Genomic DNA, 134,928 nt, shown 5'->3' with positions numbered 1-134,928 from the left:
CTCTCGTTACAGTAGCGAGCACGTCAGCCAGTGCAACCATCTTCCCCAGCGACATGGGTGTTAACGGATCGGATAATATTCGATTCGAATCCGTTTAAATTGAGGATGTAGTAGGTGTTTACAACTATCCGACGGATATGGAGTCGGATTCGGATATTAAGTTGCGGATTTCGATACGGATGTGGTATCGTTAATATCCGGTGGATGTGGATTATATCTGATTTTTTACCGGATAATCCGATAGTCATTTTGACGGATAATCCAAGTTTTTAAGTTCATAAAGCACTCAACCAATAGCCCAAGTATTTTTTATCTAATATTGAATGACAATGTATTGATTGTATGTACATATTACATCTGGTCATAATAATCCGTTTCTGAGCCGACTCCACACTATTTCCGACATCCGCAACAATCCGTATCCGAAAAGATATGCATCCGCTCCATATCCGCTTAAAAATTATAGTTTAGCATATGGTTTAACCACTATCCGTCTGAATCCGCTCCATTAACACTCTTATCCAACGATGAGTAGGATTCTCTGGATCTCCATACCCGACATATGCACACTCCTACTTCCCTACTTTCTACTGACGAAAGCATAATACTTCTCGATATTTCTTTTGAGCCTAATTAGTGCATGGTTAGCCATAAGTGCTACAGTAACCCATATATGCTAATGATAGATTAATTAGGCTCAAAAGATTGTCTTGCGGTTTCCAAGCGAACCGTGAAATTCGTTTTTTCATTCGTGTCCGAAAACTCTTTCCGACATCCGGCCAAAGTGACTAAAAAATTTTTATTTTTGCAAACTAAACACACCCTAAATTTAGCGAAACCGGCTCACATTTACACACACTTAGCCGCACAGACGGACATGTATCTTTACCGGGCACGTACGGGTTGTAGTTCACAATAACGTGAAGCGGTCGGTGCAATCGGTGATCCGTGCTACTGTTACACTGATTAATTGCTCTGGTGATGGGTCATCGTCAGTGGCTTGTACCGGTAGGATCTTGGAATGCGAGGGCTTTGGATGGATTTCATGCAATCAGGGCTTCACAAATCGGAAACAAAACAACCCAACGAGCATAGCTTCTTTTCCAAAATCTTGGCCCGCTGGTTGCAGGCTCGCAGTCTACTCACTTTTGTCTTGTAATATAAGAATTTTTAAAGTTAAGCACAAGTATTAAGAATAACGGTGGCTTCACCCCTCGTAATGGATATTCACGTGTTGCTACGGGAGAACTGTGTGATAATATAGTAGATATGAGTTCTAAATTTTTTTATTTGCTATACGATTTTTTTCATGTGTTTATATATTTTGTGCCTTTATCAATTATCTATAAGTTATAAATGATTGGGTTTTATAGTTTGCTATTTGGGGGGAAGGGATGCAATTTAAACTCTTGATAAGTCATCTAAAGGCTAAAAATAATTGAGGTGATATGAAGTGAAGAGATGCAATTTACACTCTTGATGTATCATACTAAGGTTAAAAACAATTGAGGTGGTAGGGCTTCATGAGAGATGAGAGAATTAGCATTAACTACACTTAGTGGACATGAACTTTATAGAAAGAAAGGATATATCATCACCCCTCCCCGCTTTTCACTTTGTCGGTATCACTGGGACATGTTGGATTCACCCCTCCTTCCCTACTGCCTTCTTCTATTTAAGGCATCCTCAATTCAAGTAGTCTTAACTATTAGTCTCACTGGTAGATCACACTTTCTAATATAGTGTAGTCTCGGTTAATCCTAAGAAACAAGTTTACATGGTCACCATAGAAACTACAATCTCTCACCTGAGATATGCTTAAAACACTGGAGCTTCATGAAGCCTCGAGAGACCACTATGTCTCTACAACCATGTTAGCTCCGACAAGCTGTGGCCACTAGCTAGCCATGTCACTGTCTTGGGCACAGCCTTATAATTCATATGTCTTTAGCCTCCTTTATCGTATATGGCTTGAGTGTTCCAACGTTATCAACCTCCTACAATCTCGATGACCATTAGATCCACCACTATCTTCTAACTGCTTCTAATTAAGGACCTTTCCGACACAATCACTAGTCTACCACTCTCATTCTCTCTCGTGGAATCTCACAATTGTGTTGTTAGCTCTATCACTCTTCTAAGGAGGAACACATCTTCTTATTCTATCTTAATCTTAAAAGCTTAATCACTTACAAAATCACTAAAGTAAATCAGATTAGAAAAGAAGGTCGTATAACATAAATTCTGAAGCGAAACCATGGAAAAAAATATCACTGTGTACCAAATCATAAAACAATTGTGAAAATCAGAAATTGATTTATCTACTAACATAACACATGTGAAGTATAATAATCCCTTAAAGGGATGTTCCATCGTCTTTTGCTCACCGCTTTACAAATATAACTTCTATTAAGCTAAGACAAATTAAACTCTACCAAAGTATGCCCATTGTTTTACTTATACTTGATACATACAAAATAACTTATTAGTGATTAAAAGAATAAATCATGAATAAAATTCTTATAAACATGTTCCGAGCAATTTAAAAATAATTTTAGAAATAAACCTAAACTCACTTTTCAAAATTAAATTTTCGTTTAAGCTCCTAAGCAGAACGACAAGGGATGGCACGCAATAATCTCAGGAGGTCGGAATGCATTTTTTTCCCCCGGTTGCAAAGTATTGCACTAATCGTCGCCGAGAGCGAGCCCTAGTTCCTCATTGTCTCGTCCTCGTCCAGTCCAGTGTGCGCCTCGCGCTTGCGATCCCATTGCCAACCGAGCCCGCCGCTGCGGAGGGGGCTGGTCGTTGCGAGGAGGAAGGGGGCTTTATCCATGGCGCGTCGCCCCGCTGCGAAGCAGCGCAACGGATCCGGATGGCGCTCCTCGCTGCTAGAAAAAGGCCACGGATCCGCTCTCTGGTTGGTATCAGGGAGTATGTTTTTTAATAAAAAAAAATTATTTCAATCCTACAATTCCCCTTGACTACTATTACAAGTCTGTGTCCAGTTTATTTTTAGTATCAAACTATCAATTCCAAAGGGAAATTCAGGATTGGCATGCAGGGCCAATTAGACAGGTCATTAGGATCTAGGATTGACTGGGCCAATTAGATATTTGCTTAAGTGAAAAAAATTGAAAGGTTTACTCAGAAGAAGAAATCTGCTTGTTTTTAACACTACAGACCTTGTGCTTAACCTTTTTTTAAATACTGAATTGCAATTTATCATAAGTTTGTTGCGTACTATGTCCATTTGTTCTTGTAAAAATTGCGTATGAACTCAAAAGGAAAAGATAACCGATATGGTACTTGTGCTTCACATTTGGATTGTTGAAATTGACTGTAATCAGAAAATAATCTTGTTCAAGAAGCGGTTTCATTAAATTTCAGCTAGCCATTGTCAAACTAAATGCTGTGGTTAACTCTTCTTTCTATGTCTCTGTAGCCTATCCTACATCAAGTACCTGTGCAGGTGCTAGGTAATCAGATCAAGAATTTGCTGCAGTTTGCACTTTTACTACTAATGGCATCATCAGTCGAGCATCCCTTCCATGCCACAATAAGGAACCGAACACGTAATCCCGGTGAGGCACATCCACCCGGAAGTTAACCTTGAAAGTCTTCTTTGCACCATAGTTCTCGAAGACTAGAACTTTTGGGGTCACCGTGACATTGATGCCCCGTGGAGCAGACACTACAGCATGGTAAGTACTATCTCGACAGCCTACATTTGTCATAGTTCGAGTGACCGAATAGCTCTTCTTCAGGTTTGGTATGGTAATTGATGGGTAATTTAGAGTAGCAGCTGATGATGGGGCTCTGTCAGTGCAGGTGCTGTTATCTCTAGTTATTAGGCGTAAGGAGTGGTCATCATAGCCTATTGCACAGAGGAATGACTTATAATCTTCAGAATATGCGTCAAAGATTATCCCTGGGTTAAGAGCTTTGATGGGATCTGCAAAGCCCGAACCAAAATCGAAAGGGGTTGCTGTTCTTCCATTAGGATCGGTGGTTATGGCATTGCGTTTGTTGTCCAGTACAGTTGCTGCAAATAGGATTTGTCAGATTGGTAGCTAAATTGCTGTATTTGACGAATACGATATCAACTTGTACCTGTTGTCATGATTGCTGATTTGATTGCAGAAGGAGACCATGATGGATATGCACCTTTGACAAGAGCAGCTATTCCTGCAACATGGGGGCACGCCATGGAAGTTCCAGAAAGGATGTTGAAGTGCTTATCCTCCTTAGCAGGAGACCATGCTGCCAATATGTTCAGCCCAGGAGCACCAATATCTGGCTACAGAATGCCGAAGTTTCTAGTAAACACATCAGTAAATATATGACCAGTAGTATTGTTTTTTTCAAGTTTGGTTACCTTCAGAATCTCTGGTGTCAATGAATTTGGACCTCTTGAAGAGAAGGCTGCCACCCTAGGGGCATCTCTAGAACCTAAAATCGTCTTCGCTGGTAAGATCATTGTACTGGCATGCCTGTAGAATTTGCTTTAGAGAAAAGATTGACATGCTAACAAAATACCCTTTTCAACATTAACTGCAATATTTGGTAGACAACCTTGTACTATTGATATAGGAAAGAATTTTGTCACCCGGTGTTTTCCCGACAACAGTACCAGGAAGAGTAAAATGGTTAGCAACATGATCCTCCATCTCGTCAATGAGGATCATCCCAAGAGCGCCAGCTTCCTTCACTACCATACTCTTTGATACACGAGAGTCTGATGACCCTTTAGTATGGTGGCAAATGAGAATCTTTCCCCTAACTTTTGTCCTATTTAAAGAGCTGTCCAGACAGAAGCTAGCAACAACAGCCACAAGTAAACTCAGTTTATTGAATTTTTCAAAAAAAAAAATCAACTCAAGATATTCATTCTAGTTACATTATTATTAAAAGCTTTTTTCCCATCCTTGAGAAGGTACCATGACATAGAAAACAGTGATACCTCTTGGTACTTCCTCAAAGATGATAAAATTGCTCTATTATTAATAATGTACCTGGATTGGTAGGGAGTGAAATAGCCTGCGTTGGCTTCTGAAGCTGAAATAGTCTTAACTGAAGTGTGCATGTGGTATGTACTCAAGCTCTCACCCTTTGCATCAAGGAAAAGGCACAATGTTCAGAAATTAATCTTGTGCGTGCATTCGAATTAATGTTGGAACTATCATTTAAGAACTAAAGTTACCATTATGAAGGTACCATTTGCCAGCCTGATATAGGAGGCAAAAGATCTATCAGTTGTTCCTGCAGCAACTGTTAGCATCCATGGTGCAAGGTTAGTTGCTGAGCCCTGTCTCCCAGCATTCCCTGCAGATGAAATAACCAGTATTCCATTGCTTGTTGCATGGAATGAGCCGATGGATATGGCATCAGTGAAGTAGCCACCCTGAGGATAGTCTGGGCCTAGAGACACCGAGATAATGTCGACGCCATCGCTGATGGCATCGTCGAATGCAGCAAGAATGTCTGCATCATAGCAGCCTGAGTCCCAGCAGGTCTTGTAGGCTGCAATCCTTGCCATGGGGGCTCCTCCCCGGCCTCCTCCAGTTCCCAAACCTCTGTAGTTCATGTTTCTCACAAACCTTCCAGCCGCTATTGAGGCAGTGTGACTGCCATGCCCTGAGCTGTCTCTCGGAGATATGAACTTGATGGCACTTTTACTTGGGCTGTTTTCTTCTGTTTGATAACCTCTGAGGTAATACCTACCTCCTATTATCTTCCTATGATATTAGGGGAGATTCATTAATGTGTGAAATCTATGTTGGATTATGTGATTGAGTTTTGAACCATGTTGTTTACCTGTTACAGGTGAAATTTGATGGCGAGTTTGCCTCTCCACGCTGGCATTTCCCTCTCCATCTTGTAGGAACCGGAGACATTCCATGATCTCTGAAACTAGGGGATTCTGGCCATATTCCTGGGAGAAAGAGGCACAAGGCACACAGATTCTGTGAATTACTGGTCAATAAAAATCTCTCCAGTTTCTGTCAACCCAATTTTATTGCTTATGTAAGTACCATTCTTGCTGAGCATGATGAAACATGTCATTATTGAAAATTCCCAATCAAGGTCAGGATGGAAAGAAATAGTATCCAGACCATCTGTAGTATATGCATGTTCTACCCTAACAACAACCAAAAACCTATATCAATCTAATCTTTGCAACTTTGTCATCATTGGCAGTTTTTAGGGTGAACAGACAACCAATATAATTGATGGAAGGGACCCTATCATAATAGGATTCTGGTGTCACATGATGCTTGGAATGGACATAACACAGCTAAAACTTCACAGTCCACACTACCTGAAAGATGAATACTGAATAATACACTTATTGTAGTTTATCTCACCTGTGTCAATAAATCCAATAATGACATTCTCCTGGTTCTTGCTTGATAATTCAGGTACCTCAGCTGCTGTATCGACGGACAAGCCCATGAAATCCCATGAATGAGTGGTGTGGAGACTCCTCTTTGCGTTTGGGAACACTGAGATGACACCAGGCATATCTGCAGAAGTATGTACCAGAGTAAGTTTTCAGTCATCACCTCACCAGGCTCACGTGCCAGGATGCTAAAGCTATCAGAAGCCATGCTTGTATAAGGAAATCACCAGCTAATTTCAGGGCTTGCTGTTTATTCAGCTTTGCTGCAAATCCTTGGAAACCATTGCTGTAACTGTAGATATACGATGCCTCTGCTTTCTCCAGGCTGAAACCATGCATCCAATTAATCAAGCTGCACAACAAGTCCAGAAGATACGTTGATGAATATCGGCAGCTGGTGATGAACTCATCTCAAACCTTCCGTCGTGAACAGCTGTCAGCATCTGTTGATGAAGCCTCAGCATGTCATGCCGATCGTCACTGGTGCCCTGCAATCCTTTGCCCATGTAAACAACATAAACCTGAAACCAACATCCATCAAGAATGTGTTAAACCACTGGGAAGAGGTCAAGGAAGAAGATAAACGCCAAGACATAAGTGCAGGAGGTAGAGCACAGAGTGAATGCAAGAAAGTAGAGTTGTGCATGATAGGAGATGGACTACTGACACCAACCTGAGCACATGAACAAGAGGAAAAGAATTCTCCTAGTAACACCAGAGAGAGCACGAGGAAGAACATACTGTCTCTGTCTCTGCCCTGCCAACAAGCCATGTATCACAAACACCCACACATGCAGAGATAGACAGACAGAAGGGAATGAGGTTTTAGGTTTTTGAATTGTAAGCCTGCAACCATGCATATGGCCAGTTTCATATGGAAGAGTCTGCCTCGTGAAACTGCCAAGCTACACCACTACCATATTTCAGCTATCTGAATTGAGCAGCATGGCAAGTTTATGGGCATGTTGGGAGAGCTTCTGGCAGTCACAGCTTCTCTCAGAATCTCTAGCTCCCTAAACTATATAAATTTTCGAAAAAATATTTTTATAGAATCTAGAAAATGAACTAGGAGCCGAAATGCTATAAAACTCTTTTTTTCCATATTCTGACAAGCTCCCCAAATAGGGCATATACTATATAAAGTCATAAACCTTGGAGCTAGAGGGATGCAATGGCTGGCCTTTCAGAACACTTTTCCTGCTACTTCCCTCTTGTTAAACGAAACCGAGATGGCAACAAGCATAAAATGAAGGTAAGCATCATGATACCGTATGGAGACCAGGCAGCTAATCAGAGCAATGACATGCAGAACTCCTGCTTTTGGATCCGATAACAATAATATTGCTGATACAGATACAGTGCCGAGAAGATTGTTGTACCCAGAACGCAAGCCTCTGGGGAGAGTATCTTGTCGTCAGACACACTCTTTTTTACCTTTTTCCTTTTGTAAAAGGCTATACATCTTGAATACAGAATACTCCACTTTGCTTTCATGCCGTTGAGTTGCACAGTAGTATATATGCATCAGGGCAACATAGTTTGGATCTTGTCAGATCAGCAGCTGGTGTGCAAACTAACGCACCATATTGGCGCTTCTGTTTATGATTATAAGTTAAAATTTGAATTTTTAATTTGGAGTTGATTTTGGGTTTTTTTTCACTGAAGTTTATTTTTCAGCCTTAGTTTTTAAATCACTAAGAATACATATATATAAAAGTTTATTTATAAATTATTTTTCGTTTATAAATATATCATTTGGCTTTTTTTATTAAAAAAACGAACAATCACCTGGATTTGATTGCCCGAAACACTGAAAAAAGTTGCGAAAGATGAGGATTTGGGGGAGCATGTTTCTCAATATCCTCAACTGAAAACTGGCCAAAATATGAGGCTCCTCCAAAGCCTGCGTCGTCGCAACGAATACTTTTGCACTCTCCGTGTCGTCGTGCTCCTGTCGCCTCTACTGCTGTACGTGCTCACCATTAGTACTCCAATACCTGAGCATAAAACTAGTGTGTTCGCCATCCAGGGCGTCTTGATGATCGTATAGAAAATGGCGTATTTTGATAGTGTAGTTCGCAGCTAACGCACTTCGTGGTTGGTCCACTAAAGGAGGGCGATACCTCTTCTTGCCTTTGGTTAATTTGTTAGAGCATGTACAATAATAGGCTATAAATCAACCATAAACATATTTTAAAGAGATAAAAGAAGAGAGAAAAGCAGTGAGCTACTAATTTGTAGCCAGCTGCAGTACAGACTCCAAGACGTAGTGTGTATGATATACAAGACCATGTATTAATGCTTTGTAGGTATATGAATTGACTATTAGATTGACTATAGATAAATTTGAGCTAGTAGTTGGCAATCTTTTCACTCGAGATTATGTATGTGCAATTAATCATGCTGGCTTGATGCGTCTTTTAGTCTTGGAATCTTACTAGTTACTGCAGTGGATCGAGCTTTTATGTGAAGCTCGAGAAGGCTCTTTTCATGTGTTCCACACTTACCTGGGTTGCCACTTTAAAACTTTGATGATCGATGTGCTTGATGAATAGCACGAGCGCTTCTCGCAGAAGCTAATGCAGGAGCAACGGTAATCCATATCGGGCGCCACTAGAGATGACAATGGGCCCGTTTCCCGTTTCTATGTGGGAATTCTTCCGTTAGGATATGGAGATGATAGCAAATGATTTTTCTCGGAAGGTTAAATAGGAGAAAATATGTACTCGCTAGGTCTTGTGAGGGCGGGGATGATCCTCCTTGCCCTGTCCTCGTTTTACGTGGAGACCTGGTTAACAGACACATATGAGTTTGAAATTTTTTTTCATGTCATATGATTATATTCACTTATATTTAATAAACAATAATTTTGAACTTATATCATGTAAATTAGTAAATATATGTTGATTTATTGATATAAAATATGGCTTACATAATGGTTTGAGTTGTATAATTCCACCGTCCAAAATATATATAGAGGTGATAATGGACTAAGGCCAATAAGTTCTCACAACCTAACTCAGCTCTTATATATTTTTAACTTAAACTTTATAAATTTTAACTCATGTCTTCAACACTTCAATTATGTATGCCAAAATAGAGAGACATTACCACCTGACGTATGTGATGGAGAAGCGACCTTAGAGCATCCCAACAGTTTATCTATCACATCCTCTATCGTAAAAAATAGAAGATAAAAGATAAAGATTGAGCTCCAACGGAATATACATCTTATCCTCTATTTTTAGATATCATACATATTTAGAGAGAGAAACTCTATATGAATGTTCTCTCTCCATCCTCCTGGAGGATGTTATATATGGATGATCTGCTTGAGTACCAAGAGATATAGATGATGAAACTGTTTTAATGATCATCCAAATAAAGATATGGATGACCAAATTTAGATAATCTGTTGGGGATGCCCTTAGCCATGATCGATCCTCCCACGTGTCGCTGCACACTGTAGTTTTTTGGCAGGGCGTGCGGGCGTGTCTCCTTTGTATCCTCTTGCGCTAGCTGTCATTGGCTCTGAGGGACATGTATCGGTCGACTGGTATGTAATTTATGTTTGGCTCTAATTCAGCTAAGTTTTATTGTTTTTAATAATATTAAAGATACCAAAAAAAGTAAATGTATAAGATAAAATCACAACAGCAACGATGAAAAACCTTAGTTTATTGTTGAGCTAAACTAAAACTGCTCAGGAGTAAGGAATAAATACCCGTGCCGATGGCTAGCTGCCACGCATACCGGCACTTGGCGATGCGTGGCCAAAGCTGTCAGTTTTAGGTGACCGTAGGCATACTGGTCTTGTGCTGAGTCTCGGTGCAGCAGGGTTGGCCCTCCCGGCCGCGGGGGTTCAGACTTCAGCGGCTTCAGAAATCAGAACCCAACAGCGCTTTGCCTCGAACTCTCTGTTTTTTAAAGGTATAACTCAAGACGCATACGAACACACAGTACACTCACATCATAGCACACACGCGCACACGTGTGCGTGTACCTACAACACATTTAGGATTTTGGAGGTACGCACGCGTGAGAGAGGGAAATCCTCAAGCGAGTTACAGTCTCAAGTATCAAAGTCGCGTGGGCTGCTTGTGCGTCCACGGGGCTAGCCATTCTAACCTCGAACTCTATATTGATCACGTCTCGTTGTCCCTACAGATTGTCGTAACTAGCGGCGTCTCCTCCGAATGAGATGGCGCAGGCATTGCCATCCGCGTGGGTTTTCCAGTAATTTTTCATGTAGAACACTAGGAGGCATATTTACAAATAAAGATAATTTATGAATTAACACTTTACACACTTGTACTTATTAATCTTGGCTGTAAAATAAACTGTGACGGAAACCTCAAAATCAACTCTAAATTTAAGGTTGAAAACTTAAATTCTGGTGTATAAACATTTTTAACACTTTGTTAGCATCCTTGAAAAAGTACCTCGAGGTATCTTAAGATAGTAAAATTTTGTCCTAAAAATTTTGGTAGTTCAAGGTACATTTTAAGGATGGTAAAAAACCCTAAATATAAACAGAATTGAAAAGATCACGAAGGTGTACTTTTCTTCCATTACCATGAGATATGAATTACTTACCAACTCATAAATTCTGCAATAAATTTACTAAGTTTTTTTTGTATTTTTCAAATTGTTGGATGCCACCAACGCAGTGTCCTAGCTCCAGAGTTTGCACCTGCCCTAACTACTAGTAGTATTCTCTAAAAAAAAAAACTACTAGTAGTATGAAGTTGACGACGTGGTTTGCTATTTCATAAAGGAAGAATATTCTGTCAGTGACTCATGACCAATACCGAAAATCTTCTATTTTATAAAGTACACCTAAATTAAACAAGTAGACGCAGAGCACCTAACCTAATTGGGCATTACAAAGTCTGCAGCAATACATGCTAATTATAAGCCTTTCATTCTCATCACCTATAGTCATGCATGCTATGTCTATGATAACTATTAATCCTACCTACGCACAACCACAAGTCGTTTTGTCATTAGACAAGAGAAAGAGCATAGCAGAGAATCTTGAGTAATCTCTAGTCCTTGCAGAGAGCTTGATGGTTGACAAAAGCCCCAAAAGTGCAGAGCTAGCATAATTAGGCAATTAGCATCGCGTCTCTGTTGGACCAATCTCAATGAATGTTTTATGGGTATCATACACATTAAATAGAGTACAACATCAGTAAAATTGCTAACTTGGCAAGGTTATTAAATGATGGGGTTTTATGATGAGAGAGGAGTTTCATCGCATGAAACTCATCTGGCTCGGTTATCTAGATTACAGATAACTATGTCATGAAACTATACATTGAGAGTGACATTAAGCCAAACACATATTTACAAATAAAAAATAGTTTATGAATCAAACTTTTATATGTGTTCTTAGCAATCTAAAAACTAAGCCTAGAAAATAAACTACAATAAAAACACCCTAAAATAAACTCTAAATATAAAATCAAAAATTTAAATCATGGCTTATAAGAGTAAGCGAAAAAACGGGACTCCGGTTGCCTACATACTTTGGCCGACCGTATTCATTCATTTGATGTTAACAGGAGGAATTGACGATGGAATTCGGTGTACCCAAGGACGTGAGCTCCGTACCTCGCTCAACTCTGTACCCGGCATTCAGATTGAGAAATGGCCATGGATGATTAGGTTTCACACTTGGTCACGACGAGACCAGATAACCACAGCGATAACAACATCGATCGATGCATGCGGAAAAAAAAAGATTGGGGGGGGGGGGGGGGGGGGATGAACACGGCACCATGCAGTGCATTTTGATGAAGCGACTGGCTGAAAGTCTTCAATTTTCTTTGGGGGCTTCACCTGATTAAAAAAATATTTTACAGTTTAAACTTATATGTGTGTGTTCTTTTATGATTAAAAGCAACGGCTTAAACAATGGTGAAAAACTTAATACCAACTCTAAATCTAAATTCTGAAAATTAAATTTTAATTTTTAAACATAAACATGAGAAAAAAAGAATCCTAAGTTATCCGTCATTGCTAGCTGGTGAAAATAAGTAATGTGAGATATGTGTGCTCGATCAGGCTCCACGATATCTCTGGGCGGCTCTTAATTAATTGTCGTTAGCAAAAACAAGGCAGCTGTTGTGTAAATGAGTTAAAGTCAGCATGGGGGTAGCTAGAGCTGCATATATTACGGTCAGTCAACTTGGGTGGTTAAGGTAATCAATCATATAGATTGACGAAAATGCTCGATTGACATCTTTAATCATTCACGAGACTTGTTAAACTTACGTTGGCAAACCAGCTCCTAGCTAGATCTGCCGTTCTAACGTCCAATCCGGCTTACAATCAAGCTAGGCTTCGTTTGAAACACGAAAACAGATGTGTTCCTGTGTAACAAAATTGGTTTTAAAATCAAGTGCACTGTTATTTTTTTATTTCTCCTTATGTTTATAAGGTAAAATTTGATCATCTTAAATTTAAAGTTGATTTTAGATTTTTCTTATCATAGATTATTTTTTAGTATTTGTTTTATATCGCTGAAAATACCAAACAATTATTCCGTGCCCTTTATGCATCCTAAATAGGGCCATTTTAACTTGTGAAATAACCAATCGAATTCGTTTTATTTATCTCACATAGCTCGCTCTCATGTGGTGCAGTGGTGAGTTACCTATCTTGGAGTCTCACCTTCTTAGTATTTTACATATTTGTTACACATGCCCGGTTCTCGATCCATGAAATACCGTATTTTTAAAAGTGTTCTATATAGAAATTTATCATCTAACTTTCTAAAATAGATTTTTCAACTTTGCAGTAATTAAATCCATCGTCTGTACTGTCAAATAGTTTAATATATCATAAAAATTAGAAAATCTTTCCTCTTACCAAAGCCTTCTTGTCTCTCTTACATTATTAATTTTGTCTTTACCATCTGTGAAAAAATACGTAAAATTTCGCTATGCCAAATTGTCAATGCACCAGGGACGTCTTTTTTTTCTTTCTTTCTGAAAAAGACCAGAGAAGTCTACTTCCTCCGAACAGGGGAAGCCGAGATGGGCGACAGTTTTGTCACAGCAAAGCTGGCATTGATCAGTCCCGGCCGCGGACTTGGTACGGCGATCTCAATGTCGCCGGGACAGGGAGGGAGGCCGCCGCGCGCGGGCCGGCGATGAAGACGCCACCTGGAGACATACGTCCTCACCTTTCGGTTTTTTTTTCCGAAAAAACTAAACAACATATTTACAAATAAAAAATAATTTAGAGACAAGACTTTTATATACGTGTTATCGACGATCTAGATGTAAAAGTCCGAAAAAGAAACTTCGATGAAAACCTCCAGTGTTAGCACTAAATTTAAGTTTTAAAATTTTAATTTTAAACTATAAATAGAAGCGAAAAGATGAGGCTAAAATTGCGGTGGTTTGGAACCCCGGTTCCACGGCGATCCGTCGTTCGGCGAGGGACACTGGACAAGCACAGGTGAGCTGCCTGCCGGCTGCCGCGTACCAGTGTCTCCGACGAGCAACAGGAAAAAGAATAGGGATCAAACATGACAAGATTGCACGGCGCGTCGGCGCCAGCTACGTGCGGTGTATGTGCGGCCATGAACTGAGACTGGATCGTCGTTCTCCTATCCACGCGTTGCCGGAGACGGGGTGACGTTTTCGTGGTGGTGCCACCGTCGATGGAGACAATGTTTCTCAGTCAACCTTGTCTATTCAGCGACCTATTGTTGCCGATTACTCCCTCCACGCTTTAGGTTTGTTCAGATCACTTTAAGATTAATCAAGTTTATACAAAAATTGTAAATAATGGTTTCAACAAAAAGTAGAATATTTCATTCTAGATTTAGTGAAACTCGAAAAATTTAATGAAACATAAAATAGAAAATTTTAAATTTTTGCTTATATATATAAACAGAAGCGAAAAGATTAGTTTGATATTTTTGAAGTGTGGTAAGAATTATCTATACTTAACTGTTAAAACCTAACAACAGTGGAATGATTAAAACCTTCGGATCTCCAAACATTGTCGTGTTTTTCTTAAAAAAAAATACAAAAATATGTTGAAAATAAACAAGGGAATTCCTAGCTGCTAGCCCAATTCTGGAGCACCACAACTCACCCGCAACTAGGGCTGGATAACGAGCTGGCTCGGCCAGCTCGTTATAAAACTCGAGCTGGCTCGTTAGATTCGTGAGCCATGCATAAAAAGTTAACCTACATAATTTTTCAATAGGTTATACAAGTAAATTTTTATTTCAAACATGCAAATCATATGAAATTGTATTTAAATATTAAAGTTTAAACCAACAAGTCATATGGTGAACCTATGAAGTACTGAACACGCATTCCAGGGTGAAATCAATGAACGCCGGTGAATCTTGTATCTTTGGTCTAGCTCGTTAGGCTCGCGAGCAGCTCACGAGCCAGCTCGAGCTGGCTCATTATCTCTAACGAGTTAAAATGCTAACTCGGCTCGTTAAAAAAAATGAAACGAGCCAAGTCGAGCTGAGCCGAGTTTATCACGAGTCGAGCGAGCTAATGAGCCACGAGCTTTCTGTCCACCTCTGCCCGCAACGCCACTCTGCATGTAACATTCAGTAAAACCTCCACACTAGGCCGTGTTCTTTTACACATATTTTCTTTAGCTTTTACACGTGCGTTTATTCAACGGTTTCTCCAACGGTTAAATCATATAATTTTTGTAAAAAATTTATATACAGACATTCGTCATCTTATATTTACAAAATAGATTTTCAACTTTCTAGCCAGTTAATTTTATCATTAATATTATCAAATAAGTAGTCCAAAAGACAAAATCTTTAATTCTGTATCAGTGAGGTGCTTCCCTTCCACGAAAGAATGGCTACTGTGGTGTGGGTGGCTGCACTTGGGCGTCGATCAGCTCCGGCCTCCTCCGAGCATTTCGCCGTCATGTCGCCGCGCTGCCTCCAAATGCATCCGCCACGCACAAGACATTTCGGGGGCCCATGCTTAACTCCCCATTCGTCTCTGCTTAAGCTCCTGCAGGTTGTCTGAATGATTGGGAAATTCTGGGGTGCACAAAATTCACATCAGCAGTCCTGCGACAGTGAACAGAGGAGGATGCTGTTTACTGCCCCTTGTGCCTTTTGGTATTTAGGGCTGGGGGTGTCCTAGATTCCATGCAGGTGTATAGCTAGAATCGTTTGTTGCTGTAGATTTTCTTTATATATTAAAATGAAATGTGTTTGGGTATGGAAGATTTGGTGGAAAGTCATGTCAGATGCTCTGGTTTCTGTGTGGAGAAAAATTGTCTGAACAATGTTAGTTTTGCTCCATGCGATCTTGGTCGATTATAACAGTTTAGTTAACAGAACAGAGCACAGAGGTTTTGGTCTTTGTTTGATCAGACCGATCGTAGTGTATTATTTAGGCCCTCTTTAGTTTTCAAATTTTTTTCCCAAAACATTACATCGCACCTAAATAAAGCATTAAATATACATGGATATTAAAACTAATTACGTAGTTATGGAGAAAATCGCGAGACGAATCCTTTGAGCCTAATTAGGACGTGAGTATCCATAAGCGTTATAGTAACCAATATGTGCTAATGACGAATTAATTAGACTCAAAAGATTCGTCTCGCAGTTTCTAGACGGAATCTGAAATTTGTTTTGTAATTAAACGTAAGACGAAATCTGAAATTTGTTTTATAATTAGACTACGTTTAATACTTCAAATATATGTTCAAAAGTTTGATGTGATGTTTTTTAAAAAGATTTTACAAACTAAACGAGACCTTTTTTAGATGACTAGGAAAAACGTGAAAGAAATTCCAAACATCTCACCTTTTTTTTCTCTTCCAAGAGACGTACAGATGCAGTGCATACCATTACATATAAATACTACACTCACGTACCCACGAGAGTGCACTTCTTATCGCTGCTCAAATTAACAGATGCATGTATAGTATTTTTTTATGTTTCCTCTCAGCAACCCTGTATTTTGATTGGATCTCTCTCTCTGTGAAAACCCATGTAAGCACATGTTTAAACACATGTACTCTCACGTAATAATTTTGTGCTTGCGTGTGGTTCTCACAAGAATAATGAAGGAAATTCAATGCATTATCCAGACCAAATATTTAGAGTAGTTGTCCCTTTCGTTTAGGATGTTATATGTCTGTGTATAAGTGTATTTGACCAAAAGTGTAGCCATTCCCTAATCTGAACCCCCCCCCCCCTCCCTCTGAGTAGAAACGAGTAATTTGCACTGCTAGTACAACTTATGAAGAAATCACTCAATATCAAGCAAAGAAATACTCCTTCCGTTTCATAATGTAAGACTTTCTAGTCTTGTCTAGATTCATATGAATGCTAATGAATCTATATATATATATATATATATATATATATATATATATATATATATATATTTTATATATATATATATATATATATATATATATATATATATATTAATCAAGTGATGAATTTAGGCAAGACTAAAAAATCTTACAATAGAAAACGGAGGTAGTACCTTGGTAAGTGGGAACAGAGGTGGAACCAAAGCCTAACGATTCAGCAAATCAGAAACCAATATAAAATCTCTCCAATATCTCGTCTTAATCACTTGCGTCGCCCCTTTCCATTGGTGTCATTTTCGCCGCCAGTGTTCCGCTCTCCCCTCTTTCAGTGACGTCATTCGCCTCTCCCCTCCTTGTCATATGGACTCTCCTCCTTAGTACATAGCACTAGAGGCCTAGCATAGGTAGGCGGTGAGGGTGACCATAGGGGCATATGTTCCCCACTGAGAACATGTCGATGAACAGTAAAGTGGTGGAGCTATTTCTATCGCCACGAGATCTCTCGTGATGCTACACGGGACGGTGTGCCATTGTGGTTGAGTAGGCGGTCGAGGGTTGCCCCATGCATTTTTCATCGAATATGTCCTCAAGAGCTCATGCTAGATCTATCTCATGCCCCTCTAGATCTGACATGGAAGGAGCTTAGTGAGGAGTCTCCCACTAACAAGCTTAGCATTCAGTTATAGCGGCGGTAGAGGGTCCTCCTACTAAGTTTAGTTATTACTAGATCTAGCTTTTTTCTCCCTAGATTTGCATCTCACTTCACCGTCACCAAACACACGAAGGGGCATACAACGGTCATGTTCTCACTCCACAACATAGCTTGTCACCATGTCTTACAGTCGCATGCATGGCCTCAAACATGTTGGACCCACAGCGAGGCATAAGTACCGTCGCAGGAGCACAGTTTGGTTCGACCTAAAACAAACGGCCCAAGCTGTTGTAGCAAAGCCATTTAAAACATTGCATCTTGAATATCTTCATGATACACATTTAATTGCTAGTGTATATGTAAGAGTGAGTACAATAAGTAATGTAAGCAGACTCTAAAAATGGTCAAGTCATATTTATGCTTACGTGGAGGAGAGAGGAAAGGAGAGAGAAGAAACCGGTCTACAGATTTACAGCCAGCTGTAACACCAGCTCCAAAACATTGTGTGTGTATGATAGGTGGTCCATACATTGATGATGTTGCATATGTTTGTATGTAACTATTGTATAAATTGGCTCTGTGTTAGCTCTTAGGATGCGTTTGGTTCGTGGACTAGGTGGAATGGGTTAGGTCCATCCCTGTTTTACAGGATGAGTTGGTTCTATTTTCTATTTAGTTGAAAGGATGGGTTGGACCATGTTTTTTGTTTGGTTGGAGCCGGGATAAGATGTGATCATTTGTTTAGTTCGATGATGAATTTGGGATGGTTGGAATAAATATCACATATGCACATACAGTGCAACAAGGTTGATCTCAATTTCTTCATCATAATTAAATTCACTGGTTAAACAATATTAAATGATGAGCATTTTTCCCATCCTTGAAGAGGTACCATAAGGTGCCACTATTTTCTATGTAAAATTTGGTACCTCTTAACAGTGGTACCTCCTGATACCTTATGAATGATGGTAAAATTGCTCTTAAATGATACATCAGCAAACAATATAAAAACTCTAGCTTCACCGAACCATGCTAGGATGGATCCATTACATCGTTTTAGTTAGATAGGTTGGGCCCGGATCTGAGAGAAATATTTCTCTCTTAGGTCCAATCTTTTTCTGGTTCTAACTCATCATACTCATTCACTAACCAAACATGGTCATTGATGGTTGGCTCTATACTAACATATCTCATCCCTAGAACCAAACATGACATGAAAAGATTTTGAATCTAGTAATTAGTTTTTCTACCGACATTGTTCCAAGTACGTCCAGCAACCACGACGTGAGGTAGAAAAATGGGTCAACGGACGCCGGTCAGAGGTCTATAATCCAAACAAACCATCTAATGATCCAAGATACCAATTTGCATAGCTCAATCATCATGTTTGCCTTTTTTTTCCAGATGACGCCCGATTTAAACGGCGACAACTTACGCAGCGGCTGGTACGCGCGCTGTGTAAAAACACTGTGTTCGTTCGTCCGGGAGCTGGGTGCACCTCTCGACCACACCACTCCAACAGTGAACAAATCTTTCTTCGCTATATATACGCAAACCGCGCAGGGCTCGTCGGCTCGCCATGCTCCATTGCACGATCGACCTCGAAGCCTGCGGTGGTGGTGGCGGCCGCCGTGTCAAGATCGAAGCGGTCAATAATGCCGACGAGCTGTCAGGCGAAGCCGGCCGGCCGGCGGCGGCAGCGGCGGTGGCAGCGTGCGCGCGGCGTCCGGCTGGGCCTGCTGCTCCGGCTCCGGGTGAGGCTGTCCGGGCTCCTCGGCCTGCTCGTCAGGAGCGTCGAGGAGCTCAGGTGCTGCCCCGGCGCCGGCGCCGGCGCCGGCAGGATCAGCAGCTACTCGACGACGGCGGCGGCGGCGGCGAGGGTGCGTAGCAGCGCGGCGTCGGCGGCTGCGCTGGGTGGCGGTCATCGTGGTGGGATGCGCGGCCGCCGCGCCGCGCCGGCCGGGAGGGACCAGAGCTCCTTCTACGCGGAGGCCATCGCCGACTGCCTCGAGTTCATCAAGAGTAGGGCATCCTACATGCCTGTCAAAAATAATTAAGTTGTCAATTACTGGCTCTCTGAAATCTAACTCTGAAGCTTAAAAAAAACTACTTATATGTTGTTTTGTAGAGATTTGTTTCGGTCCAATAAAAAGTAACTCGAGGTATCGGTACCTCACATTACCAAATTATTTCAAATAGTTGGATCTAATAGTACACATACTGGATATAATGGTAGCAAACGATTTGATAGCTCAAGGTACCGATAACTTAAGATACTTTTTGTTGGACCGAAACAAATCTCTCTATACAGTTTCTTTTTTCACTTTAGTTTGCACTTCGCAGAATTTTTAACAGTGTAATATACATAGTGTTCTACTGCTATATTTGAAGCTTCATTTTTTTTTAGGTGTTCATTTTGTGTTCTTCAAAAGAGCGAAGCTTTGCACCTGGGAGCTAAATTTGTTCTAATTTCAACGAGGAATTAGGTAAACTTTTGCTTGCAATCACCAATAGTGACTGTTCGAGAATCCAACCGGTGCTTTTGTCCTACCCAAGTGGCCAAGTCCCTAGTCGATAGGAAGAGTACAAAATTTCGAAATAGGACAGGACGTTAGAACAGATAATTGACACCTTAATTATAAACAATTAACCATATGCTGAAACTTGAAATGGCACTACTAACATTTTCTTCTGATGGAACATTTAAGACACGCTTTTGCCAAACTCTATGATTAGTAGGCTACTACCCCTGTCCCATAATAATTTTATTTTTCGTTTTTTCGTGTCCAACGTTTGACCATTCATTTTATTTAAAAAATTTGTAAAAAACTTAAAAAAATTAGTCACGCAGTAAGTACTATTTATATTTTATCATCCAGTAACAATAAAAACATTAATCGTAAAAAAATTTCAAATAAGACGAAGAGTCAAAATATTGTATCGAAAAACTGAAAAATAAAGTTATTATGGGACGGAGGTAATACTTTATACTACCTCTATTTCAAAATATAAATAGTTCTATGTTGTTTAGCATATTCTAAGAAAATATCAAAATATTTCCTTTTAGTTCCTTCAGTGGATAATTTTTGAATTTTGAATGGATTAGATTTTCTTTATAAGCATATGATTGACTCTGAAATTATTAGAATGATTGAAATCATATGAATCAGTACATAAATACTTATATTATGGTATAAAATGTGAATCACGGAAATACTTACATTTTGGAACAGAGCGAAATGTTATAAAATACAAAGGATTTGGATTTATAAGAATTAATTGTTATGAGTGATATTCAGTTTGTAGTAATGAAATATACATAAGTAATAAAGAAAAGTTCCCTTTCCTACACATTAGAGAGAGATCGTGGATATCCACCTATATCTCTTGAAAAAGAATACATAGGTATTGATGTGTGCATGCATTCTTATCTGTAGGATAAAATTCCTCCACACAAAACAAGCTCTAAACATTTGCAGGATTCAAATTTGTACCATAATATAGGCATTTCCGAGTCATTGATTTTGATGCACAAAAATGATATCTAAGCCATTTAAAAATCAAAAACTAACTAATGGGGTGAGAAAGGAAACCTTATGATTAATCTTAGTATTTTCTAAACAAATTAGAAATACATATATTTTAGCATGGAGGGTGTACAAGTTAAAAGGAGAATAGAATTAGCTAAAAAAGAAAGATAAGGTATCGGCAAATGAGCGTCGAGAGCAAGAGCCAAGCTAGCCCATTTTTATGTTTAGCCCGTGGGGAAAAATACGGTCGGATCGGGAAGTGGAATACAATACACACGAGTTAGTCAGGTTTGCACCGCTATGGACCGTAATCCTACTCTTGTTTTCTTGACCGCTATGGACCGTAATCCTACTCTTGTTTTCTTGACTGCTTTGGTAGCTACAATGGTTGTTGTCCAAAAAGCCCCCCTTTCTCGGTCAAAGTTCTCCTCTTATATTCTATCTAGGGTACTCGGATTTCGCAATGTAAGAAAGGATATGATATAAAAAAAGGTGATTATAATAATGTTTGAGGGGCCTTGTGGGTAGGGTGTCAACGAGTCGAGCTCGACTTAAGTATATGATATAATATATTTTTATGATAACTTCTTGCAAGTCAATTATATTAAATAAAATATAAGTAAGACTTAAAATTAATATATGATATCAACACATAGTAGTTTACAATTTGAATATATAATAATTTATACTTCTACTATCTCATCAAATTAAAAATAAAATAGCATAGATAGCTAAGCTCGTGAGAAGCTAGGACTCAGCTTGACAAATCTTGCGAGCTTTGGATAAGGCCCATGCTTGGTTCGTTAGGAGCTGGAGCCGAGCTCAAATTGAGTCTAACATGAGCCAAGATCAAGCACTCCATGAGCTTCCAACTTTTTTTTGACAATCTTAATTATTTGTGGGTGCCTTAAAAAACTATAGGTATGGCATGTCTTATTCACCAACAAGTAGGCGACGAGTGACACACCCTCAATATGGCCCCACCAACCAGTATAACAATGGTAAAGGAGATAGGGAGTGACTTAGCCTGCTACTCATGGCTCTGCCGCTCTCACTCTTGCGGAGCGGTATCTATCTTGTTGAATGTCTCCTGTAAGTTCTACGTCACATCTATATTGTCCATATGATAATGCACGACCATGAGGGCTATCTCGCGCAAGGCGTCTTTGCTACCGCATTGAATGCAATAGGAAGGTAGGCTAGTTTGGGTAATAGCCCAAAGCTCTCTCAAAGATGGAGCCCAAGCTTATAGCTTGATACTTTGGACTCTCTGATCTAGTGGCTGATATGCGTATAACAGCCTAGGTGAACGAGTTTAGGGTCGTTGGCTCAGGATAAAAAGCCTTCGGTACCTAGCTTCTAAGAAGGTGATTGGGGTACCGTCGAGGTTAACCACCTCGTGTCCCCATGGACTTAGGCCTTGGAGATACATGTGTCCGCTTGGTAGCCACTACTATGTAGACCTTATTCCCTGTTACATTGAACATAAGGTGAACACCAGAGGAACAATGATCTTAGTTATTTAGGGACGAAAGTAATCAAAACAGTCTCAATCATTTTTATAATAGTATTGTTTCTAAGAAAAATAGAATCCAAAATGGTACTCCCTCCGTTTCATAATATAAGATGTTTTAGCTATGCTTAGATTCATCTATTAACCAATATATATTGTTTATATATATATATATATTATATATATATATATATATCTAAATTCATTGATATCTATATAAATTTAGGATACGCTAGAAAATCTTACATTATGAAACGGAGGTAGTAGAAAAATAAAAAAACGGCACCAAAGGTTTTAGGTAATCAAAATTCAAGCTATAAAAATAAAAAAAAACGCCTCTATTTGGAATTATGGATTACGCTAGCCCAAGTTTATACTAGCACGTATAGGAAGCACGCGTGTCATGTGGAGGCTGGCTGAACACCGACATGGGGGAACACAGGGAATCTCAGGCTGGCTTCAGAATTAGCGCAATGGGCCATGTTGCCCTCCGGCCCGGCCCATGATTTCGCCATTGCTTAGACGTACGGAGTACACGGCCCATCTCCTTCACGAAGGTTTCGCGGTTCGCGCCATGGCTTCCCCTCGCGGCCTCGCGCTCCCTCCCCGGCCATGGCGGAGCACCTCTCTCTCTCTCTCTCTCTCTCTCTCTCTCTCTCTCTCTCTCTCTATCTATCTATCCGACGCGAGGTGCAAGATCTTGGATTTGCTCTGCGACGCGGCGGATCGAGCGAGCTACGTGCCGTGCTCGTGCCGGACGAGGTGAAGGTGACGCTAGAGAGACGCCGCCCGCGATGCCGGAGCTGCTCGCCCTCCACCGATCTCGCAAGCCGCACTGAGGAGCCACGAGTCGGTAGAGTATCGAGTTGATATGAAGAACGTCAACCGAGTGCGGCTTGGGTTGTGAGATGAAATGGGTAGAGAATTTAAATGGTAAAAGGTAGCGATTGGTTGAGGTAAAAATATATATGAAAAATATTTTGGGATAAATCGTAAATACTACGAGTGTTATATTTTTAGATGCTCCTTTGTCGACAAAAACATACTATTTTAAAACTTACTGAAGAGGTCTATTGCATCGGTGGTTAAAAACTTTATTTTTCGGTTTCTGTGCCTAGCGTTGGACTATCTGTTTTATTTAAAAAATTTATAAAACCTTAAAATTAGTCACATGTGAAGTATTATTTATATTTTATTATCTAATAATAATAAAAATATTAATCAGATCTAAAAATTTTAACATAAACTTATCTCGAGACGAACGGAGCAGCGAAGAACTCCAAAATTCATTATTGGATTCGACCGGAACCCCTGGTAGTCGAGAACTTCATCATCAAATCAAGACTTGCAACAAACCAAATGGGCAGAAGGTGTGACCTCACCTCATGCTGCTGAAGTTTCGAGTCACCCATGCACAGGACATGCAGTCAACACTCAGCACCCACACTGCACCTGCATTGCATCGCATCGCATCGCAGGACCCAAGCCAAGAGCAGGGTTCGGTCTTCACACGCGCGCGCAGACACATGCTGCGGGTCAAAGCGCCAAGAACCTGACAAATTTCCGGCTTGTCACCGACCTCTTCTGTCTTTATCGCGTTGCACTGACACTGACAGACTTGAGATGTCAGAGGAGAAGCCCTCCCCTGGACAGGACAGGAGCGACACATCCCTCCTCGATCCTCTCCTTCCTTCCTGCTTTGATCAACGCATCTCATCGCTTCGTCAGTACAGTCTGCCATGGAAGCCAGAGATTGGCTTTACTTGGAAAATGATGAAGAAGCAGACCAAGCAAGAAAGCGTCGCATCCATACGACCAGTCTCATGGAGGCCCTGGAAGCCAGCCAGCCACAGAGATCCTAATTTTTTTTTTTTCCAAAAACATCATATTGAACTTTTTTAGTTTTCAAAAAAAAATCAAAAACATCACAATAAATTTTTAGACACCTAAATAAAGCATTAAACATAGATGAACTAAAAAATTAATTGTACAGTTACGGAAGAAATGTTAAGACAAATCTTTTGAGCCTAATTAATCCATAATTTGCCATAAGTACTACAGTAACCAATATATGATAATGATGGATTAATTAAGCTCAAAAGATTCGTCTCGCGATTAGCCGTGAAATTCGTTTTTTCATTCGTGTCCAAAAACACCTTTGTCAAACATTTGACGTGACACTTCTCCTAAAAAATTTTCTCAATCTAAACACCACCTAATATTATTTTCTATACTCCTATCAACAAGAATACCGGTGGCGGACCACCCATCCATCACCGAGTCTCTTTTTTTCTTAAAAAAAATAATTAAAACCTATATATCAAACCATTTTTATTAACTCTATTTTAATAATATAATAATAATATTTTTAACAGAATTATATTGCAACACACATGTGATATGCTAGTAATTAATAGGGGCTATTTCGTTTCTACCCCTGTTTCAGGTTCTAATATTGATTTTGCCCCTCTTTTTAGGGTTTTCGTTTTGTCCTTACCTTTTGAATTGAACGAACTAGTTGCCCCTCCTTTGAATGAAAGGACTAACGGTGTTAAATGACATGTTAAAGAACTATTTTACCCCTACACGAGAATATCATTTTGATCTTTTTTGTCATTTGTGTTGTGACCCTCTGTTCTAAATCATAGAAATATACAAAAGCAATATATTATTAATTCAAATGACATGTTTAAAAACTTGTAATTTTTTTAAAATATTTGAAAGAGTTTCAAAACTATGTCAATTTTTTTAAAAAAAATTATAAGTTTCATAGAAATATACAAAAGCAATATATTATTAATTCAAATAACATGTTTAAAAACTTATAATTTTTTAAACAGGGGTAATTTCGTTATTAATTATTTTAGGAATTAAATCTTTTATTTTTTAAACTAAATATATTGGTCAACTAACAGTCAGCATAACTTCTATCCAAAATCGGGGCAAACGGTTTATTCGGTTAAAAAAAGGCAAAAACGAAAACCAAAAAAGGTAAAATCAATATTAGACTTGAAAATCGAATGAAGTTGTCCCTAATTAATAAGAATAGAAGTGCATGAAAGTGTTACATCGAATAAGAAGTGATGGATGAATAGATTCAGAAACACTTATGCTCTAATCTTTTCGCTCTATTTATATTTTTTAGCCAAAATTTAAATTTTCAATTTTAAATTTAGAGTTGATTATAAGACTTTTAATCATATTTTTATTTTAGTCTTGGATTTTATATTGTTAATAACACATATTTAGAAATTTTGTTTGCGAATTATTTTTTACTGATAAATATGTCGTTTGACTTACTTTAAAGAAATAACTAAACGATCATCCTCCTTATAGGAATAAAATTTAAATTTTAAAATGATTACTACCTCCGTCCCGAAATAAATTCATTTTTTATTTTTAGATACAATATTTTGACTCTGTCTTATTTGAAATTTTTTTATGATTAATATTTTTATTATTACTAGATGATAGAATATGAGTAGTACTTTATGCGTGACTAATTTTTTTAAGTTTTTGAATAAATTTTTTAAATAAGACGAATGTTAAAACATTTGACACAGAAATCGAGAAACGATCTTAGTAATACGTTTTAGATGTGACGGAGAGAGTACAGCCGAAGAATCTTGCAGTCAATCTTATGGCCACTTGTCCCTCCCCTTCTCCTGATCATGCTCCTCTGTTCCTTCCATGCATGCATGGCTGGCCTAGCCAGCAATCAATAGTAACTCTGTCACGTACTCTGTCACCTATATTAGCGGAGAGAAACTGTGTATTTAGACTCCAAAGAGATATAAAAGATGTCATATATGGATGGTCTGTTAAAGCATAAACAAATATAAAAAATAAAACTAATTAAATGATCATCCAAATAAACATATGAATAACAAAATTTAGATGAGATTGTGGATACTCTAACTCAACCTCGATCCCAGATCAGCTCAGCTCAGAGTGAGCGAGTGAGACCTGTAAAGGCCAAAGCGAAAAAAGAGAGAGAACAAAAACGGACACCATAACTGACGCTGCTTGCTTCCTTTCCTTTCTTCTCTCATCAAGGTACACTTGGTTCTTTGTGGTTTGACCCACCAAACTGCTTTTTTTTGGGCAGTTTCTTGGTGGGCCAGATGCTTTGTGAGTTTAACCCTGCTTGAATCAGTACTGTATGCTCAAGCTTAGGCTTTTTGCTGTTGGTTGTATCATGCCGATTTTTTGAGCAACTCTGCCTGGTACTTTAGACTTGTGTGTACTGTAAAGTTGCAGCTCTCTCCGAAACCTCTCCGGTTTCACGGTGGAACATGTAAAGAACTTGCTAGTGTTAGTGCTAGGCTTGTTTGAGCTTTAGCTTATAGTGAGCCTGGGTTCCTTTGTGTAGCTTTATCTCCAAATTATTTCTCGGTTTTTCTGTATATGTTCTCGAATGGTTAAGCAACATGCTTTTATAAATGATTTGTATATAAGTTTATCGTATCATATTTTTAAGGGAAAATTACAAGGATGACATTATAATTTTACGAAATCGTAGATTTTAATAGTTAACCTATTCGTTCATACAATTAAATAGTTATAAAAAGTTAGATAATATTTCATCTGCAAAAAAGAACACAACCCAAGTTCTTTTACACATATTTCTCTTTGGATTTATGCATTTGTTTCCCGAACTATTAAATGGTATATTTTCTTAAAAAATTCTATACAAAAGTTCATCACCTCACCTTTTTAAGTAGATTATCAGCTTTACAGTAGTTAATTTCATTTTTATACTATTAAATATAGATAAAAAATCATAAAAAATATATCTTCATCTAGCAAAAATATCGCAGGCTTGCAGCCTATAAGATTTTAATTTTATGTACTTAATTTAGAATTAATTTGTAGTTTTTGTCATTTGGCCTTTGACATTTTGGACCAGTAAAAGTAGATGTGTGAAAGATTTATTATTCGTTGCATCGGTCGTGTGTCTTTTGCTTATAAGCCGGGATTCAAAGAATACCTGCTTATTGGCATTGGCATTCCAAAATTTTTAACTCCCAAACGGTGTGTGCTTTTATATAAAAAAAACCTTATAGAATTTTTTTTCTTATACCTACTGTTTAAAATCTATTTTAAGTTTATACTCTAGTTGATCTGTTTATTGTACCCTCAATTAATTATCTCAAATCAGTATTTAGCCGTTAGGCACAAAAGTAACTGCGAAGTCTGCTGACAGATGCTATGTGATCCTTTTCTCTCCGATAGTCTGATGAGTGTCAAAAGTGAAAAGAAAAGGGAAAGAAGAGAAGGATGCTGGGTTCCATACACATCAGCACATGCAAAAGCCTATACTTTGGAAGTTACAATGCCAGGCTGCTGCTTCTTTACAAAACATCCAGGCTATGGTGCTTGCTGCAAGCAAGATGCTCCTGGATCAAACTTTGCTGCTCTTCTTAATCATGGACATATGAAATCAAACCAAAAATGGAAAGCAAAACACAAAATGTGGTCAGTTGAAATTGAAGTGGACCTGGCCAATGATTAAGTGGTCATTGTTTGGTTTTCTAACGAAAAAGTAAAACGGTGTATTTACAAATAAAAAATAGTTTATAAATAAAACTTTTATATACATATTTTTAATGCTATAAAAGACTGAAAAATAAACATAATGGCATAAAAATCTTAAAATTAACTTTAAATTAAAAATTTAAATTTTGGTTTAAAAACATAAGAAGAAACAAAAAGATGATGATGTAAGGCAAATTGAAGTCGTTGTACAGCGTTGTACAAAGGAGAAACCAAACAGATAATCACCTATAGACATTTTGTTAAGGAACCACGCATGATTTCCAAAGATCTTATACGAATATAGAAAAAAAACCAGTGCTTCAAACCAAAGCACTGGATCACCCCCAATTAACGCAGATGTTATGTATACTGTGCGTTGGAGAGATTGAGTTCGAAACCTCTCTGTTCACTAAAAACGAAGCTGCTTAAACAAGTCACGTTCCTCCATTTTCAAATTTTTAAAGTTCATACTACTTAACTAATCATGCTTTAATTCGTTACCCCATTTTACACGTCGAGGGTGAAATTCCTAACCCCAAAGGAAAGAGAAAAATACGAGCAAGTTTGATTTAAAATAAGGGAACATGACCTGATGCAATGCAAGTCAACTATGAGGTTGTTTGGATTGATGCTAATTTGTGCCCTACCAAAATGTTGGTAGTGCCAAAACATTGGCAAGTTTTGGCAGTATCAAAATTGGTATGGTACAATTTGTACTGGTATGAGACACTGTTAATAATACAAACATATATGTAGTACTATTAATGTTGTCAAAATTTTGGTTTGAAAAAAAAAAGGCTTCAATCCAACAAGCTCTATCTGCTCACAAAATTGAAAAACAAATGTTGGGGAAAACACAAAATCAGGTGTCAATAGTATGCAACTGTATTCGTTTCCATGTATATGTAATTGGAACTTATCCTTACACGAAAAATCAACATTTCGAATTTTTATGAATATTTTCGCTAGCTGAATAGAATGGGATAATCTCTTCTATGCACCTCAAGTTTTGGCTAATTTCTTCTATGCCCCCGAATTTTACTTACTTCTTTCTGTACCCAAAATTTGGTTTTGATCTCTTCCCTACCCCTTCCGTCACTTGACCGTTAGTTTGACCATCTAATTTATATAAAATTAATTATTTTACCCTTTAGATAAACATATAAATTTATAAATTACATTATTAAAAATATAAAAATTTATCTCATGAGACTATTAGTAGTTATGAGTTTGCTATGAGATACGTTATTTATAGAAAAAATATTTATACATAATAAAATTAAAAAATTATTTATTTTAAAAATTCATAAAAATGAGGAGTATTCACGTAAAGATAAGATACCAATGTTCACGATATTTTTTAAGAGGGTTCCCGATAAAAAAATATATTGTCATTAAATTTCAAAAAAAAAATTTATTATATTGTTTTATTTTACAATTTATGTCAAAATTTTCTACACTAATTATGTTTGTCTCGTTAGGTACGTAAAATGCACATACTGTGCACTAAAAAATTTGAATAGTTTTTCAAGCTTATATTCAAACCTAAATCATCGAGGTATTGAAGTCATTTGTCAAAAACTTACCATTGAAATAAAGGAAAATCTAACGGCAAAGACATGAAAGGGATGAGTTAAAATTTCAGGGATATAAAAAGGATCAAGAAAATTTAGAGGTATATTTCAGGGATATAAAAATGATCAAGTAAATTTAGGGGTATAAAAGATATTGAGTGATAATTTACCCGAATAGAATATACAAACACCAGTGCATGCCCATACAAACTCTCCTAAACTCCAACAAGTATAAGCAAAACCAAATTGGAATTTTATAATGAGTACCTAGACAAGTTCAGCTTAACATCAATTTTCAAACATGCACAAGTAAGCAGTGCCAACAAGAGAGGAAAATTGATCTTTTTCCTAATTTAGCGTAAGATGGTCATCTTTTGCCTTTTAATGAAAAAGTAAAATGACATATTTATAAAAAATAATTTTAAAACAATATATATATATATATTCTTAGCGACTCGCTAAAATAAAAGATAAACAGCGCCAAAATCAACTCCAAATTTTATCATATAAATATAAATATAAGCAGATGAAAAAATATAAACGGAAAGATTTTAAGATGACAACCTACAAGTTACTGTGGCATCAATCAAGCTGGTAAGAGTAACAAGAATAGCAGTAAAACATTAGCATCCATTTCTCTCACAAAGCACCAAATTGGCATCACTGATGTACCTCATCACCCTTTTAATTCTACTGATCTTTAACTCCTGCAGCTCACACACCATTTCCAATTTTTTTTCACAATAAGATCACAATGAAAAAAAAAGGTGAAACAAAATTACAAAGATTAGCCCCAAGAAGAGCATCAACTCCCGTTAATCAATTGCACGCACTTGCGAAAACCTAGCTTCCCTAGAGATTGTTAGGTTGAAGAAGAACACCATGAACGATTCACAGGTTGCTCGGATCATACGCCACCTGCCCATGCGTACGGAGGCGAGCGGTGGTCGGGGTAGGTCGCGGCCACGGCCATGGCTTGAGGGTGCGAGGACGGCAATGGCAGCTGCTGCTGCTGTTGCACTTCTTGCGGCGCCGAGGTGGCTGTGGCGGGGGAGAGCTCGGGCTTGGCGTCGACGTCGGCGGCGTCCGGGAGCGGCAGGCGCTCGTAGATGGCGTTGGCGAAGGTGGCGGCGAAGAGGGTGACGGGTCCGGCGGCGACGAGGGGCCCCACGACGCAGCCGCCGACGACCTGGCCCTGGCCGGCGGAGAGCACCACCGAGAGGCCGGACGCGCCTGGCGGCGCCGGGGGCGGGAGCACGGTGCCCGTGACGGAGAGGAGCTCGAACCGGCCCGGGAGCGGCGCGGCGGCCCCGCGCACGGCGACGTCCGCGACGGCGCCCGACGCGCCCAGCAGGCAGACGCCGCGGCCCCGGCGGCGCGCGTACTCGGCGATGCACGCCACCACGTCGGCCCCGGGCGCCACCTCGATGATGTGCGAGTGGAGCGCGTCGGGGCTGTCCCGCGTGATGATCACCGGCGGCTTCGGCTTGTTCTTGGACCCCAGCGGCCGCCCCCTCGGCCTCCGCAGCGGCACGATGGCTCCCGCCCCGGGCCCCGCCGCCGCCTGCTGCTTGCTCTCCGGCGACGCGACCCCCGTCGTCGGAGCCTGCGGCGCCGTCGTCAGCCCCGGCACGCTCGCCGCCGCCGCCGTCTGCTGCTGCTGCACCGGCGGCGGCGGGAAGTCCAGAGCCGCTTGCCACCACTTGTTGTTGCTGGCCATGCTCATGCACGTATCCCCCAACCTGTCCCTGCCTCCACAGTAGAGCTAGCTCCACAGCAGCTTCTCCTCCTCCTCCTCCTCCTCCCCTCTCGCTGCTCTGCCGGTCAGATCTTGAAGGCGACGGCTACAGCAGCAGCAGCAGCTCAGGGAGAGAGGACAGAGATAGATAGAGAGAGAAAGAGTCAAGAGAGAGATGGGGAGGAGGCTTTGCTAGCAGCTGCTGCTTTGGTGCGGCCGTTTCGCTTCTCGCGCTTTGCCTAGTTGTATCCATGAGAGAGAGAGAGAGAGAGGGGGGGGAGGAATGGAGGTCGTGACAGGTGGAGGGCGACGAGGAGGCGCGGCATGTGGTGCAGTTCGCTGCGCAGTCGCACGACAGCGGATACGTGTCGCCGGAGCAGGCGCCACCTCCTCCGTCGTCTCGCGCGCGCGCAGCCAGCCAACCTGTGACTGACCAACGTTTTTCACTCCGTCGTCTCGTCGCCTCCTCCATCCTCCGGTCCCTCCCGTCCGGCCGGCGTGTGCGTTTTCGACGACCACAGAAACCGACGGATGGCAGCTTCATGCCTTGATACGAATGCTGTGTAAACCAGATAATTTGTAAACTATAGAAGTAATAGTTCAAATAGAATGCAGCAAAGATGCATGAGATAGGCCACGTTCGGCACGGGTTAGATAACCCGTTTTTCGTGATGGACTAAGTACGTGGTTAATTAATTGTTAGTTATAAAAATATAATACAGATTAATATGATCTTTTAAAACAATTTTTCTATAGAAAATTTTTTAAAAAAACATATCATGTGAAGCGTAGCACGGAAAAACAAGGAAATTTTAGTAGTACTACTGTCAAACACGGCCATAAAACACGGCCATAGTCTTAAAGGGAATTTTCTAAACGTTAAAGCAATTACTCTATCCATTCCATATTATAAGACTTTCTGAGTTTGACTAGATTCATTCTTGTATTAATGTATATGTGTCTAAATTCATAAACACACATATAAAATCTAGGCAACATCAGAAAGTTTTATACTGTGAAACGAAGCTAATAATACTTTTCTTTAAAATCTATTGTGCCATTCCATAATAATATAAAGTCATCTGTTTTAGAAGGCTATATAGAAAATAATCCTATAGGATTTAAATGAACTAGAGATGAACTGGATTGGAGTAGCTACACAACTTTACAAGACACCACTGGAGTGGAGCCCTACGAAACATACCCTAAAATGAGTAGATGAGTCTTTATTTAAACGCAGGAATTGCATGATTTTTATATTAATCAGTTCGATTTCAGCAACTAATGTGTGCAAATCAGTCCTCCTCCGAACACAGAATTTTATAGAATTTTCACATCAATCAGCTCAATTTCATCATAGGCATAGAAAGTTTCTTTGGTTTGAAGGAGGCTTAGGACAGGTAACTATTCTTTAATGGATATGGTTAGTGATCTGTTTGAGATATATGGACGGAGATACAATATGCACAAACCGACCGCAAATGATGCCAATCCTGTGAACCTGACCTTGCACACTGCAATTCTTGGCCTAGTATAATACGAGGTCCTAAAATATGATTATCCTTCTCGCTAATCTATTGTTGAGGGCAAGTGGCTCTTAGTCAACTGATTGATCCAGGTTTCAAACTATTCAGGTAGCGACAAACCAATCTCCATCAAGCAAGCAATTCTGAATTTTGTTACACATGAAATGGGTTCAGAGATAATTAACCAGTCATTTGCAGTATACATGGAGGCAAGATTTTACTTGCTCCAATCAGATGGTTGCCTGTATCTGATTCGATTCTATGGGAGTTGTCAGAATGTAATCCTCTGCAATAAATCAGTTCTATCTGCTAATTGGGATGTTCATTGCAGTCTTGCCCATAACTACTGCTGCTGGAAATGGACGGCAATAACAGTGATTGTGATCAGCTGGCTGGCCTAACCCCTGATGGCCTAATGACTTCATAAAGAATAGATCAAAGATATTCAGCTCCTTGATCTCTCCATGACCATTTAATTTATGCTGTCATTGAACTAGAAGTACTGAAGAACTGGTCCGGAATATCGGCGTCTGATCATATGACTTTTCCATATCATCTTCAGGGTCACTCTATCATATCCCTGCTCATAGATAATGACCCTAGTTTGTTTCCCTATCAGGAAGGCCGTGCTTACATATATAAGTAGTACATCCACAAGACATTAACATTTATGTAGGTATAACACTTAAATATTGAATACACGGCATCTAGATTATGACTGGTTTAGACTATATATTTAGAACACATGATATCTATATATCTCCCTGTTACTTCTTCTGTTTCACATTAAAACTTTTTAGTTATACATAGATTTATCGATCAATTTTTATTTATATTGGCTATATATATAGATTTATTAATATTCATAAATCTAATCAATGCTAAAATGTCTTATATTGTGGAAAAAAAGAGTTAATATATTGTAATGATAGATAAAAAAAACCACCATTTTTGCTCTGGAGGCGAGAAATTACCACTTTAATCCAAAAAAAATTGAAAAGATCTTAATTGCTACAGTGGATCCATATTATATAGATTGATCTATATAGTTGTATACAAAATACTATTTAATATATACACATGATCTAGAAATGTATATGAAATCTAATCCAAACATATAAGAGTTGTTGTGTATAAAATCTAAACCTTATAGTAAGAGAAGTGAAGACAATTCACAGGTCATACTAGAACACAACCAATTCCTCAGAAAAATATTTTTTAAAAGAAAAGTGATTGACTAGTGGAAGCCCCGTTTGAAACGGATTCATCGGGGGTATTGGTAAGAAAGATTTATATGGACAAATTAGAATTAAAAAAATAAAGTTAACAAATAGCTCGGAACATTAAATTTCAATCATTCCGCAGCAATTTCAATGAATTTTGAGGTCATCTTCGTAATAGATGAAAGCAACTAAAAAACTAAACTACTTAACTAGGTCTTGTTCGGTTAATCCTAATCACAAGGGGATTAGAAAGAGATTTATTCCACATCTATTGTGATGTGAAATTATTCCTCCTCTTTCCTCTTTAATCTCTCCCTCGCGAGAAATAACCCAAGTCCTTATGCAGTTCGTGTAAAATTCATGTGGTTTAAAGAATGCTTAGAAACCGCACCATCCAGCATTCCGGGATGTGGACCAAGCCAAGCAAGCCCTTTTTTCAGCTTTCACCCACACCATGTCACCACGCACACAGCTAAGCTAACCACTTGGATCGAACTTGAGATCAGATTAACTTTTCTGCAGCTCACAGCTGTACAAACACACACACAAAAATAAAAAAAATAAACCCAATCTTTTTAATCAGTGGCTGCAATGCCTGCCCTCATAACATGCTAATCATCGAGCTCGACGACAAAACAAAGCCTTCACACTTCACAGTGGTTGGGAGGAGGGGAGAGATTAAGCTTCTAATTAATCCCAGGCTAACGCTGATCATCCCGAACAAGTCTTCTCTGACGTACCGTCCTTTAACGTAGGTCACTGACACGTGAGCCTGTAACGATACGAGGCTTACATGTCAGTCGCTCGGAGTTCAGAGGACGGTAAGTCGGAGGATTTGTTTCCGATCACCCCCTCCGACGTGTGGCGGTTTAGGTCGCGTATAATAGTGGGGCGGCAGCGGCGCCGTGCCGTGCCGCGAGGGGGAACGCCCATGTGCGGCCGATGGGATCGAGAGGGAGGGGGAGGGAGATCATTAGCGACAAAATCATCATGGCCATGGCCTCGGAAAGCGGTTTCTGTCGTGTGATCAGGCCGGCCTAATTAATCCTGTGCTCTCAGCTGGGTGCGGGTTCTTGGCTTAATTAGTTTAGTTGATCTACCAATTAAGTGCTGCCCCATCAGGGCAGCGTCAGGCCTTTGTGCCGACCACGACCAATGTGTTTGTGTGCGTGTGGGGGTTTGGGAGGGGTGATCTGAATTGGATCTGGCCTCTTTGGCAAAGGCTGTGTGAGGATTGGCCATTTGGCAGCGGGTGGGGAGCAGAAGACAAGGTATCTTTGGCGATGGATTTGAGCCGAGAATTGTGGCTGCAACATGTAGATCACATGAGCAAGTTCAATAGTATAGTCAACTATTGGTTTCAGTTTATATGTAGTTAATATAATAGTTAATTTATACAATAGTTACCTACAAAATATTAATCTATGATCCTACATATTATACACGCATGTCATCTTAGAGTCCGTGCTGTAGGTAGCCCACTCTCTTTCTCTTCCTTTTTATCTCTTTAAAATATATTTATAGCTAGCTTGTAGTTTGATGTAGTTGTGTGATAAGATTTTGTTTGGGTGTTTTTTTTAATGCCTGAGTCTGGATGGGCAGGCCATTCTATACTTGCAGTTACAGAGTTGCATGTACGCAAAATTACACGGGTAAATAAATTATTTTCTTCGTTTTATATTATAAAACTTTTTGATTTGTTTATTATATATATATATACACACACATATACACATTATATATAGATATATATCTAGATTTATTACCGCACATATAAATCTAGACAAATCTACGAAGTTTTATAATATAAAACGTGGTGAATAATTTGTTTATAAATCATAGTATATGGCAAAGAAATCAAAAGGACACAATTAAAACATGAGTCTAATACATATCCCAAATCTAATATGCCAATTCAACATTTCTCATGCATAAAAGCGGGGTTGGTCGCCTCCTCGCGTGTGTATGCGCCTCATTCCAGTTGGCTGCTTCGCTGCATGCAGCCTGCAGGTGTGGTTCGCGTCTTTCTGCTGCTGCTGCCATCCGAGTTGACTCGATCGGGAATCGGACTCGGTATTCCCGAGCTGCACAGGCCCAGTAATATTCCGTGCCGTGTTGGGCCTGTGCTGCCCGAAGCCTGGACCGTTGGCCCGTCTGCAGAAAGAATGCGTCCAATTCCATTTTCTTTTTCTTTCCACGTCCGCTAGTATTCCCTCCGTTCCATGTTATAACATTTTTTGATATTACCTAGATTTATACATGTATTAATGTATCTAGACATATATACAAAACATATATATTGATACATGATGAATCTAACAAAACCCAGAAAGTCTTATAATATGGAATAGAGGAGTACACGTTCTCACAATGAGGATCTTACACAGCCTAAATTCAAGGCTCATTTTGTATGATAAAACTGAAAGCATCCGAACTCATTTCTGGCCCCTCTCCAGAAGCACCATCATAATCGACCATGTATTTCGCCTTTTATGTTTGTATGTGTACTGCTCTATCCGTTCCATAAAGAGTTCATTTTCTCCCTTTTATTTGTCCCACAAAACCTCATCTTCGTGTAACCAATACATTGGGATGAAAAGACAAAGAATAAGTACATTGAGTGAAAATGTAGGGAAAATATGCATTGAAATTTGGGTATTTTTAGTCTTTTTAGATTTGTATTGGTATTTACGTGGTGGGTTAAAAACAAAGTATTTCTGAGATGAAGGGAGTAACCATTTTTAGCATTTATTTATTTTACCACGGGATATTGCTGAGAACTTTTTTTTATATTCGAGATGAATAATTGTAATGGTCTACACAGAATAAAATATGATTGACTGCTTATACTACCTTTAGCAACATAATTCTTCTCGTTTTGAACAACCGTCCGAGGCTCGGAGCTCGGCGTCGTGACCTGCCAATCCGAGTCGTGTGGTTATAGTTCGATTAGGCCTCATCGAGTTTGCACTTTGCAGTGTTTGTAGCATTTCTGGATGATAATGGGAAAATAGTTTTTAGCGCACAGGTGTATGGGTGTTTGTACACCCGTGTGGTTGCATGACAACTAAATAGTCATCAAAAATATGAAAAAAATTGATAAGATAGATTAATATGAGTTATATCACTTCACAAACATACCAGTTTAAATTCAACTTTTACAAGTTGTAGCAAAAAATACAAATAAAACTGAAACTAAGTGTACACATATTCATAATTGTTTTTGTTATTTTTGATACAACTTGTAGAAGTTAAATTTAAACTTGTATGTTGTTGGTGTGATATAATTCATATCAAACTATTTTATCAATTTTTTATATTTTTGATGACTATTTAGATGACATACAAGCAACTGTTGTATATACATCCGTGTGCTAAAAAGCTTCTTCCGATGATGATAACGTGCTGGTTGGGCCGGATCTGCTCGGTTTGGGTACGGAAATGTGGCCTGTGGAATCGAAGCCCAGCTTCAGAATTCAGAACAAATCGGTTGGTGAAAATGGTTTTCAACGCATCGATATGATTAGCATTTAGTAAAGGCAAATGAAATACTCCTTAATGGTCTACTAGAACTAAGGAACGTGATTCCTATCTGAATGATATCATTCCGTCCCATAATGTTTGAGCTATAATACTGTAGTTATTGTGGGCCTGAGGCATTTATTCCTTTTTGTCCTTCTAGATGATCGTTGAAAGAGGTTGGGGGGTTATTTGACGCGAAAATGTTTCATCCTTATTTTTGGCTTATTTTTATCTTTTGGCTTATACTTATAAGCTAACATTTAAATTTTTAACATTAATTTGGAGTTGATTTTAGATTTTTTTATCGTTGTTTATTTTTCAGTCTTTGATTTTAGATCGCTAGGAACACATGTATAAAAATTTTATTAAAAAATATTTTTTATTTACAAAATGCGGTTTCTCTTGTCCCAATAAAACAGCAGATTGCCTCCTCTGAGTAAGGACATTGGACCACCTGAAATTGACGAAGATTAAAATTCCAAGGCCTATTTTGCAAGATGGAAGAATCAAATTTTATTCATAAAAGATTTTCATCGTAGTTTATATTTTATTCATCTCTGAAAACACGTATATAAAAAATTTATTTATAAATTATTTTTTTACAAATATATTATTTTGTTTTTCCGTAAAAAAAATCAAATGACCAGCTTCACTTTTAGCCATTCTCACGTATACTAATACAAATCTGATTAAAATATCCTTTACTTTTAAAAACATCAATGCAGTTGTCACTTCCTTTTTCAAATCCCGATAAATTTATCTCCATTCTACTGCTCAAAGTTTTGTGAAAAAAATAATCTTAAAATAAAATATTTTTAGAGCAATTAACACACGTGCCAAGTAACACAGCTACCGGTTATCTTATCTCATCTCTTCCACCTATTACTATATATCCGTCAATATAATAATAAATAAAAGACTCTGCTTCCTCCGTACTAAAACAAATCAATTTTTTTTATTTTATACAATATTCAACTCTTCATCTTATTAAAAAATTTACGATTAATAATTTTATTTTATTAGATAATAAAACATAAATAATATTTTATATGTGACTATTTAAAAAAATTTTTTAAAAAAACGGATACTCAAACGTTCGAAAAAAACCAAAAGTTGGTTTTTTTTACGGAGAGGGTAGATGTCAATTTGCAGCAGCTATCCTCGATTCCGAATAATTATATTATATTCATCTCTACCGAATTCAGTTTTTTTTTATTTATACTCATCTCTATCCAGTTCAGTATTTTTTTATTTAGAAAACGTCTCTATCACTTCCATTCAGTTGATACAGCATTTTGTACTTTCGCATTTCGCATGAGCTCGACAACCAGTCGACTCTGAGGTGGACGAACTGACGAGTTAGGAGCTGTTGGTTCTAGTGATTTAATTAGAAATATTAAATATAGACGGATAATAAAACTAATTGTATAAATAAAGGCTATTTTATTAGATAAATTTTTTAAACCTAATTAAGTGACGATTGGTAAATGTTTATACATTCACTAATCATGGATTAATTAGGCTCAATAAATTCGTCTCGTAAAATAGTTCCGAGTGTAAGGTGAGTTTTATTAATAATAATTAGTGTTCAAATATTCGATGTGACCAGACTAGCTAATTCGTTAAAAGATCGGCCCAGACTAGCTACTTCGTTAAAAGGTTAGTACGGTACTATACTCGTACAAGCCACAGGATCTTCTTCTCTTCGGTCTTGGGTGACACGAACCAAGGTGAAGTCCACACGTCGTGTTCTTGCTGTAGCAGCGAGCTGTGCGGCTGTGCCATGGCGACGGAGGGCGGCGCCGTGAGGACGAAGACGGTGTGCGTGACCGGCGCCGGAGGCTTCGTGGCGTCGTGGCTCGTCAAGCTCCTCCTCTCCCGCGGCCGCTACACCGTCCATGGCACCGTCCGTGATCCCGGTAGCTAAGCTTCTTTCTTGGGATGGATCTTGACGATATTTCCTCCGCGGCTGCTCAAAGATTTGATTTTTTTTATGGGCGTTCTCTACTCTTGTTCTTGATTAATTGCCTGGAGTTCTTGGTTTGATTGATCGATTGATGTGCGCGCGGTGATGATTTTGTGCGAAGGCGACGCCAAGAACGCCCACCTGGCGGCTCTGGACGGCGCCGCGGAGAGGCTGCGGCTGTTCAAGGCCGACCTGCTGGACTACGGCAGCATGGCGGCGGCCATCGCCGGCTGCGACGACGTCTTCCATGTCGCCTGCCCCGTGCTCCTCCACGCTCCCAACCCGGAGGCACCCTCTCTCTCTCTCTCTCTCTCTCTCTCTCAGCAGTCCAAAATTCATTTTTTTTGGTTCTCAATCTGGCTTGCTGAAAGCCTCAACTGTAGACTGCAGTTACTGAAAGTTGAGAAATCGACAGTTCTACTCAAAAATATTTGTTGAAACTGTTGATTTCTCAGTTGGCAATAACTGCAGAGTGCAGATTTGTAGATCGTCATGTTCTTGTAGCTAATAATTTTGAGATATTGGTGTAGGTTGATTTACTTGCTCCTGCTGTAACGGGCACAATGAATGTGTTGAAGGCTTGTTCAGAAGCCAAGGTTGGGAGGGTGGTGATGGTGTCATCTGTCTCTGCAGTGATGGTGAATCCTGCCTGGCCTGAAGGAAAGGCCATGGATGAAGATTGCTGGTCTGATGTCGAGGAATGCCGAGCCACTGAGGTGAAAATGAAATAACCCAAACTAAAACTTGAGCTGTTGTTTCTGTAGTACAGAGAATGACAAGACAATGACTGAACCTCTTGAACGAGTAACAGTTTGCTTGCTAGCATGATCTTGAACTTACTGTTAGATCATTGTCCAGAAAAAAACTTACAGTTAGAAATTATAATACAAGTTTGCATCAGCACACATGTTTGACGACTGTCAAGATAGTCAACGGTAGTTGGAATTCTCTTTCTGTTAGTTCACAGGTTTTGCACTGTTGACATTCGGTGCCTTGTGACTTTATAGTCTGAGATGAATTAATTCACATTAGCAACACTCTAGTAACTTTGTGTCTTTACATACCTTAGTCATGTAGACATATGGTTTTCATATGCTATAATTATGCCAAGTCCATGGGTTTGGCAGAATTGGTATACTCTTGGGAAAACAATAGCAGAGATTGAGGCCTTTGATCATGCGAAGAGAAGTGGACTAGATCTTGTGACACTCTGCCCATCCTTGGTGATTGGACCCTTGCTGCAATCAACTGTGAATGCAAGCAGTACGGTCATACTTGGTTGTCTGAAAGGTTGGGCATTTGCCTCATATTGCTATGCTCCAATGATTCATTATCTCAATTATTTTGTTTTCGTGGCTGCATCAGATTAAGCCATTCAGGTCCATTCTAATTCTCTCTCCACAGTTGACTGTGAGGTAAAGATCAAGCTCAGGAACTTTGTGGATGTCCGGGATGTTGCCGATGCTCTACTTTTACTGTATGAAACTCCAGGGGTCTCTGGACGGTACATCTGCAATTCACATGCAAGGAAGATGTCTCATATCATCGACTTACTGAAGAGCTGGTATCCCGGCTGCAAATTTGCCGACAAGTAAACCTTTTACCTTCATATATGTTTGCAGTGTTGCACTGTGCCTTGTGATACAACTCAGTAATCAATATGCTTTTGCTGCCTTTTGGAACAGTATAGTTTCCATCTGAATCATATAAAAATTCTTCATTTAGTTTGGGCTCATGGTCCCATTCTCCCATGCTTAGGTCTATGACATGCTCTTACGCCGACGAGTATTTTATTCTATGACAATGGCAGGTTTGTGCAAGTGAGCGATGAACCGACATTCGATTCAGGGAAGCTAGAGAAGCTGGGATGGAAAATCAAGCCGTTTGAGGAAACACTGAGGGACAGTGTTGAATCTTACAGGGCTGAAGGTGTCCTAGACTGACCAATCAGTGTCTTGTATATACACACGAACACAATTGAAAACCAGATATGGATAAAGGGTTGCATAGGGGCTTGAGATGGACAGTGTGTATGTGTATGATCCAAGGAAACATAATTAATTTGGAACGAGGAGATACTCCTGTCGATCGGCGACGACGCCATATTGTCGCTCGTCTTTGATTAGCTGTGATCCTTCATCAGTTTAGCTGCTGCATGCGCTTCTCATGCTCGTTGGATTTACTGAACTTCTGAAACTGCGAATCCTTGTAATAAGGTCATGTTTAGTTCCTAAAAACTTTTCTTAAAAACATCACATCAAATCTTTGGATATCTAAATGAAGCATTAAATATATATAAACACTAAAACTAATTACATAGTTATGGGGGAAATCTGAAATTTTTTGAGCCTAATTAGGACGTGATTATTCATAAGTTCTACCGTAACCAATATGTGTTAATGACGGATTAATTAGACTCAAAAGATTCGTCTCGTGATTTCTAGGCAGAATCTGAAATTTATTTTGTAATTAGACTTTGTTTTAATACTTCAAATGTGTGTTTAAAGATTTGATGTGATATTTTTGCAAAAAAAACTAAACTAGGCCTAACAGTGTTGTGTTTCACTGTATCATAGTATCAAACATATCGTCACATCGATGATTCTTTTTGTCGCAAAGCCACAGTCGTGTCGGCACAATCGGTACCGTGCTGCTTCGCTTCACCAATGGTGTGAATAGACCAGGTTACCGGAGAAGTTTATTTCACTGTAAGCAGTATATGTGAGCTACCAATGATCTCAACACGAGCAACTCACAACAAGTGGGGACTCGATGTGAGCAAGTCACCGTACTTCAATCCGATATAACGTACCTCAATGGTGTTTCTATTAGTTTTGACTGAATACATCTTATTGTTGCATGAACTGGACCATGATGCAAGTTGATGAGGTATTGATATGAGGCCAAAAGGAGGGTATACCACTATATCTGAACCATTTGCTGAACTTCCAGGCTATCCTGATAATGTGAGATTCGATGAAAAAAAAAATGTGGTCATTGGGTAGCGCTAAATCGTGAAAAGTTTGAGCTCACTTTTAGTCTACACGACCACTTAGTCTCTACGAGAGTTAGTGTGGGTGCAAACCTTGTGCAACAAATGAGAGGACCAAAAGAGATTGAGGCCACCCGAGGTGATCGAGAGGAAGGATGTCAAAGTATACATGGGAGTCGTTAGAAGCACTGTTGGTGTAAGACTCTTGCACCGTTTGGGCTCGTTCGCAATACGCTATTGACTTCAAATTTCCTCTCTTTTTTTCGTGCGCACGCTTCCCGAACTATTAAACGGTGTATTTTTTGCTAAAAAGTTTATATAAAAGTTGTTTTAAAAAATTATATTAATTCATTTTTCAAATTTACAATAGCTAATACTTAATTACTTATATGGTAATGGCTGTTCTTGTTTTGCGTGCGTTGATTTGACGGCTTTGAAGTGCCTCTTGCGAACGAGCCCTTTGTGTGTTTCGAGTCCTTCACCATGACTAACTACACTTATATTGCATTTGTTTACACGTGGATCGATTGGATCGATAGCCTTTTACAATCCTATTTTTTCGGTTCTGCCTCTGCTAGTACTTATAAGTTAAAATTTAAATTTTTAACCTTAAATTTAGTGAAGATTTTGGGAGGTTTTTCATCGTTGTTTATTTTCAGCTTTGTCTTTTAGATCGTTAAGAACACGTATAAAAAAGTTTATTCATAAATTATTTTTATTTACAAATATATCGTTTGACTTTTTCTCGAATAAAGCAAACAATCACCCTCTAAGACTCTTAATAGAACCCTCTTATAAATGTTATCACACAAGTACCATCAAGTTGCGTTATATGTTTTTATATTAGCTACTCCCATGTTTAGGCATATTAAAATTTTGACTGAAGTGTATGGTAGGTTCCTAAACTTTTTCTGCCCTTGTCATCTAGGTTTCGTCTTAAAATAAACATCTAGATTGCAACAAATTGTTAAAATATATAATTTCGCTCCCATTATCCCCATATTTTAACAATTTGTTGCAATTTGTCGCCGCTTATGCCGTCACGCTGTGTTGCAGCTACGATGAGCCGATCGCCACTGATGTGGGCCAGTCCCTACGGGGACGGGGGATATTTTCACCCTATGGGGATCCGGGCCGAGGCCCTAGTTTGGGTCGGGGTTTGGGAGAGGGTTTACACTCGCGGGTTCCCCGCAAGGACCAGGGAGGTCTTTTAGACTTAAAAATGTAGTATAGTGAAGGCTCAATAGGCTTAAAGCCCAGTAAAATCTGAAGAAACCCTAGTTGTAGTTTCTCTCACTCACTCTCAACTCTCACCAAGTGGCGGTGACCACGGCACGATCGCGAGATGGCAGGACATGATGGGACAACACGATGTGGCGGTGCGGCGGCTGGCGACAGAGAGTCTCTTCTCCCTTTCTCTTCGTCACTGTTTCTCAGGAGCGCCGGGGCCTATTTGGGTCCAGGGATCCTTCGGGGTCAACGTCACGTGGGTTTCTAAAACGATCGTGGCAATTTGTGACCAAAATGACATATTATACTCTTATCCTTTTTATCTTATATTTATACTTTTAAGTTAAAATTTAATTTTTAAAACTTAATTTAGAGTGAATTTTGGAGTTTTTTCACATACTTTAGTGTTGGGCCCTTGCTTTTAGTAACTGCCAATACACTTCACTCAAATTTTGTATTGCGGCTGGGCCCACTAGAAAGGCACCCTAAGTGGGCCCGGTCCATCTAGACAAGATCGTGGACCGTGGCGGGCTAGGCCCAGGACCCAATTTCGTGAAAACTCTCGACCACTCGAGAGGAGGCGGAGTGGTGTGGAGAGAGAGAGAGAGAGAGGGAGAGAGAGAAGTGGCGCAAGGCGAACCGAACTCAGCAAGGGAGGCATGGCGGCGGCGGCGGCGGCGAGGCAGACGGTGTGCGTGACCGGCGCCGGGGGCTTCATCGCCTCGTCGCACGTCGAGCTGCTCCTCTCCAGGGGCCACTACGCGGTCCGCGGCACCGTGCGCGATCCAGGTGAGGCCTGCTCGCTCCGCTTCATGGCCCACCTCGCCCTTGCTTCGATTCGTCGCCCCGGAGTTCTCTTGGCTGCTGCGGTGCTAGAGTTTAGTTTAGTTGGTGAAATTTGAAACGGGGATGTGGGAGACTGCGAGGTGGGAGTGCGGGTAGAGCAGTTTCAGAGAGTTGATAAATAAATAAACAATGACCCCCATATTACTGGAAGCTAATAGGAGAGTTTCTAATTCGTAATTTTATTTTTTATGGCCTGGCAAGTCATTGGAACTCATAGAACAATTTGTTATCTTTAGGTGGAACCACAGGAATTTTGATGGCCCTAACTTTTGTGGTTATCTGAAAATTAGTTGGATACTTGTTATGATGGGCTAAAAGTTTTGTTATGCTATGTATGATGGTGATGTTGTGTGTGCCGGTGTGCTGTAGGTGATGCCAAGAATGCTCATCTCAAGGTGCTAGAAGGAGCCGGGGAGAGGTTGCAGCTGTTCAAGGCGGATCTGTTGGACTATGGCAGTGTAGCTTCAGCAGTTTCTGGCTGCGAGGGTGTCTTCCATGTCGCCAGCCCTGTACCCTCTGGCCGCTCCTTGAACCCTGAGGTGAATTGGGGACATAATATATAAGTGTTGGGTTGGTGCAGATAAGATGGAAATAAGGTGATCTTATTTATGTCGAAATAAGGGGACATAGCTGGTTATCGTAACATGGAGAAATTGGCGATCTAATACAGCTGATATTAGCTCAGAAATGAAGTAACATATTTCCCCTTAAAAATTAATGATTCAAGACAGAATTCATTCATTGAATCCGGGTTCTATGATATTGCATTCCTATGTCAAACATTTTATAATTACTAGTCTCTAATCCATGTGTTGCCCAGTTTGTTGTTATTGATATATGTTAATATTCAAAATTTAATAATAGTCAAATACCTATATGCACAGGCTTGTTAGAAAAATTGTCGAGTCGCACCATTATAGCAGCACCATATGGCTTTGGAGCTTAACAGCTTTAGTTCTAGAAAACAGATTTGACTTTAATTACAACAAAAGCGTTACATATGCCTTTAATCTTTTGAGAAGTCCATGCCACACAGAATTAGTTTTTCTGCAGATATCAGTTGCATGCTTCGATGTAGTTCAATGATGCCTGCAACATGCCTCTCACTGCAAGCCTATATTGATGCATTTGATGTAGCTGCCAACGCGCTGAGATTAATTTAGTTCGCTTGGTTGATTAATCTGCGTAGCTGCCGCATGTGCTGAGATTAATCGAGCACAGTTTACCAGACCGCATTGCTGTTTTGCAGGTAGAGGTCATAGCCCCTGCTGTAACAGGCACACTTAATGTGTTGAAAGCCTGCTATGAGGCAAAGGTTAAGCGCGTTGTCATGGTCTCTTCAATTGCTGCCGTGTTCAATAATCCTAACTGGCCTAAGAATAAGGCTTTCACTGAAGACAGTTGGTCAGATGAGGAGTTATGCAGAAAAAATCAGGTGATTAATGCTTCAAGCCAATGCCTTTTCATCTGCAAAATTTCTGTGCGCTAATTTCCTTGGAAGGAGCAAAATTTCTGATAGCTTTTTGTGCATGTTGCTACTTCAAAAATTGATTAATATGACATTATATGATATCCACTGCACTCTTAATTTGTACTTGATACTTTGGATCCCCTATCTCCTCTTGCAATTATTATTTTCATATGCTCAAAATTGGTTTTGGTTGAACTTTGATTCATGCACTCCTTTTTTAGTCAATAATTAATGCATTGTTTTCTCTATTTATATTGCTAACTCCTCCAAAAATACGGCTTTGTCAACAATTACTCTATGCTTTCTGATAATAAATGATATTCCTATATTGACATTAACTATTCCTTGACTCTTGTTTGTGGCATATAACTCCATGTGCTGTATCACCCACTCAAAAGAGGCTATGTTATATTCTGGCAGGATTGGTATTACCTTTCGAAAACATTAGCAGAGCATGAGGCTTCTGCTTATGCAGCAAAAACAGGGCTGGACATCGTAACTATTTGCCCATCATTGGTGATTGGACCCTTGATGCAACCTACAGTAAACTCGAGTAGTAAAGTTCTCCTTAATTATTTCAAAGGTAACAGTGTTACATAGTTATATAGTTTCCTCTTGCAGTTAGATAACTAAAATGATCTATAAAGTATATATTCTGTTTAAACCGTATTATCAGAAATGATGTCTGCCTTCTGGTGTTTCCAACTGAGGAGAGCTTAGTCATCAATAGCATGAAAGAGCTTCATACTAAGATCAAGTTGTTTCAAAACATTGTTTTAGGATTTAAGTGTTCTGTTAAAATTAAAGCACTTTCTTTTGCAGGAGATCGTGATACTGTTGAGAATAGACTCCGTAATGTAGTGGATGTTCGTGATGTTGCAAATGCTCTTCTTTTGGCATATGAAAATCCAGGAGCATCTGGACGATACATCTGCAGCTCAGCTCCAATAAAAGTCTCTGATATGATAAATATATTAAAGGCCTTGTATCCAACTTATACTTATCCCAAAAAGTAAGCCCAATGCCTCAACAATTTACTGGATGTATGTTACCTTTGTAGCTTTTAACTCTGCATTTGTACAACATATATCATGCCATTTCCTAAAAGGGAAGGGTACATAAACCTGGGGTGAATAGGTAGAATTAAAGATCCATATTTTTTCCTTAAATTTTTTGGGCAATATTTCACTACATCACTAAATGCTTCATTAGTTTTACAAGAAATGGATGCATCATATTTGTTCATATCTTCGGTTTCTCTGTGCTTAATTTCCATGCAACTTATTTTCTTCTCATCCAATGGTTTTGTAGCTTTGTTGACGTCGAAGAGAACATCACATACAGTTCTGAGAAACTTCAGAAGCTTGGCTGGATTTTCAGGCCTATTGAGGAAACCCTCCGGGACAGTGTGGAATCCTACAAAGCATTTGGCATCCTTAACTGAGCATCCAAAATTTGAAAAGCTTCATTTGTTAAACTCATCATGATTCTTGTAACCATCGGAACTGAAACAGATTAAATCTGTGATGAGGTCAACCGAGTCAATAAGAAACCATTGTGAAAACCACCAGTGTATCAGCGTATCCTGAATTTTTTTTTCTCTAGGTGTTTTTTTTTTTAAATGTGGTGTGCCGTACATCTATAGTGTTCTGTAGGTGCCACAAATGATCTCTATGCCTGTAATTAACCTTGCACAAAAAGGAACTGTTTTTCATTGTTTGTCTCAAATCAAAGAACACAGTCAAATATCTGGAGTAAATTTCACAAAACTACTTGGAATTTGAGTAAATTACCTTAAAATTATATATTTAAGGGTTTTATCACAAAACTATAGATTTAACACCAAAGTTTTCATACAACTATAGATTTAAAAGCAGTGCACTGTATCACAAAATTACATATTTAATATCAATTTTATCCTAAAATTATAACTTTTGTAACTAAAAAAACATAGTGGAACTCTAAAGTCTAGATCTTTGGTTGTTTCACCATTAATTTCACCACTAAATCCGTAGTTTCATAATACAGGACCTTAAATATGTAGTGTATAGATAAATTTGATGCTAAATTTGTAGGTTTGGGATAATTTAATCAAAGTATACATAGTTTTGTGAAATTACTCTTAAATTTCGATAGGCATCCTGAACTAAATGTTTTGAAAGGAGGAATAATCATCTACATTTTATTTAATTGAGGATGTGTAAGAGCTACCTTTTTTTTTCCTTAAATCTAAGACATATTTGTTGTACAAATTCAAAATGCTCTCGACATATTCTGAAACCGAGGGAGACCATAATGTAACACAACCGCTACAGTACTTCTGATATACAACTAATATTGTCAGCACGTACTGCACCAAACCTCGTCTACATTCCCAAAACTAAGTGTTTCACGGAGGGTTTGCTTATAAAAGCTATAAGTGTTTTAAGAAGACCAAATGTGACTGCACTCGTCGTTCATTTTAATAAACGGAGCATCATCTCATTATTAAAAGGACCATCTTGGGTTGGTTGTGTGCGAGAGAAGAGGAGAGAAGAGAAGATTAATGGCCGCGAGGCAGACGGTGTGCGTGACCGGCGCCGGAGGCTTCATCGGCTCGTGGCACGTCAGGCTGCTCCTCTCCGGTGGCCACTACACGGTCCGCGGCACCCTGCGCGATCCAGGTGAGCACTGCTCACTCACATATGAGCTCGATGATTTGGTTTGATTTTTTTTCGCTGCTGTTTTGTTTTGTTAATACTAAGTGTAACATGTGATACTGTGATGTCAAAAAAATACCGAAGGCTAGTTTTAGATTTATGGAGTGTAAAAGATATATCCTTGGTTCGGAGGAATTTCAATACACAGACACACAATTTCAAGAAAAGAAAAGGAAACATAAGAAGTGGAGGAGGAGTTTTTCCAACTGGTTTGATTAGATGTAAAATTTTCTATTTTTCTCTACAATCTGTACAAAATGGATTTTTCCTCTGATTTTTCTATACTTCATCACTAGTTCCCTACAAACAAAATAACAGTAATAAAAAAAATACTCTTTAGTAAATTAAGTTATTTGTTTTTCCTCCTAAACGAATGAGCCCGTGGTAGTTAGTTATTTAATTTGGGAGAAATTTAGAGGCCCGTGATAGTTAGTTATTTAATTTGGGAGAAATTTAGAGGGAAACGATGCAATATGGAAGCGGGCATGGAGCTCTAATAGTTTCAGAGGAACAAACAAGCAAGCCAAGCGACCATCTGTTGCACTTGGACCTCAAGAGAAGCATTTGTAGATCTTACTTTTGCTTAAGGGTGTGTTTAAATTCTAAAAATTTTTAAAATAAATGTCACGTCAGACGTTTGATCAGATGTGGGGTTAGACTTTTGGACACAAATGAAAAAATAAATTATAGATTTCGCCAAGAAACTATGAGACGAATCTTGCGTAATTAATCCGTCACTAGCACATGTTGGTTACTGTAGCACTTATGGCTAATCATGGCCTAATTAGACTTAAAAGATTTGTCTCACGATTCTTCCATAACTATGTAATTAGTTTTTTTTCCATCTATATTTAGTGCTCCATTTATGTGTCTAAACTTTCGATGTGATGTTTTTGGAAAAATATTTTTAGAAATCTATTATAATATTAATGTACTCGAGGAGTACAACTAGATCCAAAGCAGGGAATCTTTCTTCTTTTTTAAATTTTTTCGTAAGGAGTTTTTTACTTGGTGGTTAGGTCTGTTCGTGGATTATCCCCTCCTTTTAAAGATTAATTCGTTCTGTAAATATTATCAACTATAAAAAGCACAGTTGAAATGATAATCTAAATTCTTTCAACTACTTGTAGATATCATCTTTTAGTTTCTAATCATATAAAGTTTGTGTAACTCTATATGATTCTCGTTCTACCCTGTCTCCGTTGGATATCTTCCAAGAAACCCAAAATGAAACTTGCTCTCACCAACCGTGTCATTTCGGGTAAAGAAGATTGGAGGATTTTGACTATCCTAATTCTCCTGGTCAAAAAAAAAGACTATCCTAATTCTTGTAGCTCTTAAAATTACCGGATACTTTCTTCGTTCTAAAATTTAAACTGTTTTAGTTTTGTCTTAAATCAATATTCCAAATTTTGATCAATTTTATAGAAAAATATATTATGATATGTAATACCAAATAAATATATTATCAAGGCATATCTCATGGTGAACTAATGAAACTTATTTGGTGTAGATATATATTGGTCTATATTTCTTAATATTTTTGGTCAAGTTAGAAAAGTTTGTCTTAGAACAAAACCAAGACATTTTGTGTTTCGGAACATGGGAATACTTATTGAGCAATTTTATGGTCCTTAAGTAAGTACCGAGAGATACCAAAATTTTAGTGTAAAATTTGATACCTTCTAGTACCTAAGGTATCATAAGGGTATCCAAATTTACGTATAAAAAAGTGGTACCTCCTGATATATTCTCAAAAAATATAAAATTGTCCATACTTGTTATAAGGGACTAAAAATTCTATGTGGATACGTTCCATAGGTGATGGCAAGCATGCTCATCTGAGGGCGCTAGAAGGAGCAAAGGAGAGGTTGCAGCTGTTCAAAGCTGATCTGTTGGATTATGACAGCATAGCTTCAGCAGTTGCCGGCTGTGAGGGCGTCTTCCATGTCGCCAGCCCTGTACCCTCTAGTCGATCGACAAACCCAGAGGTGAATTTGCCAACAACATATATCCATATATGTATATATGATTTTACATGGTGGAAAATTATCGGTCTTAGTAAAATACAATTAATGTAAGCTCAGCAGTGAAGCCTTATATTTCATAATATATGTTTTCTGCATAAAATCAGTTGTGTTCTACAAATGGATCCCCTTGGAAACATATTCTAGGAATGGACCCAGTGCTCCGCGCTAAGCATCATGGCGTCGAACCTAAACTACACGGTGACATGTCAGGTGACACCGACCCCTGACAATTCAACGCCATCTTGGCCGAGCACGACCCTGGTCAACCGGAGTCGACGCCACCTGACATGGCGCCGTGTAGTTCAGGTTCGACGCCATGATGCTTGGCGTGGAGCACTGAGTCCATTCCTAGAATATGTTTCTAAGAGAGTCCATTGTAGAATATGTTTCCAAAAAGGACGACAGTATGCAAAACGCAGAGCTATTGTCCAGGGTTCAAGTTCAAATCCTAGTCTTGCACCAAAAAGCTCCATTGTTGATTTGCCAAAACATGGATTTAGAATAAATCTATGCAGGGACCAGATTCCATAATTTTTTTTTCTCGATCCTGGCTTTAGGTTCTTATTCGTAGTTACAATATCCCCGATGAGGTCTTTCTCTTAGAGCGGAGTTTATTTTCATAATGTACAATATAATAATACTCTAACCATATATGTTATGGTGTCACTGGCATATTGCACAATTATTTTATGTATATATTATCATATTGTTATTTTTCATATATTTGTTAGCGGCATTTGTGTCCTTTGGTCCTGCAATCATTTTTTCCCACAAAAAATAGAGAGTTGGTGAAGTGAATGGAATGTTCTTCTCCTTTCCAAAGAAATAGGAGTTGGTGTTAGGTTTGTGACAGGTTTACCACCCACCAACATTAATATTGAAGGAGTATAGATACAATTGATACCATTAAATTCATATTTAAAATTTTAAAAATGCTTCTATAATATGCTAATTTCATATTTGTTCATAATGTATTATGAAAGAAATTTATGTTTAAAGTATACTTTTAAGACCGTGTAATGGAAAACTACTACACCTTATATTTTTGGACAAGGGAGCAATATATTAAGTATGAGAGTATTTCGCAAGATAAAGTACTTGGTACCATTTTCATGTTAACCAATCAATTTATTTTTCTCTTTTGTCCAGTATATATTGCATAGACAAAAGTTTTTTTTAAAAAAAGAATGTCTAAATGCTACAATCAAACACATATTAAGTTATCACATTTCTGTTTTGGCTATAGATTCTTTCAAGTACATGCTAGATTGTCTATCATTTTAAAATCATATCGCGCGATGTCGTCCTCCTATTAAAAGTTATAATAATTGTTATTTTTCAGGCAGAGGTAATAGCTCATGCTGTAACAGGTACACTTAATGTGCTCAAGGCTTGCTATGAGGCAAAAGTTAAGCGAGTTGTCGTGGTGTCTTCATGCACTGCTGTGTTCATTAATCCTAACTGGCCAAAGGATAAAGCTTTCAATGAAGATAGCTGGTCAGATGAGGATATCTGCAGAAAGAATCAGGTAATGTTGTTGTTAATCCTTCAAGTAAACCGACTTCTTTTCAGCGGCTAAATTTTTATATGCTAATAAAGTTCTCTAGAGAAGCAGAATTTCAGATAACTTTTTTCAGTGTTTGGTTTACTTTGTATCCCTCCATTTCAAAATATAAGTATTTTTAGGTTATTTAGACAAGAATAAAGTTAGAGAGAAAAGACTTTAGAAGTACTTATATAATTTTTTCTAATAATTTATGCTACAGTGCTTATATTTTAGAAAGGAGAGAGTGGATTGGTTGCTATGGCATTATACTCTACACTCTTAATCTGTACTGTCTGGCATGGATGCTGTATTCCCCTTGTAATATTTATTTCATGACATGAATTTGGTTTTGATTTCACAGTTATTCATGCACTCTTTTCCTCTTCATTTTGCTATTTTTAACTAAATATGGCCCCCTCAATAACTTTATGCTTTCTAATGACAAAAAGTTTGACAAAAAATACTCATTGACTTTATTGTTTGGTATGTATATCATCCACTCAAAAGAACTGGAATTTTACTTCTATCCTTCCTTTTGTACCTCGAGGTACCGGTACCTCGCGGTATCAAATTGTTTCTGATCGTTGGATCCAACAGTACACATAGTTAGCTAGATTCAATGGTGAGAAACGATTTGATATCTCGAGATACAAAATGATGGAAGTAAAACTCAAAGAACTGATGTGTTCTGGCAGGATTGGTATTACCTTTCCAAAACATTGGCGGAGCGTGAGGCCTATGTTTATGCAGCAAAAACTGGGCTGGACATTGTAACTGTTTGCCCATCACTGGTGATTGGACCCTTGATGCAATCTACAGCAAACACGACTAGTAAAATCCTCATTAATTATTTCAAAGGTAGCAGTGCTAAATTGAAGTATTTTAGGCTTTAACGAATATTCTGTTAAAATGAAGTACTAGTATTCTTTTGCAGGTGATCGAGAGACTGTCGAAAATAGGCTCTGGAATGTAGTGGATGTTCGTGATGTTGCCAATGCTCTTCTTTTGACATACGAAAATTCAGGGGCGTCTGGACGATACATATGCAATTCAGCTCCAGTAAAAGTTTCTGACATGATTAACGTGCTAAGGAACTTATACCTGACTTATACTTATCCAAGAAAGTAAGCCCAACCAACCCTCAGCAAGTAACTTGGTGGTGTGTTGGTTGTTTAACTCTTGATTTGTGTAATATATATCGGTTTGGGGTTTCATGTAATGGAGGGATAGATAATCTGGGATTGAATAAGTGAAATTTAAAATCCATCATCCTTTCCTGCAAATTCAACAAAGCACAACAGAATACCAATTGTAGTGAAGTTTAGTTCTCTACAGGCATGCACTGCATCATCCATCATATACTTCCTCTTGTCAAAAATATTCGACATGCAAGATAAGATTCGGCCAAACTTTTGAAGTGCCGGTCATTTGTATTTCTTAAATGCTTAGTTCTAGAGAAAAATGGTGCACATAGGTTACGTAAAAGACAACTAAACATATTAGATTATAAATTTATTCCGATATAAAACTGTTGGACATAGGTTACGTAAAAGACTAATAAACATATTAGATTATAAATTCATTCCGATATAAAACTGTTGGTCAAAATTTAAAATTTTAACTTCTGTCAAATATTTATGACCGGAAAGAACAGGTTGCAGCTTTGTGTTTAAACTTTTATGTGCAATGTTTCATCGTATCACTGCATGCTCCATTTTTGTTCCTCTCTTCAGCTTTCAGTCATTGACATTCGATGGTTTTATAGCTTTGTGGATGTGGAAGAAGCCTTGACAGCTTCTTCAGAGAAACTTCAGAAGCTTGGCTGGACTTTCAGGGCTACAGAAGAAACCCTTCGGGACAGCGTCGAATCCTACCAAGCATTTGGCATCCTTGGTTAAGCATCCAACTGGCAGAACATTGTCACTGGTTGTTAAACTCATCATGATTTATGTAAACACTGAAACTGAAACAGATTGAGTCGGGTTGACAAGGTCAACCGAGTCAATAATAAGGAATCATTATCACAACCGCTAGTGTATCAATGTATCCTGAATCTTTTGCATCGAACAATGTGGATATTTGATCCTTTTTTGCTGAGGACAGCTTTGGTTCTTCTTCTGATCAATATTTCCATGCTCAATCTTTTGTAGTACTAGTGTGCAGACTGTGTGCTATACTAGTTGTGCAGTTGCTGCCTTGGCTGTTGGCTCAAGGCATATTCCAGATAGTTTATGACTCATTTTGAAATGAGAGATATCCATCGTTATTAACACTTCTTTACTCCACCAATTTTATTAGTTATTTGGATAGCACGAATTTCAGGGATGCTTATGTAGGATTAAAACAGAGTTAAACACGTCTACTAAGGGAAATGGTGAATAGTAGATACAACCAAAATACAAAAAATCTTTTAGCAGAAATAAAAGATTACCTCTGATTACGTTGCTCCTGAGTTTGTTTTTTATTTTTATTTTAAATTTGAATTAATATCTTATATTCTGTATTTGTACACTTAGTATAAAGTTTTTATTCCAAATTTTAGTGGAGATTTTATTCATATGTTTAACATGGTACACTAATGTATTTTTTTCCTCTTTCATGTGAGAACGTGGTGACTACCAGACTATGTATGCACGTTTATGTGTTTCGGTCACATGTCAATTTATTTATCTTGCACCATATCACAACTTCGTATGCCCAATTATTTGTTTCAGCTTTGGATCAAACCATTCAAACGTAGGAATAAAATTAGTCTCGTAGTCGGATTGCCTAGTAGTCCTAAGTGTATATGGGACACACGTTCGACTCTTTATTAGTTAAATTTCTTAATGATTGAATTAGGGAAAGAATAAGCTCGTAAAATATTCATATTCTATTGTGACTCACCCCCTCACTCACATAATCTCATAGTTAATCTCAACGGCTAAATTATAAACTGATAATACTTTAGCGCTTCCTGTCTTATTTAATCCACATTATGTTCGGACTCTTTTTTGATTTATTTATTTTAAATTCGAAATTAGATATTTTAAATGTATTTTTGCTTTGACCTTTTGTTTTAGAAACCGTTATAACATGGACCCACACTTTAAAATTCAATGGATTAGATTTTTTCTTTTTTAATTAATAATGTGTGAATTTCTAGACTTTGACGATCAACATGGTGGCTTCATTTTCTATTTTTTTATTTCTATAATTCTTATTATTTTGGATAGGGGCATTTAACTATTTGTCGCTCCTAAGATTAGATGATAACAGATTTGTTATTCACTGTCTGTGACATATGGACCTTTATGTGTCTATGACACATGGGTCCAATGACAAATCTGTTATCACCACTCGTAAGAGTAGCAAAAAGTTAATTATTCCGTTTTGGATAAGAGTGCGCTTAAATTTTCAAAATTTTGACTGTTAATAAATTATATATAAATTACTACGATAATATATATATATATGAGTCATAAAGTGTATTTTAATAAAAATAAATATTTATTTGTTATATTTAATAAAAATTAGACTCATAAAGTATATTTTAATAAAAATAAATATTTTTAAAAGATCGTATCATTATACAAACGACTCGAATTATTACACTGGGGAAGTATTACCTTATTAAGAATTTAAGATACTCCCTTCATATTTTGTATATGATGTCGTTGACTTTGACCTTTCGTCTTATTAAAAAATATATAACTATTAATTATTTTGTTATAATATGATTATTATAGAAATTTTAAATATGTTTTATAATTTTGTATATTTAGATATAAATTTTGAATAAAACGAATGATAGATTCAAAAGTCAAAGTGTCTTATAAAAAAGTACGGAGAGCGCGATAGACAGTCAACCCGGAATGAAATCTACGGAACCGTCGGAACGGGAGGAGTAGTAGCGGACTAGCGGGCGCCGGATAGGATGAGTAGGAGAGCAGTCCAGGATGTACGAGCGGCGTGGCGCACGCACGTGTCCGGCTAGCCGGTGCAGTTGCCACTCGCCAGGCGCCGCCGGGACACGTGCCGGTGCCGCGCCCACCTGCAGGCGCCGGCCGGCAGCCGCAGCCGCATATATAGAGGACGTCCGTCCGTCCGCGAGGTCGAGACCGAGGGGACGATGGAGACCATGGAGGACGCCGCCGCCGCCGCAGGGAAGGAGATAAGGATGAAGAGGAGGACGGTGTGCGTCACCGGCGCCGGCGGCTTCGTCGCCTCGTGGCTCGTGCGCCGCCTCCTCTCCTCGGGCGACCACGTCGTCGTGCATGGCACTGTCCGCGACCCAAGTAAGATCGACGGCTAATCGTAATCGATCCATCCGATCAAACCCAAGAACCTTGTTGATCGATCGACTTAGTCCATGGCGGCGGCGGCGTGTGACGTGGAATGTGTTTGTACGCGCGTGTACGTGCAGGTGACCCCAAGAACGATCACCTGAGGGCGATGGACGGCGCCGGGGAGCGGCTGCGGCTGTTCAAGGCCGACGTGCTGGACCACGCAAGCGTGGCGGCCGCCGTCGCCGGTTGCGGCGGCGTCTTCCACGTCGCCAGCCCCGTCCCCTCCGCCAAGCCCCACAACCCCGACGTAAGTTGCTCCGCACGTCACGTCTCGGCGACGATGATCCCTCGCCGTCGCCGGTGACCGATAGACCGACTCATCGCGCTAACGTGGGGGCTCTCCTGACCTCGCAGGCGGAGATTCTGGCTCCGGCGGTGGCGGGCACGCGGAACGTGCTCAAGGCCTGCCGCGAGGCGAACGTCCGCCGCGTCGTCGTCGTCTCCTCCGCCGCCGCCGTCATGCTCAACCCCGCCTGCCCCAACGACGGCGTCCTCGACGAGGACGCGTGGTCCGACGAGCACTACTGCCGAGCCACCGAGGTAAACAAACAATGCATGCACACACGCAAATCCATTGATCACTTATGAATTTGTTGCCCAATCGATGTGAGAATTTCTGACATGATCTTGGCACGCACGCATCAAGAACTGGTACTGCCTCTCCAAGACGCTCGCCGAACGCGAGGCATGGCGCTACGCGGCGGACAGCAACGCCGACATGGACGTCGTCACCGTCTGTCCGCCATTGATTCTTGGACCTCTGCTGCAGTCGACAGTGAACACCAGCAGCTCCATCCTCATCAACCTGCTCAATGGTATCCATCCCTATCCAGAAAACTCTCGATCTTATCCTCTCGATCTTCTGAATGTTCAGAAAGCTGGACCATGATCAAACACCAACGCATTTATGCATCTGGGTATCTGACAAACAGTGTCGACTGAATTCCAAGCTAGCAATTGATTATCTTTACGTGTATGTATGTGCTCGCCGGCGGGCAGGTGACCGGGAGGCCGTGGCCGAGGACAAGAGGAGGAACGCGGTGGACGTGCGCGACGTCGCCGACGCGCTCGCCCTGGCGTACGAGAACACGGCGGCGTCCGGCCGGCTCATCTGCAGCGCGTACAACCTGAAGACATCTGAGATGGCCGGCATCGTCAGGCGCTTCTGCCCAGATATCAATTCCCCAAAGTAAATAAATGGAAACTCCTGTGATCGATGATACTCTCGATCGATCTGCATATGTTCAGTTTCGTCATCTTGCAATGTGAAGTTCTGAACTTTTTGACGAATTTCGTGCAGGTTTGTGGATGGGGAGGACGAGAGGGTGCTGAGCTCGGAGAAGCTGCAGAAGCTGGGGTGGAAGTTCAGGGCCGTGGAGGAATGTCTGAGGGACAGCGTGCGATCCTACAAGACTGCTGGGATCCTGAAATGAGAGATAGGGATTCGAGAGAGAAATTCCAAATTAGTGTAACATTTCAGATGTGGAATGCAATAAACCTTTGACATCTTGTGTACAAGTTGCATTATGCATCGTTACTGATTTAATTATTAAATGTGTGTGCAGTACTCTTCAATTTGATATTTTTTATCGATTTGGTCAAATAGTATGGTCTCTAAATCTATCTTTGATTATATCTTCTATTAATATATACAATAAATATTTATTTTTATAAAATTACTCTTTATGACTCGTCTATATATATATATATATATATATATATATATATATATATATATATATATATATTATGTTTTAGAACTAAAATATTTTAAAATGTTGACCAAATATTTGTTTAAAACGATAAAAATGAGACTTTTAAGACTAAAGAAAGCATCATCGATATGAAATCAGGTTGCTTGGGCATGAGGAATGAGTTTGCATGGTTCTCTACCTTGTGGCACTAACAACTATTTGTGTCGAGATGGACGGGCGAAGAGTGGATAAAAAGGAGCCTTTTTCTCACCTGCACTGTTTTTGGCTGCTTCTTCACATTACGCTTCAGCAGTTCAGCACAGAAGAAGATTATTAAAAAGTGATGGGAAGGAGGAAACAGGGACCACAGCACGCTGTAGATCGTGCTCTTTTTGGGGTGTGTGGTTCATGCAAAACCTGTGCTTGTTAGGGTGTGTGGTTCATGCATGAGCAGAAAAGGCCATGGAAGAAATTGCAGGGAAAAAAAAAAGTTGGAGCTTTGCTTGTTTTGGGTTTGGTTCATGCATAGCTTGAGATTGTGGTTCATGCATGTAACAAGAAAACCATAAAAGAAAAATGCAGGAAAAGCATGCCCTTTCGGACCAGTACCTGAAACTGGCGCCTTAGACCAACTCGGCCATCTTGACGTTGTGTTCGAGCTTCTCCTCGTATCTTGGTGACGTTTCATTAGCAGCAAACGAGACGGGCCGAAAGCCGTGGGCCGCTGCTGACCGGGCCGTGACATGGCGAAGGATAGGACTTTATCCTCTACCATACCACCATTATACGTATGGCGTTATAGCCACTGACATATGAATTGTATTTCTCTATAATCTCACATATCAGTAATTATAATACTGTTATAATGATAGAGGATGTGAATATGCGAAGAAAAACCGCAATCAATAATTAAACAACTAAGGACATGTGTGGTCAACGCGGATTTACTTGTGTGCCAAGCAAAGGAGTTTGATGTCTGTGGTATTGTTTTTTTTCATGTGGGTGGAACCAGGAGACCAATCGTCTCATTGTAGCACTGTGGATGACTGTAGGTGGTTATTGCGGTAACTGGGGCCTCCGCGCGGGACGCGGTACGTGATATCCCGTGGTTTGAGTTTAAATTCAAGGAGAATTTAAAATTTTGAGAAAATTTATATTGTATAGATTGATATATATAGTATAGTGTTATCAAAGAAATTTACGTAAAAGTGTATTTCCAGCATAATTAAAAATCATAACCAAGAATTCCGGGAAAAGTTTAGAAAATAGCGTATTGCAAATATAATATTTCGTAAGAAGATGATTAAGAATATTTTGTTGTTGGGTCATTATTAATTTGCACTAGACATTAGAGTACATAATGTTAAAATACAAATATACAACGATAGATATAAGAAAAATATGTATGGAGGAAAATTATATACGCATGTTAGTACCTAGATAATAGTTTTGTTCGTAGTAATGGGCAGTAAGTATAGTTGTGACGCAGCAATCAAAATGAAGTTATTGTCACTTGTTATTGATCTGAATTATTTGGTGAAGGGTGATATGAGTGCATGTTGCAATGTCAAGAATTTAAAAAAAGTCATGTCAAAATTTTTCTTGTTTTCCCTATATCATGTTCTAATATCACAAATATAGTCACAAAATATTTTTCCTATTTTTCTTGTATTTTTTCAGATTTTTTAAAGTATTTTTTCATTTAACATCTCACAAATTTTTTTTAAATCTTCTTCTCTCCGCGGTTTTCTCACGGTAACCGCAGTTCCAACTATGAAAACCACGCGGTAAACCACGGTTTTCGCCGTTCTCATACGTAGTTCCGGCAAGCATTAATCATGGTTCCCGTGCAAAACCGCACGTTTACTGCGGAGATTTGAATTTATTTTTTTTGTTTTTAAATTTATCGTGGTTTTTACGGTATCCGCAGTTATCACGCTACCGTCAAACCGAGGCAGGGGCAGTAGGCACGGCAAGTGAAACCTTAGCCGTATGACCCTTACCGTCAGATATACAAGTGCTAATTATTAACTAAACAGAACTTCATTCGATTTTGTATTGATCTTTAACATTAGAATTAAAGGGAACTTAATATCGTAACTGGGATCGTGGGGGCTCTCCATTGCAGATCTGCCCGTGCCAAACTAGCACAAATACCAACTGCAGTATACTGCATCGTGCGTGCGTGCTAGCCATGACGTTTACTACTCGCGAATTGTCAGTCAAGGCAAAGCAACAGACTCCGACGCCATCATCAGACGTGACCACAACATTGTTTGCATGCCCATCCGGTTCAAAGGCAGGACAGGATAGGACGGTCCAGGCTTTTGCTTCAGACCGTGATGTCAATAGCACCGGGCCATTTCCGTGCAAGCGTCCTCCTCTGCTCCATAAACCATAATTTTTGTTTTACTTGTCTCCATTTTAAAATATAATTATTTTTAAATTATGTAGTATAGACTAAAAAATGTCAAAATATTTTTTTATCACTTAAGTGATCAGTTTTTGAATTTTGAAGTAATTAGATTTTCTTTCTAAATATCTGATTGGCTCTGAAATCATTAAAATGATTGAATTAATGGTAATCAGTGCATAAATATTTATATTGTAATATAAAAATTAAATTTTAGAAATACTTATATTTTGGAAACATACGAAGTATTACGCTTGTCTTGTTGACAAGAGCTGCTCACATTCTCTGCTGCTAAATCACCTGAAGACATCATGAACAACAATTGTCGTAAAGTCCGTACCTTACGACTGTCCTGACAGAAAAGGCAATTAAGCGGAAGGGCAAACCACTAATTACTTTTACCAGAATTTACCATTTCTACTACCGAGGCTCACGTTTTCGATGGAAACTGGTCTTAAATTTCGATGCTTCGACGCTGGGTGAAACCAGATTTAGATGAAAATTTAGAATAGTTTCGAGGAAATTGATCGACAAGGTCATCTTCTTCTGGCTTAAAAAAAACAAACGGCTTACTTGCAAACAAAAATTAATTTACGAATAAAAATGTTATATATATGTTTACAGCGATCTAAAATCAAAGGTTAAAAAATAAACTACAATAAAAAAACCTCAAAATCAACTTTAAATTTAAGATTAAAAATTAACATTTTAGTTTAAATTTAAAATTAAGAATAAAAATTAAAATATAAGCAAAAGCCAAAATACGAGGGTGTAAATTTGACGAAAAGCATCGTACCGAGTACCGACCTGCCAGAACATTACAAAGGTAAACAATGTCACTCAGTTTGTATTATTTTTCTAATAAATAAATTAGTGCATTAATGCCTATGTTTTTAAACCCCTGGATGGTAAGATTTGCAAAAAAAAAAGGACAATATACGACTTTTAGAAAATTATTTCAATGTTCATGTTTTAACTTTATAGTAATAGTTTATTCGCTTATACCATTGAATAGCTATCGCAATATTATTTAGCTATTCAACGTAAAGAAACACACCCTCACTTGAGATATCCAGTTGCATGATGTAGTTGCATATTTTGTATCGGTGTTCATATAATCATATGAAGAAGGCCAAATGGTATATTTGTAAACGAAAAATAATTTGTTAATAAAAATTTTATATGAATATTCTTTAGCAATTTAAAAGTCAAAACTGGAAAATAAACTTCGGCGAAAAAAATCCTAAAATCAACTTCAAATTTAAGGTTAAAAATTTAAATTTTAGCTTATAAATATGAGCAAAAGCGAAAAAAGATTGGGTGAATCTCTCTTTGTTATAGGTGCTAGAATTACTAGCTACTACGATTGGGATGTGGCACTTTGACAAAGTGGAATGGAATTTTCATACCTAGCGGAATATAATACGCGTTCGCAAGTGACACATGAGGCAAACTTTTTTCTTTTATCCGTGTTCACGTTTTCCGAACTATTAAATGATGTATTTTTATTAAAAGATATATATAAAGGTTATTTAAAAAATTAGATTAATCTATTTTTTATATTTATAAAAATTAATACTCATTAATCATGTGCTGATAGTTTTTTTCGTTTTACATGCGCTAATTAGACTAGTTAGCACAAACACGGTCAATAGACTAAAGGAGAGTTTGGGTCAAGACTCAAGAAGCCTCTTTCTTTAGCTGCAGTTTTGGATAAACATACAGGAATTATGTCACTTTGGCCCCTGTGTTTTTGCATAATTTATGCAGAAGTCCACTCTTTATGGCGGAGGGGAGGGTTCTTCATGCAGAATCTCTTGACATCAAATTCACGAATTGCTGAAGTAAATTACAATATTTTGATGTGAAGAATATCATGGTAAGATAAGGAAGAAAGGTGGCAAAGATCTTATTCATCACTGGGAGCCTATAGAATCGAAGCAAGAGGTGTGGATGAGAGTTTGTTTTTATTATAAGAAATACACACGTACTCACAGAACGTTATACATGTATATAACCGTAAAATATATTCATAACAACTTGATACTGGATACACGACACACAAGATTGGTATACTTTAAAACGGGATTACAAGATATACACAACAAAAATCCTCAAACCTCACAAAATTTCAGAAAGAGTTGTGCTAAAACTCCACCATCACATCAACATTCATCCCATAGGTGACCAGGCGTCGTTGTCATCAGTGTTATTGGCTTTACACTTTGCACTTCCAGGTGAGTAAATTTCACAAAATCCAGATAAAAACAGTTAGGAGTATTTTGTAAACATAAATAAAGTCGACCATTTATTCAGATTTGTACAGTGACCTGAGTAGTACCCAAGGTTCTGGGTTCAAATCTTCATAGGAGCATGAATTTCAGATTGGGTATTTGAGGGGCTAGGTCCCCTATTTGGGCTAAGTTCCCAGTGTTTCTGAAATAAAAAAATGACTGCATATATCCGAGTGGATACAGAGGCCGGGTAAAACTACCCTTCTCTAAAAAAATAAAAAAAATTTATTTAGATTTCACCCTTCCAACCAACTCAAAGCCCAAACAGAGAGAAATTATATGCTAGAATATTCACAATGCAATGACTAGTATGTTTTCCACGGTATTAAATGAGTTGTCACATAGTATAAAAGATAATGTGGCAAGCGAGTTAATAAAAAAAAAGAGAACTACACCCAAGATATGATGAGAAATGGGTAAGATTAAATTTACATATGGATTAGTAGTGTTTGTATCGTAAGAGTGTTATGATTTTTTTATGACGTAAAGGGTACCGAAACATGACTAATGTCTTATACAGAGGAATTGCTCTAACACATCAACAACGACGGCAATTAAAAATTGATACAATAGCGAAGACCCATATAATTCGCCGGCACTTTTCCGGACAGGTGAGCTTTTTCACACAAGAGCCGGATGAGCAAGCATCATTCTGTAAAGATTTGTGAGTATTGGCTGAGACAGCATAGACATCGACGTCTAGAAGCACAAGGGCATAAGTAGGGGACCACTAATTATTAATTATTATTAATTCAGCTATTCTTAATCGATCATCAATGGATATGTTTATTCTTTCTTCCTTCCAGAATGACGTCCACTAAGTCATTATAATCAGGATATTATATGATTGAATAATCCATGTGATGTGCACTATTTCATTTATAATTGGAAACAAATAGAGAATTTGGCACTGACAAAACATTGTTTGATGGTTTAAAACAGCTAAGAGCAGTGCTTGTTTTTCACAAGTGATTTTTATATTGTTATTATGCCAGTATCTAAAATATTGTTTTGTGTTAGCATATTATGCCAGTATCACTAACATCCTGTGGTCGTTTGTCACAAACAACTTTTGCTTGTAAGATTTCCTAAAAATAATTAACCCTTTTGTTTGTAAGCAGAGAATAGATCGCATTTTTTTAATACAGCAGGCATATCAAACTTTTAGCTTAGTAGCGATCACTGCAATTTGGTCTCCTTCTAATTTAAAATTTTCAGAGATGTGTCCGCCTGTACGCATTCTGAATTACCACCGGATCCCTCTAATTTTAAATAGTAGTCACTTTTATTTTAACATCCTTTTCTTCTCTTAAATTAAGTTGTTAAATAGTAGTCACTTTTATTTTAACATCCTTTTCTTCTCTTAAATTAAGTTGTTATGAAACTTTTAAGCATTTTGTTCATCTTTACTTCTATGTCTACCTTTGCTATGTAATGCTACTCCCTCCATTTCAATCAATTGTCATTCTAATTAACCTCACAGTAAACAAGTAGTTGTGACAAATTCACAGCCTCATCTTTTCGCTTCTACTGATACTTATAAACCAATTTTTGAATTTTCAGCTTTAAACTTAGAGTTTTTAATCTAATTTATTTTTAGTATTTATATCACTAAGAACACATATATAAAATTTTTATTAATAAAATATTTTTTATTTATAAATATATCATTTCGTTTTTCTCTCAAAAAACCAAATGATGATCACCTCAATCGTTACCCTCATTAAATACATCCCAACCATTTTCCCAAAGAAGTCGTTAACTATGATTAAACTAAGCTATGGCTGCACTAATGAAGGCATATCTTCTCTAAAGATGCTTTAGAATGTGAGAATGACAACTATATTGATAAAGAAAATTAAATAATAAAATAGCAAGTAATTTGAAACAGGGGGGGGGGATTCTCATAAATAGACGAGGTGCCGTTTCAATATAACATATATGAAAGGCAATAGAGTTATTTTATTACTTTAATTCTTGTGTTATTTATGCAAAAGTTAAAAATGACTTATAACATGCTTACAATTGAAAACAGACGGAGAAGCGCAGTGTCTGGATGTGCTTTGTGATGCTTAAGAATAATTTTACGCAGGTTTTTACATGTCTTATTAGCTATTATGAAAATAAACAAAAGTAATATGTCAAATCTATGAAATCAATTATAAAATTAAACATCAACTTGGGAACTTTTAATTTTTTGCCACTCTTTGCCACGACCACTTAATTGGGATTAAAGCACGACCAAGAATTTCATAGAATGATGCTGATACTTGACAAACTAAAAACTTACTCCAGTCCCAAGCACCATCACACTCTTTCAACTAGTAACAGAGTAACAGAGATGGAAACAAATCCTCTGCTCTACTGCATAAAGAAGCTATTTGATACAGCAAAAATGTGTCTGCTACAGTAAACAGTACACTTTACTGTAACTACAGTGGTAAACACCAATTACGTCAGATTTTACGCTATAGCACTTCTGGTGTAGGACTAAACTGATGCAAGCATGAAGCATCACAATCCAATGGTGTGTACAAGGCACCGATACTATAAATTCTTGTAGTAGGTACCTGGGATGGATCATCTACCGTTATTGTTGCGCAATAATAGAGACTGACACGTGGGCCCATAAGATATAGAGCCCACATGTTAGTTCCACCTACTGCACAGCAGTGCTGCATACAATCCCGTCCATAGGGACTTAGGTGGTTTTGGGAAAATTAAAAATAGAGGAGGAAATGATCATAATTGGTCTTAGCGATATAGAGCAGTGATGGTTAAACCATTAAAGATAAAGGAGAGAAATTTAAATGGAACGTGATTGATTGAACTAGTTGTATATAATACTTTATATTATTGGGTAATTTTTAAACACTAGTATTTCTTATATAAATGGATGTAAGGAGTAGTCATAGTAGTGAATTTTTATTTTTAAAAAACTTTCATATTTTTCAATTTTAAAATTAAAACATCCATAACCTATTTTCATATTTAAACCGCTTGGCCATGCAGTCATATCTGACATAACCAAATAACACTATTTTGCCATAATATTTTTTTTGACGTGATAAGATAACACTACTACACCAATCTCACTGTTGGGACTGAATAACACTAGCATGTCTTATATAAAAAAAAGAAGATGTAGGGAGTAGTCTTGGTAGCTACCCAAAATACCTTTCCACCAGGGTGCGTTCTTTTTACAGATAAAAGATAAATTGTTATCTTATTTTTGTAGTTATTTAATGAAATACACAATAAATTAACTACTATAAAGTTAAAAATATACTTTAGAAATTTAGAAATGTAGTAGTAATATAATAAACTTTATATATATTTTAAAAAACACACAGTTTAACTATTCGAGAAACGTGTGTATAAAAACCAAAAAAATATCTAAGGATAATATGCATAAAAGAACACATTTCAGATAATTGTAGCTAAAATAATATAAGGATAATGGAAAGGTATAACAAAGAGAAATGTAAATGCAATGATCAACGGAGGAGCGGATTAGGATCCTCTATCATTATGTCATTATTATGATGACTAACGTGTAAGTCCTATTGAAATCCATATATTAGTAACTATAATATCACATCACTGTTATATAGTAGTAGAGGATCCAGATACAACAGACACTCTCTCACTCCGGATAAAAGCAACAGAGGATATTTTCTCATTGCAGGAGATAAAAGAGCACACCGCAAACAGAGAAAGGGCACAACAGAAAAAGCCGCATAGGCAGGCAGAAAAGAAAGATCATCCCAAGTTTGATCCATATAAAATCCAAAATAGCAATAATTAATCAGCCATGAGACAAGTCCCCATCCAAATACAAATACAGAACACCCAAACTACCCTTCTTCCCCTTCCCCCTCCCAATCCGATCCCCACCCTCCCGCGTGAATGCGTGATTCTTCGCGCGCAGTTGGCTTCCGCTTCCCTTCTCCCGCGCGCAGTTTAACCGCTAATTGTAACCGCCTCGCGGATTAGCGCGGCTATAATAGCGCGCGCGATTGGCTGGGTTATAGCCCTAGCTAGGCCTAACACGCCACCTCGCCTGCTTGCTTGCTTGCGGCTGGTTCTTCTAGGGTTAGGGTTTGGCGGTGGGGGTGGGGGTGGGGTGGATGCGCGTGGAGGGTGGGGTGGCGGCGGCGGTGGCGGTGGTGGTGAGGTGAGGATGACGCCGCAGCGGTCTCCGGCGGCGGGGGTGGGAGTGGGGGGAGGGGGGACGCCGGCGCTGCACTACCTGAGCGGGCCGTACGGGGACACGACGTACACCAAGGTGTTCGTGGGGGGCCTGGCGTGGGAGACGCGGAGCGAGGGGCTGCGGGCGCACTTCGAGGCGTACGGGGAGATCCTCGAGGCCGTCGTCATCACCGACCGCGCCACCGGGAGGTCCAAGGGCTACGGATTCGTGAGTTCTGCGCCGCCTCCTCCTCTTTCTTTCGCGTGTTGTTGTTTTTCACCTGTGTGTTTTTTTAAAAAACTTGGGATGGGTTTTGGATTGGTGGCTATCGTGTGTGATCAGCTGGGGAGGTTTATGAATTCGGAACCTTTGAGTCGATTCCTTGGTTATGTGATTTGGGAATTTTGTTACTGTGGTTTGGAAATGGGGGAAAAGCATTTGAATTTGCTGGGGGAATTGGAGCGCACAGCCTCAGCTGCTATTCAGGTCTAGGGTTTGGATGCTGCTATCCTTTTAAGTTGTTTGAATCTTTTCCTACTTCCTAATTGGAGTTCAATTTTGTGCTTTAAATTGTGGATTAGGGTATTTGGATTTGACGAAGGAATTCGAAGTAATTTCGTTCTATGAGGGGAAATTGGGTGTCCTGGGTTTAACGTTTAGTCTTAATTTTGTGTGGAGGTTTGTACAGGTGACCTTCCGGGACCCAGAGTCGGCGAGGATGGCTTGTATGGATCCGTATCCGGTAATCGATGGGCGGCGCGCAAACTGCAACCTTGCCATCTTAGGGCGTCCTGGGCCGGCTGTGCCTTTCGGTAGGTCTGCTAACTTAGTTTTCAGCTACTGTAATTGCATAACTGTCGTATCTATATACTATTGTTTCCACCATCTTAAAATTTGGTTGCAATGCCTTTTATAATCATTGCCCATTCCCAACAAATTGGAGTTATCATAATCATACAATTCTACCATTCCAGAGTTGATGCTCATAGCCTTTTTTCCTGTTATCTGTTCCTTTCATGTGCTAACTACTTTTTCCCAGTAATTAAAATTGTAAAGGAAAAAGGGAGTTATCATTAGATGATTAATAAATAAATAAATATGTAGAGCAACTCACCCATGTTTCACAATGTCATTAAAAGCTATAGAGTCTACTGGCAAATCAATTCTGATAAGAAGCTTGAGTTATTTATGAAAAAAAAAACTGAAGATGATCAGGCACTAGTAGTCCTTTCTCTGTTAAATGTTAAATTTTAGAGGAAAGGTATTGCAGGATTTAGTTTAAATGAAAATTAGGTAACAGAATCGATAACAGAAAGGGGACAACTCATGAATCATGAGTTGGTAGTTGGTACAATCATTATTGCTTTTAGATAAAATTGGTAATTTACAATTCAGACATCTTTTTCATGGTCTGCAACTTGCAACGACAGATGTATTCTCAGATTTTGCTGGGAAGTTAGTGATCTGGCATAAGTTAGAATTCCTGTCTGTAATGTTTCTCTTGCACCTAGACCAAGATATGGTAACCAGCCAATAACCATCAAGTTATGTTCAATCTTGGAACAGTTCTGATTTCTACCTAAATTTTCGGTGACAATCTCTGAAATTGGACTTCAAATAACATATGATAGTGAATAGGATTGAAAACATCAAATGTATACAAAATGGCATAAAGCTCATGATATCCACTGGGTTTTTCCTAACCAGGAAAGCCTTCCTAGCAAAAACTCAAAATAGATGGAACAGTATGCATTAATACAAAGACTAGTTGCTAAACAGCTCCATGATAAAAGTGCATATGTCATTTCTTAAGTTTCTTTTATATTCTGCCCTTGGTAGGACTCTACAACAAAAGTTTATAGTCACAAAACTACTGGTTTATGCATGCTTAATCACCTTTTCAGGTCCGTGTGTATGTTAAAGTATTGTGATAAGTTTTTTTTTCCCTTCTTTTTAATGTGGTAGTAGCACCTTTAAGGCCGGTCATCCCATACAATGGAGGTGTGGCGGTTCCAGGGGGCATGTATGTGCAAAGCCCAACATATCAGCAACCACCCTACAACTATCAACAGGCATATGTATATCCTTCTTTTGGGTAGGTTAACAGCTCATTTAATGTATCGTTGGCAATGATCATGCACAGCTAAGGATCTGATATCCTATTAGGCTGTGAATATCTGGCACATTGTTAAAGTCGTAGCTAGTCTGGGATTGTGCTTTGTGGATGTTATATAGATACCGTCTTTGTGAATATCTTTTATTTCCAAATGAAAAGGCCTAGCTGTTGCCAGTAATGATCGATTGTTTTTTCAAATGCAGACCATCAACCTATGGGCCAGAGTACATGTATCCTCAGGTTTAGAATTCCAGAATCTTGTCCATATTTTTTTGTATATCATATAGTTCCTTCTTTGCAATTACTTTTGCTAATTCATTATACTTTTAGTTCTGTAGAATGCATATGGTTCATATGTTGGGCAACAGTATGTTCCAGTATATGGCAGTCCCAGAACATTAGGCCCAGGAGTTTACCCATATGGGCAGTTTGGCCAACCTGTGCCTGGTGATCAACCTTATTCCCCTGGCTATGTACCAAGTCAAATCATGCCTCTATCGAATCAGAATACGGCAAATGTTATACGCATGTCAGCAGTTCAGCAACAATATTCTCCAGGTAAGTCAATCTTTGATGATTGAACTGAGAAACTTCCACAAACATCCTATATTATTATTGCTATGTTTCTAACATATACCACTTCTGTGGAAACAGGAGCTCCACGCCCTCAGCAACAGCTCTTGATCCCTGCTCGTGCACAATTCACACCAAACAACATTTCAGAACAAACATCGGGCTGACATAAGGATGCCAACAAGTGACAAATTGAGGTGTGTTCATCATATTATATTGGTTCCATTCCTATCAGCCATAATGTTCTGACACTTTGTTTTGTTATAACAGGTATCCTATAGTCTGCAGCAGGACTAAGAACAGCAGTACTGCTAATTGGGCGGCACGCTTCTTTTCTTGCAAACTGTCATCTTTTGCATTCTAAAGGTTGGTCATCATACTAATCTAACTTGAGCATGCCTTGTTCTTTTTTAAAGTCTCTCTCCTCTCAATATTCTGAATTGAATCATCTGTGTTTGGTTCTATTCCACAGGTTCTCCTTATCCATGGTTACCTGATCCTTATAAATGTGAATGTCAAGCTGCTCCATTGGAAGGGGCAGCGAAGCGCGAGAGTACAAAGCCACTCTCGCGCTGCTTCTGTAAGTGTCTGTGCATTCCCCCATCTCCTGCCAGGAATTCTGATAGCTGGTGGCCTGTACATGGACCTAACTGGATGCCGGAATTGGAGTCTGGGATCTAGCCCCCTGTGTATAATAGCTCAAGTAGGGTCCAAATCGTAGAGCTAGTCAATTCTTTCAAAAGTTCTGATGCGTCTGGTTTCCCCGTTGTTGTATAGCCAATTCTCTTCGTCCTTCTCATCATCTCTCCAATGCATGTGATCGTGTTGCATTTATATACAGCTTTAGGGTGTGGGTCTGTCTATGACATCGCGTCCTCGGCTGTTCGTGTAAATTATTCCTCTCAAACTGTACAACTGTTTATATCAACACACTTTATGTAGCATGTCACTAAATAATGGCAGTTTGATCCTGGAAAATAATCAAATACCTTTTGGTGACTCGCGCTGCAGTTTGTCTCTGTACCTTAGTAATCTATTCTTGCGGATTCTTAGCTAGCTATAGCTGATTGGTTGTCAAATGATCAATCCACTGTCGTGTTGTTTGCACGACAATTGAGACAGTTGTATCTATTATTGAGTGCTTCACATCATACATAAAATCTTGTTAGAGCTACACGGTTTAGTTTTGGCTGTATGCATCTTATTTTGATTGTATCACTCTCATGTAACTGTGTGAATTCAATAAAAGCTTCCGTTATCTATTCCTTTTTTAAAAAATATATATTACACGTAGATAATTTGGACAGCTGTCAGTCTTCTATCTTCACCCTAGCAAAAATTCTGCATTTGCTGCCTTAATACACGCTTAGTGTTCTTAGTGGCTTGATGAGTTTCCATAAATCATTCGGCAAACAACATTCTTTTCACTATATTACGCATCCAACAAAGAATTACACACACTCTGCTCATCTTACATACAAGGCTAGTCTCGCACGCTAATTTAGTTTCACTACAGAAGATATTATCAAAAAAAAAAAATCAAATCTTCAAACGATTTCCGTGTAGCACAGCCACACAGGCGTTTCCACATCACATGGTACTATGGAACTAGTATAGTAATATACATGATGGATTGCGAGCATGTTGCCCTTCTGCATAACAGGATTCTGAAATATTACCTCCACACATGAATCTCAAAAGAGTCCGTCCATAAGGGGTAAAATCCGGCTACAGTGTTCAGTTACTGATAGTCTCATATTGCCGGAAAGGAATACCGGCAAAATCGATCCCCTTCCCCCTCGTATCTGGCTGATCATGTTATACAGCAAAATATAGGACGGGCGACAGGTTGGTCTCAGTTGAAAGGTTCAATTGACAATATATAGTACACTATGCAAGTGCCCAGAACTGATGATGAATTTCCACCTTGAACTCCAGGATGCCAAACAGTGATCAGGGGCCCCTCTAGGTTATGGAATATCTTTGACAACATGGAGTCTCAAAGGTGTACACCTAGCAGGACAAATGTGTCCCATTATACTGTTAGCATGGGGCCTATTGATGACTGGAAGATTTTGTACAGAGCGTGTTGAACTTCTCCAGAGCTATGCTCACAACGAATCAGATCAACCAGCAACGGGAAAAACCAGGGCAGTACTCTCCTGAATGAATCCTCCTCTAGGTTGCCCAGTAACTGCATCACTAGAAGGACTAATGAAGTCCTAGCTGCCAGCTCCTCTTTTTTAGCAGCACCAAGTGGCACTACACAATGTATAGATGTGCTTCTGTGCAAAGTTTCATCAGATGGTTCACGCTGTGTGCACCTTAGATATATCCGCAGTATTTTCTCACAAACATGGAGTATTTGTGACTCAATGTCCATTTCTTCTGACATGGATGGATAGTCACGAAACACGGCTTGCAGAAGCTTGAGGTAGGTCTGGTATGACTCATTTTCAAAATGGACAATTGCTGGCTCAGATACCTCCAAAAGGGAACATGCTTTATGGAACTTCATAAGCAAAGAAGATTCAGAGCTCACTTCACTTGCATGTGTCGCAATAGCTGATATCATCTCCAAAAGAATGCTAATATGATCAGAAGACAGATATTTTCTGTGTTCCTCATATAATTTAATGATTCCCTGCACAAAAGGACAGGAGACTGAGTGATGCAGTACCGAGGCAGTGGAGGAGAAAAATAGAAAGCCATAGCAACTGGAACATCTTGGGGTCACTTGTCTTGTTGTTCAACTAGGGAAGGGCAAGAGATTTTTAAATATTACCTAGAAAAGGAATACCTTTCACGACCCTACTTTGCCACAGAACTGTCATATATAGCCTTCAGGTACAAACCAAATGGTCCCATGGAGACAGCTATGCAAGGTTTGGTTAAAATGGTCGAGATATATAGTGATTGATTATTGAAATTGTGATTCTCACACCCTCACTTTCTCCTAATAATCTCATCATTCCACTCTGCTCTTTCAACAGTCACAATCTTAATTGAGAATGAATTTTTTTAGGTCCCAGCCACTAGAACATTGAACTGTAACTCTGTAAGCTAAACAGTTCCAGCCTAGTTCCCAACTTTTACCTTATGCAAAAGCCACAGAGTTGACAAGAATAGAAAATACAAGCAGCTGACTACATTTTTGCACTTTAATGCCCAAAAGGGTCATAAATCAGATTTAAACATGTTATGAGAGTATTAACAAGATAAAATTTGTTTAATAAAGAAAAATACCTGAACAATTAAAAGGAGCAGAGCCATATGATTCTTCAGTTTGACAATAGCATAAGAAGTTGTCTCCATATTAGCTTCCTCTTCCTCATTGCCGTAATTTTCGTGATCTGAGTATTGATCGGTTTCTGAATAAGGTTCATATCTATCAGGAATATCAACATCTTGCATCATTCTTGCAATTTTAGAAAATATGAGGAAGGTATGTGACACTGATTCCTTGAAGCGCAGCAATATCTCTGTCCATTCCTCCTTGGAAAGCTCAGTATCAACTCCCTCAATTAAGCGCATCAAAGCAGATACACCTATGCTAGCAGAATGTTTGAAGGGACTTCGGACAAAATATGTGATAATAGACACAACCCTAGAAAGTTCTGGCCGCATAACATCAAAGAAATTAATAAACAAACCCACCAAACATTTAACTGCCAATGTCTGGGTTTCAAGATTTGAAAAGTCATCCTCAGGTTTATTTGATGTTGAGGTTCGATCATTTGATGAAGACCTTTCACTGCTAAATAGAGGATAAACAACAGATTCAAATATAGTGGTCCAAAAGGACTGTGAGAAGTGGTATCCATGATCCTTCAAAATGTCAAAGAGTACCCCTACAGCACTTCTCCTGATAGTTGACCTTGAATCACTAGTCAATTTGGCTAAACCTGTAAAGAGAAAAAGGAAACATAAAAATAAAAATCTTACAAATGACCTATGCTGATTTATCCAAAGATATTGCATGATAGAAGTAATTAACACTAAAGAAAATATCATACCTGCAAGGAGAGGAATCCAGAAGGAAATAGAATTATCCTTTTTCACGGTGGCATTTCCATCTGACATGACTAAATTCCTGGGTTCACTGGCACAATTTTCCTGACAACCAAATCCTTCATCGGCAAGTTTAACAGCGCAGAATCGGAGAAATGCGATAGCATTGAGATTAGCATCACTATTAAATTGGCTACTTGTAAATGCAATAAGACAGTTAACACAATCAGTGAATGTGCTGTTCTCCGTCTCAGTTATGTATGGAAAATAATCTCGAACAATTTTTTCTACAGTTTCAAATGCCAATAGGACAATACTTTTTGTATCATCAGCTGCAGCAGTAGTAAATACCTGCACAGTGCAAAAATAATGCAATAAACACCACAAGAATTTCAATTTTTTAACCTTTTTGTAGGAGAAACATTGCTGCAAAGCATACCATAAAAACACCCTTCCAGCCAGATTTTATATTATTGACGCGACTTAGAACCATCTGTGAGACACACCGGACAATCAGCTCTCGTACTTCTGGAGCATTGCTCTTCTGCATAACAATCACAAAAGGTCTAAGGAACTCATTCTGAAAGTTATAGTTTGCCAATTCCTCTCTTTCAAGAAACTTCATTGCCAGCTGCCTCAGAGAGTCCATCACAAATATTGCAACAGAAAGGTTTTCTAGTAGGCCAACAGATACAAAAAATTCTGACAGAACTTTCCAGATTCGAGTCCACACCAAACGTATGCGGTTTACATTGTAATGCCTGCATGAATTTAGTTCAGAATTAGAATAGTTCGGAAGTACTGGGTCACAGCTACTGTTTGCTACTGAAGGGTAGGTTTATAAGTGTATCTCGGGAATTATCTTACGCGATCTCTACTATTTTTGTAAGGCAGAAGATACGAGGATCCGTTGGAGACTGCAACTCAGTCATTGAGACCTTGCAAAGAGCTTTCACAAATGCAACAATTGCATCACTGTTTAATGTTTGACTGTGGGTAAATATATGATTTAACTCAACAATACCAATCTGGTCCAACAAATTTAAGTTCGATATGAAGTTACTGATCTGTTCAGGAGTGACCAATGATGAGGCACTGGTTTTTGCCACTGTGCTGTCATAAGAACCCCCTCTAACAGCAGCCATCACAGCAGGATTCTGAAGAGCATTGGTTCTCTTCGAAGATAAACCAGAGCTGGACTTCTGATTTTTTTGTTCTAACTCAACCAAGGGAACTGTAAGAAATGAAGAGTCAGTAGGCACCCCTTCTCCAAGCAGGTGTAAATGCTCAAACCGTGACAAACAAGTCAATACATGCTCCCATGCTTCTTGCAAGTAATTGCCATCTTCGATTGCTATGGATATGATAGCCTGCCCAGATTATATAGACTAAGTATATCATTCACTGCTTCAAAATAGTCACATGTGACAGAAATTGAATGCACATACAGAACATATGAGCTGAAATAGAGCAAATATATTTAATATGCTCATTCTATACGCTTCAAAGATAATAAATTTATGTGTTTTTTTAAGGTGGTTGCTTGAAAGTCAAAAGCAAAATTTTTATGTAAATTGCACACAAAACAGTAATGTTTTGCTGTGGCCTTTTACCTTCATAGCATCAACATTCTTTTGTTTCATGTCTGCAGCACAATGGAGGGATGTGAATTTGGCTATGGATGTCAAAAAAGCATCTCTCTGTGTCTGCATGCACATAACAGAAGTGATATGCACAGCAAATCTTAATCCCTTTAAACACTGCGATGCGGAAGCCTTATCATCACTTTGGTCTAGTGTCACACTGAATGCTGCCATCATAGGAGCCCAACAGGCCTCCATCATGAATCTTAAGATAGTTGCATCAGAGACAATATAAAACACAGACCTGCATGATGCACAAGCTCAAGTTCATTAAATACCACAGAGCAAATGAGTACTCTAACAAAGAGAAGTCATGCGATCTTACTCTGATTTCCTGCATTTTGCTTTAAATTTCTCCTGTATGTGCTTAATGAGCAAGTCATTTGCACCTAGTGCTTTGTCTTCTGCCTGTCCCCAATTGACAAAGCTGATGATATTGTCTAAGCCAAGAAGCTTGCTTATGCTATTGGGTTGTTTGAGCTGTTCTGCTGAAGAATCAGCACTCATTTTGATTTCCTTATTGACAATTTGGTCATATAATGCACTCAGATAAGCTTCAGGCAAGTCCTTCCCGTTATCAATTCCTCGGTTATTGCGCATGAAATCAGCCTTAGACATCTGCACGAGTAATTGCAATATAAACAAACCGCCCCCAGACAGTAAAATAGGAAAATAATCATAGGCTAACCTTATCTTTAACCATGACACTGTGAGCATCAGTGTTTAGCAAGATAACCGAGTAAGCAAGAATATAGGCAGTATCTGCACTGGTAAAAGCATTTGGATTACATTTACAGTAGCGTTCAGCAAATTTTTCCATGATCCGATCAATTTTCTGTGCTTCCCCTGGTAATCTGAAACCCTGCAAGAAAAACCTGATTGCTTCACCGAAGTCCATGCCTTCAAAGTTCAGTGCATCCACATAAGCATGCATGACTTTGAGGGGGAAGTCATCCCTCTCACCCAAATAGTCTCCAATCATTGTTGCATTTAAGCCAGCAGTGTTTTTCAAGAAAGAAGCCACATCTTCCGGAGAATGGCCTATTTTCTTGCTGCGGACAAGAAAATCAATACCTTTGGAAGGCTTCCTGTTAAATAAAGCAATTCCTTTCTGCCAAATGAAGTTGTAGACCGATCAGTCATCCAAAGTACAAACTATTACATAGAAAAAATATCAGCCTAAAAAAAGGGAAAGGAGAGAAACAACGTAAGAATTAGGCAAGTTAATTCAAGTCATAAATTACACCTGAAGTTCTATTTTATAGGCACGCCGTTGCTCAAGTGAGGAAGAATCTGACATTTCAGGGCTGCTTGAGTCAGATTGCATGTCATAATCCATTCCACTACCACCTCCATTATGGGTAGTATTATTGTCCATTGAACCAGGAGTTTCAGAACTAATAGGCGAAAATTCGCCAATTCTCAGTTGTCGGTCCATCCAGGAACACATTGACTTAACAATAACTGCAAGGCACTTGACAGATTCAATTCGAAATGTTTGATCTTGCGCGACAGTTAATGTTGTTGTCGATCCAGCAGGGACACCTAAAGCAGTCTTTACTAATCCATTGACAATCCTGTGAAGATCTGATGGAATTAAAATTGCTTTACTATGAAATCATGAGAGTGACAGTAGAAGTGATGCTGATAGCTCTTGTTGATAGGAAACTATAAAGAGAATGGCATTTTTCAGTAGAAGTAATACTAACGGTTCCTATTGATTACAAAACAAAAGTAAGGGTGCATGGCCATCAAGAAGAAAAGCAGAATACCTTTCGAAGATGTTTGGTGCATCAACATCACAATCATAGTTCACAAAAATGTCAATGATAACCTGAGGCTCTTTACATATTTTCTCCAAAAAGTTTAGAACTGTCATTTTCTGCAGAAAGCTAGGCTGAAGAACATTTTCAAGAACTCTTAGGATAAGCATAGGAAAAAATAATCCAATTTCCTCTTTCAACCCAGATCTGAACCTTGACAGCAGACCAATAAAAATGGAGCACAAAAGCTGGAAAACACTCATTGCTGACAAGGCACTGTTCTTCAGCAAGGATAAAAATAGGTGCTTCTTAATTGCTTCAAGATACCTGCATCAGTAAGGGAGAAGGTCAGTATTCCTGAGCTACACCCTCTGTCGAACCCAATCTTCAAGCAGGGGCATCAAGATATAACCTAAAACCCCACAACTTTGAATTGGTAACTATGATTTCATAAGGGTCAGGTGACATTTGCTCCTCCTTCCTCACCAATGACCAGTGCAGGTCTGCAAGCCAGAGTGTCTGTGCACTGTCTCTACATGGTCAGCCAGCATGGATAGGGTAGCCACAATTTATGCTTTTCATCTACCTACTTGGTTACACTATCCTTTGTTTTAAATTGAAATTGTATTGACGGGCCACCACAAATTGACTAGGAGTTGAAAATCCGTGACAGAACCCAGAATTGGTTGCTCAATAATCAGTGTTCAAAAGACATAGAAGATTCATTATCCAACAGTAATGCATTGAAATTCTGATTATAACTAAAACAAAAATCGATCTAATATCACTATATCAGGAATCTTATTCTGTGGAATGGTCAAAAACTTATCAAACATAAATAGCTAAAATTATATTTTTTTTCCTAAAAAATCACCCTCCACAATTACTGCCTCGTTCATATTCTGACATGCATCTTCACCTGGAAAACCTATATGACAACGCACAATGCAAATCACACAGAAACATGAGCAGATGCCATATGGATAGAGAAATGATAAAGACTACTCTCCCTTACCACCAAATTATAAACCTTTAAAAAAAATCCCCTGTTGTTAGCTTAAGTTTTTTCTACATTGCCCAACCCATTTTAACTGTCCTCACCTTTTTTATACACATCAAGACTCATGCCAACAATAATGAATAAAATAGGCAATGCAGTGAATTCTGATTCTAAAACATACATACATTTCATTTGACTTCCAGAATGGCCCTGCATTGTCAACGAGCGTTCTAAGCAGCTCGAGCGACAAAACCTTCCCCCGCAGCAGCACTGGATCATCAGGGTTATCCGGCGTGGCAAACTTCATTGATAGCTTGCAGAGGTTTTTGAACAACGCCAGCCCATCCTCTCTGATCTTGCTCATCCCCTCACCTTCTCCACTCCCATCTGCCTCAGCTGGCAAATCCAACGGGGGTGCCTCCTCTGGCACATCGCTCCCCTCCATGGCCTCGTTTATGAACGCCTGTGCCGCCTGCACTACGCTGGAGTCATTCAGGCTGCGATCGGAGAGGTCCATCATGTCGGCGACAGAGACCGTGCGCACGCGCACGTCCATGGCGTCCGCCTCCACGCGCGCGAACACGATGGCCAGCACCTGGGCAAGCGCCAGCTTCGCGCAGAGCTGGTTCCCGCCGCTCGCGCTCCCCAGGTACAGGTTGTAGCACGCCTTGACGATCTGGCCCAGGCAGTCCCCGGAGACGGAGACCACGGGGCAGCGCGCGAAGGCGACGAGCACGCGGAGCGCGGCGAGCTCGAGGGCCTCGTCCCCGAGGCCTCCGCAGGAGATCACGGCCGCGAAGAGCCTGGAGACCGGCGAGGCGCCGTCACCAGCGGCGACAACGACGACCTCGCCGAGGAGGAGGCGGAGGGAGAGCAGGCTGGAGACGCACTCGAGAGCGGGCTCGGCGACCTTGGGGGAGGCGGGGTCGAGCGCGATCAGGAGCGCGCGGACCGCCGCGTCGGCGGCGGCCGCGGCGACCCCCGGGATGGGGGAAGCCTCGGCCTCCGCGGAGGCGGAGAGGAGGTCGAGGGCGGACTTGGAGGCGGCGACGAGCGCGGAGTGCTTCCGCCAGGAGGAGTGCTTGATGACCTTGTCGAGGGCGCGGGCGAGCACGCGGCCGGCGCCGCCGAGGGGCTCGGCGCCCTCGGCGTCGCCCTCGCCAGCCGCCGCGGCCGACGACATTGCGGTGGTCGGTAGGTAGCAGGCAGCGCCCGTGGACAGCTAGGCGGAGGCGGAGACGGCAGGCGAGCTCATCGGCGCTGGAGATTGGGAGATCTAGGAGGGTGAGCGGCGGGCGGGGCTGCTCGCGCGCGGCGCTGGGCTGTGGTTGGACGCAGCGGGGTGGAGGTGGAGGTGGCTGGGGGGGAGGGAGATGGAGGTTGGAACCTATCAACGGAGTAAAGTTGAAGTCTTGACACTTGCTGTCTTCTAGAAAGATTTGCAAAGTCCCCACCGGCCACCACGCCCGAGTCGAAGCAACCTGAACTATTTTTGAAGTGCTCGTGTTTTTAAATTTTTTTAGTTAAGGCCGTAGTAATATGTATGTGGTTTAACTAGGGTCGGCCACGAAGCGGATTAGGATAAGGTTGATGGGAACGGACTTGGTCCCGGTCCTAAACTTCTTCATCAGCCCTAGTCCTGAAAGTAAACACATGGCTAATATTTTTCCCGGCCTCGACCCCAGCAGATCCTCGGCCTTGGACAGTTCCTCAACATCCCAAAAAAACAGTGCACAGAGAGGGAAAAGAAAGTAGGGACTGACTCATTGTCGTTGGAGAGGAGAGTGTACCTCCTTGAGTCCCTGCATGTGTAAACACTTCACCGTCCCCACCACCGACTAAAACCGAGGCTCTAGACCTGAATCTCCACAGGCCCAAAATGCCCCCCACCTGAGCCAGGAGGCATGGTTTCCGTTACTGCGGTAACCGCGGTCTTACTGTGGAGGCACGGTACGGTATGTACCGTGGTTTTGAATTTAAATTTAAGAAGGATTTAAAATTTTTGAGAAAATTTAATGGAAAAATATATATTGTATAGGTTGATATATAATATAGTTTTGTCAAAGAAATTTATGAAAAAGGTGTATTTTTGGCGTAATTGAAAATCATAACCGAAAATTTCGGAGAAAAAAATTAAAAATAGCCTATTGCAAATAATATTTTGTAAGAAGATGGTTAATAATATTTTGTTGTTGAGTGATTATTAATTTGCACTAGATACACGTTGTACGTAATATTGAAATACAAATATACCATGATGGATATAGGAAAAATATGCATGGAGGAAAATTATTTGTGCATATTAGTATATACATAATAGTTTTGTTCGTAATAATGGGCAGTAGGTATATTTGTGACACAATAATTAAAATGAAGTTATTGTTACTCGTTATTGATGTGAATTATTTGGTGAAGGGTAATATGACGGTGTATGTTTATATGTTGCAATGTCAAGAATTTAGAAAAGGTCATGTCAAAATTTTCTTGTTTTCCCTATAACATGTCCTAAATGTCACAAATATAATCACAAAATATTTTTCTTATATTTTTTTGTATTTTTTCAGATTTTTTAAAGTTTTTTTTGTATTTGACATCACATAATTTTTCTTGTTTTCGAATCTTCTTCTCCCCGCAGTTTTCACAGCCGAAACCGCGCGGTTTTACACAGTTTCCGCTGTTCTTATGTACTGTTTCGTCAAATACTAGCCACACGGTAACCGCGAAAAGCCGTGTGGTAACCGTGAATATTGTACGTTAAATTTTTTATTTTCAAATTCATCGCGGTGTTTACAGTGGAACCCTGCCAGAAGGATTGTCATCCCTAGTTGAAATAAGAAACTGGTTAAAGAAATTAAATATAAAAGGTTACGATTGATTAAGATGAGAACTATTTTAAGACTAATTGAATCTTCCCGTCTTTATTTCTTCGTTTCACCGTAAGACTTTTTAATATTATCTATATACGGATACCAACAAGTTTAGATATAATACAACTTATTTTTTAGAAAACAAATTAAAGTTAAAGTGAGTAATATTTATGATCGGTTAAAACAAGAAACTAGGTGAAGACACTGAATACAAAAAAGTGATGGTTGATTGAGACGAGAAGTATTTTGAGATAAATTTGAATCTTAGTAAGTAGATAAGGTAACAACATATGGATTGTGTGTACAATGTTTGTAATGTATGATTTCTTTAAAACATTAACACAATATTGCATACACGAGCTTCTCTAATTTATAGCATAGAAAGAATTCACATGGATAAATTAATTCGTATGGAGTAGCTATTATAATATTTAATGTATTCATAAAAGCATTTTTTTTCTCTTCGATAATCTATTGAACCGCCTGATTAGAGTACCTAGGTTGCCTCTGTCTACTATAATGTATATTATTCCTTAGTTTTTGCATGTATGTTACTAAACTATTGAATAATATGTTTTTTTAAGTTTCCCAGCCATATTTTTTTCACTTTCGCTTATGCTTATAAGTCAAAATTTAAATTTTCAACCTTAAAAGAGTAGAATTTAGGGTTTTTCATCATAGTTTAATTTTTAGTCTTGACTTCTAGACCGCTTAACACACACACACACATATATATATATATATATATATATGTTTATTCGTAAACTATTTTTATTACAAATATATTGTTTGACCTTTTCCCGAATAAACCAAATTGTCGCCACCCCTATGTATAAAAGTCTATTATCTCGTTTTTAAAGTAGATTTTTAACCTTGCAGTAATTAATTTTAACATTTATATTATTAAATAGCTATTAAAAATTAGATAATCTTTTATCTTTCATCACCAGAAGAACATAACCCTAGAGCTGCATTCTTTTAGCTTATATTGTTTATACCATCAAATATGTATAAAAATTAGATAATATTATATCCTTCATCGACCAAAAATACACTACCTAGTTCTCATTCAGATCAACACGATAATATTTTATCCTTCGTCAACCAAAACTACACTACCTAGTTCTCGTTCAGACCAACAGTGTGATTAGGAATATGAAATTTAATGCATTTTTCTTCCTTTGCCTTGAAATGTTAATAGCTTTTGGTGTGAAATTAGTTTAGCTGCTTCTTATTGTCGTTTGTGTCGCTTAATCGGATTTCAGAGTAGTTGTAAATAGTTTTACTTAATCACAGTTTATTGATGGTGATTTGGAAGGTCATATAGTGTCGTGAATCGAAGCAGATTGAAAGTCTTTCCTGAACACAAAACATTCTGGACTATGTTCACGAATCACGATTAACGCAAAACAAAGAACAATTATGTTTGAATTAGTTTGTCCCATTTACTCTCATATTTGCAAAGTTTTGTTGATAAACAAAATCTGCTTTTGTGTTCGTGTGCATGATACCATTTTACTTTGAGAGCCTGGCACTGGCAAGTACCCAAGCTGACTAGTAAGGGTTAACCGTGGGTCTTCAACAAGATGAGAAGCCAGGAAAAAAATTCCAAATTCCAACCAGATTCCAAAACTACCTGGATAGCGGGTAGAGGATTACTAGTAATATCAAACAGACGATAAACATGACACAATTTGATTTGCTACTACAGACCGGAAACTTTGCAAGAAAAGAAAATGGCAGCCTAGCAAGCAGCAGCAGCTGCATGGAACGGTCCGGTATCTAACTTGATCCTCGCCCTTGAGCCCTTGCAACGCCTCCCATGGAGTAATAGCTTCAATGTCTCAAGCTGTTGTTCACTGCTTGTCTTCTTTCCGGTTACCGTCGCGAGATCTCTTCCGGCGCTGCTTCGAGCCACCGGATTTCGGTTGGGTAGACCGGGCATCAGGAGTAGGCACACGATGCTCACGAGCCAAAGCAGGGAAACCAGCGGCAGGGTTTCTGCAAACAGGAAACGCATCAGGAGTGTGACTCAAAAATCCGGTGACAGTCTAGATAAACCATGTTCGAGCTTATGTCAGCTTCAATGGGTGATTTGTCTAGTACATGGTTGGAAAACAGCAGGCTAAGCAAGTGTTATTGTGTAATAATGCATACTTGTATAGAAACCACACATATTTGTACACAGAGAATGTAGAGTCAACAATTGGCTATTACAATAAGTCAATAACGGGCTGTTAGTTCATGGAATTTTCAACAAAGCAATTAAGATAGATGGATCAGTAATGCGCACACCCTAATGTTGACACCAAGCACAATCCAAAAGGTTGCTGGTTGTTTGTCAGCATATTGAGCAATTAAAAATGATCAGCAAGAAATAATTGCTCATCCATGTCGAAATAGGAGTATGAAACAGAAATATGGTGTATCAACGTGTCTTACCCGTGAGTACGGCAGACTCCTGCATGGCTGCGGCAGCACCGACAGGCCTATCCTTCAACAAGCTCTGGCGCAGTGCCATGTTCTCAGCTGCGCAGCACTGAAGCGCGTAGCTGAGGCGGCGACACTCGGCCTCCAGATACTTGCTCTTAGACTCCAAGTCCTTAACATACATCTTCTTCCTCTCCCTCGATTTCATGGCAGAATCCCTATTTCTCATTTGCCTGATGATTTCATAGCATACACTGTTATTAAGAGGCTAAATTGCCTAACTACACTTTCAATCAGAAGTCCACTACACTGCCTAAACTACACTTCCAATTAAAAGATTGATTTCCTTCTACAAAAAGGAGGTAAAGTTCATTGTTGGACTAGATTACTGGATTCTGCCCAACCATTGAGGAAAAAAAATCGTACACTCAACATGTTATTAAGATGATCCTTTTGAAAATAAAAGGTTTTACCAATTATGATGCCTGCAAATGTGCCCTGGCCAAATACATAAATCCAAAAGGGATGTGCTGCAATTTCAATATTTCTGCAATGTGCACTTGCTACAAATTATCATAATTGAAGGCCTAACAATTCATTACAGTTTTACACATGATTAACACTATTAACTTAGGTCATGCACCTTTTCCCCTGTATTTCAACTACTAAAACCTAAAAGATATTCTTGCTACCTAAGGTGTAAATTTACAAGATACGGTGTAAAATTCACAAGCTGTGTAAACGAAATAAGATAAAATCGTGATTAATATTTCCAAGGTGATGTAATTAAGATCGCCATACCTCCTCTTCTTCTTGCTGATAGGATCATCGCCATCCACCTCTTCCTTTTCCGCCTCCGGGGTAGCCACCTCGTTGTCCTTCCCGGATTCCCCACCCGTGCTTCCCCCCGCCTCACTCCCCTCCTCCTCCTCCTCCTCCCCGCAGTCGACGAGCAGCGAGTCGAAGAAATCATCCACGCCGACCCCCTCCGCCGCCGCCTCCACCCCCTCCTCCTCCATCAGGAACCTCTCGATCTCCAGCAGCTTCCCCCCCCGGGTAGGGCTCAGCCTGGAGCTGACCGACTCCGGCGACCCGGCCTCCGCGTCCGCCGCCGGAGGGGACGGGGCGAAGAGGCCCGAGACGCCGGAGCCGGCGCCGGAGAAGGAGGCGAGCAGGGCATCGAGGTCGAGGTCGGGGAGGAAGAACTCACCGTCCCCAGCTACTACGGCGGCATCGGCGACGGCGTCCATGGAGATGGATATCGCGATGGGTCATGGATAGCGAGATATTTATCTTTTTGTCGCGGTGGGCGGCGGCTCATGGAAACTATATAGCGGGCCTTCGGTTTTGCTTCGGGAGGAAGGAGGGAGGGGGAAGTTCGCGGGAAGGAGGTGGCGGTGCGGGGCCCACGCGGGGGTGGTGGAGTGGTGCCGTGTCCTGGCCAATGGGAGTGCTGGGATGTGCCATGTCAGCACGCGTGGGGGTGCGTCCTCCTTGTTTGGGCTGGTTTTTCTTGGTATATCTGAGCTTCTTGGGCCACAGAGAGACATGAAAGTCTAGATAAGAAGACGTCATTCAGGCCTGATGTTTGGGCCTTCGTCCTTGGGCTGACCTGATAGCCCAATCACCATGAAAAGACCAACCGTTTTAGAATCCATTCATGTTGGGCTGAAAAGGTCTTTGTCCAAAACAGGGAGATAGGGTGCGTTTGGGATTTTTTTAATTTATATTTTTTTATTAAAAATTAACAAAAAATAGTTTTTTTTGTTTGAGAAAATTGCAAAACTAGCCCCAATGCCCAACTATTGGGCGCTATATATACAACGCCCACTAGTTAGACGATATATCCGATGTAGCAAACATCATTTTGTAAATATAACAAGCCGTTAGCTCTTAAAAAGAGGGGGTTGTTGATTTTGCGGTCGGCCCCATTAAAGCCCTGTTAGTGGACATTTTATTCGCTTTTAGGGAGTTATCTATAAAATTATTTCTCCTCTCTCTCCACTTATGAGTAGAAACATTTTGTGGGCAACCCCCTTAAAGCCTAGTAGGTGGGCTTTAAGGGAGTCACATGCAAATGTAGCCATCACTGTTAGTCATCCGTCTAACGACTACTTTGTCACATTGGATATATCACTTAACTAATGGACATTTTATATATATTGCCTATGGTTGGGCGTTGGTGGGTCTAGTTTTATAATTTTTCATATAAAAATCTATTTTCATTAATTTTTAAGGAAAAATATATAAATAAAAAATTATGTGTTTGGTTACCATAGAGTTAGATCAGATATGATAATATTGTTTTGCTAGTTATTACCTCCGTTTCACATTATAAGGCTTTATGGTTTTGTCTAGATTCATATATGTGCTAATGTATCTAGACACGTATACAAAATATATACATTGATATATGGATAAATCTAGACAAATTCAGACAATCCTATATATAAAACAAAACGGAGGGAGTACTCTGGAATAAGTCGATTCAGGTTATCCATCTTATTGGTAGATGTGATGGATCCGTTTTTTTGTTTTGTTCAATAGAATGGAATGATTACTGATCAATAACAAAACAAGGTAATCATCACTGTATTACAATAACTCATTAATAACAAAACATGAGAATTATCACTAATTACTTAATTATTTACTAATATTTATATTTAGTGAAGGTGGATGGTCTCATCCGGCCATTTTTTATTGTATCCGTTAGAGATGTCAACATGGAATTCACCGTCGGAGGTTACCACGTGTCCCCGGTCCCGTGGTGATAAAATTTTCATGTCCTCATCCCCGTCAACCATAATGGGGCTATATTTTAACCCATCCCTGATCAACGTGGGAGAGATTCCCTGTGGTTTCCCTGTCTCCGCGCCACGCTGGATGAGGTGGTGGGTGTGGGCGGCGTGCTGGTGGGCTGTGACCATGGGTAGGAGGGCGCCATGCCAATAGGGCCGCACGTCGGCATCAGCGGACGGTGGCGTGAAGGCTGGCAGAGAGGCGTCGCGTTGGCAGGGTGGCGGGCAGAGCAGTCAGAGACCCAGGCGAAGGTTGGTGGAGTGCGGCGCACCGGCTGGCTAAGGGGTAGCATTCCGAAGGCCTGTTTGGAGGGTCAGATGGGGGAGCAGCCGAAGGCCCGGACGGCTAACTCGCTCGGAAGTGGAGTGTTCGTGGATAGGTTTTTTGCTATGGTTTTGCTTTATATACCATTGTTATTAGGCTTAATTTTTTGGCCAAAACATGTATAAAATCTATATTAGGTCCATCTACTGTGTAACGCATAAACAAGTCATCGTGAGGAACAGGGACAAGAAGTGGTGTATCGTCCCTGTCCCCGTCATCCCCAATGAAGATAAGTTCTGGACCATTTGATTATACATGGGGACTAGATATTAACCAGAGCAGGTACAAGAGCTGCCTATAAGCTAGCTATAAATATATTTTAAGAAGATAAGAGAGAAGAGAAAAGAGCGGCGAGCTATATATTTGTAGTCAGCTATAGCACGGACTATAAGACACAATGTGTGTATGGCAGGTGCGACCAGGTATTAATAGTGTATTAGATGCTTTATAGGGAACTATGATATGAATTAAATATTAAATTAACTATAGATGATTTGGAGCTACTAGTTGGCTACACAATTAAACTTGCTCTAATGGATGAATTCACCACGGGGAATCAGTGATCGGGTGCTGTTGCCATCTCTAGGATCTACTCATCATCGCCGTTGGAAAAAAATCTCTGTTCATACTCATGATTTTATGAGTAATATATTTCCTTAGCCGGTGCTGAAAGCGTATATCCATAATATAAACACCATCAAGCATAGGCTGCTCTAAGCCCGGTTCGTAAATGAGGCTGATCTACATTTTTTTGATTGGCCAAACCAGGCTATTAGCAAATGCTTAATTAAATATTAAATATTTCAAACTCAAAAAATGATAAATTCAATTTTTTTGGAAAAAAACTTAAATATAGAGAGTTTTCAAAATATAGCAACTTAGAAATCATGCAAATAATAGCCCATCTTTTCCCTTATATTTATGCTTATAAACTAAAATTTAAATTTTATAACCTAAATTTGAAGTTAATTTTGGAGATTTTTTATTATAGTTTATTTTTCAGCCTTTGTTTTTAAAACATTAACGAATACCTACATAAAAAACATTTGTCCATAAAATATTTTCTTATCATTAATAACACATTTTCGCTTTACTTAATTTCAGCGAAACAAATGGATAGGAGCATAGAAAAATACACGGCCATAACGGAAGGCAGTTTGAACCAAATTCAAATTCCACACAATCCCGAGGCCCCCACACCATCGCGCAACTCAAAATAACAACCCGTGGCCCCACCTGTCACCGACACGCCAGGCAAACCCCCGTGTGCGCGTAGCCGCGGCCCCGCGCCGCTCACATCGCCAGAGGAGCACCAGCCAGCCACCATTTCAAACGCCACGGCTCCACACTATCACTCACACCAACGCGCACCAAGCCCAGACTCCGATCCGTTCGTCCGAATCCCCAATCCAAAACCAATCAAAATCCAACGAAAAAATTCCACCCCCTCCTCGAATCCGACCCGCCCCCCCACCCCCCCCTCCTCGATTCAAACGCGCTCCACCACCCTCGCCCGCTGGAGCGGCGGCGCCGGCGCCGGCGGCGATGGAAACCCTAATGGTGGACCGCGTCCACAGCAGCCTCCGCCTCTTCATGCACCGCAACGCCGTCTTTCTCTGCGAGCGCCTCTGCGCCCAGTTCCCCGCCGAGGTACGCTACGTCAGCTGGCTTGGCGTTCCTTGGAATAGTTGGGGGGAGGGTTTAGATCGGGTGCTTCGCCGGCGTGGGGGCGGCCGATTTGGGTTGCGGGGTGCTCGCCTGCGCGGCTCGATCTAGTGGCATTGTTTAGTTCTTTGTTTCTAGGCGTGGATTTGGAGCTCCGGTGTTGGGGTTTGGGGTGAGGTTATGGGGTGGTTGGATCAGAACGGCTTACTTTAGCTGTATATCCCATTTAGGGAAGTGGGTTCAGTTTGTAGGGAATTGAAGTAGTGCGATTGGTTGCTACAGGGTTTTTGATAATTTGGGTGCTGAGAGACTTTCGAGGCCTAGGATCATAGGATACAGGCCCCTTTGGAACACAGGATTGTGAAAACACGGGAATAGGATAAACATACGAATGGAATGCCATGTCCACTAGATTCCTATAGGAATTGAAAACATTCTAAAGTTCAAAACCATCTTTTGATTCATATACAGGAAAAACACAGGAATTTAGAGTCAGGGGAAGAAGAAAACATGAGGTATGACCTCATGTTTATTTTCCTCCAAAATCTCTATAGGATTGCTCAACCCATAGGAATTTCAAAGGAAAGGGTAGGATGAAATCCTTTGTTTCAAAGGCTGTCATAGGAAATTTTTTCATAGGATTGAAATCCTCCAAACTTCCTATGTTTTTCCTACAAATCAAACCCCCTTTGACGTCTTATTTAACTGGTGGCGTCTCTAGTGCTAGCCATTGTAAAGTTAGATTAATTGTATGTTGATATGTAGTTAGCTACCCTACTACCCTGCTATTCTGCAAACTGGAGTACTGGAGTGTGTGGTTTTAGCTGCTATAGCTTTCAGCAATTCGAGTAGGGTTATGTTTGGGCGAGACCAAATTTTACTCTTTTGTGTGTTCATTTTTCTATTGTGTATGGCTAATTGTTTGGCAGTTATTGAGTGGAAGCTAGACAGTGAGTAAACTGAATCCAATACTTGTTTGCTGTAATAAGAGTCTTTTCAGTTTTCTCAATGCTCAAAACATGTAGTTTTATCCTTTTAGTTGGTATGTGACCAGGATGATGTGTTGTACTAAATGCATGCCCTTTACATTCCCATGTGCACAGACAAATGTCCAGTTGCTAGCGACTTGCTACCTTCACAACAATCAGCCCTATGCTGCATACCACATCTTGAAAGGTAATAGCATATGCTCACCATGTGACCACTTATTATTGTGTAGAAGTGCTATCACATTATTTTAAATCAAAAGACCTTGTGTGTAGTATCTTTCCATTTTTGGGGCATATTTCTATACTGTTCTGTATTTCATTGTATTTTGTTGTGCGGGTGTCAAAGTGGTTTGGAGCAATTTCTGATTTTTATTTCTGATATACCATGAAGGGAAGAAGCTGCCAGAATCCCGGTACTTGTTTGCTATGTCATGCTTCCGAATGAACCTCTTACGCGAAGCAGAGGAAACCTTGTGTCCTGTCAATGAACCAAATATGGAGGTATATAGCATGTGTATAAAAATATTTGTTTACCGTGTTTCTGAAATATACTACATCAAATGCTCTTAGATTTGACACAAGTGCATATGTAACTCAAGTTTTTTTCTGGACAAGGGGTTGCGTAATGCATCATTTGTTCCATGTTGTCTTGTGGGTTCCAACGCAGAAGTAGAAAATGGGATGTGCAACATGTTTGATAATTCATGAATTATGATTCCAAAACTGATTGATATACCATTTGGAAATGTTAAGATTGTTTCTGTCCAGAAAATGAGTTCAACAATGTTATCAATTTTTGATTGAACAATGTTATCAAATTGAAAACCAGAGGTGTATCGTGTCTAGATATGCATGTATGATTAAGAGATGTAGATGACAAACATTGTCACTACAAGATTGGTGTTTTGTTTGCATGGAAATGCCTGGGGACTTCTTTTAATTGTTTGGAACATGACAGAATTCTGAGGTTGTCCACTAATGGTTTTATTTCACACAGGTGAAGTAATGAGGTGAACAAATTAGTTGCATCCTTGCATACAGTTATACTTCCTCCTTTTTTGTAAAGCATGTACTTTGTTCAATATTTTTTCCAAAATATAAGGATGCATGTGAAACTATCGCTTTTATTCCTTGTTTACTCTCATTTATCACATAATATATTAATATCTCTTGCACTAATAAGAATCATCTCACTAGCCATCAGGTCCATGTTTCCAATATATCTAAATATGGGTATAATGGTAATTTAAGTCTCTCTTTATCATGGTTTTACACTCCTTAATCTTGTGCCAACTCCTAATGGCCAATGTGTCCTATACTCCTATAAATAGAAACCGAGGGAGTATTATTTTGGTACTTATTTCTTCTATTATTCCATCCTTTGTGCAGGTTCCAAGTGGTGCAACAGGGCACTACCTTCTTGGATTAATTTACAGGTTTATTATTCATGTCATAATTCATAACTAAGTCTGTAATTGCAGTATATTTTGATTCTTTAGTTTTACCAGATAGTTCATTGTATTTACCACATCTACATGTAGGTACACTGGCAGAGTGGCAGCTGCAGCTGAGCAATTTGTACAAGCTTTGACTCTTGACCCTCTCCTATGGGCAGCATATGAAGAATTGTGTATACTAGGTAGGTGCATTATACACTACAAGTAAAGTTTCTAGCATCTCCATACCTAATTTTATACATTAGAAGGAATTGCATCAAGAATTGCTTTACCACAAGTTTTCTTTCCTAAATGTCTAGTAGTAGGGAATGAAAAGTACAATGCTAATTTGGCTGAAGAACAATATGTCATCATAAATATGTGACTTGCAGTGAACCTTGAGTAGGTCTGATATTTGTTTCGCATCATAGGTAGCATTCTTACTTCTAAACAATTCAAATACGAGTGCTTGTATTGTATTATATGTCAGAAAAAAAGAAGAGTGCTTCTGTGATATATCCTGCCTAGAAATATGCATTGCATCCAGCCACTTGTGATTAGCTTGACATAATCAATGAACTGGCATATTATTTTTAGTCATTTTATCCATTATTCCCTCTGTTGATTTTAGATGCATGTGTGTTGCAAGATTCAAATTTTGTGAATCTTTTGTTCAGGGATAGCCCAAAAATATCTAGAAGTTATGATACAAATTTGGTGTCATTAAATTCAAATTTGATTATTTGAAAATACTTTCTTGTTATCTTGATTTCCAATGTTTACTAAAGTTCACATTTAGAAAGCACCTTAAAAAAATAGAGGGATTAGTTCACCATACATGCCCTTTGATATGCCTAACTTGTGTGGCACATCAATATAGTATTATCTTTGCATACCATCGCAGTTACACTATGGCTCAGTAGCCCTTACATAGAACGCCTCTTCTTTGCTAAATATAAAACTAGGGATATACTAAATGTGTGCCACTATCTTGTAGGTGTTGCTGAAGATGCAAATGAATGTTTCAGTGACACAACAGCTCTACGTCTGCAGCAGGAACTCACATCCACATCGAATGTGGAAAAGCCAAACATTGTCAATGAAAATCGATTTCTATATTCCAATGTGTCAGCAAGCCTTGGTGATAGCCCTAAGCAAATTAAACAGCTGCATGCTAACACCACAGAAGTATCTGGTTATCCTCATGTAAAGTCAAGTGCGTTGCATGTGCAGAATGGTGCACCATCTAATTTATCACAGTTTGACACTCCATCGCCAACTGCAACACAGGTCAGTAGAACCTTTTGGTTTCTTCACCCATTAGGATTAACTTGGTAGGGTACTTCCAGAAATTTTCCAGAATCTGCAAATTGTTTTAAGCAGATCCTTTTCTTACCTTTGTTCAGAACGAACCTTGGCATATCATCATCATTGTTGTCTCTGCATCACATGCTTTTCAGTTGACCCTTTTTGTACATGAACAATAACAACTAGGTGTCCGACAGCAGCTCTTTGAACTTACATTTTTTATTTTCTTCTGATTTACTCTAACTAGGTGGAAAAAATCAATTTCAAATTATTCATGTTATGAGTAACAAAATTGTAAATAATCTGCCAAAACGATAAATCACAAGGAAAAGGAAAGAGAAGAAATTCTACTCTCAGAAAACTTGTGTCTTTTGGTTCTTCTAACACAGGATTTGATGATGAGCGGTGAAAGAGTGACAAAAGCATACACCATACTTTAAACAACATCATATATAGTGTAGCAGGTGACCTATGGATGCATCATCAATTTTTTTCTATTTGATTAATTCAATCTTGCAGGCTTCTGGTATTGCTCCACCACCACTCTGTCGGAATATGCATGCTTACCAGAATACAACAGGCGGCAATGCTCCTTCCAAACCAAAGATTAATGCCCTGAACCTGACACACAGAAGGAAATACCTTGATGAAGCAGGGCTAAAGAAGGTGGGTGTTTCCTCAACTGAAAGATACTTTCTTGCAACTTCTATATTTTCTACCGATCTCTTGAGCCTCTAGGTTTTCCTCTTGGTGAATACTCTTATTTCAGTATTTAAAATTGTTACATTAATCTCTCAGAATATGATATGGTATTTGGAGTAAACCACATAGTTATGATTGCTTTGCTGTGTGCTGATCTTTTCCAGCTGCACATACTAGAGTTGATTGCTAATGCATTAATATCATACTATCATTGTCTCATTGCACTTACAGCCTATAGTATTCCAGTCATGCCCCTTCATCAGGATTCAGGATGTCGATCCCTTGCTACTGCTTAACTGCGTCTGCACTCAAAGCTTGTAATTGCAGTCTTCTTTTTATTTGTTTGTTTGTTAGTTTGTATTGCTTATTAATTAAGATTCACTGGCTATAGTTCCATCCGACAGTACCAGTCAATTTTGTACCAACACCCAGTCCTGGTGGTAAGAACGTGTACCTGATAATAGCTGATTTGTTAATACCTTACAGTACATCTCTGATGGTGGTAATGTAACACTCTAGCTGCTAGGTTGCTGCCTCATTTTCTACCTATGCCTATTCCCTTACCCTCTTCAATTCCCATCAGCAGTTTTTTTTGCGCAATAATAGTGGGATACTAGCATATTTTTTGTTTTATTTATTGCATCCATGATATAGTACGAACTGTGGAACCAACTAATTTTTTTTAAATTCATTCTTTTTATCTTTTATTTATTATTGCCTTCGTTGGAGCTTATCTCTTCTAATATTGGACCTATGTTTCTATTGCTCTGTTGCTTTGAGGTCTAGCTGTATGCACTATACACTTATTTTCTGTTATTATGTATACCATGTTTGTCCCATATTTTAAATTTGGCTCGTGATGATGCTAGACTTAAAGATTATTTTCTCAGGTTTCTGGAAGGCTGTTTAATCAGAGTAGTGATTCAGTTCCTCGAAGAAGTGCAAGACTTTCTAGAGATACAACAATAAACTCGAACTCAAATATCTCTCATTTTGGAGGGAATGGAACAGATAACTCGTCAGGTAAATTGCGAGTAAACTCGTCCACACCATCAAAATTGTGTTCAACAGCCCTACGTTCCGTGCAAGTTAGGAAAGGGAAACCGCAAGCCACAGAAAATTTTGATGAAGGTGATTATCATTTCGACATGGATGGCTCATCAAATTATATACACTAAGCAAAAACATGGTTGATATGTTGTTGTACACCCTGTGCAATCAAGATCTACCTGTTCATGTGCCATGGGTTCACATTAGTTGAACCAACTCACCAAGATTGTATTTTTTGTAACTTCTTTTTTCATACTTTGTTAGTTTTACTTGGAAAGTAAAATTCTGACCATGCCGCAACTAAGGCATTTAGGATGCTAAGAAACATCATATTACTACTTACTCAATTTATTGGCTGTTCATTTTGTTAATTCATACCTTTTAAAAGCATATGTATTATTGGGCTGAAATTTAAAGCATCTATCATATCACCAGAACATTATCAGCCTTCCGTTCAACTCTTGAAGTATTCCTCTGATATCATTTTTTAAAATTTATTTTATATGTAGCATATGACTGCAGAATTGATTGTCCTTTTTATTTGGCTATGTATTTTGCATCAGTATTGCTAAAATAAATAAATATTTACATCCAGATTCATACATTTTTAATGTTTCCTTGCTTGTTTGAACTTTTCGCTCATATAGATAAAAGTTTCCTGATTATTGTGATAAAATATTGAAAGAAACTCCTTTTCACCATGAACCCTGCTTTGAGGGTTCTAGAACTTACGACCTAAACAACCCCAAATCCTTCTCCTTCACTGGATACTGGATCATCCAATCCATTCAACTTTTCTTTTTCTATATCATAATTACATAGTTTGTGAAAATATAATTATCATAGTAATCGCATCAGGTTGCTCTATATGAATGGTACATTCATAATATATTCACAATGGGTTTATTGCCCCTTCTGAATCTCAGGAAACAGGTATCACATTGATGAAATGTGGACAGACAATGTGACTGCAACTTCGTCTTCTGCAATTACAGTAGATGGAAGATATTGCGAGCAAGATAAATCTGAACGAGTTCAGTCACAAGACTCCAAACTAGCGGTTGGTATCAGGGAGCTATTGACACTCTTGCGGACATTAGGGGAAGGGTATAGGTTTTCTTGCTTATTTAAGTGTCAGGTACGTTTATGATGTTTGTGTCGGACATGAACCTACCATCCTGTTATGTGGTTGATTTCATTCACTATATGATCAGGAAGCGTTGGAAGTATACAGAAAACTCCCAGAGCCACAATTTAATACTGGATGGGTTCTATGCCAGGTACAGCCCATGCAAAATGGTTGACGGTTATCTTAATGCTTTTGATTTTGTAATGCAAATCCTGTAATCTTTTAGGGTCTGCAGAGTTGGTGCTTAGCTGTAGCTGGTGCTAGTCCAACATGACCAGTGAATTCCAAGCAATTAGCAAGTATATGACATATAAGTTAGACCATAGAACACTAAAAATAGCTGCACGAGAGCCTCCATGGATAGTTAGCCGCCTAATTGACCATCTAATGCCTAATCGGGCGGCTACCGAGTGCCTTGGCCTGACTTTTAGAACACTGGTTTTGTATGAGTGTATCTACGTTATTCATGAGGGCATGAGGCTTTGGTACTCTAATGATTCAATATCTGTGTGGTAATGGATAACAAACTTGTTTCCTTCATTTGTTTTTGGACAAACTAGCTTATTTAAATCAACCTGGTAAGTGATAATGTGATGAATTCATGATGTATTTCAGTATTTGTAGATATATTACTTGAGTCAATCTCAAGAAATGACACTGGTAAAATAATAAATCGATAGCTTGAATTGTAGTTGAACATTGACCCTGCATGCTGATTGTTTGCTGGAATTTCCAGTTACACAGCATAGTAATGTATACTTTCAGGTGAGTCACTCTAGGTCTAGGTCTAGTATTTAGTTACCAGTTTTATATACTCAACTTAATGAAAAAAAATCATGCCATAATATTTTTCCACTGTACAGATATAAACTGTACCCTGTAACTTTGGTTCTTTTGGCAATTAAAAACTGTTTTAATTTTGGTCAACTGTGCAGGTTGGGAAGGCATATTTTGAACTGGTCAATTATTTAGAAGCTGATCGTTTCTTTGAGTTAGCACATCGATTATCACCATGTACATTGGAAGGAATGGACATTTACTCCACTGTTCTTTATGTGAGTGAACTAACTGCTTTTGTACCTGGCTACTTTATTCCCACCTTTAGCCTGAAATTCACCATTTTTATTTCTCTTTTACAGCATTTGAATGAGGAAATGCGGCTAAGTTACCTTGCTCAAGAGCTTGTTTCTATTGATCGACTATCTCCCCAAGCATGGTTTGTCCTCTTGTGCCCAGAAAGTGAATATATTTCGAACCAGATGCCAAAACAAAACTCTGAAAATGGGGTTTACTGAAAGTAAACTTCACTAGATGATTAAAGCAACATATCTAGTTGATTGATTTTGTTGGGCAGACCATGTTAACTTTGTCTTGATATGTTGCAAAACATCTGGATGAATGAAGGAGGCAATTACAGATCTTTAGTGGAAATGTTTTCAAGCTGACATAATACTGTGTTACTTTTTCTAATGGATCTGTTTTGAAATGTGCAAAAGGTGTGCAGTAGGAAATTGTTTTGCCTTGAGGAAAGATCACGAGACTGCCTTGAAGAATTTTCAACGTGCTGTACAGCTTGATTCAAGAGTTGCATACGCTCACACGCTATGCGGTCATGAGTATGTTTTCGTTCACAGCATCTTATAACTAGTGCACCTATGAGCTTCTCATCATGTGTTAATATTTGAAAGACCTGTTAAATTTTCTAACCATTCTGCAATTACTTGGAACTATAGGTATTCTGCATTGGAGGATTATGAGAACAGCATAAAACTATACCGCTCGGCACTCCAGGTAGACGAAAGACACTACAATGCCTGGTATGGCCTTGGAGTGGTGTACCTTCGCCAGGAAAAGTTTGAGTTTGCTGAGCATCATTTCAGAAGGGCATTCCAGATAAATCCTTGCTCTTCTGTTCTTATGTGTTATCTTGGGATGGCCTTGCATGCATTAAAGGTGATATAACACCATAAACTAATTTTTGGTTTCCCTTTCCCCTGAAAACTAGAATTTTCATCATTATCTGGACAGTGATTAACTTTGAGCCTTCTTTCTGAATACGAACTTATCAGAGGAATGAGGAAGCTTTGGAAATGATGGAGAAGGCTATATTTGCTGACAAGAAGAATCCACTCCCCAAGTATCAAAAGGCCCTAATCCTTCTCGGCCTGCAAAAATACCCTGAAGCTTTGGATGAGTTGGAACGGCTAAAGGAAATTGCACCTCACGAGAGTAGCATGTATGCACTGATGGGGAAGATTTACAAGCAACTTAATATTCTTGACAAAGCTGTATTTTGCTTTGGCATTGCCCTGGATTTAAAGCCTCCTGCTGCTGACGTTGCTTTAATTAAGGTATAGTACACTATCTTTTCTTATCCCATTCCCAAAGTTCCACCTGCCTCCCTCCACCCCCATTTTGTTTCCTGCACTAAATTATTTTAAAGAACTTATCTTGGTGTCTCTTCCTAAGGGTGGTCCAGCAATCATTGCTAGTTAAAATTTTGTCCTCAATTTTAGTGTCTTACCATTACCATTCTAATCTCACTGCTGGAATTCATCCGCGTTTGGATAACTGAGTCACATGTCCATGCTCATCTATTGTCTGGCAGTCTGCAATGGAGAAAGTACACCTCCCAGATGAACTTATGGATGATGATGACGACGATGATAACATTTAAGCTCACTCTGAAGAACAAAGGGGAGGAACCAACATTGATTGGCATGCCTGTGCGGCTGTGCCTTTCGAGTTTGTAGCCTGCGTGGCTGCGTGTGCTTTCCAAGGGACTGGAGATTGAACGCAGAATGTGCACCATGCCTTTCGTAATCTGGTGCTCCTACGAACTCTCTTGGGGCGTGACCGTGTACCATTAACCTTCCAGTTTTGTAGCATTAGTTGTAACATGTAAGAGCCTAGATCACAAGGCACACCAGGGCATTAGTTTAGATGTGTAAGTTAAGAGCGTTGGCAATGTGATCTGTATCATTGTACAATTTTCTGATTACTGAAAGAAATCAGTGACAAATAATGGAAATTATTTGGAGAGATCCGCTGACTGAAGCAGATCGCACATCGCATGAACTGACTTTTCCTGGTGTCATATTCAAGGTGGTTAGAAATTCTGCACAAGTCAAAAGCCATGGAGAAGGCAGAAGGATGCTTCAGTGACTGAGCATTTATTTTTTGTCCACTGTAAGTGGTGCTCAAATAAAGTTATGAAATATGAAATGCTTTATTTCCAAGCAAAGCCTAGTCCTTCCTTCTTATCTTAGCTGTAGCCTTGTGATTGATGCTAGTCCATTATGATTAGGAAATGATTATAAAGAAGAAAAGTAATAGCGATATGCAATTGCTGGTAAAGGCGAGTTTACTTTTGGATGCTGTGAATCTGTAATGTGTGGAGAGTACTTATTTAAAATTGGTACTACTCGTTTAAAATGATCTAGTGAGATCTATTCTTTGGTCCCCCAAAATATGGCTGCTGATCAGGTGCACAAAGCACGAGGTGTCTGTATCATTTGAAGCTATATCGAGGCGAATTATTTCGTTCGTTGTCATTTGGGATGGTATGGTAGATCTCACCCAATGCTTTTACGTAATGGTGAGTTGAGTATCATTTTTCCAGGCACTGACCTTGACAGTGGTTCACTGGAAGTGAAAAATACGGGGCTGCATGCACAATGTCCTCTCTGCTGTTGACGACACTTCTTTCATTTTTCCTCTTGTTTCTTAGCTAAGCGGCCACAGCTGTCATTATTGCTCGAGTACTTGCTGTTACTAGTGCATAATGTTAGAGCATAGCAAATCATATATCTTATCATCTATCCTAAAAATAGACAACACGAGAAGAAAATGAGCTCTAATAGATCATCTATCATATCATCAAAAAATAGAGTATTATTCATATTGAAAAGAGAAACTCTAAATATGAATATTCTTTCTCCTCTCTCTCCATATCTCAACATTCAATCAAAAAAGAAGAGAGCAATAACAACATGAAAGATGGTTGTAAAATATTAATAATGTATACATAGATGTTCTACTGATGTGATAACTGATATGAACAAAGTATCTATGTTGGATGGTCATCCAAATAGTAATATGGATGATGAAATTTGGATGAGCTATTACAAATACTCTTAGCCGTTCCAGTGCATCTCTCGTATGAGTTTCGATCAATTGAGATATCAAATAGGCTAAATCAATGGTATGCTAAAAAGTTTATGAGAAGGGAGGTAATGAGTTTCATCTATGATGAAACCTGGTACATACTTGGATATATAATTTGATGAAAACAGAATAAAAACCCACTAAGACTACATTGTTTCTTTCTATACCTTGTAAACGTAAATGAAATCTCACTGTGCCTGAATTTTTCGCAACCCAACTGAACAATACAATGCTATAGGGCATGTTTGTGAAACTTTAGATTCTGAGAAGCATATAGTCAATTCCTGAGAATATGAAAAAACTCTGAAACCCAGTTTCTTCAACTTCTGGCCTTTTAGTTCATTTTCCAGAAACTGTAACTACAAATTCTCAGAAGCTGTGGACCGTTCGAGGTAGCTAAGCAGCTTTTCAAAAGTTGTAACAAAAAAACTCCTCCAAACAAGCCCATAGTCTATAGCTACCATGTGAAACTGTGCTTAAACCCAAGTCTCTTCAGATGACATGATATTAAGAGTGGCCTTACTCTCTTCTTAACACTATATATTTCACTTTGCGTGCAACGATATTAATTTTGGCAGCATCACAATCCATATGTATGAATAATTGGCTCAGGTAGCCGACCTACCAGCACGACGCAGACATTGTGCATACAGCAAATTAGTTAAGTAGTAATTGATGTGCATGCCGTGCTGGCCTTCACTAATGGCAGCCAGAACCGAAAACCATTAGCGATCGATCGAACAAAACGGCTGCGAATTAACACGACGATGCCACACGAACAGAGATCAGCCATCAGCCATGCACGCCGTCATCGCCGTAGCTAGGGTTAAAGTGATTCGGATAATTTCTGCCCCACGGATTATTTTTTGATTCGGATAGTTCGGTCCGATAGTTCCGGAAATTTTTGGATTCGGAATCGGATTCGGATATTTTTTTTGGATACGGAAACGAATACGGTATGGATGATATCCGTCGGATTCGGATATCCGTCGGATAGTATCCGGATTTTTTTCCGAATATCTGGACCTATGCATTAACCATTCAATCAAATCAGCTCGACCTAAAGAAGTTCATCCCAATGGCCAAACTAGTGTTAACCTTAGCTAGTTCTGATTAATTGGCTTCAAGTAGTCTAGGCGTCCACGACCATATAACCGCAACGGACATTTTTTTATGGTATTAGTAATTACTTATATTTAAAAATATTGATAAGTTATATACTTATATTAAAAAATAACAAGTTATATTTCTTCAATGATACGTGAAGCTTAGTTTAAGAGGTTTTTATGTTCCGATTAATACTTGTCACCGTATTCGTTTCGATCCGTATTCACTCCGTATTTGTATTCAATAATATGTGATTTCGTTTTCATATCTGAGTTTCCGATTTCGATTTCGATTAAAAATAAATATGAAAATAAATATGATAGAGCTGGTTTCCGACCGTATTCCATCCGTTTTCATCCCTAGCCGTAGCTATATGGCCTGGTCGGCGCCCGCGCGCCGTGATCACAGTGATTAATTCTACCGTTCTCACGTGATATTTCTGACTTTGCCGATTAATTGTAATCAATTAAGCTCGAGTTTTGTGAAAACTGGGTCTTAGTGTCAGTGTGGTGCTGCCGTGTTATTTTTTTTTTTGTGTCAACAGCTTGCGTCCTTGATCGATGTTGAAGAATGGCTACTACCGTACGTAGCCTATGTTAGAGTATACTGTATGTATATATATGCATGTATTTCACTTGTTGCTGAAGCAAAGATGGCACCGATCGATCGATGACCCATGCTGGAGTTTTGCAGCTTTTTCTCCAAGGCACAGATATATTTTAAGACTATGGTATATATGCCACGGTTTTATATCCGTTCCAGAATCTGGAAAGTTCTCCAATTTGGTTATGACCTCACTTAATTGTCCCACATATCATCTGTCGATCTGAGATACGCCAGATAATTAACCAATCTTTACGCTGCCACTGCACGGCAGAACACAACAGCTTTTCAGTTCCTGACATGTTGAAGCGACTCTGAACTATGCACATTGTGCTGCTGCCTCCGGTTATCAACGGATAATGTCATTAAATTTATACATATGATTTAACCATTCATTTTATTTGTAACATAAGTAATTACCATTTATTTTGTTGATATTTGGTATATCGTTCAAGGTACTTTGAGCATGGCTTAAATTTTTACATATTTGCACAAAAATTTTAAATAAAATGAATGATCAAATACATGTCCAAAAGACAATAATGACGTTTATTAGCAATCGAATGGAGTAGTATATTGGACTGTGGAGATCCTAGTTGGAGTATGAAACCATACCCCCACATTAATCGTTCATTAATAATTTGATCATGGAGCTATACACATATCAGTATATATATTTGAACAATTTTACAGTAAGGTATCAGAAAGTATCACTTTTTTTAATGTATTTACAGAGTGCGTGGCCACAACGTGAAATCCACTGCTTTTACTTTGCACCATCGCTTGCAGCGGAAGCGATTTACACGACTCCATCCATGCACATGCACTCATCTGCTCATACAGTTACAGTGCATGGATCCACGGTGCTCTGCTCATCATGAAGCCTATAAATACGCAAGGCCAGCCACCTCAAAAACATGGCAGCCTAGCTAGCTCTCACACCTAGCTAGGAGGCAAGACGAGTAAGCTAGCTAGCTAGTGTAAGATGGGCCAGAGGAGGAGAGCTCCATGGCTCGGCCTGCTCTTCCTCGCCGCCGGCGCGTTGCTCCTGCGGCTCGCGCTGGTGGAGGAGGCAGCCGCCTCGGCTGTGCCGACGTCAAACGGCGGCGTCGAGGAGGGCGACGACGATGCGGTGCTCAGGAAGGATGACAGGACGGTGGATGGACATGTGGGCGATGTGAAGCGTCAGAGGAGTGTGCGGGGATGGGGGACGTGGGGCGGCGGTGGAGGAGGCGGCGGCAGCGGCGGGGAGAACAGTGGAGGGGACAATGCAGATGCAGGTGACGGCAGTGGTGAAGGTGACGGCGGCGGTGGAGGTGGGGGCGATAGCGTCAACAAAGCTGGGCCAGGTCCAAGCATATGTACTGGTCACAGGTGCAAGCAAGATAGATATGGCAAATTAAGGCAGTGACCAACGTAAGATCACCATCGGCGGCAGCCACGATAATGGTGTCAAAAAACCAAAAAGGAAGCCGTAAGAAGAACCAAATAATCTCGTAGTGATGAGAAATTAGCACGTGTTCTGATTTAAGCCGTGGCTCAAGCATGGTAGTGGCCATACAATATTGCTCCACGAAGCAAATATTGAAGTGTGTGAGGGTGTCCTTATCGATCGTGTCCATCGTTATCAGTACGTACTCCTACTGTACTAGAGTCAGCATATCATGGTTTAATAACAACCGTGTACCCCATCATGTTGCTCGTTGCAATTGCAGAATTGCTAATGATTGTTTTCAATATCATATATGTATGAATGTATCATGCATTTGTATGTCATCCACTGGTACATTTAGCGACCTGTAATAAGTTTTGTATTGTGACACATTAATGGAGTCCTGAAAGGGTGATTTCATTTTACTGTCACTAACATAAACTATACTGCCATTACACTACTCCTGGAAGCCTGTAACCACTCGCACGCTGTACACATACCGCAAATATAACGAATACACTTTAGGCTATATTTTATCAATCGTTTTTTACTTTTGATCACCTTTAAATTTATCTTTTCACTTTAAACAGGATAAATTTGTTATTGTTATATTTTAGCATTTCCCGAGCAATTTCTTTTAGTACATATCAACATCTTCAAATACATCAGTTCAGTACATTGACAAACTCACATCTATGTATGCAGCATATATTTGCAGAAAATGATAATAAATATGACATTTAAAAGTTGTTCGGGTGGCCTAATCTGCAGCAATAATAAATTTATCAGATCCAAAATGAAAACATATATCGAAGGATGGTTCAAAGTGAACGTTGGATAATAAAAGGTAACCAAGAGTATAAATGTATAATTTACTGTAAAGTAAATTTCTGCAATAATTATGGAAATATATTAAACAGTGCAACACCGCAAAGCATTTGTCAACCATAATATAACTTCCGTAGATTCAATTAAGCAATCCATGCAAGTAGTATATAGGGGCTCCGGTTCTTCTGGATCCTCTGCCGGCACCGAGGCCAAGACAACCCAATCATTATTCATGCTGCCATTTCGACAACGCTGCCATATTTCACTTTATGTAAGCAGTTAGCCAATTAGATCAGAGACTCATTTCAGAAACAAAAATGAGACACCATCATGTAACAGCTTAAAGGTACGGTTCGCACAGCTTATCAGTTCAGTTATACAGCTACAATTACAACAGCAGTGCACAGAGCAACAGTTACATCCAAGTATATGTCTGTCTTCATGTTCTGAACAGTATGAGAACTGAATATTAGGAATAACCTTACAAGCTACATGCTACAAATCATCCCCTTCTATTTGGTTGAAAAAAAAAGGAAGAAAGAAATCATGAACATCAGGATATTAACATTCTAAACTACTACTAGAATCTGAAGTTCGAACTTAAGCTACATATCACAGTCAACGCACTGCCAGATACAGAGCTACATCATCTAATTAACTGAATTAATTCATACAAACAAGACAGCACCGCAGAAGTCTTGCAGCAGAAAGTAACTAATTTGCAACGAAGATCAGGATGAACAAACTTCTAGGCCCAAGTCAATTACATAAAACCCACCAGTAAACGCAATCCTGCAAGAGAGGATGTGGGTTAGTTCGTACAGCTTACTGAGCACAGTTTAATGGCATTCAACCAGAAGAAACTGATGTGGTCTACTCTACTCCCTTCCCTCCATTTTACATTGCAAGCTTTTTACCCTTGCCTAGATTCAACCACTGGTCAATGTATATGGTTTGTATATATGTCTAGATACATTAGTGTCCACATGAATCTAGGAAATGCTAGAAAACCTTACATTGTTAAATGGATGAAGTACATGAGATCAGTTTACTGAAATCCTCTCAGCACATCTCAAACTTTGACCAATAATACATGCTTTTATTTTCATTATACTCATACAGATGATAACCTCAGAACATGTAAAATTTGCAGGATATCTCTAGGGAACAACTAAACAAGGGGCATACTTGCATATTTGCTCCATCTTGTAGAGCATCATTACTTTGACTGCTCAAATGGTGCTCGCACAAATAGTTGTCCATGGAGAGTGACAACTGCTGAAGTTTGGTGAGGATCAATTCGGGAGGGCAAACTAATAACCTGAAGAGTACCAAAATAATTCAATTTATGAAACAAAGCAATGAAATAAACTCAAAATGATTAACACTTAGCAAACCTTCTTGAATGGAGTAACACCCCAAGGATTGTCTAGTTGCTCAGGCTCTCCAGTAACTATCAAACGACCAGCAGGATCTGACTGAACATGTACCTGCATCAACATGTTAGGTATCATAAAGGAATATCTAGAACCAAACTCATTATTCCAATTTTTGCAGCATGAGTCTTAAACTTGAAATTTGAAACTTTATATATATATGGAGTAAAGACCAGAAGTACATGTAGAAACTCTTTTTTTGTGGCATCTGTTAGTTTGTGTGAGAGCACCCGAAAGTTTTGTGCATAGGATTTCTTGCCAACTTATAAGTTATGACAGAGGGGGTGCTTACTTCTGTAAATGATAACTGAACCAAAAGTGCCTAATTGCATACTAGCTAATTGAATGGTAGAATTTGTTTACCTCTTCACGCAGAAGGCCAGGAACCAATGCATAGACTTCATAGCAATCTTTCTGCAAGAAAAGAAGAAATGCATTTACAAAATGACAATGAGAAATAAATTTTCACCTGATTTCAAGTCAATAAATGCTGTTTCTAAACTTCCACAATAGTCAGAAACTAGATGTACAGATTTCAAATATAGCTGGTTCACTATCCTAGGTTTTCGTAAAATCCATTGAAAACTACTATAACTGAGAACTGTGAGGAAATGACTAAAAGAGGCACCAAAGATCATGATGAAAAGTAAAAAAGATGATGCAACGATACTTACAGTTCGCCGAACGTTTATCTTTACCCAATCAGCTGGAGGGCCCAGGTCAAGAACCATTGAGTCATTTCTGCCAAATAGGAAATAGCAATATTTGACATCAGTTCACATCCATTAAAATTGAGTTGGGAAAGTGAACAGTTCAACTGGCATGCCAAACCCAAATAGTAAATTGGATGAGCCTTATAATATCATCAGACAAGCAAAAGAAAAGACTGGTGTCTATATCAACATTGCATGATTCTTATAGATGCTCGATGGCACTGAAACACCAAAGGGCATTGAGAGATTTTTGTCTGATGGTTATAAAAAGATGTTTAAATGAATGGAACGTACTGTAGCTTGTCAGATTTATATGGTACCACCCTGTCGTCTTCCAAGGTTGGTGTCCTTTTCCTCTTGGCAGAACCTAAATAAATTCCAAAATAAGTTATAATAGCATAATGCTACTTAGACTATAAAATCAAGAAATGTACCGCTGCTTTTAGGAGTTTTATCCTTCTTTAAGACAGAAACCGTCCCTTTATCCTGGTGAAAGACAAAAGGTTATTGATGCAACATATTGCAAGTAACCAATGACCATTTGACTTGAACAGAAACATACTTTGATTATTGGATCAGCAATTTCGCCATTCCCTAGCAAGCGCTGAGAGTGCCAGCCTTGCATAGCGCGGGTTGCAGATTCTCTTCTAGCTCTTCCAGAACTAGATGCATTGATTCCACCAACCTGTATCAAAATAATTATCCTTATAAGTTCTTTACTTACACATCTAAAAAATATAAAATGGTCAGATTTTAACACAACTAAACAAACATTCTGTTGGCAATATAAAATGGTCAGATTTCAATAAATAAAGAATTGAAGTTAGTTAGAAACAGGCCTTATTCATGTATGATTTCCATATGGATCATGGAACACTAACTTTGCTCTAGGTTTCACCCTACATACGACTGTACCTGACTTTCGGAAGCAATCCGCTCTGTCAAAGTAGATGCTGCAACTTGAAACTCGCCTGTCTCAATTTTGTGTTTCTCGTATTCAAGGAGTGCCTATACAGGATAAAAACAATAAAAAGGGTCTGTGAAACACATGAGGGGAAAATCAATGCACACATAAAAAAATACTCAACTGTTCTGGTAAAACTGGCATTAATGTTTACAATATATTTTATAGACTAAGTTTCTTCCCAGCTAAGAACCGGTATTCCCTTTGCAGTTCTGCTTCAGTAATTCAAAGAAAAAAATTGATTGAACAAATCAGCAGCAGTCCTTATCTACCCAGTAATTGAAGCCAAGAGAATGCAGCCTCAAATTTGATCCGCATCTCCGTGCCAGTCATGGAGATGGGATGGGATTTAGAGATATAGTCCTACATTACAGTTTGGTGAAACTTCCAATTGCATGCACTTTAAAGACTTGTTTCACAAGAATCATCCAAAATTCCAAATAAGTTAAATAAATTGATTTCTTTTCTTCCGTTAGCTACGGCAGTTGTCATTGGCTCGTAACATGTGATGATTCAACCACAACACAGCTGCAACTAGAGAAGTAAAGCTGCCGACAACTGGGAATCTACATACCTTCTCATAAAAGTTACGGAAAGTCCATGAAACAGTTGTGCATGTTCTGCATAGAACATAGGAAAGAATACAAATATAAGCTTATGCCAACTAAGTGGAAGCTTCCACGATTGCACAATTCAATTGAGATTCACCAAAGGCCTCAACAGAATGATTGCAGAATAAATCAGATACATACTTTGGAGGCTTGAAAGACTCTCCCACTTGCCGCCATAGTTTGCACGATGTCACCTGTTAATGAAACTAGTAAGCAGGCATGCAACGCACATTACCTAAAGATTGTACAGCAATGTTACAGATCACAATTAAGCATATAAACATTTTAGTTAAACAAAGAAATTAAGAATAGCTTAGAGATCACTTCTGGCAAAAATAATTGAACTTATAATTCTGGAGAGAAGTAATGCATGCAAGACATCATTTTCCTCTTAGAAATTATGATAAGTATCATTGTTTCTATGCAAAATGGAGCTGCCATCATGAATGGCATACGTGTTGTAGAAAACAGAAACGTTGATTCTGAAATCTATTTCTTGACACAATCAGGATAGACAATTCAGGAGAAATGGTGTGAAACTAGATTGGATATAGAAAAATAGTTGCAGGAGCCTGCGCATGATGCATCAAATTAAGAAGATCTGACGGTCATATGGGAAAGAAAAATAGGTAGGCAAATTGAAATCAGCAATTATATACAGGCATGGAATTAGATTAGTACATCATGATAACAAAGGTAGCATACCAAAAGGGACATTAGATGCTATAAGCCTAAAACATATGGTGTGTTTTCTTAGCTTATAGCTTAATGCTGGATTCGTTCTACAAATCTCAAACGGTCAGCCAATAAGCATATAGCCAAAGAAGCTCACTTAACCAGTTCAGTGTGACGAAAATATCGGATTTGTTTTCTTAAAAACTGATACAGAAACAAGAAACAGGAGTAGAAAGGTATGTCTGCAGTCTTTAAGTTTAGTGTTTCCAGCTCATAAATACGTTATGTGCAGCAAACACCAAATTTTTACTCTTAAAAAAAAAGTTTGGGGCGACAGGTGTGTTCTACACCCAGCCCCAGTTCAGAGGATTATTTTGTGGTTGTGTATATGTGAAGACATGACTGTACTGTTTGCATGTTTTTTTTTTAAAAGAAAAGAAGTAGATCGTTTGCACATGTCCATATGTAGGTGGCCAATTGATCTCATATGGCTATGCAGTTTTAAGATTTGAAAAATAAATCACATTTTTTTTAATTCTAAGTCTTTTGGTATATTTATTGCTGTTCGTTGCAATGCACCGTGGCAAGCTAGTTAGCTACAACCTAGATACAGTTCAATGAGGTGTTAAAATGAGTACCTGCTCATAGCCACCCAACCCAGTTACTTGTCTCCACAACCTATAAAAACGATAATCAGGATAAAATCAGTTCATGTCCATAGTCCATAATACATTACAGCACATAAGAATAATGAGGACGTTGTACTAACTTGAGGCAATTCAACCCTTCACCATAAAACTTTGGGGGCTTGAATTCCATAAGCTTCTCCCTGTAAAACCGCTCAAGCTCCTTCATGAAAGCAGCTTGCTCCTCCTCAGTTCCCGAGTCATCACCACCACGGGAGTAATCAAACATGAAGGAGTTGCTTGCGAGCTTGGACAGCACCGGGTCCTCTACGTCTTCCCCAGCTGATGCCAACGTAAGTTGTTTCTCACCATCACCACCCTTCTTGTCACCATCACTGCCACCTTCCACTTCTAGTGCCCGGCCCTTCTCACCGTCTGCCTTCGCATGCCCATCCCCATTCTCCAACTTTTCAACCTCCATTTCAGCCACCTCATTTCCACCAGCATCCCTCTTGCCGTTAGTCACAGGAATATCTTTTGAATCATGCGCTGCGGCCTCACCCTCCTGCTCCACCAACTCCTCCTCTGCATCCATGCCTTTATGCTTCGCTGAATCCTTCACAGAATCGACGGCATCAGCGGCCTCCTCCAGGCCATCCTCGCCCTTACCAGATTTTTCTTCTTCCACAGCCTTCGCTTCATCCACAGGGACATCAGCTCCTGGCTCCCCCTCACTTTCCTGAGGGGCGGACCTAAATTGGGCCATGGGGATTCAAATGAATCCCTTTTTTTTTTAAAAAAAAAACTGCTATTAGTACTACACCACGCATGCAACAAATTAAGCAAATTGGAAGGGTTAATCGGCGAGAAACAAATCAATCCAAGTCCTGCATGATTCCGAATCTACCCAATCAAGGAGGAGGAAGAGTGAATACCTTCAATTCGATTCCAATCGGGACGCTGGCCAGCCAAGTGTGCGAGGACGCCCGCAAACAGTCGGAAGGAGTAGGCCCTAGGGCACAGGTGTCGGGAAGTGGAGAGGGCCGTCCACACCGTACCCCCCAATCCTCTCGCCCGGCCGCGCACAAGCGAGGGGCGAGGCCGTGGCCGCGCCTGCCCCCGGAAAACAGCGCCCCGGCGAGCAGGTACGAGCAGAGTCGGAGAGAGTAGCGCCGTAGAGGCAAAGGGGGGCGGGGAGGAGGCCGGCGCGGTGAGGAGGGCTCCCTGGAGACGAGGGAGGCGAAGGCGGAGGCGGAGGCGGAGGCGGAGGCGTCGCGGCGGGCGGAAACCGAAACCCTAGCCGGAGACGGGGGAGACGAGACGAGACGGCGACGGGCGGAAGGTGAGCCGGAGAGGGGAAGAAGCCGAAATGAACAGGGGGAGCGTTTTGAACTGGAAGCGGGTTTATTTCACCCGCTCCGGTTTATTTTTTTTCCTCTCCTTTTTTTTTTTACCGTTTCTGCGTGGTTTTTTCATCCATTTTTTATAGTAAAAAAAATCTCGCTGTGTGTCAGTTTGCCGCTTTTATACGAGAAAATCGGATTGTGTCAGAAGCTTGTAGGAGTATATATACTCCTAATTTTGGCAGATACTATTTTTATTTATTTACTTATATTTTACTGGGGAGGAAAAACTGGAGTAATTTACAGGACAGCCTGCTGGGCCGTTATGCTCTGTGGGCTTTTCGAACTGCAGGGCCCGTTCAGGGTGAATGCCGGACTGCTTGCACTGCGGTAGGTGGGCCACGTAGTACCACGGTGTCCGCTGGAATTTTTTGAATTTTTAATGTTATTTATTAAATATTTTACAATTAAAAATTGCATTTCAAAAATTTACATAACTACCTCCGGCCTTTCTATAGACGGAATATTAACGTGGCAAACGACCACCTAGCCAGGAGGGACGGTCGGCAACGACATGTCGAGTCATTTTGCATTTAGGCCGCTTCCGTCCTCGGAGGGATGACCGGCGACAATGCAAAATGGCCTGATATGTCGTTGCCGGCCGTCCCTCCCGGGAGGATGGCCGTTTGCCACGTCAGCATTCTGTCCTCCTAGAGAGCGGCGAGAGGTTAGTTATGTGAATTTTTGAAATGTAAAATTAAATTTATAAAATATTTAATAAATAAAAATAAATCCGTGTCCACGGTCCCTCGTGCGAATGGGCATGGGCCCTTATCTTTTTTCTTTTAGGTTACGCTTATGTTTATAAAATTCAAATTTTATGTTTTTTACTTTAAATTTAAATTTCATATTGAGGTTTTCTTTTATCATTGCTAATTTTTTAGTCTTGACTTGTAGAAAGAAAAAATATATAAAAGGTATATTCGTAATTTTGAGACAAAAACTAATTGCACAGATATGGAAGAAAATCGTAAGACAAATATTTTAAGCCTAATTATGCCATAATTTGTCATAAGTGATACAGTAATCAATATATGCTAATGATAAATTAATTATACTCAAAAAATTTATCTTACAATATTTTTGGTAGGATTTGTAATTTGTTTTTTTATTTATATTCAAAACCACCTCTGACTGAAACGTAACATTAGTTTTAGTTCCAAAAATTTTTAAAGTCTAACCGCAACCACCGAAACATTAGGGCCATGATGGGATTCTCGGGGTGCGGACTTGCGAGGCGCCAAAACGGCACACGAAGTTGGGCTGCAGAGCACGCTGACCATTGGGAATCTGGGATGACGACGCGGTGCGACGACGATACATACGGGACTCGCCGAGTTCGCCTGCCTTCCTCGGTGGTGGACTACGGTCAAAGTTACCGCCAAGGTAAAACGGTAAAAAAAAAGAAGCCAAGAGAAAAAGGCGAAACGGAGGAAAGCGTTTTCTTTTCCTTAAATAATAATTCCACGTGGCGAGGGTATATAGGCAGTTGCCGCCTCCGCCGCGGCGTCCGTCCTCCGAACTTCCACGCTCCGTCGTGCTCCTCTCCCGTATCGCGTGCACGGAACACGGGCCGCTCCGCCGCCCCGAATCCAAACCCGCCTCCCGCCGGCTTGGCCGCGGCCGCGGCCGCATCGCCTCCGCTCCCTACCGGTAATGGCCGCCGCCGGGCCCCTTGCTTCGCTTTTGCTCGCTTCGTTTTTTCTTTTGGTGGTGGGGGTGGGGGTGGGGTTGCCCCCCGCCGTGTATTCCGGTGGTTCGTCGTGTGTGTGCATGCGCTCGGGCGGCGCAGGTGTGGCGGTGGTCGGCTGCTCTGGTCGTAGACGGTGGCGGAGTGATCGGAGAGGTGGTTGCTTGAGGCTCGGGCTTGGGGGTTTTTGGTGGTTTTGTGGTGGAGTGGGTTTTTTGTGGTGTTTCGTGACGTGCTCGCGGTTGCTTGCGTTGCGTGGTGGTTGATCGAGGGCTTTTTTTTGGGGAAATGTGTCGATGCCCATTAGCTCTCCGGTTTGAGTTTCCTCCCTCGTTTGAGGGGTAAATATTGCTCTGCAAATCTGCAATGCACTTGATGGCTTGGGGGTTTGGGGTTTTGGTGGTGTTCGTGACATGCTAGCGGTTGCTTGCGTACTTGTTGGTGAAGGATCAGAGGCTGATTTTCTTTACTTGGGTAAAATCTATGTCGAGGTCTATTGACTCCATTCTCTCCCTGCTTCGAGTTTTTTCCCCTCCATTTGTTGGTAAATTGCTTTGCAATGCCATTAATGGCTTGGATGCGCATTAAGAACTTGCTTGCTGAGCTTTTCTTTTTGTGTGTTCATGTGCTTGCGGGTCTCTATGAAAGGCGGGTAGTCTGTTGTGATTTCTAGGGGTGAAGGTGGTTGCTTTTAGCGAGCTCGGGATGTAACCGTGTAATCGAATTACTCCCTGCTGCAATAAATACTTAACGCATAGTTTGAATCTTAGGACATGATTTTGTTAGACTTTTGAAGCTTTGATTACTGGTAACTTCTCGAATGCTTAGTTTTGGCCTGAAAAGTTCTATCATAATTCATAAACTTATTAGATTTTATAAACTTATTATAATATAACATTGATGGTGAAAGTTTCAAATAGTTATGATCGGAGATGTTAAGCAACACAAGCCTCCACTTTTGACTGTTACCTTAAGTGCTTTGTGCTGCTCTCGTTTCGTTTATAGTGGAATCCACAGCAATATGTTGAGTTATACGAAGCTGTGAGAAGGGCACTTGATATGAGTCATGGCCTTCAATGAAGCCTTGGAGTTGGAGCTGCATTTACCATTTTGACATGTACTGGAGAATTGTACCTCGTTGCTATTTGCTTGTACCTGACTTATAGGGTCTGCATTTGATGTTTTTGTAATTTGTAGAATTATGTAGTTGAACTCATCGGGCGGTTTTAACTTTTAAGCATGTGATCTGGCATGTATTAAGCATTCTGGAATCTGAGATATATGATTCACCTGCAAATTCTTTTTGTGTTTGTCCTTCCTGATGATTTTTGGCTAGATTGACCTGTTTTACCCACTTGGTGTTTTTCTTTTGTCATATATTATCTATAAATTTATAGATGAACATTTTTGCAACTTGGATTTGGGAAGTTTGCTTCATCTAGTTTCCATTCTGGCTTGATGTAGGAAGATTAGCCCTGCGGCACGAGTCTACATTTCTGGATCTACTGGCTTGTTCAATTCACTAATTGGTCATGTGTTACTCCTGAATGACAGTGACCTGCTTAGTTAATACTCATGTTTGGTTTTAGTTTCAGTGTACGTGCATGATGCATTGTATTTTGTTTTGGGAAAAAAATAGTTATCTTTTGATGGGTATTGCTGTTTACAGGGGGAGAAGAGAAGGAAATGACGCATGAAACACTTGATTTGAATGAACAGCCAAATAAAAATCAAGGTATGACTATATGAGTGTCATTGTCACAAAGGATAGCCACATCCTTTGTGTAAATCAGGCTCCTCTGCAAAATTAAGAGGAAACTTCACATATCACAAAATCTGACATGTACTTTTATTTTGGAAACTCTATCATCTATACCCCGAAGTTTATATTAACAGCTGTAGTTTGTACTTTTAACTGATCAACAGTATTTATAGATGTGGACAGGGTCCAAATGCTCACTTTTACATATGTTCAAGTCCCAAACTTGTCAAACTTAATTTTTTTTCTATGAATAACACTGTAGCATAAAGAGCAGAACAGAAATTAGCTAAAAAAGGTAGCATGTATTACTCTGGACCAATGAAGATGTATAAGGCATAATTCTGATATCTGAAGTTTGGAACTAAGTCTAGATGGTTGGTACTCCCTCTATGTTTGAATGTACGACGCTTTGACTTTTGGACGTGAAGTTTGACCATTCGGGATATTAAAAAAATAGAAACATTATTTATTTTGTTGTGACTCGTTTTATCCCTATAAATAGTTTAAGCACAATATATATTTTTTAATATTTCCACAAGTCTTTTAAATAAAACGAATAGTCAAACGTCGAGTCTAAAAGTCAAAGTGTCATACATTAAAATATGGAGGGAGTATAACTTAAAAATGGTACAGCAGATGTTAAGTAATGTCAACATGTTAACAGTTATTCATATTAATTATGAATGGTGTTTTGTTCTGATAGATTGTTGTTCAGTTTTTTTTTTTGTAGAGTACATACCTCATGAAAATTTTCCTGAAGGATATATATAATTTTGTGGTAGGTGGCAGCTTGAACTATATATTGTTACAAAAGGATTCTAAGAACATATGCCGCACCAAAGTCTGTGATATTCCAATAAAAGTGTAAGTTGATCTCATTTGTTTCTTATCTGTGAATACTTTACAAGATTTACATCATTCAAAAAGAATTATTCTTGTTCTCTATCGCATACTATTGTCGATTGGTTTAATTTACACTGTGGATTAGTGGATTTCCTCTTCTGTTATACAGTTCAATGTTGTTGTGCTCATGTTGTAATATCAACCTCATCTGACTGCTCCCATTGTTTCACTGTATTTATCAGAGGCTTAGCCCTCCATGCTCTCAGACGAAATAAATAGTTACCAATAGCATACCCCTGTTAAATGACCAACCCTATTTTGTATCATTAAAAATGTGGTAGAGATTCTGTAAAAATATACCGCCAGAGTGAATCGTAGCTACAACACTGTTAATTTTCTCAATCTACAAACACTTCTATAAAAATCCATATGACTTTGTGGTCTTAATTTTATGGAGGCATCCTATGACTGCTTTTCACGTTTATATGCATACCTGGTTTGATTTTACACAAATGTCCTATCGCTTTATAACACTAAACTATACTAATTTGCACTTTCCTAATACAGGCCCTCAATTTGGTCAATTATTAGGTTTGTGCCAACTAAGGTGTACCAGCAGCGTGATTTCCTGAAATTTTCACTACTTCCTGACCCTGAAGATGATCGTCAGAATATTGAATGGGGAAAGTTCATGCGTTTCCTCTGGGATAATCAGAGGGTAATTATTATTTCAATTGTCTGTATATTTAGAACTGCTAATTTAAATATACATGTGTTCTAAAAATTTACGAGATAGAATTGACCATTAGGAAACTACTGGTATTACTTCCTGAATTATACTAGGTGGGGTAGGTCATAGGTGTCAGACAGTACATCTAGGCTGAGTAGAGGGATGCCATGCACACAGTACTTTTTATCTTTCTTTTAACCAACTTATGTGAGTGTTTTGTTCCCCTGCAAGTGAGTAGCATGTTGTATCTTATTATTAGCACTAATAGCAACGTTCTGTTCTCTATTTGCCTTTAATGAGAGGCCCTTGTTCTTGTTCGGTGCTTTTGAAGGTTGCTGTTGTTAGTTTCAGCTCCTTCGCCCTACATATTTTCCCCCCTCAATCTCATGAACTCCCTAACTTCTCACATGCGGTGGTCATGTATGAACAAAAAGATCCTGGAGACAGCAAACCGATGTCTGGAGTATCCGGTGAGTGTTTCCCTATGCTGTTTGTTGAACGGAATGCATTGCTTGGATGAATTACTTCTCCTTTTATTTGGCTGACCCGCTAAATTGTTCTTCAAAAAAATACCTGGAAATTAACCATTAGCAATACATTTCAATAATCCACATTTCGTCAATATTGATTTATTCATGTTGGTTTATTGTTCCATAAGTTGCAATTGTATCTCCCTCCCTCTTTATTTACTCCATTTAGATTCTCACTTGTTCGTAGTGTTGGAGTGAAGTTCTCTCTTTAGTTAGCATCAAAGATATACACCACCATATGCGTATAGTTAGCTATGAGCTATTGATGATTCATTTCTTTCTTCAATTTAACTGTTATTCACTTATCTCTTGTGCCGCCAGAGAGACACATGAATATTGCTACAACAAATGCTTTAAAAAGGCCATGTAAAAGTGATTTCCAGTCTGGCTCAATGAATCCAAAGTCATATTTGAGAGAGGAGATTTGTGATAGTGGATCGCATCCAAAGGATATGAACGCTTCACGTGTCACAGACCCTGCATAAATCAGTTCCAGAATCATCACCATGCGAGTCTGTTGAAGATGGCCCTAGGATTTTAGATCCAATAGTGAAAAAGAGAACAACCACTCTTGCAAAAAATTTTGTCAGCACAGATCCTAGTTATCTGCGAACACTCAGTCAGACACATGCTGGCTGGGTCTTTGGAGCAATAGCAGAGCTCATTGACAACTCTAGAGATGCAGATGCATCAAGGTATGTCCATTTCTTCCAGGTTGTATAGCCTGGAGTGGAGGCTATTTGTTTTTAGATGATTTTTAGGGCCAGTTTGGCATGCACTATGTGATCTGATTAGTTAAGAGTTTCTTTACAGGTTCTAGTTATAACATATTTCTATTGTGGCAAAACATTGAAATAAAAGTACAAAACTATAGAGTACAATCTTCTGCTTTACCAAACTAAGTTTTCTTAATCGTCTTGTTTTGCTTCTCTTCCAGATGAATATGTACATGTGTATTCTATTGTTGTATAAACTTTACATATATACTGCTTTCATTGTAGTATTTACAAAATGTAATCAGCAATATGTGTACGAAGCAATTCTTCTATGAGGCTAGTGTTGTATACATACTTTAAAGACTATTGAAGCTTTTCCTAATTTGATTATGCTGTTAGCGTATTTTGAAGATTATTTGGGGGCAAATTGTGTTATTTGGTTGAGCTAATTGTTATTCGCCTATCTTTCTTGAAGGTTGAATATTTCCATCAAATCATTGTTTTCGAAGAAAGCTGAAAGAAAAATTCCTGTCTTATGTGTAATTGATGACGGGCATGGAATGACTTATGCTGAAATGATGAGAATGATCTCATTTGGTCACAAACGACCAGATGAGCATCGCCAGGATCAGATTGGGAGGTTTGGAATTGGATTTAAGGTAAACCAGTCACATCTTCCTCTTCAAGTCTTTTTTGTTCACCCTATGGTTACCGGTTCCTTAACATTTCTGATATTTAAATGATAATTTATTTCATATCAAGGTAATTTATGTGGTATTGATGTCGCATGTTGACTTACTTAAAATGTACTGTGAACTCTGTTGTCTGCATTCCATATACACAACTCAGTTATTTCGCGCTACATGATGCTCCTCCTGTGAGTAAATTAGAACTTGTTTCTATATTATCCAATACACTTCCAAACATGCTTTCTGCAGCAATAATTGACTATGGGCAGGGGCGGTACCAGGCGTGGGGCAGCTTGGGCTGGAGCCCCATGCCTGGCCAAGAACATTACATTGGAAAATTACTATTTTTAGTTAAAATTTAATCAAAAAATTTCTATTTTATTTTTAAGCCCCTAGGCTTAATAAATTTCTGGTTCCGCCCCTGACTATGGGTGCTAGTTAGATAGGTCTAAGCAACGCTGCAGCCCGTTTGCAGCCTGCTGTATGGTGTAGTCGAAGCCCATGTGGGCATGTGACCTAGTTGTGGTTGTAGTGGGCGGCTTAGTACTATTTTGGAAGTAAGTGGGTGGCATGTCAGCTTATAAGCATTGGTTCTACAACTCTAGTGCCTCCAGTTTAACCTTTGAGATAATCCATTGTATACCCCTGAAATTTTAGCTAATCCCTTCCATGCCTCTAAATTTTGCTTACTTCCTTATATATCCTCAAATTTGATTTTGATCCCTTCCGTGCCCCTCAACTAAGCCCCTCCCGTTAGTTGACTGTCTAATTTCTATAAAATTGACCATTTTACCCTTTGGATGAGCATACAAATTTATGAATCACATTATTGAAAATGTAAAAGATTATCACATGAGACTATTAATACTTATGTGTTTGCTATGTGATACATTATTTATGAAAAAAATATTTTTAGATAATAAAATAAAAAATATGTATTTATTTTATTTTTTAAAAGTCATAAAAATGAGGAACGTCCATACAAAGATAGGATTGCCAATGCTCATGATATTTTTTAAGAGTGCTCCCAATAAAAAATCTATTGCCCTACTAAATCTCAAATAAAAAATTAACTTATTATATTGTTTTATTTTAAAAATTTATGTCAAAATTTTTTGCACTAATTATTTAGTCCCATTAGTTACATAAAATGCACATACTATGTACTCAAACAAAATTTTTAATTGTTTTTTGAGCTTATATTCAAACCTAAATCATCAAGGGCATTAAAGACATTTGTCACAAACTTAGAAGTGAAATGAAGGAAAATGTAACGGCAAGGGCATGGAAGGAATCAAGTTGAAATTTCAGGGGTATAGAAGGGATCAGGTAAATTTCAGGGGTATATAAGGAGTTGAGTGAGTTTTCAGGGATATACAGGGAATTTACCCTTAAACCTTTTTATACAAAGAGGGAGAAGAAAGTGTAAGTGGTTTGCTATGCAAACATGGTCCGCTCCACGTGCTATGCTAATGCTGATTTTGAAGGCAGGGTGTTACATTTTGCTATGCAGAGCACATGTCACTCACAAAGTTGATGTGCTTTTGTTTTTTCAATCTGTAAGCTAACTTGATTTAAAATCTTGGACCGTACAATGGTTGACTGCACAACCAATGAACTCAAATCAATGTTATCTGATCGCCCGATTAATCGTGACTAATCGGGCTGATCGGTCCCCTAACCTTGATTAGGGCATTCTAAACGATCAGGTTTCTGATCGTCCGATTAATCGGTGATCAGGGGCGATCAATTGGCCGATCAGATGCTCCAAACGATCAGGCTGATCAAGATGTTTTGGGCCAGCCTGGAAAATCTTGTCACTTAGAATTTTAGTTGGGCCGGCCCATTATTTGTAGGGTTTCTTTCCCTCAAAGTTAAGTACCATCTAACCCTCAAATAATATCTCTATTGTTGCATATTATGGTGCACACTAAATAGTATATATAATTATTATGTTCCGGTAAATATACCGCACTACTGTACCGATCAGCCTTGATTAATCGGGCTGATCGACCTGATCGGTGCCATGGCGATCAGGTCCGATCGGCCGATCAGACAACATTGACTCAAATAAATGTTAGTTATGTCAAAACATACTATCTGTGCTAGTGTTCAAAACAGTTATCATATTACATTCATGTTCAACCTAATTTATACTTGCAGATGTTTGTTTATGTGAAAAATTGTTGTTTTCTTGCTGACTTTACTGTTTTCATGGTGCTATTTTGTAGACTGGTGCTATGAAACTTGGCAAAGATGCAATTGTGCTAACCCAAACTTCATCTTCCAGATCAATCGCCTTTCTATCTCAGTCTTTTAATGAAAATAAAGATGTAAGAATGGTTCTATGTACTTTCATTCTTAGTCTATCGGGAATGCTGTAGCTAGGTAGCTCACTTGTATAGTTAAGTAGCTAACACACTGCTAATTGCTGTAGAATCTTGAGATACCTGTGGTAACATTTTGTAAAGAAGGGCAATACATGGAAGTTGATTCAAGTGTCCAATCTGAAGCTACTGCTGAGTATAATCTGAATGCTATTAAGGAATTTTCTCCCTTCAATGAGTATTTTATCGGAGAAAAGCTAGGGATATTTGGTGAAGACGGTACTGGAACACAGATTTATATATGGAATTTAGATAGATGGGGTGCAGATTACACATTGGACTGGAGTTCAGGGAAGCCATCTGAAGATCCTGTCCATCAAGGGTGTGGAGACATACTAATCCGTTCAAGAAGAGTCAGATCACGTCCAGGACAAACAAGTAACAATGTATGGATAACCTTGACATATTTAAATTTTTATCTTGGAGACAGGAGGCAACTTTCAGTTTCAGTTACAGAATCCTGAAATTTATTATGTCGTTCTGATGGTCTACAACTCCTCTTAAGGCTTATTTAGGACCTTGATGAGCATGTAGTGGCATAGCCTTCTCATTCTGTACACTGATTCTGAATATACTGTGACCTTGCATGATTTTTAGTCAATACATCAGTGTTAATGACTTATTCTTCCAGTAAACTCTGTTTTACGGAAAGGCTGAAAACATTGTCTGGCCTAACTAATTCTTTCATGATATTTTAGGTGCCATTGGACTATTCTCTTCAGTCCTATTTGGAAGTTATGTTCCTTAATCCTCGGATGAAGATCTCTGTCCAAGGGTCTCCGGTAAATACCCATATGTCATTTCTTTCTATTTTTTGGCACATTCATATTCTTTTCATTTACTGTTTATTTTCTTGGTAGGTCAAAACCCGCCCTTTCGCAAAGACTCTTAACAAGACTTCTGTTATATCTGGTGAAATAATGGGTAGGACTATTCAGTTGACCCTTGGAAGGAGCAATGTTGAATGGGACAGAAGGAACTGTGGGATTTTCTTATATTGGCATGGCCGTCTAATAGAAGTAAGATCATCTGTTCTGGTATCATAGTTAACTCGTTATTGCACCAACTTGTCCATTCAAGTTCAACCATATTCCCCTTGAGTATTCTCCAAAACCATTTTTGCACTAGAATAAATTCTCCGGATTGAAGCACACATGCCAATGCAACTGTTCAAAATCAACATTTGATACATAACACAAACCGCAACGCTTCTTTACTCAAATAGGCTGCATGAAGTCTCTCTCACTGCATTGCTTGGTAGAGTAGAGTTGGAGGGCAAAATTTAGCCCCATCTTTGTTGAGCACGGAAAATTTGAAATCTGTTGAATGCAAATGTGTAACAACTATCTTCAGGAATTATAATGAGATTTAGCCTTTAATTATTCAAATTTATTTAGTTATGCAGCTGCAAACAGTCCACAAACACATATTTGTTTTAATGTTCTGTTGTGGTAACTATTGGCTTTCACGTTGCACAACAAAAAAACATATTATGAATGATGCCTTCCTTCATCACACGTGCACCATTATTCTAAACTTCTAATTTTGTGTTCTCTCTTCTCAGTCTTACAAACGGGTTGGAGGTCAAAAGCATAATTCTGACATGGGACGTGGAGTAATAGGAGTTGCAGATATCACAGATCTTATAGTATATTTCCAAATATACTTGTCTGCCATGCAATTCAGTTCTTGTTATTTATCCTTGTGTTGTCCCTTTAATAAATCTTTCTGTACTTCTTTTCTGCAGGATGATGAAGATGGCAATTCATGGGTTCTTAACAGTAAACAAGGGTTTCAAGATTGTGAAATGTATGCCAAACTGGAGGATTGGCTTGGTAGGAAAGCGGATGAATACTGGGATACAAATTTTGACAGTCTCGAATTGGTATGGGTGCATGATGCAGTTGATATTGGAAAATATTTTAGATAACGCATGCATATTTGGCCATGAAGTTCTCTTTGATATCTCTATGCATGCTAACTAAACCTCTCAAATGACAAGAACAAGGTATGAGTAGCTGACAACACTGTACAGCATAGGCTGACAGTTGACACAGCTTCTGATCATGCATGTATGGAGTAACAACCCTAAAAACCAGAAGAAAAAGTTGTCCTAAAATGGCTGCACTAGAAGGCTTTTAAATTTTGGGTAACAATATCATTTCAATATTTAGATTGGCTGTGTAAAAAGGACATGAGCAGATTTACTTTGAAAATTACTGAAACAAAATTTATTATAACCTGGGGATGGCTGTAGTACAGAAACTTTAATTCAAAAAGCTTCCTCAGCAGTTCTTTTACTCCCTCTCTTAGGTTGACAAATATACAATGAGTCAAGTTTATGTAAAAAGTGCATAGATTATGTTGTATGTACTATAATCATTCTTGATATAGCATGCTCTCCATTTCAGTTTCTGTTGTATACATTCCATAAGTCCTCATATTGCCTTCTTTTTTTTGTACAAAGCACAGAGAGGACATGCCTCATAAATACTCCACTTAGGCTACATACAAACTGCACGTGTACTTGTGTTAATAATTTTGTAGATCAGAAGATGCGTTTTCCCGTTAAATGCACACACTTGTGTACACTTTGATTAAACAAAGCACAATGTCGATCTTAGGAGTTCACTTAGGTAGAGTAATGACAATGACTCATCCACTCCCACCATCAGGCCACTAGTTCATCATCTTGTTTTAACTTTCAGATTCTTCCATTTTCTTTTCTTTTTAAGCAATATTCACTCCAGTTAATTCCCTTTATCCAGAGAAAAGGGGCTGAGCGCTGCAAGGCTGATCATGAGTGGGTTCAGTGCTACAGCTGTCGTAAATGGAGAATATTGAATGCAGGATTTGATACAAAGTCGCTGCCAGATGAATGGTTTGTATCAACCAATCATTTTGTCTTAACATTCAGGTTTTGCATTTTCTATTGTAAGGGTATTTGGCATGGCATATCAATGCTATCGTCTATTGGATAAAGTTCATTTTTTTTAGTTTGCAATAGATGAACTGCACCCTTCTGGTGTGCTGCAGCTGTAGAAACAGTCTACTTGTGAACTGTACTACACTTAATATATGGATAATAGATTTCTTTGTAGAAAGAGAACTAGCCAAGTTCATCCTGTTGGTTCTTTAATCCTTTCTTTAACACTTGTGAACTGTACTACACTTAATATAGAGGGTGAGGGGGTCTTTAATCCTTTCTCAAACCACCTTTTCCTTTCTTGCTTAATGAAAATATACGCAGATCTCCCGCGCGTTTGAAAAAAAAAGTCTTGTTGGTTCATCCGTTTAGCAGTTGGATATTCAGGTTGCGGCTATATTTAGTTTAATAAGATAAAATGGTATTTGCATTGGGAACTCCATCGGTCTATGATCTATCCATTATTAGGTTAAAAATATCTTAAAAAAGTATGTACCATAACAATCACAGAATTTCAAGAAGAATTCATCTTGGTTCACTAAGGCTATACATGGGCATAGCCACTGTCTTTGCTTGCTTCTTGACAGGGCTGATGTGTTAAACTTCTGAAATTTCAGGTTTTGCTACATGCCACCATTCAATGGGGAATGTGAGGTACCGGAGCAACAAATGGGACGCGGTGTCATTGTGATAGGTGAGAAGCGTATCCAACAGGAAGAGGTAGCTAAGGTAAATGCAAACAAAATGAGGTCCGAGGACAGTGAGTCTCGTAATTTTTCTCAAGATGAAGATGTGAAGGTAACTACAAATCCAAATCTTACATTTACATTTTTTTAGGGGTAAAATCGTAGAAGGAATTAAACTATTCCTGCTATATGTTCAGGACGTCAAATTAATCCCAACAGTTGTCAACAAGCGAAGGAAATCATTGAATGAGACCCGGTCAATCGACAAACACAACAGTGAAGGTAAGCATGGTGTGTAGACGAAAAGATAATCTATGAAGTAACAATGGAAGTACCTAATTTTAGCTTTTATTTTGCGTGAACCAACAATCCTGCTATCAAACGATGCTGAAGGTGAGTCCTCACAAACCGAGCCTGGTACACCTCGCCCTCTTTTGAAGAGGATACGTAGGGGCCCTCCCAGAAGTTGCAAGCAGTGATGAAGAACGGCAATCCAAGGTACCTGTCCTCTTTTTTTTGTTCTTCTACAACGAGGCTTAAGCGTTTCTCTTATACTGGAGTCATTCTCACTCACCACTATCTGCAATCTCGTCTATTCTCTCATATACTGGAGGCTTAAGTTCTTTCTGTCTTTCCCCTGCAGCTAGCATAAATGACTTGTTCGGATGCCGATGCGTGATGCTTTCTCGCAGATGTAGTTCAGTTCCCGACTTGTCTGCTATTCCCTCCGTTTCATATTATAAGATTTTCTGGCCTTACCTAGATTCATACCTAGATTCATAAGTGTACTAATAGATCTAGACATATATACAAGATATATATATTGATACATGGATGAATCTAGGCAAACTCAAAAAGTCTTATAATACGAAACGGAGAAAATAGTTCATAAGCAAACTCAAAACCCATCAATCGTGGTCGTGGCGGCGGCTTGTTTGTAAAAAAAATGTGTAGTGTAATACTCTTTACAGCACTCTCTCAGCCTACCTATATAGTTATTAGCTCTTATCCATTTGTCTATCTCTTGTAAGCTTATAAACTGTTTCTTCTCTTTTCTCTTGCTCAGCATTTATCTGGCTTACAACCTGTTATTATACTTTGCTCCGAGAGTAGTGTGTATCCTCGCTCATGAAAGTCCTAGGATTGCGGCTTTTGGTGCTGAAATGTGTACAGTAGCCTGTCAGCAAACTATTGTCTATAGGTACGACAGTTTCGTATGGCTGATAGGAAGAACACGAAGATATTGCTGTGTGCTGATCGCAGTATGACTAGAAAAACTCTCCTCGCTGCACTAGCGTGTGCTTTACTGCTACTTGCGTCACTGTGTCGGCGTGAAACCCAGTGCCATTTGCATGTTCACCCAATGATTCATTCACAAGCCTCGCCAATTGATGCAAGCCTGCTCGACTTGTATGCCACATGACATGTCCTACTACCGCAAAGCTATGTTTTTCCTCTTATTTATGGTGTACTCTACATGTACTTTTGTGCAGCATATGCACCACCATTATGTCACCAAGCAAACAAGATGGTACTCCGTCACATTTTCTTCAGACGAGGTTACTCTAGTACTGGACCACTGATTAGCCCATCTTTATATTTTTTGTCAATCCTGCATTAATTAACTCTCTCTATATATATATATGAGCAGATCAAGCACAGCAATCGTCTTCGCATCATCCAAACCAAACAGCGATTTTTCATCACCTGTGTAATAATTATGATTATAATTACAATCATTGCGATCGTCCCTACTCGACAAGCTGCTTGCCCTCGAACGTCTGCGCGAACATCCAGTCCGGCGGCGCTACGCTGTAGGCGGTGACCGTGGTCCCCCTCCCGCCGGCGACCTCGAACGACAGCGGCTGGCCGCGGAGGTCGGCGTCGCACTGCCAGTTCTGGCCCCAGTTCCTCCCCATCGGTATCCACCCGGTCCTCGATCCCTTCACCTTCACCGCCGCCACCTCGCCGTCCGCCGCCACGTTCGTGATCAGCACCTGCAGGAAGCTGGTGCCGCCGGTGATCGTGAACCGCATCCCCCCGGCCCTGTCACAGCTCACCCTGCACCACCGCCGTTCATTCATTCACCGATGGTCAGCGACACGAAATCCAACATTTGCAGTATGTCGCTGCTTCATTCATGCAGAGTCCAAGATTATTATTCAGATAACGGAAATGGTTTACATTCATTTAAAGCAAGTATAATAGCAGACGGTAAGCTAGCTAAATACTGAGGTGGAGAAGATATGGAAAGAGAGGAGGCGATCGTAAGCTTATAGTTGGCTCGGACACAAGAAAAAAAAAACTCTATGAGAAAGATAAGTGGATCATATATTAATTATAAAAAGCTAACTACTATATGGGTATGAGTAGGTTAAGAGAAGCCTATAAGAAGTTTTATAGTCAGCTTACTATATTATTAACCTTGCTCTTAGGCACACCTTCACCGATGTTGAATTCGGTAAATTGTAGTTTACTCGCTCCATCTCAAAATAACTTAATACTTTTAGTTTAAGTTTGATACAGAACTGTACCACTTTAGTTTTAGAAAGATGGATACTTAGTTGTGTACTCTTGCACTACCGGCTGGAGCTTGGGACACACTCATGGCAATTGTCTGAAACTATGGAGGTGCTCATAATTAAGAAAGCACAAGTCAGATTTAAAAAAGGGTGGGAGCAGCAGTGATTAAAGATCTAAAGCTGCTCTTTGATCCATGCAAAGTGCCTGGAAACATGCACTACTGTCCATATATTCTGTGTTCCATCTCCAATGATCAAACATCATTACGAACTTTCGCGAAAGCAGCACTGCTTCAGTCTAGAATTATACACTCCAAAATGCAGAGCTCAAGAATGATAGCCATACGCTTTTGCATACTCAGATTCACACATCAGCTAGCTGACAAGATGATACGCTAGGAGTGATCAATGAGCAGGGAGCAACATGTCCGCAGTAACTGAATACTCAATCCAATTCTTAAATAGATGACGTTCTGAAACACACGCAATCAAACTTACTGAGAATTTATCTCATAAATGGTTCTAGCGGATTTGTGATGAAATGAATTTATGCCATTAAAAAAAATGAACCTCATGCTGGATGTGACACATCCTAGTGCAACGAATCTAGGCAGATGTATGTTTAGATTCATAGAACTAGAATATGTCCCGTCCCGTGCTTGGTCGGTTTATTATGGGACGGAGGGAGTGTACTGTAACTAAGACTAAGAGCATGTATAATAGCAGACTATAAGCTAGTTACAATCATATTTTAAGGAGAGAGAAGAGCAGCAATCTATAGATTTATAGCCAGCTACGGTACGGACTCTAAAATACACGTGTGTATGATATACGGGATCAGATATTAATGGTGTAGTATATATTTATAGTTAACTATTAAACAAATTGGTTATAAGTTGACTATAGACGATTTGGAGTCTGTAGTAGTTGGCTATACTATTAAACTTGCTCTAAGCAACAGTTCCACGACATGTGCATTAGAGATCGTGTCTATGTAAAGAGTACTTTGGGAGAAGAATAAGATGAAGATTACCTCCGGAACTGCACCGGAACAATGTCGGCCTTGGCCTTGGCGACGCGGAGGAAGGCGGCCTCCGACATCTCGAAGTGCTCCTTGGGGAAGTTGCACCAGCCGCCGTAGTCGTCGGAGAGGCCCAGGTTGGGGGCGCAGAAGTCGGTCGCCGTCACCACCACCGTCGGGCTGCCGCGCAGGCACCACAGCACGTGGTTCACGCACCGGACCTCGTAGCACCCGCCGCACGCGCTGCCGCGCCCGAACAGCGCCCCGCTCACGCCCGCCGTGTACCTCCCGTACCTGAAGATGTCCAGGTCCCCGTACCCACATGCTCCACCACCTTGCAGTTTCAGAGTTTCAGACAAAACGATTAATTTGTTTGCTGCATTACCAGGTTGGTAGTTTGACAAAAAGATAATCGCAGGTTCACAGTTCAGACAACCATTGCATCAGACAAAAAGATTAATTTCTTTGCTGCATTACCAGGTTGATAGTTTGACAAAAGGATAATCGCAGGTTCAGATTTCAGACAACCATTGCATTGCATCAGACAAAAGGATAATCTTTGCTCCATTCTCAAGTAGTAAGATGGAGAGGATCAGCTTCAGAGTTACTCCAACAGGATGTCACAAGACTGGTTGATAGTTTGATCATGTCTAGATGTACTTTGAATTCAGGATATCAGTGGCAAGTGAGGAAATTCAAGTGTGGTTGGTTTGCCATGAATCTTGTTCTGACAGTATGTTGGTTAATGGCACTTAAGCCATGGAGCAATTACTGTAAATGTACTAGAGAGACATCAATGTGGTACCACATGGACAGTAACTGCAAGGGAAGATCACTTGTAGGAGTACCAGATTGCTCTCATAATTGTTATTGTAAACAATTGTCAATGCATTTAATGTGCTTCAGCTTTTCGACAACCTACCTAAAAGGAAAAAGAGACTTGCATAATTTAAGGTCCACTTAGCCCAATAATGTACTATATCATGTTTCTTGCGTTTGATCAGGACAGCATTAGTGCACTAATGAACATAAAAGGTTTTATCTGAAGATTATAGAGATAATATTTGATTGGAATGGTAGCTTTATTAACATTGATACCAAACATTCTATTATAACCATGAAAGAAAACCTTTTTCCTACCCTTTTACAAATTAAAGCAAAATGGACCTACCATCAACAGGACACACATTGAAAGTTCAGTTCGAAGGGTCACAATCTATCTGAAGAAAGAGAAGGGGAGGGACAAGTTTCAGCAGTGAATCTTCAATCCTATTTTCTACTTCGACTGTAACTATAACTTCGCTCCCATCATGCCGGATCTGTACAACATCATCTGCTCACCGTTCATCGTTGCAAACTATATTCACAAATCCATCCAAAGAAAATGAAGAAAAAAAAAGACATGTTCTTGATTCTACCAACTGATAAAAGATTCAGTAGCTTGAACTGCCAAACACATACACAATGCACATACCATCGTTAAGTGGGTGCCCCAGGGACTCCTTGACGTAAGTCGCCGAGCCCATCCTCCACTCCTCGTATCCGCCATTGCCAAGCCTTATGCAGCCACCCAAGTTCACCCAAGAGAGCAGCAGCAAGAAGAGTAGCAGGACAGAGCTCATCACACCTGGATAACTTTTTGGTGATCAATGCCTCCTTCCCTCTGGAAGGGGAAGAGAGTGGCACCAATGGATTGGGGGAGGAGGAGGCTTGATTTGAGCTGCTGCAGTACTCTCTTGCCTCCTGCTTGTGTGGTGTTCTTTGTCTGAAACTCTGAACTCTGAAACGCGCAGTGTTTTGGCCTGTGGTGGGAGACTGGGAATGGGGGCGAGTCAAAGATGAAAGGAGCACAGGAGAGTAGAAGGGGTGTCTGCTTTTCCTCCTTCCTTTCTGCTCTCGCTTTATTGGGATTTGCAGACGGGGCGGCTTCCCTTTTAAGGACGAGTAGGAAGGACTTGAGGGTGCCTTTTGCTATTGCACCCTCGGCAACTTTGCAATTTCTCAAAGCAGTATCACCTTCACTTGTTTCTTCGGCCACGTTAAGGCTGCGTTAAGTTCCTAAATTTTTTTTTAAAAAACATCATATCGAATTTTTAGATATTTTATTAAATATACATAAATATTAAAACTAATTATACTGTTACGAGAGAAATCATGAGACGAATCTTTTGAGCTTAATTAGTACATAATTAGTCATAAGTGCTACAGTAATTAACATGTGCTAATGATGGATTAATTAGACTCAAAAGATTCGTCTCGTGGTTTCTAGACAAAATCTAAAATCTATTTTATAATTAGACTGCGCTTAATACTTTAAATACGTGATCGCACGCGTCGAGCTGACCTTCCTCCCAAAATGTTTTGGGAACTGAACGCTACCTAAAACTTCACTGTCTTACTGGTAAAGTCAAAATTTGGTATTGTCGAAATTTTGGCAGAGGTAAGATACATAAACTATATTTAGTTTGATATCTTACCAATTTTTGGCATACTTTTGTGAGTAAATTTTTTTAGAATTATTAAATATTGGTAAGGTTACGACGGTAAAGTTTAATTTAGTTTGTTACTTACCAAAATTTTGTCACCACCAATATTTGGACTAGTTGATTTTGGTAATAAATTCAACAGGTCTTTCAGCTTTGATTGGATGGATATGCCGTAGAAATACTACATTCGTTTGAAAATATATTTGGCACAGAGCCACTGTCTTTTTTTTAGAAAAAATGAATACTGCAAAACGTACTATATTATCAAAGTTTGTTAAAAAAATAAAAGAGTAGATACTTGACTTGTACTTAGATCAAGATGTCACGTAGGCCCATAAACTTACAAAATCATGACCACCCTATGAGGTCCAAAATGCAAACGACACATATCGGTTACGGATACAAACGTCCACAGTGGCGAGAAATATTGTATTTAAGCTCCTCCTCCACGGAATTCATCTAATTCAACCCCACTGCTCTCATAAATTGAGGATCGCTATCCATTTTCATAGCATAACTACAAAGCATTCAACTCATAGGATTAACCTCTTCCAATTAAGCACGGATCCTCTACAATTATGTGTTTTACAAGCTCATGTATTTAGATGACACGATAAGAATAATCGTGTATTTTACTTAAAATAAAAACATAACCATAATGCGTTCGTCCGCTGTAGCCTAACCATATCTGAATTATTTATATGCTCAAAATTAGAATAGTGATAGTCACGAGAGTAGTGAAACTATACCTATATATTATTAACCGCTAAAAAGGCAATGCTAGATGATAGATTACCATGAAAAACCAATTAAATCAACTCTAATCCCAAAATCTGAAATTTGGTTGCTGCTTCATATCGCACTGAATCGCCCATCCATGTTTACGCAAACTCCAAATTCCAGCTCATCATAGTGATTGTATGGTTTCCACAGTCTGAGTTCTCCTTGTTTTGTAAGCTCACCTAAATGTTTAGATAATACTCCGTAGATTTTATTTCGGTCCTTGTTTCAAAAAAGTTACAAAAGATAATATATTTTGAAGATCGTGCATTACAAATCAGACGGATAACAAGAAAATAAATTGAAACACCATCCTAAAAACTGGCGCTATCCGCGATCAACGGAAATCCTGCGAGGTGTATGTAATCCTTGTTCTCAATAAATCTAAAAATAGACTCTCCGTTGGCTATGTTAAACCAAAGAGTAATGGAACTGCAAATCAATCACTCGTCCAAACATAACCACATATCACAAAGAATGGTCTACGGTGACCATCAAGTGACCACCCGGCCCCAAATCGACATAAGATTCCATCAACAACGTTTCTTGTACGAAGATGTTTCTGTCAGATCACCCAAAACCTTTGTTTCCCGTATACTTTTTTCTAAGTCCATGTCATATTGAATATTTAGACATTAATTAAAAGTATTAAATATAGATTATTAATAAAACATACTCTGCACTATTTTGTGGAAGACGAAACTATTAAGCCTAGTTAATCCATAATTAACGAATGTGATGCTTTTGGTTGCAGAAGAAATGACCTCCCATAAATGGATCTGTGTCCGTGGGGGCCTGATTGGTTTCTACCCTCGTGCTAGTGCCAGGCACCAGGCCTACGAACTGGGCATGGTGATTGTTTTGTTTTTTTGGAAAAAACCCAACGATATATTTATAAATAAAAATAGTTTTGTTAATAAAAAAATTATATATGAATTTAATGATCTAAAAGCCAGGCTGAAAAATAAACTTTAGTAAAAAATCAAAATAAACTCCAAATCTAAGAATGAAAATTTAAATTTAGATTGTAAGCATAAATAAAAGCGAAAAGATGGTTAATGTCACTCAGCGAGTTCAGATTGGGCAGCAGGAGAGCATGAGCCAGTAACAGTAAGGTCATGTTTAGTTCCCAAAAACTTCACATCGAATCGTTAAACATGCATTAAATCTACATGAACATTAAAACTAATTACACAGTTATGGAGAAAATTGTGAGACGGATCTTTTGAGCTTAATTAGGACATGATTAGTCATAAGTGCTACAGTAACCAACATATGCTAATGAGGGATTAATTAGGCTCAAAAGATTCATCTCGTGGTTTCCAGACAAAATTTGAAATTTGTTTTTTCATTCGTGTCCGCCCCTTCCGACATCCGGTCAAACATTCGACATGACATTTTTGTCAAAAAATTTTGGCAACTAAACAATGTCTAACTGTGAACCGCAGCAGTTACAACAAGGATTCGCTGCGATCGTCATATGAGCTTAGCAGCTTATGCATCTCATCATTCATATTAAAAATAGATAATATAAAGGAAAAAAATAGACTTCAGCAGATCATATATCCCATCATGCAAAAATATATGACCATCTAAATCTAAATTTGGATGGTCTCTCTCCTCCATTTATGATTTAATATCCAATTACAAGAGAAGATAGCAATATCAACATAAGGATAGGTGGTTATAAAATATTAATAAAATATATATGGTGATGCAAAATGGATGTTCTGTTAGAGCGATGCATCATATGAATAGAAAATGTATTTTAAATGGTCATTCAAATAATAATATAGATGATAAAGTTTGGATAAGTTGTTGGGTTTGCTCTTTATCTTGTACTAACTGTTGAGTCTGGACCCAAGACCAGGCATGAATTACCCAAAACCGTACTTAGCGTCATGCTACGCATTGCAAATTACAAGCAACGTCATAAGCAAATGACATGGTTTTATACTAGGAACCGTGTGTTATACCAGGATCAGCCAATCCTGGTAAGTCACTGTCAAGAAATGGTTAAAGCGGACACATTTGCCTCATCCCCTCCTAAAATTAAACAACTTATTACCAATTAAAGAACAATTAGTAAGTAAATATTACTTACTAAATATTATATACTCTCAGCGATCTAACGGTAAAAATTGATAACTAAACTACGATGAAAAAAAGAACCACAATCAATTTTAAATTTAAGTTTTATAATTTAAATTTTGGTTTATAAATATAAATGAAAAGATGTGGCCCGTTAACTAAGCAGAAACTTCTGCAAATATTTGATGTATTGATGGGAGTATTCCTGGTTAGATAGACTTGCAGAATATTTATTTTTTCCAACTTATGTTTTTCCATAAATGCAGTCTATCTCTTTCCTTATGCTGAAGCATGGAGAATACGGCCTTTGGTTATCCATGAGGGCATGCACAATCGGACAACGTGGCAAGGAGGCACAGCCTACCACGTCGGCATGGTGGTGCCAGTAGGCTATGGACCATGCCCTCACGGGGTTCCTGCACCCTGAAGAGGATACCATATCCCTGTCAGATGAAGCCATGGGTGGAGGAAAAAAAGGCATTGACGGGGAGCTCCAAAGCGATGGCTTCTTTGAGCTAGAGGCAAGGAAGCAGCGGCGGCAACATATCCGTGCTCGGGATAGCGACGGAGGTTGGTCCGCGGGCGGCGACGCTGGATCTGCCCGCGGTGACCGCGGGGCGAAGGTAGTCACGACGGCGGCATAGATCCGCACGCGGTGGAGGCATATCGGCATGCGGCGACCGCGGCGGAGGCGGATCGGCATGCGGCGACCGCGGCGAGGCGGATCGTCATGTGGCGACCGCGGCGGCGAGGGAAAGCGGCGACCGCAGCGTGGAGGAGGAAGCGCTGACGGTGGATCCGTGCTCAACATTCACGGCAGCGAAGGAAGAGGCGACGACGGCGTGCAGGAGTCATCGGCGGATCCAACGTGGCGAGTGGCGTGCATGCCCCCGACGCGCTGCTAGCCCCAGATCCACCGCCGCGGGCAACGCTGGCGCCGCTGAGCTCGGACGCGCTGCCGTCCCCGATGGGCCGCCGCCTCCCAGATCCGTTGTCGGCCGGGCTGCCGCAAGCTCCGCCGTCCGCGCCACTCGCTAGGAGAGAGAGAGAGGAGAGAGCTTCGAAGGGGAGAGGGGGTGGTTGACAGTGAAAGTAAATAAAAAAAATTCATTATGGGGCTCACTGGAATAACCCTGTACTGTGGAGTGTGTGGCTTCATCCTACATGACATCTTCTCTTTATCTGAGAGTGTGGCTTGCATGATGCATGGCCTCAAAGGTTTGGATGGGTTCCTTCGTGTCAGTACTCAGTAGATCCCAGTATTGTCACATTCCATGTTGCTAGATTCTCCATGTCCTGCTCCTGCTCTATTTTTGCATCCATGCTTCTCGGAAAAACAGCCTTTCTTGCCATCACTGCCCATGCCGATTTTTTCTGCTACACAATCAAATCCGGTTATCCACAAATATTATACATATATTTAGTGAAATGGGGGATGTGACACTGGTTATCGAGTGTATTTATAGTTGTGTAAAAGTGTGGTGTTGGGTGCGTAGTGACTCGTGTGCGTGTGCTTGTACCGTGTAACCAGAAAAAAAAACATTCATACCAGGATACCACATAAAGTATTAAAAAAAAACATTACTTCATTTATGTTCATCATTAAGTTGAGTTCGCCGAAGGCTAAAAGCAATAACGGTATCCATCCGGAATATTTGCAAGCCGAATGAACCAGATCGTGAATTCGGCCCACCTTTTGTCGTCAACGAATTCGGCCTAACTGCTCCCCATCAAAGAATTCGGCCCACCGACGTTCGCCGATGAATTCGATCTGGTCAATTCATGCCAACGAATTCGGCCCACAAGTCAATTTAGCCCACCAACTTCCTATTGACGAATTTGATCCGCAAAAAGGCCATAAATGAATTCGGCCCACTAAATTGCCGAAAAAAATTGGGGACACCAAAGGATATGGCACATCAACTGTCTACCAGCGAATTTGGCCCACAAGTGAATCTGGAGTTCCTAATTTCCGTCGACGAATTTGGCCCAAAGGTAAATATGGCCCGCAGAATTCCCGCTGGCAATTTCAGCCCAGCACTGAATTTGGTTCTCCCCAACAAATTTGGCCCACGGATGAATTCAGCCTACCTGTTTCACTCTGACGAGTTTGGCCCATCAATAGTGGGCCAATTTATTCTCGTTGACAATTTGGCCCATATTTCTCGTCAATTAGGCCCAATATCTAATTTGGTCCAGGACCATCCGTCAACGAGTTCGGCCTTGGATGAATTATTCATCCCAGATACTGTCTCCAACAAATTCGGCCTGTACATTTCTCGTCCAAGATATCGGCCCACCAACCGACACGGATGAATAAGGCCTACTCGGCGTACTTGGGGCCCCACAAGAACGAAACAGTTCACCGGCTGTTTTACGTGTGTATTCTTAGAAATTGAAAAACAAAGGCCGATGACTAAACCACTTCAAGAAAAACTAAAATCAATTCTAAATTAAGCTTTACAATTTAAATTTAGGTTTATAAACATAAATATAAGTGAAAAGGGAGGCCCGTCAACATAGCAAAAACTTCCGCAAATATTTGATGGATTGATGGGAGTATTTCTCGTTAGGCTTACCGAATATATATTTTTGCCAACTCCAGTGCAGAGATTTTTCCATAAATGCAGTATAGTTCTACCAGGGTTCACAAAACATCGATTATCGTTATAATCGCACGTATCGTCGATATACTATAACGGTTTTTTCGTTCCCCATAATATTTGGGGAGTTATCAAACTCTAAGATTTAGAAAACAAATAAACCCAAAACGTTGGAGTTGCTCTAATTGAGAAAAAAACATTCGCTTCACAAAAAATAAAAAAATGATTACTTTATTTATCTTCATCATTAAATGGAGGACGTTGAGTTCGTCGAAGGCTCGAAGCAATAACGGCAGCCATGCGGAATATTTGCAAGCTGGAGGCTCATTATCCCCAGCCGAATGAAGCAGATCGTGAATTCGGCCTACCGGAGGCCCGTAATGAATTCAGTCCACTCTTTTGTCGTCAAAGAATTCGGCCCAACCCCATCAAAGAATTTGGCCCACCGACGTCCCCCAATGAATTAGATCTGGTTAATTCATACCAACGAATTCGGCCGACAAGTGAATTTGGCCCACTGACTTTCTATTGACAAATTTGATCCGCAAAAAGGCCACAAATGAATTCGGCCCACTAAATTGCCGAAAAATATTTGGGACACCAAAGGATATGGCCCATCAACTGCCTATCAGCGAAATGGGACAACACGTAAATCTGGAGCACCTAATTTCCGTTGACGAATTTGGCCCAAAAGTAAATATGGCCCGCATAATTCCCTCCGGCAATTTCGGCCCAGCGCTGAATTTGGCCCACTTGATTCTCCCCCAACAAATTTGGCCCACAAATGAGTTTGGCCCATCAATTGGCCACTTTATTCTCGTTGACAATCTGG

General features: G+C 39.4%; 14 protein-coding genes and 1 long non-coding RNA gene across 23 annotated transcripts; 10 read left to right on the top strand and 5 right to left on the bottom strand.

Moving 5' to 3' along the window:
- The first annotated feature begins 2,627 nt into the window (after positions 1-2,627).
- LOC102704153 lies at positions 2,628-7,991 on the top strand. Of its 6 annotated transcripts, none has more exons than XR_005812033.1 (6): positions 2,628-2,920; positions 3,446-3,704; positions 3,832-4,470; positions 5,827-6,027; positions 6,423-6,547; positions 6,728-7,991. It is a non-coding gene; the product is annotated as an uncharacterized LOC102704153 (long non-coding RNA). The 6 variants fall into 6 exon arrangements; XR_423624.3 differs by having other exon boundaries at positions 2,628-3,704; positions 3,832-4,069; positions 4,144-4,470; XR_005812032.1 differs by having other exon boundaries at positions 2,628-3,704; positions 4,144-4,470.
- Positions 7,992-19,051: 11,060 nt separating this feature from the next.
- Positions 19,052-19,453, top strand: LOC121054728. The gene has a single exon (XM_040525187.1). The coding sequence runs from the start codon at positions 19,052-19,054 to the stop codon at positions 19,451-19,453; it is 402 nt and encodes a 133-aa protein (XP_040381121.1).
- A 10,733-nt stretch (positions 19,454-30,186) lies between these two features.
- On the bottom strand, positions 30,187-39,345 carry LOC121054727 (AT-hook motif nuclear-localized protein 27-like). Its single transcript, XM_040525186.1, has 2 exons — positions 39,244-39,345; positions 30,187-31,205 (listed from the first exon to the last, which is right to left on the bottom strand). Exons 1-2 carry the CDS (start codon positions 39,343-39,345, stop codon positions 30,459-30,461), a joined length of 849 nt encoding a protein of 282 aa, XP_040381120.1. The 3' UTR covers positions 30,187-30,458.
- Positions 39,257-41,651, top strand: LOC102703873 (cinnamoyl-CoA reductase 1-like). Its single transcript, XM_006656204.2, has 6 exons — positions 39,257-39,479; positions 39,648-39,814; positions 40,057-40,242; positions 40,654-40,816; positions 40,931-41,117; positions 41,337-41,651. Exons 1-6 carry the CDS (start codon positions 39,344-39,346, stop codon positions 41,467-41,469), a joined length of 972 nt encoding a protein of 323 aa, XP_006656267.1. The 5' UTR covers positions 39,257-39,343; the 3' UTR covers positions 41,470-41,651.
- A 2,692-nt stretch (positions 41,652-44,343) lies between these two features.
- Positions 44,344-47,629, top strand: LOC102703588 (cinnamoyl-CoA reductase 1-like). The gene is made up of 6 exons (XM_015838250.2): positions 44,344-44,537; positions 44,964-45,133; positions 45,844-46,029; positions 46,486-46,648; positions 46,888-47,077; positions 47,377-47,629. Exons 1-6 carry the CDS (start codon positions 44,408-44,410, stop codon positions 47,507-47,509), a joined length of 972 nt encoding a protein of 323 aa, XP_015693736.1. The 5' UTR covers positions 44,344-44,407; the 3' UTR covers positions 47,510-47,629.
- A 981-nt stretch (positions 47,630-48,610) lies between these two features.
- Positions 48,611-54,238, top strand: LOC102703314 (cinnamoyl-CoA reductase 1-like). Its single transcript, XM_006656202.2, has 6 exons — positions 48,611-48,728; positions 50,586-50,755; positions 52,137-52,322; positions 53,036-53,198; positions 53,275-53,464; positions 54,106-54,238. Exons 1-6 carry the CDS (start codon positions 48,611-48,613, stop codon positions 54,236-54,238), a joined length of 960 nt encoding a protein of 319 aa, XP_006656265.2.
- Positions 54,239-56,252: 2,014 nt separating this feature from the next.
- On the top strand, positions 56,253-58,229 carry LOC102701460 (cinnamoyl-CoA reductase 1-like). Its single transcript, XM_006657086.3, has 6 exons — positions 56,253-56,617; positions 56,746-56,915; positions 57,023-57,208; positions 57,315-57,483; positions 57,668-57,857; positions 57,969-58,229. The coding sequence occupies exons 1-6, from the start codon at positions 56,452-56,454 to the stop codon at positions 58,099-58,101; spliced, it is 1,014 nt and encodes a 337-aa protein (XP_006657149.2). The 5' UTR covers positions 56,253-56,451; the 3' UTR covers positions 58,102-58,229.
- Positions 58,230-66,908: 8,679 nt separating this feature from the next.
- Positions 66,909-70,936, top strand: LOC102700908 (RNA-binding protein 38-like). Of its 2 annotated transcripts, none has more exons than XM_040525353.1 (8): positions 66,909-67,489; positions 67,950-68,073; positions 69,230-69,356; positions 69,581-69,617; positions 69,716-69,935; positions 70,032-70,147; positions 70,221-70,316; positions 70,423-70,936. In XM_040525353.1, exons 1-6 carry the CDS (start codon positions 67,253-67,255, stop codon positions 70,115-70,117), a joined length of 831 nt encoding a protein of 276 aa, XP_040381287.1. In that variant the 5' UTR covers positions 66,909-67,252; the 3' UTR covers positions 70,118-70,147; positions 70,221-70,316; positions 70,423-70,936. The 2 variants fall into 2 exon arrangements, with proteins under 2 accessions (XP_040381287.1, XP_015693641.2); XM_015838155.2 differs by having other exon boundaries at positions 67,227-67,489; positions 69,227-69,356.
- Positions 70,937-71,236: 300 nt separating this feature from the next.
- Positions 71,237-79,550, bottom strand: LOC102700632 (brefeldin A-inhibited guanine nucleotide-exchange protein 1-like). The gene is made up of 11 exons (XM_040525185.1): positions 78,553-79,550; positions 77,377-77,694; positions 76,851-77,181; positions 76,293-76,715; positions 75,930-76,222; positions 75,575-75,848; positions 74,829-75,331; positions 74,401-74,722; positions 73,967-74,312; positions 73,197-73,855; positions 71,237-72,594 (listed from the first exon to the last, which is right to left on the bottom strand). Exons 1-11 carry the CDS (start codon positions 79,548-79,550, stop codon positions 71,986-71,988), a joined length of 5,076 nt encoding a protein of 1,691 aa, XP_040381119.1. The 3' UTR covers positions 71,237-71,985.
- Positions 79,551-82,837: 3,287 nt separating this feature from the next.
- LOC102700351 (bZIP transcription factor 50) lies at positions 82,838-85,003 on the bottom strand. Its single transcript, XM_006657082.2, has 3 exons — positions 84,466-85,003; positions 83,677-83,897; positions 82,838-83,235 (listed from the first exon to the last, which is right to left on the bottom strand). The coding sequence occupies exons 1-3, from the start codon at positions 84,912-84,914 to the stop codon at positions 82,979-82,981; spliced, it is 927 nt and encodes a 308-aa protein (XP_006657145.1). The 5' UTR covers positions 84,915-85,003; the 3' UTR covers positions 82,838-82,978.
- A 3,275-nt stretch (positions 85,004-88,278) lies between these two features.
- Positions 88,279-98,501, top strand: LOC102700070 (cell division cycle protein 27 homolog B). 2 transcript variants are annotated; one of them, XM_015838932.2, is made up of 16 exons: positions 88,279-88,440; positions 89,559-89,631; positions 89,836-89,945; positions 90,834-90,880; positions 90,986-91,083; positions 91,878-92,170; positions 92,708-92,854; positions 93,781-94,021; positions 94,867-95,078; positions 95,155-95,220; positions 96,005-96,124; positions 96,209-96,285; positions 96,566-96,685; positions 96,803-97,022; positions 97,139-97,420; positions 97,678-98,501. In XM_015838932.2, exons 1-16 carry the CDS (start codon positions 88,336-88,338, stop codon positions 97,744-97,746), a joined length of 2,280 nt encoding a protein of 759 aa, XP_015694418.1. In that variant the 5' UTR covers positions 88,279-88,335; the 3' UTR covers positions 97,747-98,501. The 2 variants fall into 2 exon arrangements, with proteins under 2 accessions (XP_015694418.1, XP_006657144.3); XM_006657081.3 differs by having other exon boundaries at positions 88,284-88,440; positions 93,781-93,913; positions 97,678-98,500.
- Positions 98,502-101,931: 3,430 nt separating this feature from the next.
- On the top strand, positions 101,932-102,357 carry LOC102699794 (ctenidin-3-like). The gene has a single exon (XM_006657080.1). The coding sequence runs from the start codon at positions 101,932-101,934 to the stop codon at positions 102,355-102,357; it is 426 nt and encodes a 141-aa protein (XP_006657143.1).
- Positions 102,358-103,539: 1,182 nt separating this feature from the next.
- LOC102703041 (AT-rich interactive domain-containing protein 5-like) lies at positions 103,540-109,606 on the bottom strand. The gene is made up of 14 exons (XM_006656201.3): positions 109,167-109,606; positions 108,375-109,015; positions 108,244-108,283; positions 107,072-107,124; positions 106,894-106,939; positions 106,271-106,363; positions 105,918-106,040; positions 105,790-105,841; positions 105,650-105,722; positions 105,317-105,383; positions 105,006-105,056; positions 104,604-104,696; positions 104,395-104,527; positions 103,540-103,998 (listed from the first exon to the last, which is right to left on the bottom strand). Exons 2-13 carry the CDS (start codon positions 108,995-108,997, stop codon positions 104,426-104,428), a joined length of 1,416 nt encoding a protein of 471 aa, XP_006656264.1. The 5' UTR covers positions 108,998-109,015; positions 109,167-109,606; the 3' UTR covers positions 103,540-103,998; positions 104,395-104,425.
- A 3,317-nt stretch (positions 109,607-112,923) lies between these two features.
- LOC102702763 (MORC family CW-type zinc finger protein 4-like) lies at positions 112,924-123,784 on the top strand. The gene is given in 20 exon segments (XM_040525118.1): positions 112,924-113,059; positions 113,869-113,950; positions 114,497-114,647; positions 114,991-115,124; positions 115,533-115,665; positions 115,667-115,884; positions 116,381-116,564; positions 118,826-118,927; positions 119,032-119,367; positions 119,680-119,763; positions 119,842-120,000; positions 120,546-120,629; positions 120,729-120,865; positions 121,446-121,565; positions 121,606-121,663; positions 121,750-121,862; positions 122,525-122,705; positions 122,791-122,884; positions 122,975-123,091; positions 123,237-123,784. Coding segments are annotated over 19 exon segments (2,517 nt in total). The 5' UTR covers positions 112,924-113,010; the 3' UTR covers positions 123,073-123,091; positions 123,237-123,784.
- Positions 123,785-124,178: 394 nt separating this feature from the next.
- LOC102702477 (expansin-A16) lies at positions 124,179-128,024 on the bottom strand. Of its 2 annotated transcripts, none has more exons than XM_006656200.3 (3): positions 127,611-128,024; positions 126,149-126,470; positions 124,179-124,654 (listed from the first exon to the last, which is right to left on the bottom strand). In XM_006656200.3, exons 1-3 carry the CDS (start codon positions 127,756-127,758, stop codon positions 124,345-124,347), a joined length of 780 nt encoding a protein of 259 aa, XP_006656263.2. In that variant the 5' UTR covers positions 127,759-128,024; the 3' UTR covers positions 124,179-124,344. The 2 variants fall into 2 exon arrangements, with proteins under 2 accessions (XP_006656263.2, XP_015693813.2); XM_015838327.2 differs by lacking the exon at positions 127,611-128,024 and adding an exon at positions 126,614-126,686.
- Positions 128,025-134,928: the final 6,904 nt, after the last annotated feature.

The sequence above is a fragment of the Oryza brachyantha genome, chromosome 6 (genome assembly GCF_000231095.2).
Source record: "Oryza brachyantha chromosome 6, ObraRS2, whole genome shotgun sequence".
In the NCBI taxonomy this organism is placed as follows: Eukaryota; Viridiplantae; Streptophyta; class Magnoliopsida; order Poales; family Poaceae; genus Oryza; species Oryza brachyantha.
This window is presented reverse-complemented; position numbering and strand designations above follow the sequence as displayed.

What these genes read in the sequence shown, in the direction of transcription:
- LOC121054728 (XM_040525187.1), top strand. Translation starts at nt 19,052, where the DNA reads ATGCCGACGAGCTGTCAGGCGAAGCCGGCCGGCCGGCGGCGGCAGCGG.
- LOC102703873 (XM_006656204.2), top strand. Translation starts at nt 39,344, where the DNA reads ATGGCGACGGAGGGCGGCGCCGTGAGGACGAAGACGGTGTGCGTGACC. An exon ending in TGGCACCGTCCGTGATCCCG is followed by an intron (nt 39,480 to 39,647) that starts GTAGCTAAGCTT and finishes TTTTGTGCGAAG; the next exon opens with GCGACGCCAAGAACGCCCAC. An exon ending in TCCACGCTCCCAACCCGGAG is followed by an intron (nt 39,815 to 40,056) that starts GCACCCTCTCTC and finishes ATATTGGTGTAG; the next exon opens with GTTGATTTACTTGCTCCTGC.
- LOC121054727 (XM_040525186.1), bottom strand. Translation starts at nt 39,345, where the DNA reads ATGGCACAGCCGCACAGCTCGCTGCTACAGCAAGAACACGACGTGTGG. An exon ending in AGAAGAAGATCCTGTGGCTT is followed by an intron (nt 31,206 to 39,243) that starts GTACGAGTATAG and finishes GTGCAGCAGCAG; the next exon opens with CAGACGGCGGCGGCGGCGAG.
- LOC102703588 (XM_015838250.2), top strand. Translation starts at nt 44,408, where the DNA reads ATGGCGGCGGCGGCGGCGGCGAGGCAGACGGTGTGCGTGACCGGCGCC. An exon ending in GCCGCTCCTTGAACCCTGAG is followed by an intron (nt 45,134 to 45,843) that starts GTGAATTGGGGA and finishes GCTGTTTTGCAG; the next exon opens with GTAGAGGTCATAGCCCCTGC. An exon ending in ACTTATACTTATCCCAAAAA is followed by an intron (nt 47,078 to 47,376) that starts GTAAGCCCAATG and finishes ATGGTTTTGTAG; the next exon opens with CTTTGTTGACGTCGAAGAGA.
- LOC102703314 (XM_006656202.2), top strand. Translation starts at nt 48,611, where the DNA reads ATGGCCGCGAGGCAGACGGTGTGCGTGACCGGCGCCGGAGGCTTCATC. An exon ending in GTCGATCGACAAACCCAGAG is followed by an intron (nt 50,756 to 52,136) that starts GTGAATTTGCCA and finishes GTTATTTTTCAG; the next exon opens with GCAGAGGTAATAGCTCATGC. An exon ending in CCTCATTAATTATTTCAAAG is followed by an intron (nt 53,199 to 53,274) that starts GTAGCAGTGCTA and finishes ATTCTTTTGCAG; the next exon opens with GTGATCGAGAGACTGTCGAA.
- LOC102701460 (XM_006657086.3), top strand. Translation starts at nt 56,452, where the DNA reads ATGGAGACCATGGAGGACGCCGCCGCCGCCGCAGGGAAGGAGATAAGG. An exon ending in CCAAGCCCCACAACCCCGAC is followed by an intron (nt 56,916 to 57,022) that starts GTAAGTTGCTCC and finishes CTGACCTCGCAG; the next exon opens with GCGGAGATTCTGGCTCCGGC. An exon ending in CCTCATCAACCTGCTCAATG is followed by an intron (nt 57,484 to 57,667) that starts GTATCCATCCCT and finishes GCCGGCGGGCAG; the next exon opens with GTGACCGGGAGGCCGTGGCC.
- LOC102700908 (XM_015838155.2), top strand. Translation starts at nt 67,253, where the DNA reads ATGACGCCGCAGCGGTCTCCGGCGGCGGGGGTGGGAGTGGGGGGAGGG. An exon ending in TATGTATATCCTTCTTTTGG is followed by an intron (nt 69,357 to 69,580) that starts GTAGGTTAACAG and finishes TTTCAAATGCAG; the next exon opens with ACCATCAACCTATGGGCCAG. An exon ending in TCAGCAACAATATTCTCCAG is followed by an intron (nt 69,936 to 70,031) that starts GTAAGTCAATCT and finishes CTGTGGAAACAG; the next exon opens with GAGCTCCACGCCCTCAGCAA.
- LOC102700632 (XM_040525185.1), bottom strand. Translation starts at nt 79,550, where the DNA reads ATGTCGTCGGCCGCGGCGGCTGGCGAGGGCGACGCCGAGGGCGCCGAG. An exon ending in CCTATAAAATAGAACTTCAG is followed by an intron (nt 76,716 to 76,850) that starts GTGTAATTTATG and finishes TTCATTTGGCAG; the next exon opens with AAAGGAATTGCTTTATTTAA. An exon ending in GCAAAATGCAGGAAATCAGA is followed by an intron (nt 75,849 to 75,929) that starts GTAAGATCGCAT and finishes TGCATCATGCAG; the next exon opens with GTCTGTGTTTTATATTGTCT.
- LOC102700351 (XM_006657082.2), bottom strand. Translation starts at nt 84,914, where the DNA reads ATGGACGCCGTCGCCGATGCCGCCGTAGTAGCTGGGGACGGTGAGTTC. An exon ending in ATCAGCAAGAAGAAGAGGAG is followed by an intron (nt 83,898 to 84,465) that starts GTATGGCGATCT and finishes TGAAATCATCAG; the next exon opens with GCAAATGAGAAATAGGGATT. An exon ending in GGAGTCTGCCGTACTCACGG is followed by an intron (nt 83,236 to 83,676) that starts GTAAGACACGTT and finishes TCCTGTTTGCAG; the next exon opens with AAACCCTGCCGCTGGTTTCC.
- LOC102700070 (XM_015838932.2), top strand. Translation starts at nt 88,336, where the DNA reads ATGGAAACCCTAATGGTGGACCGCGTCCACAGCAGCCTCCGCCTCTTC. An exon ending in TGCATACCACATCTTGAAAG is followed by an intron (nt 89,632 to 89,835) that starts GTAATAGCATAT and finishes TATACCATGAAG; the next exon opens with GGAAGAAGCTGCCAGAATCC. An exon ending in ATGAAGCAGGGCTAAAGAAG is followed by an intron (nt 92,855 to 93,780) that starts GTGGGTGTTTCC and finishes TTATTTTCTCAG; the next exon opens with GTTTCTGGAAGGCTGTTTAA.
- LOC102699794 (XM_006657080.1), top strand. Translation starts at nt 101,932, where the DNA reads ATGGGCCAGAGGAGGAGAGCTCCATGGCTCGGCCTGCTCTTCCTCGCC.
- LOC102703041 (XM_006656201.3), bottom strand. Translation starts at nt 108,997, where the DNA reads ATGGCCCAATTTAGGTCCGCCCCTCAGGAAAGTGAGGGGGAGCCAGGA. An exon ending in GGTTGGGTGGCTATGAGCAG is followed by an intron (nt 107,125 to 108,243) that starts GTACTCATTTTA and finishes TTTCATTAACAG; the next exon opens with GTGACATCGTGCAAACTATG. An exon ending in GGATTGCTTCCGAAAGTCAG is followed by an intron (nt 106,041 to 106,270) that starts GTACAGTCGTAT and finishes ATTTTGATACAG; the next exon opens with GTTGGTGGAATCAATGCATC.
- LOC102702477 (XM_006656200.3), bottom strand. Translation starts at nt 127,758, where the DNA reads ATGAGCTCTGTCCTGCTACTCTTCTTGCTGCTGCTCTCTTGGGTGAAC. An exon ending in GGGGCACCCACTTAACGATG is followed by an intron (nt 126,471 to 127,610) that starts GTATGTGCATTG and finishes TGAAACTGCAAG; the next exon opens with GTGGTGGAGCATGTGGGTAC. An exon ending in GTTCCGGTGCAGTTCCGGAG is followed by an intron (nt 124,655 to 126,148) that starts GTAATCTTCATC and finishes GCGGTGGTGCAG; the next exon opens with GGTGAGCTGTGACAGGGCCG.